Source organism: Sciurus vulgaris (assembly GCF_902686455.1).
Source record: "Sciurus vulgaris genome assembly, chromosome: 2".
Classification (NCBI taxonomy): domain Eukaryota; kingdom Metazoa; phylum Chordata; class Mammalia; order Rodentia; family Sciuridae; genus Sciurus; species Sciurus vulgaris.
In genome coordinates, this window is record NC_136462.1 from 190293401 (window position 1) to 190426498 (window position 133098).

At 47.5% G+C, this 133098-nt stretch overlaps 12 protein-coding genes across 24 annotated transcripts; 6 read left to right on the forward strand and 6 right to left on the reverse strand.

The window, feature by feature from the left end:
* Window positions 1-668: 668 nt before the first annotated feature.
* On the reverse strand, window positions 669-16297 carry WFDC3 (WAP four-disulfide core domain 3). 2 transcript variants are annotated; one of them, XM_079129427.1, is made up of 7 exons: window positions 15698-16297; window positions 15355-15588; window positions 14628-14759; window positions 13715-13846; window positions 3629-3760; window positions 1478-1663; window positions 669-899 (listed from the first exon to the last, which is right to left on the reverse strand). In XM_079129427.1, exons 2-7 carry the CDS (start codon window positions 15464-15466, stop codon window positions 874-876), a joined length of 720 nt encoding a protein of 239 aa, XP_078985553.1. In that variant the 5' UTR covers window positions 15467-15588; window positions 15698-16297; the 3' UTR covers window positions 669-873. The 2 variants fall into 2 exon arrangements, with proteins under 2 accessions (XP_078985553.1, XP_078985552.1); XM_079129426.1 differs by having other exon boundaries at window positions 15355-16296.
* A 1320-nt stretch (window positions 16298-17617) lies between these two features.
* DNTTIP1 (deoxynucleotidyltransferase terminal interacting protein 1) lies at window positions 17618-38860 on the forward strand (the record flags this gene model as incomplete). 4 transcript variants are annotated; one of them, XM_079129424.1, is made up of 13 exons in its annotated part: window positions 17713-17847; window positions 18398-18468; window positions 19620-19716; window positions 23493-23591; window positions 29880-29948; window positions 30212-30268; window positions 30497-30555; window positions 31952-32000; window positions 33939-33997; window positions 34101-34161; window positions 36464-36535; window positions 38324-38379; window positions 38498-38860. In XM_079129424.1, the coding sequence occupies 13 exons, from the start codon at window positions 17743-17745 to the stop codon at window positions 38634-38636; spliced, it is 993 nt and encodes a 330-aa protein (XP_078985550.1). In that variant the 3' UTR covers window positions 38637-38860. The 4 variants fall into 4 exon arrangements, with proteins under 4 accessions (XP_078985548.1, XP_078985549.1, XP_078985550.1 ...); XM_079129425.1 differs by having other exon boundaries at window positions 31955-32000; XM_079129422.1 differs by lacking the exon at window positions 18398-18468 and having other exon boundaries at window positions 17618-17847.
* A 1497-nt stretch (window positions 38861-40357) lies between these two features.
* On the forward strand, window positions 40358-44365 carry UBE2C (ubiquitin conjugating enzyme E2 C). Its single transcript, XM_079126550.1, has 6 exons — window positions 40358-40554; window positions 41043-41070; window positions 41701-41787; window positions 42594-42798; window positions 42901-42960; window positions 43325-44365. The coding sequence occupies exons 1-6, from the start codon at window positions 40454-40456 to the stop codon at window positions 43381-43383; spliced, it is 540 nt and encodes a 179-aa protein (XP_078982676.1). The 5' UTR covers window positions 40358-40453; the 3' UTR covers window positions 43384-44365.
* Window positions 44366-47930: 3565 nt separating this feature from the next.
* On the reverse strand, window positions 47931-50708 carry TNNC2 (troponin C2, fast skeletal type). The gene is made up of 6 exons (XM_079126975.1): window positions 50604-50708; window positions 48911-48962; window positions 48622-48765; window positions 48427-48541; window positions 48182-48318; window positions 47931-48060 (listed from the first exon to the last, which is right to left on the reverse strand). The coding sequence occupies exons 1-6, from the start codon at window positions 50604-50606 to the stop codon at window positions 48029-48031; spliced, it is 483 nt and encodes a 160-aa protein (XP_078983101.1). The 5' UTR covers window positions 50607-50708; the 3' UTR covers window positions 47931-48028.
* A 5747-nt stretch (window positions 50709-56455) lies between these two features.
* Window positions 56456-63829, forward strand: SNX21 (sorting nexin family member 21). 4 transcript variants are annotated; one of them, XM_079126969.1, is made up of 4 exons: window positions 56456-56575; window positions 56814-57087; window positions 57588-57745; window positions 62165-63829. In XM_079126969.1, exons 2-4 carry the CDS (start codon window positions 56820-56822, stop codon window positions 62837-62839), a joined length of 1101 nt encoding a protein of 366 aa, XP_078983095.1. In that variant the 5' UTR covers window positions 56456-56575; window positions 56814-56819; the 3' UTR covers window positions 62840-63829. The 4 variants fall into 4 exon arrangements, with proteins under 4 accessions (XP_078983095.1, XP_078983097.1, XP_078983098.1 ...); XM_079126971.1 differs by lacking the exons at window positions 56456-56575; window positions 56814-57087 and having other exon boundaries at window positions 57598-57738; XM_079126972.1 differs by lacking the exons at window positions 56456-56575; window positions 56814-57087 and having other exon boundaries at window positions 57607-57749.
* ZSWIM1 (zinc finger SWIM-type containing 1) lies at window positions 57607-100809 on the forward strand. Of its 4 annotated transcripts, none has more exons than XM_079126967.1 (2): window positions 57607-57745; window positions 98707-100809. In XM_079126967.1, exon 2 carries the CDS (start codon window positions 98818-98820, stop codon window positions 100186-100188), a length of 1371 nt encoding a protein of 456 aa, XP_078983093.1. In that variant the 5' UTR covers window positions 57607-57745; window positions 98707-98817; the 3' UTR covers window positions 100189-100809. The 4 variants fall into 4 exon arrangements, with proteins under 4 accessions (XP_078983093.1, XP_078983094.1, XP_078983091.1 ...); XM_079126968.1 differs by having other exon boundaries at window positions 57611-57738; XM_079126965.1 differs by lacking the exon at window positions 57607-57745 and adding an exon at window positions 77019-77156.
* ACOT8 (acyl-CoA thioesterase 8) lies at window positions 63241-76555 on the reverse strand. 2 transcript variants are annotated; one of them, XM_079126974.1, is made up of 6 exons: window positions 76365-76555; window positions 74950-75086; window positions 68086-68311; window positions 65607-65764; window positions 64989-65086; window positions 63241-63477 (listed from the first exon to the last, which is right to left on the reverse strand). In XM_079126974.1, exons 1-6 carry the CDS (start codon window positions 76490-76492, stop codon window positions 63397-63399), a joined length of 828 nt encoding a protein of 275 aa, XP_078983100.1. In that variant the 5' UTR covers window positions 76493-76555; the 3' UTR covers window positions 63241-63396. The 2 variants fall into 2 exon arrangements, with proteins under 2 accessions (XP_078983100.1, XP_078983099.1); XM_079126973.1 differs by having other exon boundaries at window positions 64892-65086; window positions 76365-76548.
* ZSWIM3 (zinc finger SWIM-type containing 3) lies at window positions 76798-96352 on the forward strand. The gene is made up of 2 exons (XM_079126964.1): window positions 76798-77156; window positions 93985-96352. Exons 1-2 carry the CDS (start codon window positions 77002-77004, stop codon window positions 95900-95902), a joined length of 2073 nt encoding a protein of 690 aa, XP_078983090.1. The 5' UTR covers window positions 76798-77001; the 3' UTR covers window positions 95903-96352.
* Window positions 100810-101656: 847 nt separating the features above from the next.
* SPATA25 (spermatogenesis associated 25) lies at window positions 101657-102764 on the reverse strand. Its single transcript, XM_079127888.1, has 2 exons — window positions 102695-102764; window positions 101657-102324 (listed from the first exon to the last, which is right to left on the reverse strand). Exons 1-2 carry the CDS (start codon window positions 102747-102749, stop codon window positions 101693-101695), a joined length of 687 nt encoding a protein of 228 aa, XP_078984014.1. The 5' UTR covers window positions 102750-102764; the 3' UTR covers window positions 101657-101692.
* An 816-nt stretch (window positions 102765-103580) lies between these two features.
* NEURL2 (neuralized E3 ubiquitin protein ligase 2) lies at window positions 103581-105977 on the reverse strand. Of its 2 annotated transcripts, none has more exons than XM_079127886.1 (2): window positions 105112-105977; window positions 103581-104033 (listed from the first exon to the last, which is right to left on the reverse strand). In XM_079127886.1, exons 1-2 carry the CDS (start codon window positions 105851-105853, stop codon window positions 103918-103920), a joined length of 858 nt encoding a protein of 285 aa, XP_078984012.1. In that variant the 5' UTR covers window positions 105854-105977; the 3' UTR covers window positions 103581-103917. The 2 variants fall into 2 exon arrangements, with proteins under 2 accessions (XP_078984012.1, XP_078984013.1); XM_079127887.1 differs by having other exon boundaries at window positions 103581-104047.
* A 162-nt stretch (window positions 105978-106139) lies between these two features.
* CTSA (cathepsin A) lies at window positions 106140-111752 on the forward strand. Its single transcript, XM_079127885.1, has 15 exons — window positions 106140-106267; window positions 106451-106629; window positions 106795-106906; window positions 107143-107193; window positions 107283-107369; window positions 107609-107764; window positions 108074-108165; window positions 108515-108599; window positions 108966-109057; window positions 109143-109221; window positions 109311-109450; window positions 110061-110136; window positions 110885-110974; window positions 111081-111185; window positions 111363-111752. Exons 2-15 carry the CDS (start codon window positions 106451-106453, stop codon window positions 111444-111446), a joined length of 1428 nt encoding a protein of 475 aa, XP_078984011.1. The 5' UTR covers window positions 106140-106267; the 3' UTR covers window positions 111447-111752.
* On the reverse strand, window positions 111603-121489 carry PLTP (phospholipid transfer protein). The gene is made up of 15 exons (XM_079127884.1): window positions 121361-121489; window positions 121180-121279; window positions 120197-120325; window positions 119639-119794; window positions 118677-118740; window positions 118531-118594; window positions 117750-117841; window positions 115721-115897; window positions 115574-115633; window positions 114273-114437; window positions 114107-114174; window positions 112750-112792; window positions 112590-112653; window positions 112437-112513; window positions 111603-112066 (listed from the first exon to the last, which is right to left on the reverse strand). The coding sequence occupies exons 1-15, from the start codon at window positions 121458-121460 to the stop codon at window positions 111932-111934; spliced, it is 1494 nt and encodes a 497-aa protein (XP_078984010.1). The 5' UTR covers window positions 121461-121489; the 3' UTR covers window positions 111603-111931.
* Window positions 121490-133098: the final 11609 nt, after the last annotated feature.

The window sequence follows — 133098 nt, forward strand, 5'->3', positions numbered from 1 at the left end:
TACCACCTGCACCTCAGATAAAGCATCCAGGATATACAAAGAACTCAAAAAACTTAACACCAAAAAAAATAAATAACCCAATCAATAAATGGGCAAAGGAACTGAACAGACACGTCACAGAAGAAAAAATACAATGGTCAAAAATATGTAAAAAAAAAAATGTTCAAGACCTCTAGCAATTGTAGAAATGCAAATTAAAACCATACTGAGATTCCATCTCACTCCAGTCAGAATGACAATTATCAAGAAAACAAGCAACAATAAAAGTTAGCAAGGATGTGGGGGAAAGGGCACACTCATAAATTGCTGATGGGACTGCAGATTGGTGGGACCACTCTGGAGAGCAGTATGGAGATTCCTCAGAAAACTCAGAATGGAACCACCATTTGACCCAGTTATCCTACTCCTTGACTTATACCCAAAGGACTTCAAATCAGCATACTACAGTGATGCAGCCCCCAAAAGAAGGGCCCCCCACCCCCACTTCTCAGGCTTGAGAAAGACACTACCTTCTACCCATCTCTCCCTGAGCCACACCCAACCAACACCCATTTTCAGTGTTCAATTGTTCGCCAACCTCCCTCAACATGTCTCACAGTCCCGCAGTCGTGCTCAGAGCCCCAGGCTCCCCTGCCTCACCTGAGCCCCAGAAAGCACAGACAAGAGGGTCAGCACCAGCCTTTATTGGGGAAGAGAAGCACCAACACCCACTGCTCAGCCAGGGCTGTTTTTCCTATGCTCCAGGGCATGGTAGGAAGAAAAGCAGAATCGAGAGGACCAGGAGTACCCCTGGGCGTGTCACAAGCCCCAGGATGTCACCCTCTCCTGGCTGCCAGGGTAGCTCCTGGAGTCAATAATGAAGTTCCAGACAAATCAGGACAAGTAGGGCACTGGGGCTTCTGCAAGTAGAAGAGATATCAAGTCACAACTGTGCCCTCCTGGCTCCAGCCACCTAACATGTTCTCCCTCCACCATCAAGAACCTTGGCATAAATTGTTCTCAAAGGCTTGAAATGCTGCCTGCTTCCTAAAGAACCCAACTGAAGACTCTGGTCATACAGAAGTCAACCTTATATCTTCTGTCATAAAAACAGGAGCTCTGCCTATTCCTTTATCCACCTCCCTCCAGCCCCACTGCCCAAACAGGTCACATACATGCCCACCCTGCGTCTTTGCTAACAATCACGTCACCTGTCTACATTTTCTCTATGCTATCCCCACTTTGACACATCTGCCTACCCTTTAGGTCCCAGATCAATCTCCATCTCTACCAGAAGACCTGCCCAGGGAGCCAGACCCACTTTAACACCTGTAAGCCATAATGTCCATAGGAGGTTCTGGCTCTGTGACATAGAAGCTTTCTCTCCAACCAGACTCTTAACCTTCAGCAACTCCCTTCCCAGGACCTAAGCCACTCTGCACATGGCAGTTAAGTCTCTTACCTTGATAGTTAGTTGTTGATGATAGACTGTACTCACCTAATTCAGAATCAGATCTGAGGGTCCTGTTGAAGTTCAAGGTCTGCTTGGGTAGCGGGATTGGTGGGACACAAAAACGGCCACAACCTGACTTGCAGCACTTCTCCCCAGCTTGACAGTTCTCATCCATCATGCAGTTGACAATACACAGGCCTATCAGAATGTTGGGACAATTCCCACCCCGCCCTGTGGGGAAAACAGGCACAGGTAAAGACACAGGGCTTTGGCTCCACTATCCCATCTGGAACTTGGACACGGGACTCCTGATGACTTGGCCCATGACCCCTAACTAGGACTTACCCAATCTGGCTGAGAAGTCACAAAGCTGGAATAGCTGAGAAACATAGGCACCCAAAGACCTCTGAGCTAAGAGTTTTCAAATAGTGTCCCAAAGGAATTCCCTAGAGTATCAGGGGTTGCCAGCTATGCAGGTTTGCAGGTAGGGCCAAGTAGATTGCAGGAGGGCAGGCTTCACGCTCCCTCCTGGGCTTCATGGCGTCACTTTCTTGTCTGTCCTCCTAGATCAGGTGTAGTGTTTGTGCTTCTGAAGCACCCTGTACATGCCTCCTCTCATCAAACTTTATTATACGATGGGCCCCAGCTTGTGAGGGCTTGAATGAATGATTTTTCAACTTTAGGATGGTACGAAAGCAGTACACATTCAGTAGTTCAAATCTTGAATATTTATCTTTCCCAGACTACTTACAGGCAGTACCATATTCTTGCAAGGCCAGACAACAGCAGCACGCCTCAGCTCTCGGACAGCCACCAAATGACATGGGTTCACACCTGAAACTCTGCAGTGTGCAGGGCATGCTGCCAAGCTAGGAGATTTGGCAGGTTGGGTGTACTAAATGCACTTTCTACTTACAACGTGTTAATTGGATATGAGCCCATCATTAAATCAAGGAACATCTGTAATTCCTTATTTAATTTCTGTATTCCCTGACAGGTTATATGCCACATTAAGGCCATCCCCAACACTTGGAGCACAAAGGGACCAAACAAAATCTGGGCCAATGATCCTGAAATGGAATTCCACAGTGCACAAAAGGCGTACTCAAAAATATACATTAACTTTTTTTTAATATTGAAAAAACAAATGAATTGGAACAGGAATGCCAACATGGGACCCTTGGCCCTAGAAGGAAGGGTTGTTCAGGTCGCAGGCCAAGGCACAGTAAAGACAACTCTGGCTCCTCCTCAGAAGGGAAGGCAAAGGCAGTGGTGGATGCCTACATCTCAAACTGACTCTGCAACTCAGGGAGCACCTAAGAAATTCTCCCAAGAGCCAACAGAACTCCCTTAGATTCCTCTAAAAACTTGGAATGGAACCACCATTTGACCTAACCATCCCACTCCTTGGTTTATACCCAAAAGACTTAAAATCAGCATAATACAGTGACACAGCCACATCAATCCTTATAGCAACTCAATTCACAATAGTCAAGCTATGGAATCAACCTAGCTACCCTGCAACAGCTGAAGGGATAAAGAAATTGTGGTATATATACACAATGGAATATTACTCAGCCATAAAGAAGAATGAAATTATGGCATTTGCTGGTAAATAAATGGAACTGGAGAATATCATATTAAGTTAAATAAGCCAGTCCCAAAAAACTAAAGGCCAAGTGTTTTCTTTGGTATGTGGGTGCTAACCCATAACAAAGGAGGGTAGGAAGGAGAAGTATAGAAGTCCATTGAATTAGACAAAGGGTAATGAAGGGAAGGGAGGAGGATAGGAATTGGACATAACTTTCCTATGCTCATACATGAATACACAACCAGTGTAATTCCACATTACATACAACCACAAGAATGGATCAGAATTGTAATGGGCTGGGCATGGTGACACACTCCTATAATCCCAGTAGCTCGGGAGGCTGAGGCAGAAGGATCATGAGTTCAAAGTCAGCCTCACCAAAAGCAAGACACTAAGCAACTCAGTAAGACCCTGTCTCTAAATAAAATACAAAAAAGGGCTAGGATGTGGCTCAGTGGTTGAGTGCTCCTGAATTCAATCCCTGGTACCCCCCCCCAAAAAAATCTTATAATGGGCTGCACTCCATGTATGTATAATATGTCAAAATACACCCTACTGGCATGTATATCTAAAAAAATAATAATAATAAATTCAAAAAAACATACCTCCCTTAATGTCTCCACGGCAGGTGTGGCCACAGCCAGTGCTGCAGCATTTATGCCCCAGGGGACACGATGCATCCCCACTGCACTGCTCCCCACATGGAAGGGGGTCATCAGGACATTCGCCACCAAACCCTGCCATAGAATCAAAGCATTAAAATCCAGAGTTGCTCAAGCCCAGAGTACGAACTACACATTTCACTGCTTCTTGTGTGTACATATATATATGGACATATTTATGCATATCATGTATGCAATGTGCCCTGATGTTTCATATTATTTAAATGTATTCTTTTTTCAATGCTCGCGATAAACTGATTTTAGCACTCATAGTTTGAAAAACCCTGTTCAGCTCTAAACCCCCCCCCGAGGCAAAAGTACTAATTGCTAACCCTCTATTCATTCTGCTTTCTTTCTTACTGTGGAAGACATTTACACTGGAGTCCCCAGTGAACCACATCTCCTGGCATTCATGCCCTGGTGAAGTCCCTTCCATATTCACTCTGAACATAAGACTTACTTTGACCAATGGGACATTCACAAGAGTGATACAAGCAGAGACTAAATAAACACTGCATACTGGGGCTTGTCCCCTTGTTACCCTCCTTGGAAACCAGCCGCCATGTTGTAAAGCAGCTTGAGCTCCATTGTGGAATGATGAGATGCCCCATGCACAGAGAAGCTAGAGTGGAGAAGCCATCCTGGACATTCCGGCTCTCCTCAAGTTCCTGCATGGGTGACCTCAGCTTCCCATGTGGGTACAAGAACCGCCCAGCTAAGTCCAGTAAACCTGCGTGACAGAATAATCCATTGTTGCTTTAGGCCACTAAATTTGGAGATGGTTTGTTACACTGCAATGTATAAGTGAAACACTTCTTAATAGAACCCCATGTTTGTTCTGAGAGGCAACAAATCCAACAAAAATGATTCACTTCTTCAAGTTCTCTTGGAACCTGGGGTAACCACATTAAAACATGAACTAGAGAAACTTGTGCATTCCTGATACAAACTATCCCCTCACTTCTTTCTTCTTCCAGTCCAAAGATAATGTGGAAAGGGACAGCAGCCTTCTTCAAGACCAGGAGGCAACCAGCATGAGGACAAAATCAGGAATTGCCAATGACAGAAATAGCTCCATCCTGTTAGCATCACAGAGCCACCAGACCAGTCCCGGTAACTCCTTCAGGATTTCTCATTATGTGAGAACAATGAACCCTTCCTTATTTGGTTAATCTTCTGTTGTCAATAGCTAAACATATCCCATCCCTGTGAAGACAATGAAACCCAGAGCAGAGAATGAGGCTAGCCCAGAACTACAGAGTGAGTCAACAGCTAAGCAGAACAAAATTCGGCTTCTTGATTTGCAATGAAGTCCTTTCTACAACGCCATCCTTAAAACATTCAGGCAACTTAGCCAGGTCCTCAGGAGCAGGCACACCCAAAGAAGGTCACATCCAAACCAAACCAACTCACCATGACTCATTTGTCTTTGTGTTTATGTCAAGGAATTTTTTTTTAATGGAGAGAAAGAGGTGACAGTCAATTAATGGTTTTGTAGAAAACCAAAACAGGCCCAGCCCAGTACCTGTGCACAGCAACAAGTAAGTATGATTGCACTTGGCTGGCTCCAGGAAGTCTGCATGGTGGAAAAGGCAAGTCTTGAACTCCAAGGAGAACATATATAGCTAAACAACTGAGCTGTCATGATCTTGCACCCTGGGGTTTTCCTTTATGGGGCCCCAGTTTAAACATTCCATGCCACTGTGAAATCAGTCAAACTGTGTCCCGAGTTTTTATTGACAAAATGTGGTCACTGGAACCACCTGACACACGTCCCCGACACCCCGTCATCTGCTTGACAAACACTAAGGGTCCATTCAACAAAGAGGAAAAGCCTTTCATCCCACAGTTGAGAAGGATGAGCCTAAAAATCTCCATGGTAAAAAAACCCAACGACATACTCTCAAGAGTCATACCATGAACCCTAGTAGGGAGGCCGAGAGCACATACTTCCCAGATCTCACCATTTTGCTGAGCCTGGTTCTGATCTGGTCAATGCCAATGGCATCTCTACTCTCTATATTCATTCCCAGGACAATGCATAGAGACTTTATCTCTGTCCCTTCTTTGCCAGGCATCCTTGAGGTCCCTGGGGTTTTGCCAAAATTTAGAAGCAATGTAGGTCCTGAGAGTCACAGAACATCCCCTTTGACTGGTGCCTGGCAATGTCACCCTGTTTTATGCTCAAATATCTGCCAACTAATCCCTTCTTTCAGCTCAAACATCTGGAATGAATGGGCCTTGCTACCTCTGAGGCAGACCATATTCTGGTTTTGTTGTTGTTGTTGTTGTTCTGCTATTTGTTTGTTTGTTTGGTACTAGGGCTAGAACCCAGGGGTGCTGAACCATTGAGTCGCATCCCCAGCCCTTTCTAATTTTTATTTTGAGACAGGGTCTTGTTAAGTTGCTTAGGGCCCCGTTAAATTGCTGAGGCTGGCTCTGAACTTTCCATCCTCCTGCTTCAGCTTTCCCAGTTGCTGGAATGACGGGCCTGGACCATGCACTCAGCAGACTACATCGCTCTTACACGCCAGCAAGGCTGTCTTCGTAGTCATTCACGCTCACCTGGAATCCAGTTCTCTTAAAATTCTATCCACTGGTCCTTTTCCTATGACCAGGGACCTTTGAAAAACATGTCTCCTTTGTTCCTGTGGATAAGATCCTCTGCTTTTCACTAAGTCTTGACTTAGGCTAGGTAAGCTCAGTTCCTCATAAAGCATTTGTTCCCAATCACTTCATAATAATCATACCAGGAATCAGGATGAGAAATAACGGCAGCCAAAATTGGGATGGCCACCCAAACCCGGCATCTGTACCTCTCCCAAGACCCCAAAGAATTGCCAAAAAAGTAGTGAAGCTGAAATCCAGAAAATACAGTCTTACTGCTGCCTCATCCCAGCCTTCCATTCTGAGACTTGACTTCTACTTTCTTCCAGAAGGATGCCAGTTTTTATCATCATTATGAAATTTTAGAACTTAAGTCAAGAAAGGCCCTCTGAGATATCAAACTTACTCCCCTTCCCTTGCAGTAGACATCCAGGAAAGCAGGGGTTGGTCTGAGGTCAGTGGTGGCAGAATTAGGTCCCAATGGTGATAGGCACCAGGTCTTATGCCTTTTCAACCACTTCATTTCCCCCCACCCTTCGGCAAGGATCACTCAAAAATTAATCAACCAACACTGAGACCCACTCAGTCTAGCACTGCCAAAAGACAGAACGCAGAGGTCAACAGTTTTAGGGCTTTGGAAAAGTTATAAACCAGCATGACAGGAGTCCTCAAGGCCACTCACAGTTTCAGTGGTTCATCAGGGGACTCAGCATATAGTCATACTCATGCCTAAGACTTATTATAGCAAAAGGATTCAAAGCAAAATCACCTAAGGGAAAAGGTACATAGAACAAAGTCAAGAGGAAGCCAGACAGGTTTCTAAGAGTCCTCTTCCCGGGGGGATCACATGGGTAAGACTTGATTCTTCTAGTAGACAATTATGAAAACATGTGTGAAATGTTATCTCCCAAGAAAGCTCATTAGAGATTCAGTGTGCACTGTTTGATTGCAGGCTGGTCGTGTAGGCACCCTCTGCCTAGCACACACCAGATTTCATACTCTTAGAAAGGAAAGCAGTGTTCAGCCTATGTCACAGTGCTTGCACAAACAGTGGGCACAATGTTATCAGTTAGGATGGTAGGAACACTCCCAAAATCCAAGTTCTCAGAAGCCAGCCAAGGGCAAATCTTGCCAGCAGGCCTCTCTAAGAATAGCAGGCTCCATCTTGCTGTATTAACTCTTTTCTGTACAACCAGCAGTGAGAATTCAGAAAAAGGTCAGCTAGCCAGGCACGGTGGCACACATCTGTAATCTCAGCAGCTTGGAAGGATGAGGTAGGAGGATTGTGAGCTCAAAACACAGCCTTAGCAACTCAGCAAGGCCCTAAGCACCTCAATGAGACCCTGTCTCTAAACAAGATATAAAAAAGAACTGGGGATGTGGCTCAGTGGTTACGTCCCCCTGGGTTCAATACCTGGTACCAAAGGAAAATAAAAAGAGGAGGAGGAGGAAGAGGAGGGAAAAGAAAAGAGGAAGGAAGGGGGGGTTAGCCAGACACAAGAGGAACCCAAGCCATCCACACAAAGGACATAATGCATGTGTCACAATACACAAAGCAGGCTCACAGGGAATCTGGAGTGATCCAGTTTCATTCAGCATGGAGGTGGGCCATGCAGGGCCCACAAAGACGACTCCTGGACCTTAATCTGGATCTTCATCCCAAAGCCTCTTCTGCTCCAGGCTCTCTCCTCACAGTCCTCGCCCAGCGCTCGCCTGACTTAGCATCGCTCTTGACTTGCCCTTCCCCAGTGCCCAGAGCCGCTCGCTTCTTCACCAGGACTGTCCACGCTGTCTTCAAAAGTACTTCAAGCCTCCCACTTTTCCGTATCTGCATGACTGTCTCTTATCCAATCTGCCTCGATGCTTCCTAACTGGTCCCTCTTGTCTACACTAGCCCTCACCCATTCCTCACCCACACACAAAGGCCTCTCCTGCCTTTAAACCCTCTCGAAGGCTTCCTGTTGCACTTAGGATAAAGCCTAAGAAAGAAGCCATGAAGATTCCCTACCAGACTGCAAATGAGTGCAACCACTCTGGAAAGTAGTATGGTAATTCCTCGGAAAACTGGGAATGGAACCACCACATGATTCAGCTTTCCCACTCCTCAGTGCACATCCAAAAGACCTAAAATCAGCATACTACAGTGATGCAGCCACATCAATGTTTACAGCAGCTCAATTCACAATAGCCAGGTTAGGGAACCAACCCAGGTGCCCATCAACGGATAAGAAAATGTGGTATATATACACAATGGAGTATTACTAGGTCATAAAGAATGAAATTATGGCATTTGCTGGTAAATGGATGGAACTGGAGACCGTCATGCTAAGTGAAATAAGCCAGACACAGAAAGTCAAAGATCAAATGCTTTCCCTGATATGCAGAAGCTAGTCTAGAACAAGCGGGGAAAAGAAGAGAAAAGGGTCTGGGAGTATTGTTCAGTGATAGAACACCCCCGGGTTCAATCCCCAGTACCACCACCACCAAAAAAAGTAAGCTCCTCCCTATTTCATATCCAAAACATTTTCCCTTGCATTCCTTCTCCCTCGTACTTCACCCCATGGTCAGTTCCTTCTCATTCTCCAAGTTAAAGAAGCACATTTAATTTTCTTCATAGCACAGATGACTACTTGTGGTTATTATTTATTTGCTTACTTGATTGTTTCCTGCCTCTCATACCATGAGTGAGCTCCATGGGAGCAAGGGCCACAGCTTCCTTGCTCACCATGGACACCCTATGCCAGCAGCTTGGACACTCAACACAGGGATAAACGAATGAGTTAGTGAGCAAGTCAGTGGACAGGTCAGACTTCAAATAAGTGGAGAAAGAACCTGAAAAGAAAGTGCTGAGCATAACTATATGGGCTACTGAGCATCATTTGACAAATTTAGTGCATATTTTTAAATGAATTCTTCTAAACTGCATCATTCAGAGGCAAATATGTTTTTATTTTGTTTGTGTGTGTGTGTGTGTGTGTGTGTGGTACTGGGAATTGAACCCAGGGCCTTGTGCATACAAGGCAAGCTCTCTACCAACTGAGCTACATCCCCAGCCCCTCGGAGGTAAATATCTTTATTCCCATTTCACAGATGACAAAAGTGAGACTCAGAAACGACCAGAGACCACAGAGTAGGTAGGCAGAAAACCCAGGATTTAGGCCCATGCTCAGTCAGTCCAGAATTACCCTGAGAGCAGGTCCCAGTGTCCACCCATGCCCTCGGGCAACCTGATTGCCCCTCCACCTTGCCAAACATTCTGGCACCGCCGATGGTAAACATCTGGCAATGTCAGAGCTTAAGGAAAGCAGAATTTTTCACAGCCCAGGAAGAAGAGCTTCCTAGCAAACAGTCCCACTGAGTGAGTAGCCCCAGGAATGGAGCTGTAGAAAAGTAGTTAACTACTAACTACTGCTACTAGCAGACAACCTCACCTCTACCAGCCTGAGATCCTGCTCAGTTGGCAGGCTCCAAGACATCTGCAGATCACTACTCTGACCTGCCCGGCCAGCCAGGGGCCACAGCATCTCACAAAGTTACTGGGCTTGAATGCCAGTTTCATCCTCAGCCCCCACAATTCAGGTCTCAGCTTCAAACACTGGGAAGATTGTACCAGGATCTACAAGCTGGCAGTGAGTGACCCGCCTAAGACAGCTTCCCAGGCTTTGATTCCAGAGCTGAGCCTCAAGAATCCTGGCAAGGAGAACAACCTTCTATTCTCTTCTATGGGCGGGCTGCCCAAGACAGCTGCTGGGCCAGGCACGAACAGCCCTAGTGGGCACTGGGAAGAAGCCTGCTACCTGGAGAGGCTTGGCTGAAAGGCAAGAGGTTGTCCTGTGCTGTGGAGTTTCAGAGTTTCTGAGAGGAGGTGATGGGGGAGGAGAAAATGATACCGGTTCTAGGTAAAAAGGGCAGGATAGACATGGCACTCCTGACCCAGCCCCTTAAATGCCAGGAAGAAGAAATCCACGTACATTAAGGGTCAAACATCCTATATACTTTGAATCACTAAAATAACCCTCCAGGGTTTATTCTTTCCATCTTACAGATAAAGGAACTGAGGCTGAGAGAAACAGAAGAGACTCGCCCAGGGACCTGCTGGTCAGTAACTGGTGAACATCAGGCTTGTTCCCAGGTCTCTGACAACCCAAACCTATGCTTGTCCATTCTTTTTTTTTTTTTTTTTTTTTTTTTTTTTTTGCCAGGGCCTTGTGCTTGCAAGGCAAGCACTCTACCTACTGAGCTATCTCCCCAGCCCCTATGCTTGTCCATTCTAACATGCTGCCATATGCACTCAGTTCCTTCGGAAAACAGAAGACCCCATTTCAGACAGCAGAGATGCCTACGTGTAAATTTATTGATAAATATTTCAAAACTAGCCAGTCATGGTGGTACACACCTATAATCCCAGTGGCTCAGTACGCTGAGGCAGAAGGATCTGGAGCTCAAAGCCAGTCTCAGCAACTTAGATGGGCCCTAAGCAACTCAGCAACATCCTGTGTCTAAATAAAATATTAAAAAAGGCTGGGGATGTGGCTCAGTGGTTAAGTGCCCCTGGGCTCAATATCTGGTACCAAAAATATATATATACATATATATTAAAACTACAAAACAACAACATATATTATACCAAATACACTTGAACAATAGGAAGACATAAAGATTCAACATTGTAATAATATCAGTTCTCATTAATTTATGTAGCTAGCATCATCCAATAAAGTGGCCTTACACATAGGCAATAAATTAAAAGTGACCTTATAAATAAATATAATAAATAAGCAATATAATAATAAAATATACTGGGAAGCACAAACAAGCAGAAGTAGATGAAAGCCCTAAAACAGCTGGAAAATAAAAAGGGGTCAGACATGGAAGATACACACAATTTCTAATACCTTTTAGGAGCCTCTTAAGGGCACCATGAAGGAGGTAAGGAATGGAGCAGAAAGCTGTCATTTCAACACACATAGTCTCTCAACAGTGCCACCTTTACCCATCCCCACTGCCACCTCAACAGTGTCAGAGGTCTCCAGCCTCAGCTGGCATCATTCTCCCGCTTTCGGTCTCAGCTAACCACACCAGCTTGCTTTCAGTTTCTTAAACGAGGCGACTCCTTGTCATCTGAAGACCTCGCCACATGCTCCTCACTCTTCCTGCAATATCCACCACTCCCTCCACCTGCCAAGCTTCAACTCCTCCTCCAGGCTGCAGCTTAAATGTCACTGGGCCAGCAGGGCATGGTGGTGAACGTCTGCAGTCTCAGTGACTTTGGAGGCTCAGCAAGAGGAATGCAAGTTCAAGGCCAGCCTAATCAACTTGGCAAGACCCTCAGAAACGTAGAAAGATCCTGTCTGGAAACAATCAATAATGTGAAAAGAAAGCCTACAGAGTGGGAGAAAATCTTCTCCACACACACTTCAGACACAGCACTCATCTCCAAAGTTTATAAAGAACTTAAAAAACTTTACACCCAAAATACAAAGAACCCAATCAATAAATGGGCTAAGGAACTGGGCAGACACTTCACAGAAGAAGATATACAGGTGATCAACAAATATATGAAAAAGTGCTCATCATCCCTAGTAATTAGAGAAATGCAAATTAAGATCACCCTAAGATTTCATCTAACTCCAATTAGAATGGCTATTATCAAGAACACAAACAATCACAGATGTTGGCATGGATGTGGGGAAAAAGGCACACTCATACATTACTGGTGGAGTTGCAAATTGGTGCAGCCACTCTGGAAAGCAGTGTGGAGATTCCTCAGAAAACTTGGAATGGATCCACCATTTGACCCAGCTATCCCACTCCTCGGTTTATATCCAAAGGACTTAAAATCAGCATACTACAGCAATGAGGCCACATCAATGTTCATAGCAGCTCAATTCACAATAGCTAGATTGTGAAACCAACCTAGATGCCCTTCAATTGATGAATGGATAAAGAAACTGTGGTATAAATACACAATGGAATATTACTCAGTCATAAAGAAGAATAAAATTATGACATTTGCTGGTAAATGAAGTTGGAAAATATCATGCTAAGTGAAGTAGGCCAAGCCCAAAAAACCAAGGGCCAAAATGTTTTCTCTGATAAGGGCATGACAATATATAATGAGGGGGGGTGACAGGGGGAAGAGAAGAATGAAGGAATTTTGGATGGTGTAGAGGAAAATGGGGTGGGAGGGGGTGAAGGATAGAAAGATTGTAGAATGAAACAGACAGTATTACCCTATATATATGTATGATTACATGAATGGTGTGAATCCACAGTGTACAACCATAGAAATGAAAAGTTGTACCCTATTTGTGACAATGAATCAAAATGCAGTCTGTAAAAATAAAAAAGATTTTAATAAAAAAATAAATTTTTTAAATGATAAAAAAAAGATCCTGTCTCCAATTTTAAAATAAATAAATAAAGAGGGCTGGGAATGTAGCTCAGTGGTAAAGCACTCCTGGATTCAATCCCAGTACCAAAAAAAAAAAAAAAAAAGAATAAAAAACAAACAAAGAAAAACAGTCACTGCCTCAGACACACCATCCTCCACCTCCTAATCTGAAGCTAGTCCCCCATTATTCTGTCTCTTAGAGCTTTATCACAGTTTGAAATTACATATTTACTTACATGCTTACTTGTTAAATCTGTTTCTCTCCCCCTACTAGGTAATAAACTCCATATGGAGGCAGGGACAGAACAACTTTGTTCATTATCTTATGCCCAGAACTCATCACTAGATCTGATAAATAGCAAACTCCCACTAAGTATTTGTTGAAGGGATGAATGTGTAAACGGAGAATTGGGTGATGAGAACCCTGTATTTCTCTCAAATATCTCTCTACCAGAACCAGAATAAACAAGAATCCATTTTCAACACAGAAGGGTTAGTCTCAGAAGCAAATGATTGGGGTCTTCCATAAACATCCAGATTCTATTTTAATATCTCTTTACAGATTTTTGAGCTAAGTTTTTATTTTTAATACATATATATTTTTAGTTGTAGGTGGACATAATACCTTTATTTTCTTTTTATGTGATGCTGAGGATCAAACCCAGGGCCTCACGCGTGCTGAGTGAGCACACTACCACTGAGCCACAACCCCAGCTCAAGATAAGGATTTAATTGAGAATATTGCAACTGACAACGAAAAATCAGGAATTACCCAACAGCTTTCAAACCTGCCTACAAATAATATGCCCACAGCCCTTCTTGCATCTTCCTCTGCCTAGCTAGGCCACATCCTACAAATCTTCAGAGCTTCAGTACCCTTTACATATCTTTTTTCTCAAGTTCTCAGAATATAGTGAGCACTCAATTATTGTTTCTCAAAGTGCAGTAAGACCAGATGGTGTATGCATATTTGAGAAAGAAACAAGCAGGCCAATCAGACCACAGGGTACAGGGATGAGGTTTCTTACCCAGTGGGGCTACACAGCTCTTGCTGCAGCCAAATGTACAACATTTCTTTACACCTGGACATGTCTCATCAGAGATGCACCTCTTAACACAGGACCGTTTCCGAACAATCCTGGGACATGCTCTTTTCATCCCTGTAAAGAAACAGAGATGGCAATAGAAAGGAGATATGGTGACACCTATAAACATAGCAGAAGGGAGAAACAGAGGAAGGAAGCCCCCGGTCTCACCACAGCCACCACCCTGCTGCTAAAGCAAAGACTATAACAATAGTTAACATTTATGAAAACGTTTATTGATATTTACCTTTCGCCAGGAACAACTCATTTGATTCTCACAATTATCTCTATTTTACAGATAAGGAAACTGAGGCTATTGCTTAAGATTTGATCGGGAATGTGGTTCAGTGGTAGAGAGTATGCTTTGCAACAAGTGCAAGTCCCTGAATTCGGTCCCGAACACACACAAACACACACACACACACACAATCTTAGGATTTTAAAGCTTACTTAAGGCTTAAAAACATCTGTCTGATCATAGGGTCTACTCTCTTAATCACTATCATAATCAGGCTTCCCTTCAGAACTCTACCCATCTTGTGACTTATAGGAACTCTGAGTCCAAAGTAAAGACATTGATAAAGAGAGGGCCCCTGGCCAGGGATGTGGCTCAGCAGCAGAACACTTGCCTAGCATGCACGAGGCCCTGGGTTCAATTCTCTATACCCACCCCCTCCCAACACAAAAAAAGATAAATCAACTTAGGGGAAAAGAGACACTCAAAGGAAAAATAAGAGTTCTCTAGGCAAGCTAGATATCAAGAGCCAATCTGGGAAGGAGGAAGCTCTTTGATTCTATTCGTCCCAAAGGTAAGGCCAGAGAGTATACTGGTCTTCTGCCCCTCATGCCAACGTACCCTTAAGAACGTATGCTCGGCAGACCCGACCACAGCCTGTGCTGCAGCACTTCTGCCCAGGGGGACACGACTCGTCATCCTGGCACAGCTCTTTACACGGGTTCTTATCAGGAGGGCACTCTCCCTCTTTCACTGCAAGAGAAAACACAGGAAGTCGGGATGACTGATTAGGCCTTGGGGGATGAGGAATGGGGCCCAAATGTGCTCCAAGAACTTCAGCATCTCCAAGCAATCCTTTCCAAAATATCTCTGCAACCATCTTATCCTCCTCCCACACAACCACTGACACCCATCCACCACTACTAAGCCCCCGCTGTGCTGCAGACAGAGCTGGGAAAACGTTGGGGTGATCCTGGTTTCATTTAATGAGCTCTAAAGAATGAGTGGAACCAGGGCTGGGGTTGTGGCTCAGTGGTAGAGGGCTAGCCTAGCATGTATGAGGCACTGGGTTCGATCCTCAGCACCACATACACATAAATGAATAAAATAAAAGTCCATCAACATCTAAAAAATATTTTTAAAAAAAGAATAACTGGAACCTCTAGAAACTCCTGTCTCCTTGTTCAGAGAAGGAAAAAAAGCCAACAAGATTTACCCTGGCTATCCTGTTCTCTCCTACAGAGATGACTGTCTCCATAAAGGAGGAGCCTCACACTGGGAGGAGGCAGGGGAGACTTCTCCCCTACTTTCTGTTACTGTTAGCCAGGGATCCCAAATGATAGCTCACCATGCTCTCCTGCTGTTACCCAGGATGCCAGGAACGCAAAAGCTAGAAGTGCCTTCAGAAGAAAGAGGGAGCTTAACATCCTGATGATGCTGAGGTTGAGATGCGAGCTCATTTCAGGCCAGAGGTGAACACCCTGCCCAGAGTATCAACCAAAGAAAGGGCAGGATGAGAGAATTGCCTTCAGCCCAGTCCTGAAGTCTTCCCTTATGCAAGAGTCTCCAAGAATGTCTTCTTCTGACAAGAAGAAGAGTGATTGGTTGGTGCTGTGTGGGAAAATTCCTGGCACTACCATAGGGCACATGTGATGGGGTAATCAAACTCTGTACTGCAATATACACAATACCCCTGGAGAACAAAGAGGATTCTAGTGGGAAGCTGGAAAAATGGAGGGATAGTCATTGGATAAAGGATCAAGGAGAGCTTCAAGGCCTTTGGAAGGACTAGGCTGCAGCTGAAACGACAAAGGGAAGGACTAGAGACGTGACTTAAGAGAATAGCCAAGCTAATCAAGTAACAAAGCATAACGACATTGTGGCTTCTGCTCATTGGAGCAATCTAGAAAAGGCAGAACGAAAAAGGCCCCTTAAAAACTATCAAAAAACTATAGAAAAGAACTATTTTTGTTCAAAGTAAATGCAAATGCTCCAAAAACCTACATTTTGGCTAGTTAGTAAACTCAAGAGAATATTGCTATGACTCACAGCATATATGCCCCCTTTCCCTATCTCTCCTTTCTCTATTTTTATTTTAATTTATCTGTCTTGCTCATGTACTTGTTATACCTAGTGGTGTCTACTGGCACTGCTTAACTCTGTAGGGCTAAAGTGAGGGAATATCCAAGGTACAAGGTAAAAATTTCCTTAATACAGCCAAAGAGTTTGGTGCAAGGAAGTTGCTCTTAGTGTTAAAAGGCTGATGTCAGAGCATGGAAATAATTAAAATTTAATATTCAATATGTGCTTTATATAAATTATTTATTTTAATTCACACAATAATCTTGCAGAGGTAAGAAACTTGATTCAAAAGCCAGGTATGTGGTGTGTGCCTGTAATCCCAACTACCCAGGAAGCTGAGGCAGGAGGATCTCAAGTTCAAGATCAGTTTGGACAACTTAGTGAGACCCTGCCTCAAAATAAAAACTAAAAAGGACTGGAGTTGTAGCACCTAATATAAAAGGAAGGAAGAGAAAATTGAGAGGATGGAAAAAAAATCTCAATAAATGGTAGCCACTGGAATACTTTAACAGTAACAGTATGCTTTGAAGGGCTACTTGTACCAGTTTTAAGCACTTTGCATGCGGCTGGAGATGTGGCTCAGTGGTAGAGTGCTTGGTAGAAGGCTTAGCTGGCATACATGAAGCCCTGGGTTTGATCCCCAATACGGGGGGGGGGGGGGGGGGGGGCGGAGATTAAGTGGTTTGTATGAATTATCTCATTACTCTTCATTGCAGCCCTATAAAGTAGGTGCTATTATCCGCACTTTACAGTTGAGAAACTAAGACACAGAAAGGTTAAGAAAATGGGTGGCACAGTTAGTAAGCGGTAGAACAAAAGTAGGTAGTCCAATCCCATATGCAATGCTCTTAACCACCATACCACACCACATTTGAAACCAGATCTTTCCAACCGCGGATCTCCTGCACTTTCTACTACCCGATACTGTGATCTGGTAAGAGAGATTTTCTCTATCACTCATAAATGAATCCAATGCTATTCAGGGACATCTCACCTCTGAGACAGAGCTAAGGGGAGCTCTGGGGAATGCCACAGTTAAGCCCGTCCTCCCAGCTCATCCCAGAACCACGCCTCTGGGAAGAGAAGCCCAGCTCCCTGGGGCACGGGAAGTCCACAGACCAAGACCCAACCTTCATTCTGCTGCCCCCGAGACAGCCCCTGAGGTCGAAGCCCCGAGAGACGCGGTGGGAGTTTGGGATGGCACGGACCACGCCTTCCCATGTTGGGTTTCTGGTCCCTGCATTGGGCCCACTCCAATTGGGAGGCTCCTGCCTGGTATATTAGAAGCAGTTTTCAAAGACTCAACTGCAGGTGTCACCGTACGAAACGCCCCTCAGCTCCCAAACTCAGCCCGCGGACACCGGCTCCGCCCCTCCTACCCCGCACTCTTCCCGAACCTCCGCCCAGCTGGGGACCGCCCTGGGACACCCTCACTCCCCGCGGAGGCTCAGCGCTCCAGGAAGGAAGCCCCAACCGCCCCATACGCAGGGTCTCCGAGGGCCCGCGACCCCGGCGGCGGTTCGGTTCCCATGGTAACCCCGCAGCTCCCCGCGTCGCGCTTCCGGACCGGCGGGCGGCGCGCTCCAGTGACGTCACGGCGCCACTTTCCGGCCGGTGGCAGAGTCGGACTGAAGTTGTGGGGGCCGGGGGCGCCATGGGAGCCACTGGCGACGCCGAGCAGCCGCGGGGACCCGGCGGGGCAGAGCGGGGCGGCCCCGAGCTGGGGGACGCGGGCGCAGCGGGGCAGCTGGTTCTCACGGTGAGGGCGCCCCGGGTGAGGCCTGGGCTCGGGCCGGGCAGGGCCTCGGGCTCCCGGGACCCTGGCCCGCGGGCGAGAGAACGCGGCGGCTGGTGCTGCCGAGGGGTTGCCGTTTTCGCAGTCCGACGACCTGGATTCAAATTCTGGTGCCGCCCCCTTAGCTAGGTGATGTGGGCCTGTGCTGACATCCCCTCGAGCTCCAGGTTTCCCCTCTGTAAAGTGGAGATGATTCGGACCAGCAGCCTCATAAAGTTGTGGCGATGGGATGATAAAAGCCGTAAAGCGCCCGGCATTTCAACCTGCCACAGAATAGACGCTCGGTAAACACTGGTTCCCTTCCCCCTTCTGGTCCAGAAAAGGCGGTGTTGGAAACTTTTTCTCAGTCCTTTTTCCCTGGCAGCACCTTCCAACCACTGCCCTCCCCTTTTCCCCAAGGTGGGAGAGGTGGTGAATGGATCTGAGAGGGATTTCTAGGCTAAGCTTCGTACCCATCCTCCACCCAGCCCAGTGTCACAGGCCTTAGTGACATTTGCTCCCTCGATTCCCACAGAACCCTTGGAACATAATGATAAAGCACCGGCAGGTGCAGCGCAGGGGCCGCCGCTCACAAATGACAACAAGGTAAGGCTGGCCCTTGGTGGGACTTACATCCTAGGCACTGAGGTGGATGGGAGTGTTGGGATCCCCACTACACACGGCTCAGAAGAGATCTATAGACAGTAGGAAGCACTGGACTGGGAAAAGAAGACTCATATTCTCTAACTGTGTGACCTTGAGCAAGTCACTTCCCTCTCTGAACTCATCTACAAATGGAGGGTAGGGAGATGGATTTAACAACTTGACAGTATTCAAGATTCCTAACATTCATTGACTGCAGTTGAGATTTCTAAAGAAGTTAGCATGGAGGTTAAAAGCACCTGCTCTGGGCTGGGGAGATAGCTCAGCTGGTAGAGTGCTTGCCTCGAAGCACAAGGCCCTGAGTTCGATCCCAGCACCGCAAAAAAAAAAAACAGCAACTGCTCTAGAGTCAGACAATTGTGTTCTAATACAGACTCTGTCTTAACTGAGTAACCTTGGACAACCCCCTAACCTCTTTAAACTTTTGTTTTCTCAATTGTACAGTGGGACCAATAGTAATATCCAACTCAGGGACTGAGGGTACACAGTATGGGCCTTAAGGATGCTGGTTATATTTTTTGACCTGGGTGGTGATTGGTGGTTCACCATAATTGTTAAAGTGTTTAGATTTTTCTGTATTTCACTTTGAAAATAATACCCACTTCATAGTTATGAGAATGAAACAAAGTCAGGCATCTGTGTGATCTTACCCAGAATCTGAGCACATGGTTAGTTTTCAATGAAAGCTATCTAGTATTGCTGCTAAAGAACCCTATGTCGTGTTCGCTTCACTAAAATTGGAATGGTACAGAGATTAGCATGGCCCCTGCGCAAGGATGATACACAAATTCGTGAAGTGTTCCATATTTGGGAGAAAAAAAAAAAAAAAGAGCCCTATGTCACTGAGTGTGGTGGCACCCACCTGTAAGGATCTTGAGTTCAAAGCCAGCCTCAGCAATTTAGCAAGACCCTGTCTCAAAACAAAAAATAAAAAGGGTTGGGGACGTTACTTAGTGTCAAACACCCCTAGGTTCAATCCTTGGTACCAAAAAAAAAAAAAAAAGAAGAAAGAACCCTGTGTCAATAATTGGCTGGGCACACTGGGAAAGGCTATGTTTGGGACACAGCCACTGATTCTGTCTCCCTCAATGCAGTTTTACAGATCCTGCCATCTCCATGGATCTCCTCCGAGCTGTCCTGCAGCCTAGCATCAATGAGGAGATCCAGACTGTCTTCAACAAGTACATGAAGGTGAGAGGGACACAAGGAGAGAAAACTCATGGGAAAAGACTCCTGGGCAGCTCAGTGCTTCCCTGCAGCACCATTCTCTGTATGGTACACACAGATATCTGCCAGCTACCCCGCAAGAACTTTTTCCCCCTCTTTGGCGGTAACTCAGGTATCTTTTGTGCCAGGCTGTTGTAAGGATGAAATGATTACCCAGCATCATTGCTTGGAACATATCAAGTGTCCAACAAGTGTTTTATTACTTGTTTAATATTACACCCATTTTTGTTATTTAAAATTACTTTCTTAGCCTGGCAATAAACTTCTCCATGGCTCTACCTGCATATTCCATGGATGCTTTAAACTCAGTATATTCAAAACTGAACTCATTTTTTTTGGCATGGGGGAGAATTAAAGTTTTTTTTTAATTATTTTTTTTATTTTTACTGACTGAATTTTGATTCATTGTACACAAATGGGGTACAACCTTTCATTTCTATGGTTGTACACAATGTAGATTCATACCATTCATGTGATCATACATGTACATAGGGTAATAATGTCTGTCTCAGTCCAATAGCTTTCTTTCCCCCACCCCTTGTACATTTCCCTGTACATAAGCCAAAGTTCCTCCATTCTTCTCTTACCCCACTGCCACCCCAAAGATTTATTTTTTTAATTTTGAGACAGGGTCTGAGGACCTCACTAAGTTGCTGAGGCAGACGTTGAAGTTGCAATCCTCCTATCTTAGCCTCTCAAGTTGCTGAAATTACAGGCATGTGCCACCATGCCCTGCCAAACTCTGTTTTCTTCCCAAACTTCTGCTTATTTTGTTGTTGTTAACTCTTATTCCTAGCATATGCCAAAGCCCTGGGTTTGATAACCAACACCCATGCACAACACCAAAAAAATACATGTTAAGCTACTGCCATACCACCAGACACTGTTGTAGGCATTGGGAATGTAGAGTGGAAATAACAGTAACCTTGTTTTCTTTAGCAAATAAGTACTACTGTAGGGAATGAGAGAAGAGAAGGGAAGAGAGGACCTCTGGGACATAGGGTTGCTTTTTTTGTTTTATTTCTTAATGGTGCTAAGTATCAAACCCATGCTTGCATGCTAAGCAAGTCCTTTTTATTTTATTTTGAGATAAGGTCTTGCTAAGTTGCTGAGGCTGGCATCAAACTTGGTGATCTTCTTGCCTCAGCCTCCCAAGTAGCTAGGATTCCAGCCATGTGCCACAATGCCCAGCAACATTGCTGTTGTATATATTGTGAATAGGAAAGAGAAGACATTTGAGTGGAAACCTGAATAAAGTGAAGCAGGGCAAGCCATACAGACAAGTGAGAGAAAAGTGGTCTAAGTGTAGAGAAAATGGCAGAGCCCTGAGTCAGGAGAGCTTGGCACATTCAAAGCAGAAATTGACCAGTGTGGAACAGATTGAATTGGGAGAGTAACAAAGTGATTGGGAGGTAATGAGCCCAGCTCAAGTAAAACTTTTGAAGCCACAGTGAGGACTTTAGATTTTAGCCAGTTGTGGTGTTGCACATCTGTAATCAAAGTGTTTTGAGAAACTGAGGCAGAAGGATTGCATGTTCAAGCCCAGCCTCAGAAACTTAGCAAAATCCTGCCTCAAAATAAAAAATAAAAAGGACTGGGGATGTAGCTCAGTGGCAAAGCACCCCTTGGTTCAATCCCCAATACCAAAATTTTTAAATTTTTTAGATTTTAGTAATATAGGTTATAAAAAAATAGATTACGAAATGGATTTATGGATGGATAGATAAGTACATTAATAGATAGGTGATGAAGCAAATATACTAAAATGTTAATTATAGTCTTTGGTGGGTATTAGCTATTTATTAAATAATCATTTCAACTTTTCTATATATGTGAAATTTTTAATAAGAAAATATTAATTAAAAAATAGGGGACTGGGCTGTGGCTCAGTGGTAGAGGGTTTGCCTAGCATGTGTGAGGCACTGGGTTCAATTCTCAGCACCACATAAAATGAATAAAATAAAGGTCTATCAACATCTTTAAAAAACTAAAAATAATAATAATAATAATAATAATGATAATAATACAGCCAGATGTGGTTCATACCTGCAGTTCAGACACTTAGGAAGTTGAGGCAGGAGGATCACAAATTCAGTGTCAACATGGACAACTTTAAAAGGGCTGGGTTGAAACTCAGTGGTAGAGTGCTTGCCTAGCATGTGCCAGCCCCTGGTTCAATCCCCAGTACCACATATACATACACAAAGATATTTTTTAAAATAAGAACCAAAAGTCACTGCAGTTCATCTCCCAGAGATACCAAACTCTCAGCTTTATATGTGGGTGGGTTGATTGTGTGCATGTATATATACACACATACAAACGGTTCTGTAACTTGATTTATTTCACTTTTGGTCGTGTATTTATTTCACTTTAGGTCAGTACACAATAGCTCACCCTCCTTCTTTTTATAGAGTAGTCTGTTTTATAGATGTACCATAATTTAATTAACTAGTCCCTAGAATATTCAGATTGTTTCTAGCTTCTCCCTATTACAAACATTACTGGAGTGAACATCTTTGTTCACTCGTGAGAGTATTTCTGGGGGATAAATTCCTAGAGATGAAATTAATGGGTAATAAGGGAAAGAAAATCGCTCTCCAAAAAGGTTGTGTAGGGCTGGGATGTAGCTCAGTTGGTAGTGTGCTTGCCTCGCAAGCACAATGCCCTGTGTTCAATCCCCAGCACCACAACAAAAAACGAAGAGGTTGTGCCATTTTGCATTTCTACCTATAGTGCTCACAGATGCTTCACTTGTTTCCTAATTTCGTTCTCAGATCCAGAGGCAGCTTTCATTCACCCCATATGTCTCCCACAGTAGGAATATTTATTATAGTTTTCAGATTTTTCCTATGTCCCAGAGAGAACTGGTACCTTCTTCTGGACTCACAACTGGGACTCCTAATGAATATGTTTTCAGTACCTCCCCGGTATGTCTGGGGGCCTTATTACCTTATCCTCAGTGTTTTCAGGCTCAAATTCTCCCTCAATCCCAGAAGAGGAACCCTCTGCCATTCCTTTCCCTTGCTGGTATCCAGGGACCCTTGCAAGTTCTCCTCCTTCCAGTCCCACAGATTGGGGATTGGGCAGTGAGAATCCCAATAGACTTTTCTGCTGTCTTGATCTTTTCTGGCCTCCTCTGACTTATTCACTTTAGGCCACAAGCATTATTTTTTTTTTCTTTTATGGAAATAATACATGTACATTATAAAATAAAGAGATTATAGATAGGCAAAGAAGAAAATAATCATCTATGGTATCACTGCTATATATTATCCTTACAGTTCTTTTGTCTCTCTTTTTTTTTTTTTTTGCTGTTCATAAACTTGTTCTTTACCAAAGTATTTTATAACCTGCTTGCTTCACTTTTCATTATAGCATGAATACATTTTCATGTCAAAAATAGATTCTACACTATCCTTACTATGATTTTTAGTATTTGCATAGAGTTTCATAATTTATTTAAGCTATGCTTTGACATTTAGGTTACCCTTTGGTTTTATACTGATTGCACATTAATCTTTTGGGCACCTCTGTGATTATATCCTTAAGAGAGGAATAAAGGGGGGAGATAGAGCCCAGAATATTAATCTAAATCTGTCTAACCCCAACACTGTGCTCATAATTACATTTTCCTTCTGTATGAGAGCAGGATAAAACTTGTGTTTTAATTATCCAGTCCTTCAGATTATTGTAAATTAGCAGAACTTCTGACCTTGTCCTCTGTTGTGCTTCCCTAGTTCTTCCAGAAGGCAGCACTGAACGTGCGAGACAATGTTGGGGAAGAGGTGGATGCAGAGCAGCTGATCCAGGAGGCCTGTCGGAGCTGCCTAGAGCAGGTGAGACCAAAGGGGCCAAGACAGGCAGGCACGGGTTCAGCCCTCAGAGCTCTGCTAAGAAATGTGATCCTAGCATCAGTGGTATTTTGGGGAATGCCCAGTAAGCCACTTACATCCAGGTAGGACTTGGAACTGCTGTTGACAGACAAGGGAAGAGAAGTAGGTACTAGGTGCCAGGTATAGTGATAGATGCATTATTTCATTTATGTCTCAGAAGGTTTTTTTTTTTTCAATCCCTGTTTTACACATAAAGAACTTGTGCTTAGCAAACTCATGGAAGCAGAGAGTGCAGTGGTGGGTACCAGGGAAGTGGGGAAATATTGGTCAAAGAGCACAGACTTTCAGTTTTAGGATGAATAATTTCTGAGATGTTATGTACAGCAGGGTGACTGTAGTTAATAATACTCTACTGTGTGCTTGAAATTTGCTAAGAAAGTAGATCTTAAGTGTTCCACACAAATTACCTATATGGTGATGGATTTGTTGGTTATTTTAATTATGATGATCATTTCATAATATTTGTATATGTACATCAAATAACCACATTGTGCACCTTGAATTTATATAATTTGTTTGTCACTCATACCTCAACAAAGCTGCAAAAAATAAAGATTATATAAAGCCAAACCAAAAGAAGAAAAGGAAATTGTAACTTAAGACACAAGAATTAGATAACTAAGATCTATCTCACCCGTGAGGGTGCCTGGTGGATCACCTTCAACTTGTTATAGCTCCTTTCGGGGTCATGGAGACTAGCACACTTGCTGTCTCACCACCTCTCTGGTATGGTCAGGAGGCATGACATCAAGTCTATAAATTACTGTGTTCCCAAGACAGTAGAGAGCATGTTTGCATACGTCAGCTTGTTATTAATAGGAACTGTCAGCATCACCCAGATTCTTTACTGTGAAACCATCAGCTGTGAAAGATGGAAATTTCTTCATAATCAGAAACACAAGGACTATTTGAGTTCACTCCTATGAGGTAACTATAGTGATATGAAAGAGGTTGACTGGCTAGCTACTCAGATGTAGCCTCAGAAAGAAGCAAGACCAGGGCCTGAACTTCATCCTGTCAGTACGGTGAACCCCAGTCTGGTTCTCATAGACTGTCAAGTTTAAACTGACCACTTTCCTAAGAGGCCAGATTCATTAACTCACTCCATGACGTCAGTGTTTTATGATCATGTATAACAACTGCTAATAATAAAACAAAGTTTGTTAATAATATTCTTATAAGTTCGAGTTGAATCAAGATTAAATTGAGCCAGGCACAGTGGCACACACATGTAATCCCAGCAGCTTGAGAGGCCGAGACAAAGTTCAAAGCCAGTCTCAGCAACAGCGAGGCACTAAGCAACTCAGTGAGACCCCCATCTCTAAATAAAGTGCAAAATAGGACTGGGAATGTGGCTTAATGGTCCAGTGCCCCTTAGTTCAATACCAGGTACCAAAAAAAAGATTAAATTGATGCTAGGTGCTGTGACACACACCTGTAATCCCAACGAGTCAGGAGGCTGAAACCAGAGGATCCTGGGTTTAATCCCTAGTACAAAAAAAAAAAGCTTAAATTGATAAAATATGTACTCACTTGCATCCCAAAATGCTTTCTTGAGTTTATCTCTTTGATATTATTGAGGGCCCACCATGTGCTCATTACTTTGCTCCTGTGCCAGGCCCCAGCAGTGATGTGCAAAACAGGCATAGCCCTTACTCTAAGAGCCTTTGACATTACTCAAGTAATCACACAGTGATAACTGTAGTTATAATTTGTTACAAGTGTGTAAGTTTAGGAGGCAAGGCCAGAGGCAGAAGGGAGTGCAGAAGGTCTAAAGAACAGAAAGAAGCCAGTGCCACTGGTTTTAGAGGGTGGATAGAGTGATACATGATACACTGGAGACATAGGCAGAGGCAGATTACACAGAGCACAAGCCATATTACACATACGGAGTCTGTAGCCAGAAGAGTGGCCTAATGAGATTTGCACTTTGAGAAGATTGCTCTGGCTGCTTTAGGAGATTGGTTTGGAAGGGAATTTAGGAGACCTTTGAGGGGTTCAGGTAAAAGATGAAATTAAATTGGGCATAACTTGAACTCAATGAATACCTTTTCAGTCTCCTGAATCCCCATGTCCAACATCCAGAGCTGGCCTTACTCATAAGAAGCCAGAATATGGAATAGAAGGTTGTGGGTTCACCATGGAATCTGAGCACAGGGGAGGTAAAAAGCCCAAAGAGTCATCCTTACCCAACAGGAAACCAGATGAATCAAGAAACTTCAAGCAAGTCTTTAACCTTTCTGAGCTTCAGTTTCCTTCTCTCTCAAATTAGGAATAAAGCTCACTCCCTACCACCAATGGTTTGCTGTGGGGTTAAATGGGATAATATACATAAACTAACAACACAGTACAGGTGCAGGGGATCAGACAACTGGATATTAAATACACTGTTACATTCATGATTACAGTGAGTATTTCTTACATCATAGCTTAGCTTTCAGATGGCCAACAGGGTAGTTGGAACGTCTTTGGGGTCCCCTTGTCTAAACCATACGCAAAATTTCTTGTTGCATTAAAAGATTCTTCAGCCAGACCAAGTGGTGCACTTGTGTAATCCCAGGCATTGGAGAGGCTGAGGCAGGAGGATTGCAAATTGGAGGCCAGCCAGTCATTGTGTGAACACTCCTGAATATTTAGCTCAGCAATGAAACTTAGTAAATGTTACCTGTTGCCTTAAACTTAGAAAACATAAACTGTAAGGAAGAGCCAGGCACAGTGGTGCACACCAGTAATCCCAGCTACTTGGGAGTCTGAGGCAGGAGGATCATAACTGCAAAGCCAGCCTGGGCAACTTAATAGGATTCTGTCTCAAAATAAAATTTAGAAAGGGGTCAAGGATATAGCTCAGTGGTAAGAGTGCTTGCCTAGCATGCAGGAGGCATTGAGTTGAATCCCTAGTACCATAAATTTTAAAAATGCATGCATACATACATGAAGTTTCTCATAATCTCACTACCCTGCAGTAACCACTCAACATTTTGGTGTGCTTTCTTCCGGGCTTTCCCCCACGTATGTCTTTATAATATGTGCTTATTCATTGGGGCACTGAGAGTACAGTGGTGAGTAGACAGTCCACCCTGGAACCTGCAGTCCCTTCAGCTACCACACTGTTTCTGTTTCCATTTCAAGCCACACTTCAGGAAAGGTTGTTTGCAAGCCAGGTGTGGTGGCACACACCTGTAGTACCAGCAACTCAGGAGGCTGAGGCCAGCCTGGGGAACTTAGTGATATCCTGTCTCAAAAAATAAAAAGGGCTGGGATATAGCTTAGTGGTAGAGCACTCGGGTTCAATCCCCACCACCACCACCCTGCAAAAAAAAAAAGGTTGTCAGCAATCACTGACTCCCTTTCTCACCCACTTTCATTCTTCTACTCACTTTGTTTTGGCTTGAGTTCCCACCACTTCACTAAGAACCCTTTTATCATGTCCTCCATGTTGTCATCCAGTGGACCCTGACTGCTCAGCTTATTCATGTGGCATTTGTCACATTGGCTCATTTCATGTCTCTTGGAACATTCTCTTTCTCTCTCTCTCTTTATTTTTTTAGTTGTTGATGGACCTGTATTTTATTTATTTATATATTTACCTACTGGGCAAGTGCTCTACCACTGAGCCACAACTCCAACCCTGGAACATTCTCTCTTGGTTCCATTACCTCAACTTTTTTCCAGCCTCGGGCTAGTGCATCTTCTCTCCCTGACCTCTGCTTGTTGATGCTTCCTGAGTTCAGTCCTCAGACCTTTTCTATTCCATTTACTTCCTAAGATGAGTTCAACTGTGGCTTCATCTAATCCTTTGACTTTGAAGTCATTTTGGCTGCTGATGATTCACAAATTTATATCTCAGGACTGTGCTTACATCCAGTCTTACCCACTTCCAATCCCTTCTAGCAGTAGCAGGTCTAATCTCTGTAAAGATGAATCAGACCATTCGCTCCTCTTTAAAATCCTCTAGTGACTTCCTGTTGCAGATAAAATAAAATTCTAATGCCTTACCCTGACCCATAGAGCCCTGCCTGGAGCAGCTCCTTCCTGCTTTTTTAACTTCTTTTCATCCTGCCACCCCTTCTTTGGCTATTCTAGCCTTCTGGACCCTGTTCTCCTCCTCCAGCACACTCTGACTTGCTCTCCTCCCTGCCCCGCGTGCTCTTCCTTTTCTTCAGAGCCCATTCCTGACCACTCCATCCAAAGCAGCTCCTCCACCTCGCTCCCTTTCTCACCTTCACTCTCATTGCACTCATTTATTATTATGAAATTATTATGTTCATTTGCTTATTCTCCACCTCCCTCCCAGTCCTTCCCCACCTCTGCTACAATGCTGAGCTTTACAAGAGTTGAGGTATGGCCTTATTCATCACTGTATTCCTGGCCATGGAATATGACATGTACGGTACGTGTTTGCGGAATGATCCAGTAACTGAATGAGTGAACAAACAGGCCTCCTGCATTCATAGATCTTACAGCCTCGTTAAACAACTAAGAATTATCACCACACATATGTGTGCATACTTAATTACACATTGAGACCGGATACTCTTACCTGAAAAGGAACAAAGTGTGGCAGAAACAGTCATGAGTCCAATTTTGGATTTAACAAATCTGAGACATCCAAGCATATGCATGGGGCAGACCATTTGGTTTCTCAGTCTGGACTTCAAAGGATATCCTTTCAGCTACAACTGAAGATTTTTAAAAATTACAGAGTCATCAGTTTCCAGATGTTAATTGAAGCTGTGAGCATCAATGAGAAAAGGTAGAATATCTAATGAAAGAGGATAGAGCGGAAACAGTCAGATTGAGGAGGATAAGCCAGCAAAGAAGGTTAAGAAAGAGTGATCCAAGGAGGAGAATATGGGAGCATGGCCATAGAAGCCAGGAGAAGAGTGTGTCCAGGAGCCCCGTCAGTGCTGCTCCAGAGGTGTTGAAACCTGGTCTGCACCTGCACCCTCCACCTGGCCTCCCATTCCCAGGTTCCTCGCTCCTTGCTTCCCTTTGCCCATTACTTGCAGGCTGACTGTTTCTTCCTTGCTGGAGCTGAGTCTTCCCTGCTTGGGGCTTTTGCACTTCTTCCTACTGCCAAAACACACCTCTGTTCGCTCTGCTTTCCTTTCTTTTCTTTTTTTCTTTTTGGAGGTGGAGGGATCACTGCTTACCTAGGCTGGTCTCAAACTTATAGGTTCAAGCTATCCTCCTGCCTTAGCCACTGGCTAGCTGGACCTCAGCACGCCCAGCTCTGCTCAGCTCTTTTTACAGCCTCCTGTCTCAGCTCAGAGACTGTCTTCTCGTAGGACCTTCCCTGAGCACCCCCTTAAAATAGCCCTCCCTCCCCTCTGGTGACTGTGTCTCCTCTGCGTGGAGTTTTTTCTTCTTCACTGTATCTACTGTGACCCAAAATCACATTCTTTATATATTTATTTGCTCACTATCCACAGAATATAAACTCTACAAAGCAAGGAACTCCACAATATCTTCTTCACCACTGTATCCCTGGTACTTATGTCCTAGGTATTCAAGATTTATTAAATGAAAAATGGGAGTTTATTGAGGAACATGTATGATATTAATGTATTCATTTAGAAAAACGTATATATTTACACGGAAAAAGGAAGAGTTTACATTGAAAAGTTAGCACTAGTTTTCTGTGAATAATGAGATTTCCGATTTGATTTTTAAATTTTGCTTCATTACATTTTCTAACTGTTCAACAATGATCATTAATCAGATTTTTTAAAAATAAAATAAAATAGGGCTGGGTGTAGTGGTGCATGCCTATAATCCCAGCTACATGGGAGGCTGAAGCAGGAGAATCAAAAGTTCAAGACCAGCCTGGAAAACTTAGAAAGACCCATCTCAAAATTTAAAAAAGGCTGGGGATATAGCTCAGTGGTAGAGTACCTCTGGAATCAATTCCCAGTACTGCCAAAATTTAAAAAAAAAGAAGAAGAAGAAGAAAAGCTTTCCCACTGACTCCCTTCCCTCTTCCTTTAGCTTGACCAACAGGCAGAAGAGGAATGTGCTACTCCATGAAGCCCCAGATCCACTTGTTGTAAATAAACACATGTATTTATGTCTTTCTATCTTATCTATTTATTAAATAAATGTATGTCACCTTGCCTTCTCATATTGACTATGGAAAGGTTTTAAGCCTTGGAATTGTGTCTAAAACAATAGAGGCAAGATATGTTGACCAACCAAAATAGTGACTGTTAACACTTGATCTTTACCTTTCAGGCTAAGCTACTATTTTCAGATGGAGAAAAAGTAATACCCAGATTGACCCATGAGCTTCCAGGGATAAAGGTTAGAGTCACTGTGTCCTGGGGTCTGGGAGAGGGAAATAAATGAGTTTGGGAGGCACATGAAGTATGTAGGTCCAGAGAAGTTTCAAGTACCACCCATTGGTAGATCCAGGTCCAAATAGGACCATGCCGGATGGGCTTCTGGGGCCTGGGTTAGGCAGCAGCTAGAGGGCTACAGGCCAGAGGCTCTGTCTTCTGCAACCCCAGCAGACCTGTACCTTCCAGGCACTCCTCTTCCACTGACTCCCTTCCATTTTCTTCCAGCGTGGCCGGCAGGCCGAAGAGGAATGTGCCCATCGAGGAAGCCCCATTCCCAAAAAGGTATGCCATTTTCTAGCTGGGAGAGGGTGCTCGGCTTCCTCGTGCACCTTTAGGCCTTTCTAGGCATAGGGGGCAGGAACCCTCGTCAGTCTTGTTTCCCTCCCAAACATCATTTGAACTCTGGAAAATTTCTTCCACCAGGGGACCCTGGACATGCCAGTAGGGCTGGGAGGTGGTAGGGAAGTGTTCCCACGGGGTCGGGGCTCTGACAGCTGTTCTTTGTGGCAGAGGAAAGGACGGCCTCCTGGACACATTCTGTCAAATGACCGGGCAGCAGCCGGCATGGTGTGAGTAGGGGGCACCAGTGTGGTGAGAACTGAAGGGAGCGGAGGGACGGAGTGGTCTCAGAGGGAAGGAGGCCACAATCCTGTGCCTCGTGAAGTCAGATCTCCCTGCGTAAGCCCACAGAGGAGGGCTACCCCGGTGTAGGAGTGGTGGAGGGAGCAGGAGGACTCTACCCTGTTTCTGCCCCAGGACAGCTCAGCCCAGCTTGATGGAACTGTTGTTTCATTGCTAGTGTATGTCAAATGCTTGTAGCTGGTCTAAACACATTGTAGATTTCACCTCTTAATCCTTACAGCATCCCTCTAAAGAAGGAATGATTCATTTAGCAAAGAAACAGAGAAGAAAAAAAGGGGGAAAATAGAAAGAGAAAGACTCAGAGGATTATGTGCCTGAGATCATACTGTTAGTAAGGAAAACCTATACTACATTGTCTATAGGATGACCCTTTTCAAAGTTTGTTTGTTTCACATTACTAGGAATTGATCCCAAGGCTTCACATATGCTGGACGAGCACTTTGCCACTGAGCTACATCCCCAGTCTTTTAAGTCTTTATTTTTTTAGAGCACTTTTAGGTTCATAACAAACTGAGTGGAAGATAAAGAAGTTATTCCATATACTCCCTGCCTTCACACTTGCAACATCTGGCACCCACATGGTACATTTGTTACAACTGGTGGATCTACTTTGATGTTATCACCCAGAGTCCATAGGGTACCTTAGCATTCACTCTTGGTGTTGTACATTCTATTAGTTTGTACAAATGACAGGTATCCACTGTTATAGTATAATACAGAGTATTTTCACCACACTAAAAATCCTCTGTGCTCTACCTATTCAACCCTTCCCCACCCCTGAGGTCTAAAGAGTTTTGAAGCTGCATAATCTTGTTTTCAAACAAAATTTCATGGAAACGCAGTAGATGAAGCAGATGAAGTCATATTCTTCTCGTTAAGGCAGGTGGGGGGTAGTCTGAAACCACCAACATAGGCCAGGGAATAGCATTAATTGCCATTCCTTAGATTTGTTTCCTACCTGAATCAGTTTGGTTCCTCATGAACACAAGATAGGTAGGGCAGGGGCTGGGGGTGTGACTCATTGGTAGTGCACTTGCCTCGCATGTGTGAGGCCCTGGGGTCACTCCCCTGCGCTGCAAAAACAAAAATGGGGCAGCTGCTGTTCTTATCTCCTGCAGACAGATGAGAAGGCTGCAGCTCACAAGTTGCCCCCCTGCCGGGTCCTATCAGAGCCAGTGCTAGCCCTGTCCCCAGTTGAGCACTCCTCTAATGAGTTGCCAGGGGCTAAAGTGAGACTACATGAGGAACTTACCACCATTAGCAAGCTTCCTTCCAGTCTTGGTCCCACCTTAGAGAATTCACCTTTCTTCTTTTCCTTTCAAGCAGATGGAAGCCAAAATCCTCTGAACCAATTCGCCGGGAAGGCCCCAAGGTATGATTTATGAACATATTATGTGACTGTGGCAGGGACCAGTATCCCAGAGAGACTGAGCCAAGGCTCTGGGGACCCAGCGAGGGAAAGAGGCATCAGTGATATGTGTTCACAATTCCAGAGCCATCTTCCCTCTCTCTACCTCCAGCCACCTGATCCTCCTGAGAAGATCCCACATAAGAATTGGAATTAGAGATAAAATAAAGAGAGGGTGAGGCTGGGGGTGCAGCTTAGCAGTAGAGCACTTCCTAGCATGCATGGGCCTTTAGTCCCATCCCAGGACTGCCCCCCAAAAAAATCTGTAACAAAGAGAAGGCCGAATCCTTATCTCACGAGTGGTCTAATACTTTGCTCATTACCTACTATGTGACAGGCACTGCCTAAATCTTTCATATGAATCTCATTTAATCTTTTTTTTTAATTAAAAAAAAATTTTTTTTAGTTGTCGATGAACCTTTATTTTATTTATTTATGTGGTGCTGAACTCACACCTCGTGCCTCACACATGCTAGGCAAGCTTTCTACCACTGAGCCACAACCCCAGCCCCTCATTTAATCTTTAAGTCAAACTTATGAGATAGATTTTATTATCATTCTGTAGTTGAGGAGCTTCCTTTCCTGCCAACTCCCCTGCAGCCAAAAATTATCTTCACTAGTTAATCTTATGCTCTTAATACACTTGAGATTTGCCCAAAGTCATATAGCTATAGAGCCAAGCCTCAGACCCAAAGTCTGTTGGCGCCATTAGCCTCTGCTGCCTCCCAAACAGTTGTTTGCAAGTTCTTTTAAGGATTGAATCCTTTCTTTAAATATAGTAATTGTTCATAGATAAAAGTACCCGTCTTCATCAGAGCTATGTGTGGAAGACGTTGGACACCTCTTCCCTTCTGGTCCTCTCTGCTTTCCCTCTGGTTGTCATGCCTTTCTTCTAGAACTCTACTTACTCCCTTAAAGCTGGTGGCCCTGCACTCTCCCAGATCTTTCTTTGCCAGGGCCTTGTGCTTACAAGGCAAGCACTCTACCAACTGAGCTATATCCCCAGCCCACCCCAGTCTCTTGGTTTATCACATACCTCTCTGCTTTAAAACTTGTATATTGTCCTATGTGCTAGACTTTTCTGCCTGGAAGATCCATAGGCATTTCAAAAGCAGCATATCTAAAATTGAAATTGGAATGTTTCTCATTGACCTTCCCTTACATCGCTTACCTTCAGTCATCTTTTCCTGTCCCTTTCCATCGCCTCTCTATATCCCGTCAAGTCCTGAATGATTCTACCTTCTAAGTATACTAGAGTCCCTATTACTTCTCCTCCTGACTACTGTCCTAGCTCAGTCCCCATCTTGCTTTAGTTCTGCTTGATCACAGCAGCCTCTAAACTGCTCTCCCTGCTTGTCACCATGCCTCTTAAAGGTAGCTTCCTGTGACCTCCAGCTCCTCTGTGCTTCTCTCTCTGGCCTCATCAGTTCCATTCCGTTGCTTGCTTTCTCTAGCAACACAGAATTGCTCATAGTTTCTCCAGCATGCCAAGAGCTCTCACCTGCCTTTATATGCACTACCCTCTGGAATGCCCATCTTCCTTCCCTCTACCCTGTCCAACTCATGCTCACCTTTCAGAATTAACTTAGGGACTGTCTCTTTAAGGAAGACTTCCTGACTATTCCATCCACTTTGGCACCACTCACAGCCATCATTCAGCCTTGTCATTGCCCCATTGCATAGTGGTTGTATCTATGTATGGGGCTTCTAGAAAAGAGTGTGTCTTAATCATCTTTTATCCCCAGCATCTAACACAGGACCTACTATATTATAAGTAGTTCGTTTCCTGAACAGACTATTGAAGATTGGATAAGGATAATGAGAAATGACAGGGGAGGAGTGTTTCTGTCCTGCTCACCTCATTAAACCTCACCCTCATCAGCCTCTCTCTTTTTTGTACAGTGGGACCCAGCTCGGCTAAATGAATCTACCACCTTTGTGTTGGGCTCTCGAGCCAACAAGTGAGTCTAAGAGCTTTGATGCTAATGGAAGGGACAACTTGGGGCCCAACTACCAGAGGCTCTGCCTAATGGAATCCTTACCCCTCATCTTTTTACTTTACAGGGCCCTAGGGATGGGGGGCACCAGAGGGAGAATCTACATCAAGCACCCACACCTCTTTAAGGTAGGTGAGTGCTGGGAGGTAGGCCGGCCATTGCACTGGGAGTAGATGGCTTTGGGACCTGTACATAGCACAGACAAGCTTGGAGCACACAGTAATCTGGGAGTCAGGACATCTGGGTTCTAGTTGCTCCTTCCCGGTTCACCTTTACTTCTTGTGAATTACTCAAGGCTACTGTCCCTCGGTGATATTAGCTACTTTCCTTGCATGATGATTGTGTGCCATTGTTTTAAGAGCTACACTTACATTATGTCCTGGAACTCTCCTTTAAAATAGGTATTATAGCCAGGCATGGTGGTACATGCCTGTAATCCCAGCAACTCAGGGGGCTGAGGCAGGAAGAGCACAAGTCAGACGCCAGCCTCAGCAACTTAGCAAGACCCTGTCTCAAAAGAAAAAGGACTAGGGATATAGCTCAGTGGTAGAGCACCCTGGATTCAATCCCCAGTATAAAAAAAAAAAAAAAAATTATAGCATTAGCCAGGTGTGGTGATGTGCACCTGTAATCCCAGACACATGGGAGGCTGAGGAGGGAGAATTGCTTGAGCCCAGGAGTTTTGAGGCCACTCTGGACAACATAGGGAGATCTGCCTTGGGGGTGGTGGGGGTGGAATAGATACATTGTTATCCTATCCAAATATGAAAAAAGTGGATGTCAGGGAAGACTGACTTCGCCAGAGTTACTCAACTGGTAAGTGGTGAGTCAGGAGTCAAATCTAGGACTCCCTTCTCCAGAGCCTGAGCCCTTGCCCACTGTGTGCAGCTGTCTGTGAAATAAAGCAGTTGGAGCAAGACAGGGTTCCCCTTTTCACAGAGATGACTCTTCCCTGGAGAGCAGCTTGCTTTGGTCCCCACTGTTTGAGAAAATAATAGGGAGGTCTTAAGTTCATTCATTCTCTTAGGTGAATTTGTATTTCATCAATCACAAAACATCCACATAGATTTAAAAACAGTACTGCAGCTGGGCACGGTGGGGCACACCTGTAATCCCAGTGTTTTGGGAGGCTGAAGCAGGAGGATCGCAAATTCAAAACTAGCCTCAGCACCTTAGCGAGACCCTAAGCAACTCTGCAAGCGCTTTGAAGAGCAGAACTGCTGGCTCTTTTCCAGCATTCTGACCCAGGACTTCAACACAGAGACACTGTAGCCTATTTGCTGCTTCATTATTTTCCCCTCTTCCTGTCTTTACTCCTTCTGTTCCTTTACCCAGATGACCTTCCTCCCCAACCTTAGCTTTCTAACTGTTATTTAAGACCTGCCTCCCCCAAGACCCCTACTTGTATCACCCCCTATGTGGACATTGTCTGGGACCTACTGCAAATTCCCATCACAGGGTGGTTAGAGTATGATTTCAGTCTGGGTTTCATTCCTTACCAGCTCAGCTGTGTGACCTTGAGCACATGGCTCCACATTTCCGAGTCCGTTTTTTTCACATAAAAAATGAGAATGATGATAGACCAACCTCTTGGGGTTAATCAAGAGAGAATGTAGTAAGCCACCAGCATGATCCTGTCACTGAGCAAGGGACTCACTGTTACTCATTTTTCTTAGCATAGTTCCCCAATTCTAAGACCCATTATCTGTAACATGCCCCCAACCCCTTTTCTCTTAACAGTGTGTTTTGCCTCTCTTTAATTTTTCCAGTCTAATAAATGAAGGGAATTTTTTTTTATTTACTTCACAGTTCTGTATTAGTGATCATCTTTCTGGTCATTTACAGTCTATTTGTATTTGTTCTATAAACTGCTTAGCACATTTTTGGCCCATTTTTCCATCCTTCAAATTTTTCACTTCCTTTTTAGACTTTTTGTAATCACAGAACTATGAACCCATTCTTCTCCTTAAAAGATTCAAATACGCAGAAAGTATAGGGAATAAAACACAAAGTGCCCCTCACTCCTGACTGACTTTCCTCCCTTAGAGGTCACCAGCAACCACAGTGGAACATACCCTCTTCTGTGCACATGTGCTTAGAGTATGTGTGCATGCAAAGTGTGCATGTCTGTCTCCTTGTCCTTACTAATATTTTATTTATTCAGATCATACTGTACATATTGGTCTCTGGTTTTATTTTTTTCACCCAAAAATTGATTCTGTGTTTTCAGAAAGGAAGGGTGTGAGGATTCGTAGTATATTAAATCTCTGGGAATTAGGTCACAGTCTCTGGCCTCCTGGGTTTGCTCTGAAGAGATTAGTGAGGCCTCTATCTACATGCTAGGACAAAGTCCTGTTGGTAAGAACTGCTCAGGGACCAAGAGGAAAGCCCCCCACACTAGCTAATGTCTCTTGTAACTTCATCCCACAGTATGCAGCTGACCCTCAGGACAAGCACTGGCTGGCTGAGCAGCATCACATGCGGGCAACAGGGGGGAAGATGGTAAGCTTGTTCACTCGCACGCTGCCAAAGGCCCATCCAGCACGAGGACTATTGGTGACAGCTTACCTTCAAAGTCTGAAAGATTTCCTAAGCCTTACAAATGTGGCAAGGGAGACTTACAGGGTCCATTCCTTCACGGTCAAAAGCAGACTGTAATCCCTGCATTCCCTTCCCTATCATTAGGGTTCTTTACCTCCTCACACTCCCTCTCACCCCTTTTCTCCAAGCCCACGTATTTGGATCATTATTTGTGTATAGGAATGGGCAGTTTCAAGACACGCTTACTACTACTTTTCCCTTGTATGCCCATGGATAGGTTTAACTCATTGACCGCAACACTCTTTTTCCAGACAGCTTTAGAATCTTCTCAACTTGGTACTCCAAGCAGCACTCCGTGTCAGTAGGAGTTTGCACATGCGCTGAAATGTGTTTGCCATGCCTGGCAGCCCCTTCCAAACTCGCCTCCACTTTAAGAGTGCTTAGCTCAGATCAAGCAGTAACCTTAGGAAAGCATTGTATGTGTCCTAAAATAGTCTGTAGGGCTTCGTGCATCACTTACAACGTCCACCTGCGGATTCAAGTCACTCTACTGGGACTCCTCCTGATAGACTCTAAAGGCCTTGTAAACTGCGTGCCATCTCCTTTCTGACTGCTAACAGTGAAAGCTATGTTTATTTTATTTTATTTTATTTTATTTTATACTCTGCACTCACTTTATTTCACAAAATATTTAAGGGAACTTACTACTGATAACATAAAATGCAGTATAACATAAATAAGAAATTGATGGGTAAGGGGAACAGGACCTAAAATTAAGCCACCCACAAGAGTACTTCAGAAAAAAAAAAGTTGGATTTTTTTCCCATTGCTGACCTGGGAGACCTTCTCTTGAGTGTTCGTTGATTCAGCCTCAGCCCCTTTCAAGGACAACTGATCTGTTACATAGTTTACAGTACGCATAAGATGGAGACAGAGTACTCAAGGGATACACAATTAGTTCTGACCCTAAGACTAGAATGAGAGTGTCCCACAGAAGACCTTCCCCTGCGGTGAACAACATCCCCTGTAGGTGAGCTCACAAGAGGGTTCTGGCCCACTGCAGACCACAGCAGGGGCAATGCCATTCTGCAGGGCCCAGGACAATACAGCGCAGCCCAGTAACTAGACAGCAGTGCCATTTATCATGTTTTCCCTTTTGCCACAAAGCTCAAAACCAAGTTATTTTAATCACCAGCTAGCACATAGCTTCCTTCTTCTGGTTTGCAGTTCCCAAGTATATTTTGCTAACTCTTAACCATTTTGTTATAGTCCACCTCGACTCCTTTTTTAAAACAGGAAAGGCTGTAAATAAATTAGTCACAGAACCCTGGCAGGTGGTATGTGCCTGTACCAAGGAGGCCAAGGCAGGAGGATCATTTGAACCCAGGAGTTCAGGGCCAGCCTAGGCAAGGTAGTGTGACCCTAATCTTGGGGCTGGGAATGCAGCACTTGTCTACCATGTATGAGACCCTGGATTCAATCCCCAGCACCACAAAAACAAAAAACAAGAACCCCCCATTTCAAAAAAATTTATATATTATTTAAAAAATAGTCTCCCCCACTAAAGTTTGTATTTGAGTGAAAGATTTTCTCAAGGATCCGTTTTCCTGACAGTCTCTCCATACTTACACTTTTACTGAATCATAAATTATGACCACCTAGAAGCAGGCACAAAATGTTTCATAAGGTGTTATCAAGTTGGGGTCAAATGAAACAGGCAGTTACCACTCTCCTTTGTTCCTGCCCTAGGCCTACCTCCTCATTGAGGAGGACATCCGGGACCTTGCTGCCAGCGATGACTACAGGTAAAACTAGCTGGTCTCCTGCCCCCTACCCTCTCCTCTGCCTTAAAAGTAGCCCCTGGGATAAGGCTGGGTCTACATCCTCCCTTGCTTTAACTTCCCTCCTCAATGTCTATTCTAGAGGATGCCTGGATCTGAAGTTAGAGGAGCTGAAATCCTTTGTCCTACCCTCCTGGATGGTTGAGAAGATGCGAAAGTACATGGAGACACTACGGACAGAGAATGAGCATCGTGCTGCTGAAGCACCTCCACAGACCTGAGGCCAGGTCCACTGGCTACGCTGGCAGCCCACCTCTAAGACCCTCTTTCCCCACATGGCTGAGGCCACCACTGGGTCTGCTCCTGGGTGGATCTCAGTGGCATTAAGCTGTGCATGGGCTAGTTTGTAGTGACTCACTGCAGAGCACCCCCAGACTGGCATATGGTTCTATATTTGTAAAGTTATTGGGATAAGAAGCAATTAAAACAGTTTGTAATAAACACAGATGGTGTGCCTGCTGTGCAGTCTGCTGTGGGGGCTGACAGAACATCAGGTTCTGGAAGTGGGTGTAGGAAAAAAGGACCAAGTACCTTTCCCCCATCTCATTGACCCAGGTTTTAGGAGACCAAACTGGGAACATGTGCTTTGCCATCTTTCCCTGTCCCTCTGTTTCTTAGGGCTTTTTTTCCCAACTAATGCAAAAATGTGGCAGAATGTGATGGGTTGTGTTTTTGTTTTGTTTTTGATACCAGTGATTGAACCCAGAGGCACTTAACCACTGAGCTACATCACCAGCCCGTTTCATTTTTTATTTTGAGACAGGGTCTCACTAAGTTGCTGAAGCTGGATTTGAACTTGCAGTCCTCCTGCCTCAGCCTCCCCAGCCACTGTGATTACAGGCTTGCATAATCATACCCAGCTTGGTTTTGTTTGTTTTTGTTGTTGTCATTGTACAACATAACTTTATTTATTTATATGTGGTGCTAAGGATAGAACCCAGTGCCTCACACATGCTAGGCAAGAGCTCTACATTGAGCCATAGCCCCAGCCCTTGTTTTTTTGTTGCTTTTAATTTGGTTGTTTTGTTTGTGTGTGTGTGGTGCTAGAGATTGAATGGTGGGTTCCTGCTTTATCAGCTGAGCTACATCTTCATTCCCCCTCTTGGGGATTTATTTTTTTATTTTGAGACAGAGTCTCACTAAGCTGCTTAGGGCCTCCCTAAGTTGCTGAGGCTGGCTTTGAACTTGAGCTCCTCCCACCTCAGCCTTCCAATGTGCTGGGATTACAGTGCCACCACGCCCAGCAAGAGTTGGCTTTTATTATTCCCATTGTACAGGTTAAAACACAGTGGTGCATGCCTGTAATCCCAGCTACTCAGGAGGCTGAGGCAGGAGGATCTTAAATTCCAACGGCAATTTTAAAAGACCTTAGCTTAAAAAAAAAAAAAAAAAGGTGGGAGAGTGCTACAGATGTAGCTCAATGGTAGAGTGCCTGGGTTGTACCCAGGCGGGCTTAAAGTCACGCAGCAACAGAGACAAGATATATTCTTTCTAGTCTAGGAAGGGATTTTCCTAGGATTTTCAAATAACTTGGGACTCCAACAAAGGTGTCTGGGCTATTGTAATAGGGGGAGCAGTCTTCGGTTTGAGGAAGGGCACCACTGTTGCAAGACTGGAGGCGCTACCTCCTCCAGGAGAAAAGGATCCAGGCCGGTGTGCCTGGTGTTTCCGAGCGAAGCTAGACCTTTGACCCTAAGCTTTATCCCACGTGGACGTTTTCTTGGCCCTTTAATGGTCGGCGTTTTCCAAAGGCCACCAATCCATTTCAGGTTCGTTAGTTAGTGGCAGCCTTTCCTGCCAATCGGCCTTCAGAGGCAGAACCACCACCACCCAATAGTGCTGCGCTGGTGGGCGGGTCTAGCAGTTGCTGAGTGACAGAGCGCTCGGGCGCACCGCATTGGCTGGATCAAACCCAAGCGGGCCTATGATTGGCCGGCCTTACCAGAGGGTTACAATTCAAACGCGGGCGGGCGGGCCCGCAGCCCTGCAGTTGCAGTCCTGTTCTCCAAGTTCCTGTCTCCCTGCCAGCGCTGCTGGAATGGCCTCCCAAAACCGTGACCCAGCCGCCGCCAGCGTCGCCGCAGCACGTAAAGGAGCCGAGCCCAGCGGGGGCGCCGCCCGGGGCCCTGTGGGCAAGAGGTGAGTGAGGCGGAGGTAACGCTCGCCAGGCCTGATATGCCCTGGGCGTGTGGACCCAAAGCGAGGACTTCCGGGACCCCCTCCTCCTGGAGCCGATAGATACACGAAGGCGGGAGCACACGCCAGGGGCTCGAGGCCTGGGCCTTGGACCAAGGGCAGAGGCTTCTGGACCCCCACCTCCTGGAGCCGGTGGGTAGACAGGGGGACACGCCAGTAACTTCGGCCGCTTTTTGAGACTCCTTAGAGAAGACGGGAGGGTATGGACGCTGCCAGGATTCTCCCAGAAGACGCCAGTCATCCTGTAGGACCCGGAAATTAGGAAGGGTGAAGACTCACCAGGGTCCTCCTATGGGGTCGATGAGGGCACCCCAAGCTGAGTCAGACCTGGGACAAGGGGGAATCCTACCTGACAGTTGCTCGGGAGCAATTCCTAGCAACCATCTGGAAAAGCGACCCATCCAGACTTCCATTTCCAATTCTTTTTGCAGGCTACAGCAGGAGCTGATGACCCTCATGGTAAGTAACTAAGTGCTCTCAGATTCCAGTCAATTGGTCCAGTCTCCCATCTCCCATCCACTTATCAGTAGCTTCCTTCCTCTTCAGACTCCTTGCTAGACATAGAGATTAAAAGGTCCGTATAATTTACTCCAAGAAACCATTTATACTCCCACCTGCACCTTTTCTTACAGCATTCTCTATCCCAATTCTATCCCTCCACAATGAAGTTTTCCCTAGAACAGTTCACCAAAGTCCTTCCCTCTTCTGCCACTTGTCCCTACTTCCTGGCCCCAAGCTTTACCCTTTTACCCACCCTTCTTGGTATTTTTAGTCCTGTCTTATCTTGGAATTCTCCCTTCCTAGTTGTCCTTTGCTAATTAATCTCTAAATACTCACTTCAAAACTTTTGAACATATTTCAGAAATTGCGTATTTGAATTCCTAGCAACCAACAAGAATTTGGGTGTAGAATTGGCCTGTGCTTCCTGTACTTCCCCTCCCTCCTTAACCTGGTGATGAACCTGTTGGTTGGGTTTGATGGTTCAATTTGGGATCAGAGTGTGAGATCACAGGCAGGGGATCACCCACTGACCTTTGCTATGCCCTAAAGAATATGCTGCAAGTCACGAGTGCTGTGTTTCATCCCCAGATGTCTGGTGACAAAGGAATTTCTGCCTTCCCTGAATCAGACAACCTTTTCAAATGGGTAGGGACCATCCATGGAGCAGCTGGCACAGTAAGTATAGGGTTGGCGTGGGTGAGTATCACTTTGATGAGTTTGGGGGAAAGTAGGAGGTGAGATCCAAGTGCCAGGTCTGCTTGGGTATGTTAGCTGAGCAAGACAGTTCCCCTATGCCTGTTCCCAAGCTCTGTGCCTTGCGGCCTTGTTCTCCCTTCTGTGCAATGAAAGTGTAGGTTTAAAGCAGGCTGTCCAAGGGACTAGAATACAAAGAAGTAACAGAGCAAACACTGGCTAGCGTGAGGGCACAAGTCTCAAAAAGACAGCTTCCCATTACTGTTTAAGATAACTCAGATTGGGCACAGTGGCACATGCCCATAATCCCCACAACTTGAGAGGCTGAGGCAGGAGTTGGAGGCCAGCCTCAGAAACTTAGCAAGGTCCTATCTCAAAGTGTAAAAAACAATCATTTAAAAAGTGGGGGTGGAGCCTGGGGGTGTGGCTCAGTGGTAAAGCACCCCAGCTTAAATCCCCAGTGCAAACAAAAGATAACTCAGCAATCCAAATCTATGTCAAACTCTAATTTTTTTCATGTTGGCAACTAAGACATTAATGGGACTAAAGCACAGCCGTGGTAGCCCTCAGGGCACCAATTTACAACAGTTAGACAAGGATCACTGATGTCCCCACCATATAAGAGGAAAGCAGCAGAACCAGGGTAACACTTTGTCTACTGTCCAGTCCCAGACAGAGGCTCAAAGGTCTAACCCAGCAAGCCTCTCATGTGGGCTTGGGTGGGGTGTGAGGATCAGGACAGGGCGAGCTGCTTGCTTGCTGACTTCTTGCCCTTCTCCAAACACCAGGTATATGAAGACCTGAGGTATAAGCTGTCCTTGGAGTTCCCCAGTGGCTACCCTTACAATGCACCCACAGTGAAGTTCCTGACACCCTGCTACCACCCCAACGTGGACACCCAGGGTAACATCTGCCTGGACATCCTCAAGGACAAGTGGTCTGCCCTGTATGATGTCAGGACCATCCTGCTCTCCATCCAGAGCCTGCTAGGAGGTGACTTCTGAGACCACCCCTTTCTGTAAAACATAGAGGCCTGTCAGGATTCCTGTGGGTCAGCCTCTTCTACCCCCTTGACCATTCTCTCTCTACTCACAGAACCCAACATCGACAGCCCTTTGAACACGCATGCTGCTGAGCTCTGGAAGAACCCCACAGGTAGGTCCTTCTTGAATACGGGATGACCCCTCTCCAGCCTTCAGAAACTCCCTCAAAAGGATCTCGGTGGATTGGGCTGAGGGGAAAGGGTGTCAAACCACTTCTGTCTCAACCTTGGTGCTTCCTACATTCTCCAAAATGTGACAAATTAGCCACCTCCTTGTTCATGGAGCTTGAGGGGGCTTTGGTAAAATGTGTCACCTGGCACCCTCCCCATCTTACCAGAAGCAAGTCCATGCTGGAAAAACAGTCCCTCCCAAGATGCGCCTCAAGTTTGCGTTCCCAGGCAAGCTGCGCTCTTGCCCACCTTCGTGAGCTCTGCCTACCTTATTCACTCACCCAAGACCTGCCTGTTCTCTTCCAGCTTTTAAGAAGTACCTGCAAGAAACCTACTCAAAGCAGGTCTCCAGCCAAGAGCCCTGACCGGGGCTGTCCAGCCTCTCTCTGTGTTTATTTTTCCTTAGATAGTCTGTCCTTTTCTTGATTTCTGTATAGGACTCTGTATCTTGAGCTGTGGTATTATTTTTGTTTTGTTTCTGTCTTTTAAATTAAGTCTGGTTGAGCCCCTGCAATGTATATTAAATAAATACATTTTGGTTGGTTTTTGTAAAGTTGCTGCCTTGCAGTTACCCTTGGATTGGAGGTGCTGGGGCAGCAGAGGTGTGGCTTAAGAGAGGGACTCTTGCCTGTTACAGGGGTTGAAGCAGCTGAGACTGCAGGGCAACTTGTGACCTTAGTTATTTTATCAGTTTCTTCATCTTTAAAATGGGTGTTATACTAATGCCTATTTGGCTGGGGGTGTAGCTCAGTGGTAAAGTGCACGCTTAGCATGTACAAGGCCCTGGCTTCATTCCCCAGCACCAAAAATAAATAGTCATGAACGGCACCGGGCATATCAGTGAGCGTTGGAGTGGCCTTGGCTGTGTCGCAGGTGGGGCTGAACCAGGCCTCAGACTGAGTGTTCGCCTGAGCACGAGCTCACAGGAGGGGAGGGCCAGCCACCCACTTTGTGGCAGTGTTATGGCCCCGAAGAATAAAACTCAGGTTACCCTACAGCGAGCCTGGAGTATGGAGGGACAACCAGGGAAAGGCCCCGCTCTGTCAGAACCCTCAGGATTGAGCTCTGAACCTGCCTCTAGCCCCAGGTCCTCCCTGGAAAGCTCCAGCAGGGCACATTCACTTCCTGCTCCATCTCCACCAATGGCGCCTCCAGCTGTTCTACCCATTTACCCAGTTCTCCAACTGTTTAGGCTACCTTTCCTCTGGCCTGTGTCAGGATCTGGCCCTTGGGCCCCTGGAAGGAATGCCCCTATGCAGACCCTGCTTGGTCCCTGCAGGACCAGGCACTGAGAAGTGCAGCCTGGAGAGATGGGCCCTGCCATCACTGCCTGGGTCTCTACCTCAGCACCCAGCCTGGTCAGCTCTGCTAGCTGCGGGAGGAGGGGAGACCTGTCAGGAAGATTCTCTCCCACCTCTTTTACTCTTTTTGGCCCAGGCCCCTCTCTTTGCCCTGTGTCCCCCATCAAGTAGCCACAGGTGAGGAACTGAAGTTGTCCGGTCTGGGATAAGAACTTGAGTGTCCTCTATCTGTCTGAAGTGGTGCTCAGTTCTCTTATACATAGAGCCTTACTTCTCCATTCAACATGCATAGAAATCTAAGGATCTAGTTAAAATGCTAAGGGGCGGGGTTGCCTTTCTGCCTGTGATTCTTCCAGCAGCAGGGTACTCCCTGGAACTTGTTAGAAGAGCCAATTTGTAGTCCTAACAAGCTTTCCAGGTTCTGATGCTCTCAAGTTTGAAAGTCACCTGGTTAAGGATGCCTGAGAAAGCAGAGCTCAGAACCTGGCCCTAAATTGGTTCTAATTAAATGCTGAGGGGGTAATGCAGGCCTGTAATCCCAGCAACTCAGGAGGCTGAGGCAGGAGGACTGCAAGCTTAAGGCTAGCCTCGGCAGCTTAGGCAACTTAGTGAGGCCCTGTCTCAAAGAGGATTGGGGATACAGGTCAGTGGTTAAATACCCAGGGTTCAATCCACAGTACCTGCCCTGCAAAAACAAAACGGGGACATAGTTGTATCTGCCGTGGAGAAGCACCAAAATGGGGTCCTTGAGCACAGTGTTTGAACATCTGGACAGTCACCTGGTCTACTTTGTCAGTCCCTAGGACCTAACACTAAACTAGTTCAGAACCAATTGTGTCTTCTGGAATTAATCACCAAGAAAGAGCAAAATTTAGGGAAATTTCTAAAAGAAGAAGGAGTCAGTTTAAGCTGCTGGTGGAGACATACAATAGGAAGAAAATCAACAAAACCAAATACCTGAGTTGGAGATAGATAACTTCCAGTTGGTGGCTTGGCACACCAGTCCCATGAAACATGTCCCTATTTGCTTAGGTTTCTGACATTGGAATAAAAAGAACACTAAGCAGTGCCTGCCTATAATCTCAGAGACTTAGAAGGCTGAGGCAGGAGGATCACAAGTTCAAGGCCAGCCTCCGTGTATGTGGCTCAGTGGTAAAGCATTCCTGGGTTCAATCCTTAGCACAAAAAAAAAAAAAAAAAAAACTAGCACAGGAAATAGTAGATGGTATGATTATTGTTCCCATTTCTTAGATAGCAACCCCTTCAGGGGTATGGACAGAAGGGGAGCAATGCAGGCTGGTGAGGTAGCTGGATTCCAGGTCTCCAAGGATCTGGAAGGTCATAGGAAGCTAACAAGCCTGGGTTTGATCCCATTATTGCAAAAAAAAAAAAAAATTTTTAAAAAGGAAACCTTTGAGCATTATCTTGAGGAAAACAGGAAGCTAACAAAGCTGTGAACAGGGCAGAGGCTTGATGGGATTGGTGTTCAGAAAAAATCCTGATGGTGGGCTGGGAATGTGTAGCCCTGCTCTGCGGAAAAGAAAAAAAAATACTGCTGATCTGCTCTCTGGGGAGCAAATCACAGGAAAAAGCCAGGCAAGCAGTAGTAGCCTGAATTATGGTGCTGAGTGGGCTTGGAGGGGGCAGAGAAGGAGACAGAAAGTAGCAGGACTGGCCAGATGCAGTAGGGCATGTCTGTGACTCGAGGCTGAGGCAGAAGGATCCCAAGTTCAAGGCCATCCTCAGCAAATTAGCAAAGCCTTAAGCAACTTAGACTTTCTCAAAATAAAAAATAAAATTAAAAAGGGGGGCTTGGTATGTAGCTCAATGGTAAAGCACCCCTGGGTTCAATCCCCAACACCAAAAAAAGGAAGAAATAGAGCTAGTTCTTGAGAAGTGGAAAATGAGTGCCAGAATTCTTATCTTGGGCCCCATCCTCAGTATCAACCCTGAGATGGGGAACACAGGACAAGACGGAGGGCAGAGGGATTCATCCATTTAAGGCAGGACCTGTTTCAAATGCTTGGGTCATCCAGACAGACGGGATGGCGACGGTTCCACCTCATGGCAGCAGTGTAGCTGGGTTATTATCCGGGTGCCTGTGTATTTCACCTCCGTAGGACTTCCATTTCCTCAACAGCGTCTGCCTCTAGGCTTGTGGGTGAACACGACAAGGTCTACAAGGCAAGGGCACAGCCCACAGTAGCACTCGATAAATACTGATGATTACTAAACCCCAGCACCAATTTCTGGCTGAAAATACAAGCTGGGAAATATACGAACAGGACAAAAAACAAGGAATGAACAAGATAGGAATGGAGGAGGGCTGCAGCAAGAATACAGTGACAGTAGGGTTCAGTTTCAAGAATGATGGTGATGTTAATAGCTACCAAATATAATAGATATATAATTGCATATATTTAGGGAGGTTTCATTATTTCTGTGTTTCGGGACTGGGGATCGAATTCCGGAGAGCATTACCACTGAGCCACATTCCCAGTTTCTTGCTAAGTTGCCAAGGTTACCTGCAATCCTGCCTCTGTCTCCCTAGTCACTAGGATTATAGGTGAGTCGGGCTAGGATGTTTAAACAAGTACTGTGTGCCAGGCACTATTCTAAGCACTTTGCACAAGGACTCATTTTTAAAACCCTGTAAGATTAGCACTAATCACTATCCTCATTTACAGATGAGGAAACTGAAGCAGAATGGCTTAATTTGTCACAGGCAGTGAGGATTCAGACTCAGCCTGACTCTTAAGCTAAACTACCACTACACTTAATTAGCTATGGCTTGGCACCTGCTGTAACTGTTTACAAAGAGCTTTGGGAGCCATATCCTAGCCAGCCAGGGCAGGGATCAAGGAAAGAGATGGTATCGGGGCCAGGCTTGTGGTTGAAGAACTTATAAGAAGTGAGTCAGAACAGCATGTGCAAAGGCCCAGGGGCTTGAAAAGTGCACCCTAGGTGCATAGGAAGGAGCTGTGGGAGGGGTGCGTGGGAGAGGAAGGGAAGAAATCTGGAGCTGATTCTATAAGTAATGGAAAGCCTTGAAGGCGTTTTGGCGGGAGTAGCCAGGTCAGATTTCAGTTTCACTAGATCATGCTGTTGGCCTCTATGGAGTGCAGTGGAGGGGGCTGAAGGCAGGGAGCCCAGGCATAGATAGGGATCGGGGTGGAGATGATGAGCTCAATCTTCCGGGCGGTGTGTCTCCACTGTCCCCTACCACAAGACACCTAGGAAGCGCTTGGAAGAGCAAAGTCCTTCAAGCAGAAGTAATCCGCCTGGGGATGGATGGACGCCCCGACCCCCCTCAGCCCAATGGCCCAGAAGGAGGCAAGTAGGACACCCAAGACCCAAAGTTTCCCGAAAAGAAGGATGGTGGGGAACTGAAGGGATTTCACCCCTCCCCCTACCCGTCCCGGGCGCCTTCCCGGGCCGCGGGCTTCCCTGGACTCAGCCCCAAGTCCCTGCAGTCTCCCCTCCAACGCCAGGCGCAACCCCACCGCTCGCCCAGCGCCCGTCCGGGGCCTTCCTGCAGAACACGCCCAGCGCCGACCCGGCTCCCTCCCGCACGCACGGCGTCCCAGTCGGTCCTCCCCACTCGGTTCACGAGCTTTGCAATATTTGCTTTTATTCCTTGCAGACAGGGCCAGAAGGCGCCGTGCCTCCCTGGTGGGGCAGGGGGCCGGTGCGGGCGACGGCGCACTCCTTACTGCACGCCCTCCATCATCTTCAGGAACTCTGCGGGAAAGACAGCGAGGGGTCAGGGGCCCGCGGGTGGCGCCTGCTCGTTTTCTGCGCGTGGCTCGGCCGCCCTGGGACCTTGCCCCGCCCCCAGGCGCCGTGCGCCCCCGGCCCTCACCGTCGAAGTCGATGCGGCCGTCGTTGTTCTTGTCCCCGTCCTTCATCAAGGATTCGATCTCCTCGTCTGTCACGTGCTCCCCGGACGCCCTGAAAATCTCCGCCAGCTCCTCGGCATCGATGTAGCCATCCGCGTTCCTGCGGGTGAAGGGACGGGCGGGGCGCAGGCCCGTGACTTACCCTGGCCACGGCTGCCACGCGGGTCGCCGGGAAGCCGCGCCCGCCCCCGTCTGCTGGCCGGCGCACCTGTCGAAGATGCGGAAGCACTCGGCCAGCTCCTCCTCGCTCTTGCCTTTCGCGTCCTCCTTCATCTGGCGCACCATCATGACCAAGAACTCCTCGAAGTCGATGGTACCGCTGCCTGAGGGCGGCAGGCGGCTCAGCCCCAGCTCGGCCGCCGCGCCCTCCCACCGCCCCTGCCGCGGAGGGCCGCCCGCCTACCGTCCTCGTCCACCTCCTCGATGATGGCATCCAGCTCCTCTTTGGTGGGTGTCTGCCCCAGCATCCTCATGACGGTGCCCAGCTCCTTGACGCTGATGTCCCCACCACCATCAGCATCGAACATGTCAAAGGCGGCCTTGAACTCTGCCAGGGGAAGGAGAACGGGCGCAGAGGGGAGGCCGGCTGCGCTGTCAGCCCCGCACCCTCCCTCCGACCCTGCCCAGACGCCAAAACGTCCCCCGACACGCCTCCCCGCAGCGACCTGCGGCCGGCTGCCCGGCCCACTCACCAGCGATCATCTCCTCGCTGAGGTAGGACCGGGCCTCAGCCTGCTGGTCCGTCTGCAGAAGACAGAGGGAGTCAGAGGGCAGAAGGGACACTCCTGGAGCAGATTCCCACCTTAGCCCCATTCTCCTCGACCCCTGCTTTTTTAATTTTATTTTTTGTGGCGGGGGATCAGTACTGGGAATTGAACCCAGGGGCTTTCTACCGCTGAGCCACAACCCCAGCCCTTTTAATTTTTTTTTTATTTTGAGACATGCCCCCCCCCCCACCCCCGCAAATTGCTAAGACTGGCCTCAAAATTGCAATCCTCCTACCTCAGCCTCCTGAGTTGTTGGGATCCAGGCATGGGCCACTGAGCCCAGCCACTACTGCCATTTCTATAGGGAAGTGCCCTGAGAGCTCCTAAAGACAACTCCAAACTTGGCACACATTCTGTGCTGAGGACAAGAAAGAAAACACCACACCGAGGTCTTTTCACTTGGCCTTTGGAGGCCAGGTCAGGAATCCCCAGTGACCTTGGGCAAGTCACTTAGCATGCCCTCATCTCAAAGGACTTTTCTGGATGAGATGAAATGGCGGGAGGGCTTTGTAAGGTGTCAGCGCCACTCCAGCATGATCTTCCAGTCTTCCCTCTCCCCTAAGGATGCCTCATACTTTAATAGTTGCTCAATAAACATTTGTTCTCAAATAAATAATAATGCAACATAGTTATTGAGCACCTGCTAAGTGTCAGGCCATAGACCAACACTGACACCACCAAAAAGAAATGGGCATACAGTCTCTCCCCTCAGGGAATTTGCAGATGTGGAAATTTTAGGCTTCTTTCTTATACCTCAGTCATTGAAGTTAATGCCTCTCATTGCTGGGCAAAACGTGATGGGGTCTTGGTGTTCCTGGGACGGGGGCTTTGGACTGAGGCTGGTGGTGAAGAACCATTGAGGTATCCAAGGAGTTCTTTGGCCAGCTGGTCCTGCCCTCCTCCTCCTCCTCCCTGCCCCCACCTCTCCCTCCTCCTGTCCTGTGCCAGGAAGGCAGGCTATTTTTAGTTGATCTCAGCAACAGCAGCTGGCCTCTGGGGTCTAGTTACTCCTTGAAGTGAAGCAGGGAGGGGGATCTCAGAGGAAAATGACAACCCCAAGTCAAGACCCCTTTCTTGGAAGCTGGGGTCTCTCTAACTCTAGTCTGTCACCTTTTGCTTCTTCTGATCATCCTCAGGACTCTTGGAGCCCTGAGACACTGAGACCACCAAGAAGAGGTGGACACACTGTCTGTCCCCTCAGAGAACCTGCAGACATGGAGATTTCAAGCTTCCTTCCGACCACTCGGTCATTGGAGTAAATACCTCTCAGACACCCTAGCCAGCCCCAGGCTCTGCAGGTCTTCCATCTTCCAGAGGAGCCTTTCTTCTCTCGCTCAGGAGGGTTTGGCTGGGCTTCAAAAGCCCACCCCTGCCACTGGGTTGCTGGGTGACTCTGGCCCTCAGAGTCCAAATCTCTACTACGAAGGAGACAAGCTAAGACCCCCTGCTAGCTCTATGAATGCTGGAAGTCTCAGAAGGTGGGCAGGGAATCTAAGCCCTGGAACATCCCAGTCCTCCTCATCCATGAAAAGTCAGTGCCCCTCAGTGCACCCAGATCAGGCTGAAAGAGGCCCAGAGGTTTTCCAGCAAGCCAAGGAATGAAGTCCCTTGTCCTTACCATAGTTGCTGGTCACTGGGACTCCTCTGCTATGGGTCGCCTCCTCTCCACTCCACCACCCAAAGATGCTCTGACCCACCCCAGCCCCCAGGATTTGTAGGGGCACCCTCTCCTCCCACCTCCCTGCTCCCCAGGACTGGATATCCTGCCCAATCAGATCCTGGGGTCATCAAGCCCCACCCCTCCCAGATCCTAGCCCATTACCTAATTTAGCCAAGGTCCCTTGCAGAGAAATTTAAGCCTCTGAGCAGGTGGCAAGCCTTGACGTAGTCCTAGATTCTTATGAGGAGGGCCTGCCCTGCTTCACTACCTTAGAGAGCCCCCCTCCAGGAAGCACTCTTGCTCCAAGATGGGTAAGGATGGCCAGAACGGTGACAAGTGAGGCAGCATGGTGGCATGGGAAGAGCATATGGCTTGAAGTTCAAAATTCAAGATCCAGACCTGCCTCTGCAAGCTGTCTGACCTTGGGGAGGTGGTAATGACACTCTGAGCCTACTTTCCTCATGTTTCCCCCATAAAGAGACCATGGCAGCTGGGCACGGTGGCCCACACTTGTAATCCTAGTGACTCTGGAGGCTGAGGCAGGAGGATGGTGAGTTCAAAGGCAGCCTCAGGAACTTAGCAAGGCCCTAAGCAACTCAGCGAGAACCTGTCTCTAATTAAAAAATACAAAAAGGGCTGGGGATGTGTCTCAGTGGTTAAGTGCCCCTGGGTTCAATCCCTGGTACCAAAAAAAAAAAAAAAAAAAAAAAAAACATGGCAAATGGGACCCCAAGTATGTCTCCTACTTGTGCCAGGTCCATAGGGTTGGTGCTTTGCAAGTGGAAGATCCTGTCTTTGAACTGTGGTAAGTGGTAGGGGACAGAAGAGGGAAAGTGATGGCATCCAGGCTACCATTTACTGAACCTCTACCACACGACACACACTGTACTAAGCATTTAACAACATGGCCTCCTCCTATGAGTGGCAGCTATTTAAATCCCCATTTGACTGGAGGACTTTGTAAGTCATAGTGAATCATAAAGATCTACAGGAATGTCGACGCGTTTTCTTTCTTTTTTCTTCTTTCTTTGAGATGGAGTCTCTCTATGTTGGCCAGACTGGCCTAGAACTCGTGGGATAGAGTGATCCTCCTGCCTCAGCCTCCCCAGTAGCTAGGACATATCAGTGCACCTGACTTTTGGCAATTTTTATTGATCCTGACTGGGAAGAAGGTGGGGCAGTCCTCAGGGGACACATCCAGGAGGAGAAGTGTATGGAGGGCTCAAGGACAGGGGTGTGCTTTTGGAGGAGAAATAAGCATTGAAAACAGATTCTTCTCTCAAGCTACCTTTCTGCAGGGAAAGGGCATTTGAGATTCACTTTGGGGGAGTAGGAGAATCCTCTAAGTGGTAAAGGGACAGCTAGCCCCTTCCTAGAGCTCAGTGAAGAAAGCCGGAGGAGCTCAGATGGCCGCTGGAGAAGTGGGGGGAATCTAGTCCGAAGGAAGCCCACCCTGAGAATGCTCGGGTTCACGCTAGGCTGAGGGCTAGACAAGGCCCACGGACAGTGGCAGAGTCAACAGAGAGAGCACTGAGACAACTGAGAGATGGACAGTGGCAACTGGGCTGCTCCCTCTCCCTATATATAGACATTCCCAAGAAAGCTCAGCGGAGCCAGCCAGGCTAAACAAGGCCTCTCCCAACCAGGCAGGGGGCCAAGGAATGATACTCAGACATTCTAATTTGGACAATGAACACTGGAACCACTCATCCCTTTGGAACAGAAGGTATGGCACCCTCATCAATCACCAGTCATTTGTTCTTAGGCTTACTCAGGGAAATAGATAAGGACCTGACTCCTTAGTGTGACCAAGCAAGGTCCCACGGCCTCTCCAATCTTCCTCTTCTACTCCCTCACCTTGCAGGCTGCTCTGCTCTTGTCAGACCTAAATATGGACCCAAACACCACCCTTTATGAACAACCAGGCCTTTGCATATGATGCCAGAAACTCCCATCTTCCCTCTGTTCACCTACCTACTTCCTTGTCATCTTGCTCAGTTCTAACATCACTTCTACTGGGTGTGGTGGCTCATGTATATAATCCGAGCAACTCGGGAGGCTGAGGTAGGAGTATCACAAGTTCAAGGGCAGCTTGAACAACTTTAGCGAGACCCTGTCTCAAAATGAAAAATTTTAAAAAGGGTTGGGGCCTGGTGTAGTGGCACACACCTGTAATCCCAGTGGCTTGGGAGGCTGAGGCAGGAGGATCTCAAGTTTAAAGCCAGCCTCAGCAAAAGTGAGGCATTAAGCAACTCAGTGAGACCCTATCTCTAAATAAAATACAAAAAAGGGTTGGGGATGTCGCTCAGTGGTAAAGTGCCCCTGGGCTCAATCCCCAGTCCCCATGCCCCCCCCCCCCCCAAAAATCACTTCTTCCAGGATCCCTCTTTCCCCACACCCAGGCTAGAGGTCCAGGGTGGTCTCCAGTAGTTTCCCTTAATCATAGCGCTGAGCATGTCTTATGATCTATTTTAGTCAGCTTTTTTGTCGCTGTGACCAAAAGACCTGACGAGAACAACATGGAGGAGGAAAAGTTTATTTGGGGCTCACAATTTTAGAGGTCTTAGTGTACAGACGGCCAACTCCATTACTCTGGGTCCAAGAAAAGGTAGAACATCATGGTGGAAGGGTATGGCTGCAGGAGATGGGTCACTGGGGGTGTGCCTGTGTGAGCTTGTGTTTTGTCCCTGTGAGCAGGGCTTTCTCTGCTTCTTGGTGGCCATGTTCTGGGCTGCTTTCCTCCTTCACACTTTCTACCATGATGTTCCACCTCACCTCAGGCCCAGAGCAACAGAATCTGCCATCTACAGACTGAGATCTCTGAAACCCTGAGCACCAAATACACTCCTCCTCTAAAATTGTTCTTGTCGTCTTTGTTCTGTTTTGTTTTTTTGTATCAAGGCTTGAGCACAGGGTCACTTAACCACTGAGCCATATCCCCAGCCCTTTTTATTTTTTATTTTGAGATGACCTCGCTAAATTGCTAAAGCTGGCTTTGAACTTGCAATCCTCCTGCCTCAGCCTCTCATGTGTGCACCACAGTGCCTGGCTCTTGTCAGGTCTTTTGGTCACAGCAGCAAAAATGTTGACCAAAACAGGATCACAACCGATCCTGAGTTCCATGGGTCAGAGACCATTTCTCGTTCAACATCAAATCTCACCAAGCGTGGTGGTGCGCACCTGTAATCCCAGCTCAAGAGGTGGAGGCAGGAGATTGCAGGTTCAAAGTCAGCCTCAGCAATTTAGCAGAGCCCTAAGCAACTTAATAAGACCTGTCTCAAAATAAAAAATTAGGGGCTGGGGAGATAGCTCAGTCGGTAGAGTGCTTGCCTTGCAAACACAGGGCCCTGGGTTCGATCCCCAGCACCCCCCCCCCAAAAAAAATAATAATAAAAAAATTAAAAATTAAAAGGACTGGGGACGGGGAAGCTGAGGCAGTAGGATCATAACTTCAAGGCTAGCCTGGACAATTTATGGAGACCCTCTTTCCAAATAAAGTTTAAAAAAGAAAAAAAAAGGGATGGCATGTAGCTCAGTGGTAGAGGACTTACCTAGCAGAGGAAGGTCCTAGCTTCAATCTCCAGTACTGAGAAAAAAAAAAAAAAAAAAATTCAGCACCTGCACTGGGTACTCAGCAGGTGTTTAATACTGTATTCTGTATAAGACTAATTGAACCGTTGAACCATGAACCTGAACCCAACTATTATGTGTAACTATAATGTACCAATAAAAGTATTAACAAAAGAATAACTAAACTGAATGTCATTTGGTTCATTAGGAGAAACTTCCTAATCATCATGGCTGAACAATAACAGGAACGGGTGGCTTCAAGAGGTAATGTCACTGAGTATGTACAAGCAGGAGACAAATGACCATCTCTTAGGGAGGCTGAAGGGAAATACCATGCAGAATCTAAGTGGTGGAGACATCACCACCACTTAGATTCTGATCCTGTTCATACAATGAAGCATAAGCCCCTTCCCCTCACTAAGCCTTAGTCTATCCACCTGTAAAATGGAAGTGATAGAACAGATTCCTGAAGGACCCTCCTGCTCTGATACCCAGTGAGTTTATGAGCATCAGTTTTACACCCAGACTTGTGAGACATATATTAAGAACAAGTAAATATTCAGCCACAGTTGGTGAATGAGCGAGTGTTCAGTGAATAAATGAAGAGTGTCTTTTTTACCCCAACACCCTGCCTGTAAGCCAAACAAAGAGGAATTAAAGCTCTGAAACTATGGACTTGAACTTAAATTCCAGTTCCTTTATTTCCCAGAGGTGGAGTCTGGGAAGTAAATATGCCTTAGTTTTTTTCATCTTCAAAATGGACCATGATTATCCATCCCTCCTCCCCAGGATGATGGGAGGGTGAGATGAAAATATGCAAAGAACTGAGAACTGGATGAAGGACAGAGTGGAACTGAAAGATGAGACCCTTCTGCTCATATAGAGGCCAAGGAGGGTGGTTCTCATTCAAAAGTATTTTCCCCACCCTCTCGCCGGTGTCACTCAAACATGGGAGCTGCTGCCAAAGAAACTGTTTTATTGTGTAACTAGCAAAATCTGCCCTGCTAGGGACTGATATCTAGGTATTCTGACTGGAAACAAGAAGAATTTTTCTTGACCAGTGGTTGCCCTGCAGTAAAAGATAAACCACAGCCGGACTTGGTGGCGCCTGCCTGTAATCCCAGCAGCTCAAGAGGCTGAGGCAGGAGGATTTCAAGTTCAAAGCCAACCTCAGTAACTTATTGAGGCCCTAAGAAACTCAGTGAGACTGTGTCACTAAATAAAATATAAGAAAGGGCTGGAGATATGGCTCAGTGGTTGAGTACCCCTGAGTTCAATCCCCAGTACCAAAAAAAAATTAAAAAATAAACCACAGAGCTCCAGAGGAGCTGCTGAGATTATCAGGACCAATGCCTGGGAAAGAACAATATGCAGAACTCAGGGGACACGGGCTCCAAGGTCCCATACTTGGACACCTCTGGCAAGCTGTGTGATCTTGGACTAGCAACTCAGCTTCTTTGGGTTTCCCGGTGCTCCTATTTCTCATGTGTGAGGTTCAAATGAGATTGCGGAAAGCATGGGAAACAATGATTATTATGTAATTGCCCTGCGTGAAGCACTAGACTAAAGCTCTTACAAAAGCGGTGAAATTAGGAGCTGGGAGTATAGCTCAGTAGTAGATTGCTTGCCTACTATGCTCTATAGGCCCTGGGTTCAATCCCAGAGCCAACACAGTAACAAAAGCCAAAACTAGAAAATGCTTCTTATTGTTCCTGTTTTACATAAGAAATTTTAGGCTCCATGAGGTCAAGGCTTAGTGATGTTAGAGTCCAACCGTCTTCTCTTGACTTCGATTTTCTTAAATCACATAATTACGTTGTAAAGTTATAGAGTACCGGATGCGCTGTGCACATAATCCAAGCTACTCGTGAGGCTGAGGCCAAGGTAGGAGGATCACAAGTTCAAGATCAGTTCGGTCAATTAAGCGTGACCCCATCTCAAAACTTAAAAATAAGTAAATAAAAAGGGCTGGAGGTGTAGCCCAGTGGTAGAGCCCCCGGAGTTCAATCATCCCCATCCCAGGGCGCGGGGGAGGTTGGAGAAGCGCTGGATGAACACTGGGGGTAGCCTAGTGCTCTCCTGGGACTCTCGGAGGCGCGGATTCAAGAAAGGTGAGCGCCACTCCCGCGGGAGACCTGGGGCTCCCTCAGCCGATCCAGGATTCTCAAGTCCCTCTCGGACAAGGGCCCGGGATTCCCGGGAGGCTCCGGGGAGCGGGCGGGGCCGGAGGCGGGGCGGCGGCAGGAAGCGGCCCGAGCGGTGCTGGAGCCGCCAGGGCCCGTCGGCCTCCTGAAGCCGCTGGAGGCCGCATCGGGACCCCTTGGGAGTGGCGCGCCCTGAGTACGCCCAGGACGCTGGAGGTAGAGCGCGTGACCGGGGAAGTCAGGACCAGGGTCCCCGGCGCGCCGGGGAGAGGGGCGTGGGTCGGGGCAAGCTGCGACCCGCAGGGTCCCCGGGCGTGCGGCGCCCGCAGCGGGCAGGGGCGGGGCCTCCGCGGCGCCCCTCCTCCTCCGGCCTGGGCCCCGCCCTTGCTCCCGAGCCGGGCGGGGGTCCTCCTCCCGCCCCCGCCCCGGACCTAGAGTCGCCCGCTCCCCCCAGGGTGCCATGGCCTCGCGGCTCCTGCACCGGCTGCGGCACGCCCTGGCCAGCGATGGCCCGGGTGAGGCGGCGGCGGGCCCAGAGGCCGAGCAGTTCCCGGAGACCTCCGAGCTGGAGGACGACGACGCCGAGGGCCTGTCCTCCCGTCTCAGCGGCACCCTCAGCTTTACCAGCGCTGAGGACGACGAGGATGACGAGGACGAGGGCGAGGACGACGAGGAGGTCGGCCCGGACTCGCCGTCGGCCGGGGACAGAACCTCGGGAGAAGACACAGGCAAGTGTGGGAGACAGGCGAGAGACGGGAACGCCGGGGTTAGGTTAGGCCGCCATCCCAGCCCCGGTCCCAAGAGCATCTTGAGCCTCTGAGTTGATCCACCTGACACGCTGACACTTCTTTAAGCGCCTGTCTCTTGGCAGTGTGACCTTGAGAGAGTCACAGCACCCCTTTGATCCAAGATTTCCCTTATGTCAAATGAGAGAGATCACTTCCATCTCAGGGTTTTTAAGCGTATTAAATGCACAGGACCTGGATACAAACGGTAATGATGTGCCAGCGATGTTTGCGGGGAGGAGGGGGCGGGGGGGGGGTGGAGATATTAACTACCCACTGTCAGTCAGGAATGGTGTTTGGTACCAGGTGCCTCTCTGACCCTCAGTTCTCATATCTGGAAAAATGGGGAATAAAGCCTACTTCACTTTGGATGAGTGAAGTCATGGCATGCGGTTTATGTTGACCCTAGGCCCCTTGATATGACTGGTCATGTTCTTGTGCAGAACGGAGCCCCCCACCTGATGGGCAACGAGGCAGTCAACTCCTAACCCGGCAGCTACAGGACTTCTGGAAGAAATCTCGGAACACCCTGGTACCCCAGCGGCTGCTCTTTGAGGTGACCAGCGCTAACGTTGTCAAAGACCCACCCTCCAAGTACGTGGTGAGTGAGGTTCCAGGAACACCTGGGCTGTGAGTCTATCAGTCTGGCCAAGAGAAAGCAAGGAAGACTCGAACTTGATGGAAGTTCTGGTTGTGTAGTTATACATGGCTGCCCTATTTTACAGATGGGAAAACTGAGGCCAGAAAGGGGATGTGACTTGAGCAAGTCCTTGGGCAAATGACTTAGTTTCTCTGAGACTGAGTAAAGTGGGAGACCTGCCTCCTGTCCCAGTTTTGGGACTAAGAGAACTAGTATGTGTGCTTTCTCCTTTCCCCAGGGTTTTTGCAACTGTAGCAAGATACAGACTTAAGAGCCAGTTACACAGGTTAGTGGTTAAGGAAATGTGCTTTGGACCCAGATCAGCCTAGAGTCACAACTCACTTATTGCTACCAGCTATTTGACCTTGGGTGGGCTGTGTGATTTTGACAACCCCCAGTTTACTCGTTAGAGCAATGGGGATAATGCAGAGGATTCGAGCAGGAGTCAAATGAAACAATGCACAAAGAGCCCTCGACATTGTTCCTGGCATTGTGAGGTGCTCAATAAAGCGGTAGCTATTCAGGGTCCACATCCCCAGTCTGAAAATCTGAAATCTGAAATGCTCTGAAATCTGAAACTTTTTGAGTGTCAACATGATGCCACAAGTTAAATGCCACACCTGACAATCAAAATACAGACAAACTAAAAATACTGTATAAAAGCAGACTGAGGGTGTAACTCAGTGATAGAGCGTTTGCCTAGCATGCTCAAGAGACTCTGGGTTCAGGCCCAGCACCACACACACACAAAGGGTAAAACAACCTTTAGGCTATGTGTATAAGGTACATGTGATCTGTAAGTAAATTTTGAATTTAGATTTATGTACTATCCCCAAGATACCTCATTACGTATATAGCAAGATTCCAAAATCCAAAATCTGAAACTCTTCTGGACCCAAGCATTTTGAATCATGTCTAACTATTTAACTGGATTGGAAATGTCGGGCATCTAGGGCCTGCTGTGGCCCCCTCATAACTCAGGTGAATCAATTCTCCAGCACCCACACCATGTGGAATAATCCTACCGTTCTACATGGAATCCTGTGTGGAATGGTCCTTAGGGGCTAGACTTGGGGGGTCTGATAGGGGTTAGGGGGAAGAGTCTGCAGGGGGGCCTTGGGATCTGTTTTCCTTGCTGTGGAGGAGAGAAACTGACATGGAGAGTGAGGTCTGCCAGGTTCTGCTCCCTGTGGAGCCTGACACCCAGCTGCGCTGGCCCTTCCTGACTGCGCGGCTCCCTGCTTCTCACTCCCTCTTCACTACCCTCCTGCACCTCTGACTCAGCAGGAAGGGGGCCCAGAGCCCTGGCCCACATTTGGGCCTCTCCACCCATCTCTGTTGCTCTTAGTAACAAGGGCCACACCCATGGGGTGGCTGTTCCAATTTGAGCAGGGATTGAGTCTGATGATCCAGCCTTTTTGTGTGCGCACACTGGTGACTGAACCCAGGTCTTCCTGCATGCTGAGAATGTGCTCTACCGCTGAGCTACCCCACTGCCCCTGATGATCTAATCTTAAATGGCAAAGGTCCCAGAACTCTGGGGTGAGCAAGGGGTCATACATAGGGAAGGGACACCAAAGATCAGACATCAAGGAGCAGCTCAGAGGTAGGAAGGAATGGAGATGACTCTGGGTACCCATATGGGAAAAAAATAGCAGGATGGCCAACTATTTTGTCCCGGCCTGCGGAGAAGCAAGTCACTTCCTCTGTTCAATGGGCACCCTGAGTTTCTATATAACCTGTGGGGAGGGTGACAAGCACAGGTTTTGGAATCCTGTCAACCTGGGTTGAATGTTAGCTAGGCCATTTGCCAGCTGTGGTAGCTGGGGTAAGTCTTTGAGGCCTTTACCTCCTCTTTGAGCCTGCTTCTTTGCTGACAGAGATAAGGACACCTTTCTTGGAATGCGGTTGTGATTAAATGAAATCATAGAAGGAAAAGTGCTTGGTATAGTACAAGGCCCGGGGTAAGTGTTCAGTTAATGGAACTACTATCATTATTTCCTGTATTGGTGGGACATTATAAGGATTACATAAAATAATGAGTATTTTAAGCCAGCTGGGTGTGGTGGTACATGCCTGAAATCCAAGTGACTCAGGAGGCAAAGGCAGGAAGATTACAAGTTCTAGGCTAGCCTTAGTAACTTACCTGTCTCAATCTACCAAAAAGGGTTGGGGGTGTGTTCAGTGATAAAATTCCCCTGGGTGCAATTCCTAGTACCTAAATAAAATAAAATAAAAAGTACACTGAGAGGGTTGGGATTGTGGCTCAGTAATGGAGTGCTTGCCTAGCATGTACAAGGCACTGGGTTTACTCCTCAGCACGGCATATAAATAAATAAAATAAAGGTCCATTGACAACTAAAAAGATAGTTTTTTAAAAAGTACACTGTGAATTTTCAAGAAAATATAGTAAGCAAAGCTAACTGACCAGGGGTGGCTAGAATATTGGCAGTTTCACACAATAAATTCAAAAGAAAAAGCTGGGTTTGGTGTTAGTATTCCTGCATTAATCCCATTAGTCTCAGTCTATCTTCAGGTTCTCTGGGCTGGGGGGAAGCTTAGTGACCACCTTGTTCAGAGTCTCCCAAGCCTCCATCATTCTGGTGCCACATTGGCCATTCTTGTCCCAGGTAAAATGCTCCTAGCACCATTCTTTGCTTAACGTTTTTCTTTAAATGAACATGTTTTCATAAAATAAGTTTAAAATCCAACCTTACAGCACTTACTCTATGTGAAAATTTTCATTTGCCATAAAGAGAAGCTAACCATAAAAGTAGTGAAAATGGAACCACAGCATTCAATCCTCCCACGTGCTGTTGCCTGAAAAAGGTCCTGACCTGAGAATTGCCTTTTTTCTTTTTAATATATTTTCTAGTTGTAGGTGGACGCAATACCTTCATTTCATTTTTATGTGATGCCAAGGATCAAACCCAGGGCCTCACACATGCTAGCAAGCACTCTACCTCTGAGCCACAACCCCAACCCGAGAATCGCCTTTTAAAAACCAAACTGAAGCCTGGCACGGTAATCCCAGGGACTTAGGAGGCTGAGGCAGAAGGATCAGAAGTTCAAGCTGAAGCCTCAGCAATTTAGGAAGACCCTTAGTAACTTAGTGAGACTGTATCTCAAAATAAAAAGGGCTGGGGGGTGTGGCTCAATGGTAGAACCCCTGGGTTCAACCCCAGTACCAGGAAAAAATAAAAATAAATAAATTAAAAAAAAAAAAAAACTGAGAGCTTCTCAGTTTATAGTCAGAGATTTAAAAAGAAGTCAGGAGTGGTACCACACACCTGCAGTCCCAGTTATTCAAATGCCTGAGGTGGGAGGGTCGCTTGAGCCTAGGAATTTGAGGCCTGCCTGAACAACAAAGGGAGACCCTTTTCTCAGATAAGAAAAATGAAAACAATTAAAAGGGAGGAATCACCTCCCATCTCTGCAGTATAGCTGGAGCTTAGCACCTTTAAAAACTCAGATGTGGTAACATATACCTAAAATCCCAGTGGCTCAGGAGGCTGAGGCAGGAGAATTGCAAGTTTGAGGCCAGCCACAGCAACTTAGAAAGGCCCTAAGCAACTTAGCAAGACCCTGTTTCAAAAAATAAAAAGGGCTGAGGACTTAGCTCAGTAGTAAAGCACCCCTGGGTTTAATCCCTAGGACCAAAAATGAATAAACAAACATATAAAAAGGGCTGGGGATGTAGCTCAGTGAGTTCAATGCCCAGTTACCACCCCACACCAAAAAAAACCCTCATGTACTAACACTTGCACTTGTACCTGACCCAGCACTTCATTCATTAGAGACCAAGGTAGACCCAGAGGTTGATTGCCTTGCCTGTGGTCACAGAGGGAGGAAGGGAGGCTGAGCTGGGATCAGCACTTCAGTCTTGGTCCGGTAAACTCCTGGCCCACTGCTCTTAGAGAAGTCTGAGGCCCTGTCCTCCCTCCGGCTTGGAACAGTCTCACAGCCCTATGAGTGTGGGAGGCGCTGTGTGCACAGCACAGTACTGCTCTCAGCTGCGCCTTAAGTTGGCTCAGGCCCAAGAGATTGGCCTGGGTTTTAACTCACCCCTGGTTTTCCAGAGGGCCATCAGAACTAACTGTCTATGGGAAGAGGGAACTTCCCAGAACGGGGGGTAGGGGCAGCAACCCCAAGCACTGAAGCTCATCTCTGTCTTTCTTTCCCTGTGCTGCCTTGGGCCTGGGTCATTTCAGACAAGCCTCAGGTAAGATGGGAGTGGGCTTCCTAGCCACTGCCCTACCCTTCTGGGCCCAGTCCCAGAGGAAGGGAAGAAGAGGTGGGGGAGCAGAACTGCGGTGGGAGTAGGGAGGGAAGAGGCCTGTGGGCAGTTTGCACCTGCTCTGACACCTGCCCTTCCTGCAGCTCTACACCCTCGCCGTGATGGGTCCAGGGCCACCAGATCGCCAGCCAGCCCAGATCTCTCGTCGCTACTCAGACTTTGAGCGGCTGCACCGAAATCTGCAGCGACAGTTCCGGGGCCCTATGGCTGCCATCTCCTTCCCCCGTAAGCGCCTGCGCCGGAATTTTACCGCAGAGACGATTGCCCGCCGTAGCAGAGCCTTTGAACAGTTTTTGGGCCACCTGCAGGCGGTGCCTGAGCTACGCCATGCCCCAGACCTGCAGGACTTCTTTGTGCTGCCAGAGCTGCAGCGGGCACAGAGCCTCACCTGTACTGGCCTCTATCGTGAGGCCCTGGCACTCTGGGCCAATGCCTGGCAGCTGCAGACCCAGCTGGATGCCCCCTCTGGCCCAGACCGTCCTCTGCTAACCCTGGCTGGGCTGGCTGTGTGCCACCAGGAGCTGGAGGACCCTGTGGAGGCCCGAGCTTGCTGTGAGAAGGCCCTGCAGCTGTTGGGAGACAAGAGCCCCCATACTCTTCTGGCACCCTTTCTAGAGGCCCATGTCCGGCTCTCCTGGCGCCTGGGCCTGGACAAACGCCACTCAGAGGCCCGGCTCCAGGCCCTGCAGGAGGCAGGCCTTACCCCCACACCACCCCCAAGTCTCAAAGAATTGCTCATCAAGGAGGTGCTGGGCTAGCCCTGTCTAGTCTTAAAGCCACTGTGGGGAGAGGGGCTGCCCCAACATTTGCGGGGTGGGAGACTGAAGAGGAGGACATGGAAAGCAGCTAGAAGTCTGCAGGGGATACAGGAGCCCCTAGGAGCTCCACAGACAATTTGCAGTGGACAGAAGAAATTTTGTTGTCGAGCTGGGCTAAGGAGCTTTGGCTGGGGTTGGCACCCAGGGAATGGTACAAGGAGCAAGTCTGACACAGCCCCTCCAGCTTATTCACAGCCCGGACCCGTGGCCCAGGTCAGGATGAACGTGCCTTTTTCCATGGGCCTCCAAACCAGCAAGTCAGCCTGACTGAAGTCTGCAGTTGAGAGCCAGAGGAAGGGCTGTAGCTCTGGCCCAAGGAAATTAAAGGCCAGCCGCTCCAGTGGTGTCAGTCTCTTTATTAGTGTGAGGGGCAGAAGGTCCAGCCCTCCACAGAGCCCCACCTCAAAAATGGTGGTAGAAGGGAGGTCCTTGAAGACCCAGCCAAGCTGGTACCTCTGGCTACAGCTTGCTCTCGGGGACTCGGGGCTTTACTCGGATCACACCTTCCTGGGCACAGGACACAGCCAGGACCCCATCCCGACGCCACAGCCGCCCGTGGACCAGCCCCCGAGAGCCACCTGTGGGTGAGGAGACCGGTGAGAACAGCCTTCTTTGCTCCAGCACAGCCAAATGTCCTTCTTGCAAAGCGTCTGGGCCGGACAAGGCTGCCCCACACAAGGGCAGGCCCAATGTTGTGGCTGCTCTGAGGACTCCTTTCTGAGCCTATTATGGGCAGTCACTGGGGTTCTCCTCCAACAGGAACCCCACCTGACATCAAAAACACTTTCACATGTCCCTGCACTTCTGCAAAAAGATCACTGAGGGAGGAACCCTGAGAAGTCTCCAATAGCTTGGCCAAGCAGATGCTGCACCCCTGGCCACTGTGTTAGGAAACCTGTTAGTTCCTTTTATAATAAACCGTGCAAAGTCCTCCAGACTGGAAATTCATGAGAAACACCAGCACTGCTACCACCAAAGGGAAGACACTTAGGGGAGATGACCTGAGACCAGGAGGTCTGGCCTCCACCCCCTCACTACCTAGAGGCTTTCTCCTTGCTAGCTTTGGGCCCAAGTTCATGTTCATGAATGAGAACTGCTGAGTTCACAGTAGAGAAATGAAATCCCCTTCATTTGTTCCATTTTCCTGACAATGACACTAAAGTCCAAAGAGGCTCGAGAACTTGGCCCCAGGAGCAGGTTAATCCTGAATCCAGGTGTCCTAACGTCAATGTTATATATTTCTTTTCTTTTTCTCTTTTTGCAGTGGTGGGGATTTGAACCCAGAGTCTCAGGCATGTCAGGCAAGTGCTTTACCACTGAGCCACATCCCCAGCCCTCAAGGTGGTTAACCACTAAGATGCCACTGGTACTTGAGAGAACCCCTCTCCTGAGTGTATAGAGTTCCTTAAGTTTTGCCCCTGTTTATAAAGCAGAGCTTTTCTTCGTTTGAAATGTATTTCACTGGAAAGGAAGCCACGGTTCTGAAGCCCCCAACCATAAATCAGCAGAATCACTTAGAAAGCTTATTAAAAATTCAGTTTCCTGGAATTCATCTAAGACCTGCTGAGTCCGAATCTTGGTAGAATTAGAATCTATTTTTAAAAAGCTTCCCCTCAAGTAGCAATCTGATGGATTACCAGGTTTAGACTCCACTGAAATGTGTAGGAAAATCTGTTTAGATGGGGAAACTGAGGTTCACAGAAGAGACACGATTTATCCAAGTTCATACAGAGAATGTGAAATGGTTTGGGGACTAGAACTGAGTCTCTGGGATAAAGTGAATCATATGCCCAGCATGTTACAGAAAGAGTGAGCTGACACTTGCTCACTCTGCTGTTTTGAAGACGAGTATGCTGAAGCCTGGAGGGGCAGGAGGGGAAGTGACCTGTGCAGTCTCCCCCTGGCATTGGGTAGGGCACAGCATCACCCAAGAGAGCAGGATCCCTACCACCCCAAAGTTGGTGCCCTTGTCCCACGTGGCCCCACACTCACCAGCCCAGGGGCTCTCGCACTCATAGAGCATCCAGTGGTCGGCTCGGAAGGGGGCATGGAACCACATAGAGTGGTCCAGTGAGACCATGAAGTGCACTTTATGTTTCCACTGGTGGGGCAGCAGTGCCGTGCCCAGGAAAGCATAGTCTGAGATATAAGCAGCCACGCAGCAGTGCATCTTGATGTCGCCCTCCCCTGCAACAGGTTCCAGCCCCATCAGCCCTGGGCTCCTGGGCTTTACAGCTCAGGACCTGCAGGGAGCTGGGGGAAAAGGGGACTGCCATGCACAGATGTGTAAACCAGTCATTGCACCTGGCCCATGGTACATGTATGCGTCATGAAAGGACAAAGGAGGTGGAAATGGAGGAGGGTGGGGACCAGTGAGGACTAAAATCCGGCCTTCCCAAGCCTCCCACTCTGAATCCTGGAGGGGACATCTTCCAGAGTGCACAAAGGCACCTTATGGTTAGCAGATCTGTAAGCACCTCAGAAAGTTGTCTTGCCTTCCCCAGAAAGGGCCTACGTTGAAATTCCAATGATATCCCCATTCTCCCCATGCAAAGGACTCTGGTGAGCTGAGTCAACTTCCCCCATCATGCAGATAAGGAAACCAGCCCAGAGACGGGAAGTAACATACCCAAGGCCACACAGGGCAAATAAATGGCAGGCCTAGAACCCTGGAGAGTATTTTCCTCCAATCCATGGGTCCTCTTACCAATATAGCCCCGGGCTCGCACCCAGAACATCTGTTTGGGTTCCATTCTCTGCAGCTGGCTCAGGGTGGGTGGATTTACCAGCTTGATCTCAATGGGCACCTCCTGGGCAGCAATTCGGTTCAGCCCCACTCGGTACTTCTCTTTGAGGTCAGGGTCCCTGAAAGTAAAGGGAAGAGGGGCAGGAAGACCCAAGGAGAGTGGGAGCTCCTCATCTATGCTGTCTCTTCTGATACCCCTCATGCTTCCAACAGGAACTCCTGATCCCCAAGGGCTCCCTTTCTCAAGTGGTAGGCTGGGGCTGGGGAGATAGCTCAGTCGGTAGAGTGCTTGCCTTGCAAGCACAAGGCCCTGGGTTCGATCCCCAGCACCACAAAAAAAAAAAAAAAAAAAGTGGTAGGCTGGATCCCTTCCCTGCAACTTAAGAGTCATGTGGCTATGTGCCAGTTAGTAATCTCTCTGAGTCTATCTCCTTATCTGCGAATGTGAATGGTAGTTACCTTTCATAGTGAATGCTGGGGGAAAAAAAAATGAGATGATGCATCTAAAACCAGCACATCACTGTAGCAAGGCCACACCCTTGGAGACAGAATTCCAAGCGGTGCACATACAACTCATTCCTCACAATAACCTCCTGAGACAGTACCACATTCACTCCTATTTGATAAATGAATAAGCACAGAGAACCCACATAACTCACTCAGAGTGGAGAAGGCAGGATCTGAACTCAAGCAGGCTGGCTCCACAGCCCATACGCTTAACTCAAGTCACCTAACCCTGAACAGCAGGGAGCCTCATGTCCCTTGGGAGAGATGCCCATTTCCAGGGACATCACTTCAGCACAGCAACAACTGCCATCAGTGCTCCTCACAGGCTTGCCACATTTACCTGTTCTCTGGGCGCTCTCCGGCAGAACCTTCAGGGATGAAGGAATGTTTACCTGTGCTGTCCACTCTGATAGCCACTTGCTACAGGTGATTACTGAGTGCTTGAATCTGGCTATGATAACTGAGGAACAGACTTGTCACTTCCTTCTTAGTTGATTTAATATAGCCACACGTGGCTAGTGGCTACCTTACTGAAGAGCATGACTCTAAATTCAGGGTCCTTTAACAATGTCTTCCTTTATTTCAGCAAACATTTGTTGAGTTCCAACCACACACCAGGTCTCCGGCTTACTCCTTTCTAATACGAGAGGTACAAACACAATTTATCACTCCTGACATGCCTTATGTCTTGTACCTTATTTAATCCTCACAGCAGTCGCATGAGGTAGGGATTATGATTAGCACCATTTTATAACTGAGGGTACAGGCCCAGAGTGAGCAAACAGCTTGCCCAAAGTCATAACTACTAGAGACAGAGTCTAGATGTGAATTCTGGCCATTAGGCTCCCAAGCCCCAATCCATCCCACACCTACTCCCCTGTCATGCGGCTGGGAAGCAGGGGCACAAAAATGACCATTCTCATTTTTTAGATAAAGAAGTTAGGGCCTCTGTTCCCACAGTAAGTGAGAATCAACAGGCACAGCCCTGGCCAGAATCCATGTGTCCTGTGTCTGGACCCAGAGTTCTTTCCATGCACCAGCCTTTTTCAAACTTTACTGACTATGCTCCAAATGAGAAATATACTTTACCAAGTGGATAGTCAAAATATATAACATGCACTAAAGCAAAGGTAGTGACCAAGGAGTGAGCCATAGCTCTGCACCAGGGCTGTAGAGGACACTCCCCATTACCAGGCATTAACCCCAGAGCTGCTGAATCAAGCCCCTGAAGGGGAAGAGAGACCACTTGGGGGACTGGAGAAGAGGTTATTTACCAAGTGGTGAAGTACTTCAATGTTTTAACAACCAGGAAAGCTGTAACAGTGCCTGCACTCACTGAGAGTAGGCTCGGTGTTTTATGTCACGACCCAACACACACAGGCTCATCTGTTCACACAAACCAGAAACACAAACAATGGGAAAAGTGTCACAAAAGGATTCTTCCCCTCATTACATACATTACACTCCAATATCTTTTAGGTTGGTTGGTTGGTTGGTTTTGCTACTAGGAATTGAACCCATTAAGCTTTACCACTGAACTACATTCCCAGTTCTTTTTATTTTGAGACAGGGTCTTGCTAAGTTGCTGAGGCTGGCCTTGAACTTATGATCCTCTTGCCTTAGTCACCCTAGTGCTGTGTGAGTCACCATGCCTGGCTCTGGTTTAATAATAATAAAAATAATTATGTGTGTGTGTGTGTGTGTGTGTGTGTGTAGAGAGAGAGAGAAAGAGGGAGAGAGAGAGAGAAGGAGTTGGCTTTGGCACTGGGAATTCAATCTGCATGCTAGGCATGCACTCTGGCAGCTGAGCAACACCCCAAGTCCCTCTAGTTTTTATGTTTAAATGCATGGTCAGGACTCACTAAAGGAACTCATGACCCACTAACAGGTGCAACAGTTTGAAAACACGTCCCTGAGTCTCCAGGTCTCCCACCTTAAATACTGGTCAATGAGGGCCTGGTGGTCAAGCAGCTCCTCTGGTGGCGGCACAGCGGGCATGGAGAACTGGTGCTGCACAGGGCTGGGCTGGGTCTGCTGGAAGGAGGCCTGGAAGATGAAGATGGGCTTGCCATGCTGCACAGCCTTCACGGAGCGCACCGAGAAGCTTGACCCCGTTCGTGTCCGCTCCACTTGGTACAGCACGGGCACCTTTGGATCTCCTACAGAAGGCACAAAGGACACAAGTAAGCCCCGAGTAAGCTCTGTGAGTCTTGTCATGGTCCCAAGACAGTCACCTCTGTTCTGTTTGTCCTCCATTCTGTTCTTCTTGGAAGCTACTGACTCAGGCCCTGTCATCAGGCTGCTCCCTGTGCAGGGGGCGCTCCTCCCTACCAACAGCACAGAACACAGGGACTGCTGGATTTCCTGCTTTCGGATATTGGCTTTGCCACTCCCCAGCTCTGTGACCCTGGAAAAGCCATTTAACTTCTCTGAGCAATATAATCATTTGTAAAATGGGGATTATCATAGTGCTCATACCTCAGATTTTAATAAGAATTAAGTGAGTTAATAGTTGTAAAGCATTCAGAATAATATCTGGCACATGGTAAATGCTCTTTAAAAGTGTTTGTTAAATAAATACTTCCAGCTTTTGTCTTGACACATCCTTGCCTAGAATCTTGTCATGAGTCTTAAACCATTCTTCTAGATTTCAGGTCAAGAAACCTGACCCGTTGCTTATTTTTCTGGTTTTCTTTTGTGTTGGGGGGAGGGAGTTGAGGATCCACCCAGGGTCTAGAATATGCTGGCAAGCACCCTATCATTAAGCTACACCCATGAGCTCCCCATCTCCCCATTTTACTTATTTATTGGAACTGGGGATTGAACCCAAGGGCACTTAACCACTGAGCCACATCCCTAACCGCCCCTTTTTGTATTTTATTTAGAGGCAGGCTCTCGCTAACTTGCTTAGGGCCTCAACTAACTTGTTTATGGCTTTGCTAAATTGCTGAGGCTGGCTTTGAACTGGCAATCCTCCTGCCTCAGCCTCCCCAGCCACCGGGATTACAGATGTGCACCACTATCCCCATTTTTATTTTGAGACAGGGTCTTGCTAACTTGACCAGGCTGGTCTTGAATTTGTAATCATCCTTCTTCACACTCCCAAGTAGCTGTGATTACCAGAGTGTGCCACCAAGCCCAGATCTTTTCTTTTCTTTTTGAGAACGCGCAAAGGCTATTTATTCAGAGCATGATACAGCAGTAAGTCAGCCACCATCACTTGCTTTCAGCAGAAACTCAAAGGAAGGCAGAGGTGTGGGGAAACTCTAAAGTGAAAAAAAGGAAACATGTTGGGTGTGCCCTGATTGGAGGCTGTTGGTATGGGGAAGCTGTATGTGGGCAAATTAGAAGTGGAACATTTCATGTTTTTGGTTAGGGGTCCATATTTGGCTTTCTCCAGTTGATCCCAAGTTGGGAAACAGGTAAAAATTAGGGAAGCTGTCACTTATTCATCAAGTCTTGGCTGTTTGGTGCTGATATTTGCTTTCTGGTCTGGTCACTAGAGTGGTCTGTCTTCCTCCAGGTCTGATTGGCAAACAGTAGGTTAGCTTCTTGTTTTTTTTTGTTTGTTTGTTTGTTTGTTTGGTTTGGTTTGGTGCTGGGGATAGAACCCAGAGGTGCTTTATCACTGAGCCACATACCTAGCCCTTTTTTCTTTTTTCTTTCGAGACAGGTCTCGTTAAATTGCTTAGGGCCTTGCCACATTGCTGAGCGTGGCCTCAAACTGGGGATTCTCCTGTCTCAGCCTCCTGAGTCACTGGGATTATAGGCATGAGTTACCATGCCTGGTAGTAGGTTGATTTCTTACACTGGTTGCTGCTTCTTGTGGATCAGAAATCAGAGTTCTATTTTGTATAAGGTCTGGCCATTGTTTGTATATTCAGTCTCACTCAGGAAAGACCTGTTGTCAGTCAGTCATACCATCCCTCATGTAAATGGAAGTCACTTGGTCCTTCTCCTGATGTCTGTGCTTCAATGCAGAGTGGAAGGCACTGGCTTAAGGAGAAATTTTAGGGACAGACTACCATCCTACTCTCCCTAAAGTCCCTCACTTTCTCTGAGTCAAGCTTACCTTGGGGAATGCTGACGTGTGGGTCAGCAGACATCTTGGGAAGCTTTTCAACTTCCAGATGAAAGAGGCAGATCTGAGCAGTCTTGCCTTCTGCACCCCAGTCTGACGCCAAATCAACCAGGCATTGGGGCTCACTCAACAGCAACAAATATCACTGAAGCCTGCCTGGTTCGCCTGGCTGACTGCTATCAGGCATTGCCATGGGGGCACTTTTTTTTGTACCAGGAATTGAATCAGGGGTGCCTAATCACTGAGTACCCAGCCCTTTTTATTTGTTTTGGTGGTACTGGAGATTGAACTCAGGGGCACTCAACCACTGAACTACATTCTCAGCTCTGTTTTGTATTTTATTTAGAGATAGGGTCTCACTGAGTTGCTTAGCGCCTCACTTTTGCTGAGGCTGGTTTTGAAGTCCAGATCCTCCTGCCTCAGCCTCCCGAGCCGCTGGGATTACAGAAATGTGCCACTGCCCCACCCCCACCCCACATAGGGGTGCTTTTATCAGAATAGTAGCTCCTCAAGATCAAAGGCCTTTGAGGAATGTTTACCAAGAGTCCAGATGCTAGATAGAGATCCATGTGCAGTCTGACTTCAGGGACTGGGAAGGAAGTCCCTCTGCCTACCACTGCACCCTGGGGTGCAGCTAAAATGCACATTCCCTTAGGAGGCTCACAGAACTTTCAGCACTGTGACTGATCTTTCAGTATGAATTCCAGGCCTAATCTTGGACATTCCTATTGGACCAGATCGTGGAGCATACTGAAGAAAGGAAGGCAATGGTTATGGACTAAGTGGGACATGCCAGGCAGCATTAGGTAAGAGGCTGTTTGTGTGTTGGTCTCACAGTGGCGATGCAAAATGGGTCTTATCCCCATTGAATAGAAAAGGAAACAAATGCTTTAAAATACAAATTTCTGAAATACAGTAATATTCATTTGTTTACCTATTGTCTATAGTTGCTTTCAACCACAGAACCCAAAATATTTACCAGCTGGCCCTTTTTAGAATATTTACTGACTCCTGCTCTGGATTCTCCAAGGTCTAAGTTTATACTGTCAAATGACCGCTGTACATTATTTTACCTCTGTAGAGAAAAACTAAATAAAACAAAACCCAACTGATGAACATGCTTTTAGAAAAAGAATTGCTATGATACATGATCAAGAAACCCCAGCCTGCCATCCTTTATTTAAAAATATAATTGAAGCCAGGTGCAGTAGCTCATGCCTATAATCCCAGCAGCTAGGGCAGGAGGATCACGAGTTCAAAGCCAGCCTCAACAAAAGTGAGGTACTAAGCAACTCAGTGCAACCCCGTCTCTAAATAAAACATAAAATAGGGCTAGGGATATGGTTCAGTAGTCGAGTACCCCTGAGTTCAATCCCCTGTACCCTCCCCCCTAAAAAACCACTGAAACATTAAAAAAAATTTTTTTAATTGTAGATATACAACAATACCATTGTTTTATCTTTAGCTATTTTTATGTGGTGCTGAGGATTGAACCTAGTGCCTTACGTGTGCTAGGCAGGTGCTCTACCACTGAACTACAACCCCCACCCCTTGAAACACTGATTATATTTTACTTATCCAGTAGAGGGGTCACATCATAAACTGATAAGAAAGCTTCCCCTTTTGTCTTGCAGCTTATTGTTACGTAAAACTATAACAATAAGCCTTAGCCCTAGCCTGTTTTTTTTGTTGTTGTTGTTGTTGTTGTTTGTTTTGGTCTTGGTTTTGGTACTGGCAGTACTGGTAACTGAACCCAGGGGTGCTCTATCAGTGTGCTACCTACCCAGCACTTACTTTGAGACAAGGTCTCACTAACATGCCCAGACTGGCCTCAAACTTGCAATCCTCCTGCCTCAGCCTCTAGAGTCACTGGAATTACAGGCATGTGCTACCAAGCCCAGTTTCGTGTTTATTTTTAAACAAACACTACAGAAGGTCACTGTTTTGGACTAGGTTCTCATACGGGGCCCCAACAGACCAGACTAAAATTCTAAATGGAGAATATATATATATTTAAAAAATGAAAAATAACCAAAAGGAAAAAAAAATCTAAATGGAGTCACTCTTGCTGAAGTTCCAAGTTACCAAAAACAAAATTAAGCTGTTCATCTGATTTTCAAAGAAACCAGAAGTAAAAGAGAGCCAGATTTCCCAAACAAGTCAGTTTCAATTTGCATAAAAGTTCCCTTAATCCACTTACAGAGAAAAGGTAACCTGAGGTTAACCAAAAAGTTATTTTCCTGCCAGGTGTGGTAGCACAGGTCCATCATCCCAGATATTAGAAACTGAGGCAGGAAGATCACAAGCTCAAGGCTAACCTCAGCAACTTAGTGAGGCTTTTAGCAACAGGGTGAGATTCTGTCTCAAAATAACTAAAAAGGGGCTGGGTACTGCGTCGCCCACCTGGAATCCCAGCAGCTCAAGAATCTGAAGCAGGAGATCACAGGTTCAAAGACAGCCTCAGTACTTAGCGAGGCCCTGTCTCAAAAAATAAAAAAGGCTGAAGATGTGGCTCAGTGGTTAAGCGTCCCTGGGTTCAATCCCTGGGGTACACACACACACACAAAAAAAAAAAAAAAAAAAAAAAAAAAACACCCAAAAAACTAAAAAAGGGATGTAGCTCGGTAAAGTGTCCCTGTGTTCAATCCCTAGTATTAAAAAAAAAAAGAAGAAAAGTCCACCATTTAAATAAGTTATTTTTCTATTGCTATTTCCCTGTTCATACCTTACAAGGAAAGTAACTTTTTTTTTTTTTTTTTTTTTTTTGCACATTGGGGATGGAACCCAGGGCCTTAGACAAGTGCTCTACCACGGAGCTACACCTCCAGCCCCAAGGAAAGTAGCTTTGAAATGACCAATGTGCTTTTTATTCTTTGTGTCTCTTCTTCACCCTTAAAAAAAAACAAAAAACAAAAAACTATATATATATATATATATATATATATATATATATATATATATATAGTTGTTGATGGACCTTTTAGTCATTTATTTATATGCAGTGCTGAGAATCAAACCCAGTGCTTCACACACATTTGAGGCAAGTGCTCTACCACTGAGCCACAACCCCAGCCCCTCTTCAGCCTTTCTAGGTCTATAAAACCAGTCTCTGCTCAGCTCATTGGAGCACTCTTTCAGTTTTATGGAATGAAATATTGGCTGATTCTAGAATCAAAATAAAAAGCTTGAGGCAGGAGGATCACAAGTTCAAGACCAACCGCAGCAACTTAGTGAGACCCTCTCTCAAAATGAAAAATAGAAAGGTCTGTCTGGTAAAATGTGGAAAGAGAAAAAGAAAAAAGAAAGAAAAAAAAAGGACTGGCAATGTGCCTTAGTGGTAAAGCATTCCTGGGTTCAATTCCCAGTACTGAGGAAAGAAAGAAAAGACATTGATTAAAAGGACTAAAGAAGATAATGTACATGGCTATGCTCTATATCATGCATATTTAAATTACTCCCATAAGTTCATTATCAAGAAATAATGATAGTTATTAGTTATGGAAAATTGGCAACATGCCAAGCCCTGCACTAGATATTTACCTGCCATGACTCAGAATTCATCACAGAGAGATTCAGAGAGTTCAAGTATTGCCCCCATCCACAAAACAAAACAGTCAGGTATTTCTCTAGGCTAGAAGGACTACAATATAAAAAGGCTGGCACTTCTGGAGCTTACAATCAAATTGAAGTAATTAAATACATATTTACTCACAGCTAGCACAAAGTGAGAACTAGGCTGGGCCTGAGGGAAATATTCAAATACTTTATAGCTATGACTATCTGGGAGGGACAAGCAAGAAAAGGTTAAGAAAATGAGGGACCAGGTAAAAGTGTATACTGTACCACTGAACTACATCCCTGTCCCCTTTTTTTATTTAAGTTTGAGACAGGGTCTCAGAAAATTGCTGAGGCAATCCTCCTGCTTCAACCTCCCTAGTGGCTGGGATTACAGGCAGGCATGTACCACCATGCTCAGCACATATTGTAAAATTTGACAAAATCTTCTCAGCTAGTGGGTTTATGCTGAAGATAATGGTACTTGAAACGGGTAAACTGAGACGGGGAAAGAAGAAAAGTAAGATTTTTGTTGTTGAGCGTTTTTTAGAGAGCATGGATTTTTAATTACTCTCCCTCATTTGACCCCACAGAGGTCATACCACTAAAGTACCTGAGCTCTCATCCCTCCCCCATTTCACAGGTGAAATACACCAAGCCTCAGGGGAGGGAGGTAATCTCACCGAAGGTCACATTGCAAATTATTGCAAAACTGAAGTGGCCCTAGATCTCTCAACTGTTCAGACTGATGATCTCTCTTCTCCACCCTTCTCCAACTCAAGCTGCCTGCTGCCAATCCTCTAGCAAAGGTTAAAACACTTTTCTGAGATTGTAGCACAGTCTTGGCATTAGAAGGTGTATAAAAAACGAAAAACAAAAGACCCCTGGGAGCAGTTAAGCAACAAAGTCTTGTGTCATCAGGAACCAAAGAACAAGTACCCAGTGAGTCTCAGAGGGTGTGAGGTTCAAGGTTCTTTCTTGGCCCCAGACCTAGTTCCTCTCTAGGCAAGGGGTTGTTTCTCTCTTCCCCCTCCTCCTTTCCCTTCTCTCATTTCCCCCATCTCTTACCCTTTCTCTTCAGTCAGCCCCCAAAGCCAGAGAGAAGTGTCTGCTGGATCACCAGGGCTGAGTGGGAGGCAAGACCAGGGTGCTGGGATTTACCTGCCCGAACAAAGTAGCAGTGCAGGGAGTGTACGTGGACGTCTTCACTCACAGACTTGGCGGCAGCCACCAGGGCCTGGCCCACGATCTGACCCCCAAAGAGCCGCTGGGTGGTGGGAACCCAGTAATGCCTTCCTCTGTGGGGAGAGGAGGAAAGTGGGAAAGACTTGAAGGCTGTGCCAAATTCTGTGGGACTCTGATGAGCCTCTAGTGCAGGATCTCTTATCCTTATTGGGGTTTAAAGAATCTGCTGAAAGCCATGAACTCTTCCCCCAGGTAAATACCTTCACCTCACTGTATAAAATTTCACAGCCTTTATGACCACCCAAATCCTTCTGTGGACTCTAGCTATGGGTGATGAAATGACTCCCTTACTTTACACTAAGAGAATAGGAATCAGAAGTTGAAAGTGATATGAACACTTTCGAAGAGTTTATCCCAAGCCTGGGCCTTTTGATCTCACATCTAGTGTTTCTTTCAAACCAGGGTAAGGCAGAAGTCTCTCAGGGCCTTGAATGGACCAAAATGAACCCCAAGAGCTGAGCAGGGGGTGGGCTGTATTAAGGTCTGCCACTTACACCCCCAAATACAACAGCCTATTACTTCCAATATCTAGATTCAGAACTAGGATCTGAAGGGCCCTCAGAGGCATCAAGTCTATGTCTCTTAGGCTGTAAAATTTTATACAGACAAGGATACTGTGATCTGGCCCCAGAAGTGAAAAGGCCTGGCTGGGCCCTAGAAGTAAAAAGATTTATTCAGTATAGGAGGCCCATGGCTTGTGGAGCCTAAAGTCTCCCCCTATCCAGCCTGAGTTTATCATTTTCCATAAACAGCACTGCAAATAAAGCTCCCCCCCACAACAAGTGAATTATAATTCCTTAAGTGGGAAGGAAGGGAGATCAAAGACAGCTTCCAATAAAGCCTGTGGGAGCTTTGGTGGTCAAAGCTGTTATAAAACCCTGAGACTGTCACTAACTTCAGTGATGCTCGGAAGGAAACTCAGGCCTCAGAATGAGTAATGAGCTACCAGACCCCAGCAAATGGTGCTGGGGATGGGGTATGTGAAAGGAAAAGAGTAGCGAGTTCGCAGGGAGCTGTGTATAGGTTTTAGGCCTGATCAGCTGTGTGCCCTTGGGCGAATCACTGCCCACTCTGGACTGGCTCGCCCAGTGGAGGGTCTGGGCAGGCGGGCGAATAGGGTATCTCAGTCCCCATTTTATGTGCCCAGACCGCCAAGACCTCCTAGTTGTCAGCGAGGCCAGCTGTCAGGGACAAGTTCTCTCCTAACGGCAGATCTCGGACCTCGCACAAAGCCCGTTCTATTCCCGGAGCTGGGGGCCATGCGGTGGCGACAGTTGAGATCAGGAGTCTCGGTCCTAAAGGAGGGATGCGGAGCAGGTGCGGCCAGCTACCTGAAGAGATCCTCGTCCAGCGGCTCGAGGCTGAGCACGCTGGTGACCAGGACGCTACGGAGGTCCCCAGAGGGATCGCCGCTGTCGCCACTGCCCTGCCCATCGTCCAGGACCTGCGGGGACGACATCTTGTTTCCTTGCCGCGGGCCGGGACACTACTCTGGGCAGGACACACGGAGATCTACATAGGATCCCGGCGCTTCCGGCAGATTGCTTTCGCTACCGGAAGTCCCCTGTAGAGTCCTGAGATTGGGTGCAGGTTTTGATTGGTCAGAGTTCCTGTCAATTGTCGAGTGGGTGTGGCCGTCCCTATCTAGCTATTGGAGAAAACAAATGCCAGTCTGGGAATTCCGTGGATGATTGGGTATAACAGTAAGGAGGCGGAGCCCTGGATATGGATAATATAGGCTGAGTGTCATTTCCCTTCTGTCAGATAGCAAAGACGCCCCCAGCCCCTTATAACTGGGTACGGCCTCGGGTACCTCCTGAGTTCCGCACTAGGCCACCCGGTTGGGTCCGCCCCTTAAGGAGTCCTGGGCCCATGCCAGCCGCTGGGCACTCAGTGTGACCTTTGACCCCTGGTGTGATCTTGGGCCCCAGCGGAGGCTAGCCCCTGGCGTGGGCCGAGGGGACGGCCATGGAGCTGGGCAGCTGCTTCAAGACCTACGAGGACTTCAAGGAGTGCTTCAGCGCCTACAAAAAGGAGAACAGGTGCTCCTTCATTCTCAGGGACTGCGTCTCCGTTCGCTTCCACAACCTCAACCACGGCACCTCCATCCGCGAGGACATCCTGTAAGGGCGGGGCGCGGCAGGAAGGTGGGGAGGAGGCCCTGCCCAGGGCGGCCCAGGGGAGGCGGGGATGCGTCCGGGTCCCGGAACAGGCACTCCTTGAGCATTGCTGTGTGCCTTACGACAAGAGGGGGAAACCTCCACAGGCATGGCTTTTGGGCCACCCAGTTCATTTGCACGCACTGCCGCACGCACAAGCTTTTCTGGCGATCGTGACACCTGCAGTTTCTCCCAGTGTTTTTGAGCCTCTGCAGTACCCCACGCCCAAAGTGTGGCCTTCACAAATGGAAGAAAACGCCTTGGTGATCTTTCCCTTCATCTGGTCTCCCCTTAGAACTCATTAACATGACAATTGGTTGGTTAGTTCCTTCCTTCCTTCATTCATTTGGTAAATAGTTCTTGAGCTCCTGATAGCCGTTTTCTCCAACACTTTCCACCTCTCAGGTAGCGTTGTCTACTCCATGCTTTGCATTACAGAGCTGTTTAAAGAATTCTTATTCTTTTCATTCGACAGAGGAGGAAATGGGTTTAAGCTAGGATAAATTGAAAACTCAAATGCCTTTAGGGCTCAGGCAAACAGCCTACTGTTAAGGAAGTTTAATATTGTCACTTGGGAGGTTAACGCAGGAGGATCACAAGTTTAAGGCCAGTTTGGGCAATACTTTTTTTTTTTTTTTTTTAATTTGTGTCAATGGACCTTTATTTTACTTATTTATAGGCGGTGTTGAGAATCGAACCCAGTGTCTCACTCATGCTAGGCAAGCCTCTACCACTGAACTACACCTCCAGCCCAAAATAAAACTTTTTTTAAAAAAAGCCTGGAGGTGTAGCTTAGTGGTAAAGCACCTGTTTTCAATAAGAAAATTCAAGCTTTAATTTCACTTAAAGAAAACCAAAATGGCCAGGCATGGTTGGCAAGTGTCTGTAATCCCAGGTGCTTTGGGGGCTGAGGCAGGAGGATCACAAGTTGGAGGCCTCAACAATTTAATGAGGTCCTAAGCAATTTAGTGAGACACTGTCTCAAGATAAAAAAATAATAATAATAAAAAGGACTGAGGATGTGGCTTAAGGTAAAACCACACTGGGTTCAACCTCCCTGTAACAAAAAATAAAGAAGAAGGATGGCTGGGTGGCCTATAATCCCAGCCACTCAGGAGGATCACAAATTCAAGGCTTGCCTGGGTAATTTAGCAAGATCCTTTCTCAAAATAAAAATTAAAAAGGGCTCGAGGTGTGGCTTAGTGGTAAAGCACTCTTAGTACCAGAAGGAAAAAAGAAAAAGGAAGAGGATTGGTTATTTAACCAATACCAGGACTTTGTGCTAGGTACAACAGAAATGTGAATAGTGCAAAATGAGAAGCAGGCCCCATCTAGTCAACTCAGCTGATGACTGCCACGTGAAAGTGAAGATCTGGTGTTGCTAAAATTTTGTTGTCAGAAATCCAGACTACATAATTTCTCCACTTGTTAGAAATTAGAAATCCATTGAAACTTGAACACATACCACATGAGCCAATGCTGAGAGTCAAAGTATATCTTAAGTTTGAGCTCTGGATGGAGATGTTTGGCCAAAGCTCCCCAACTTGGGAAGCAGATTATCTTTTGCCACTATTCTGAAGTTCAGTGGTAGATTGCTTGCCCAGCATGCACACAACTTGGTTTTGCTCTTCAGTTATAGCAAAAAAAAAGAAAAGTATATTGGGGCTCAAGTGAGCTAACCAGTACAGGATCAAAATACTTTAAAAAAAAAATTGTGTCTACTGAACATATACAGACTTTTTGTTCTTCTCAATCCCTACACGATGCAGCATATAGCTATTTACATAGCACATGGTCTTATGTATTATAAGCAATTTAGAAATTTAAAGTATAGGGCAATTTACATGCAAATACTACACCATTTTATACAAGTGACTTGAACACCCATGGATTGTGGTGTCTTGGAACCATAAAGGTATGTGATGAATGCTTCAAGAGAGATGCACAAAAGAAGGGACAGCTGGGGAGATAGCTCAGCTGGTAGAGTGCTTGCCTTGCAAGCACAAGGCCCTGAGTTCGATCCCCAGTACCTCAAAAAAAGAAGGGACAGATGCTGGGGAGGTGGGGAAGGCTTCCCAGGGTGAATGATGTAGAGGGCTAGAGTAGAGTAATTACTGAGTATCCTGGAGGAGTTTGACCAGAATGAGCTGTGCAGACGGACCTGTCAGAGCAAAGATGCAGACATGTGAAAGAAGGTGACATGTTAGAGAAACTGTGGGCCACCATTCTTGGCAGGAGGTGAAGTTAGTTGCAATCAAAGGGGCTTGAGTTACCATTGTGAGGTGTTTGGGCTTTATGTCATAACACCCTGTAAGCAATGAGAAAAATACCAAAAAAAAAACCCCAAATCACAGTTACCCCTAAGCACCCTTGAGGCAGACCATCATCTAGCATGGATTGTGGCTATAGCAGCCATCTAATTTTTATTGAAAAAATGAGTTATCAAGTGCCAAACATGTGATTCAGGGAAATGGGTGCTGCAGGAACTTCAAAAAGAAAGAAAACTACTTACTGTGCACTAGAAAAGAGAGAGCTGGGCCCACAAATATGAGGAGTTGTCATGAGCTGCAATCATTTTCTATTTTGTTGCTCTAACAAATTACCACAAGTTTAGTGGCTCAAAATTAACCCTTTTTTTTTTTTTTTTTTTTTTTTTTTTTTGGTACTATAGACTGAACCCAGTAGTGCTTAACCACTGAGCCATATCCCCAGACCTTTTTATTGTTTATTTTGAGACAAGATCTCACTAAATTGCTTAGGGTCTTGCTAAATTACTAAAGCTGGTCACCTCCCCCACCCAGCATACAAAAGTATTAAAACAGTTCCCTAGGTTAGAAGTCGGATCTCACTGAACTGACATCAAGGTGTCTGCAGGACTGCATTTCTAGAGTCCACAGAAGAGGATCTGTTTTCTTGTTTTTTTCTGACTTCTAGAGGCTGTCCACATTCCTTGGCTCATGGCTCCCTCCATCTTCAAAGCTAGAAATTGCAGGGTTGAGTCTGCACAGGACATCACTCTGACCTTGCTCGTCTCATACCTCCATCTCGGACTTCCTTCTTCTGCCTTCCTTTCCACATTTTTGTTTTTGTTTTTGTTTTCCCCTGGTACTGGGGATTGAATCCAGGGCCTTGAATGTTTGCTAGGCTGGGATTACAAGTTCACACAACCACGGAGCTATATCCCCATCTCTCTTTATTTTTTTATTTTGAGACGGTCTGAGATGTCCAGGCTGAACCTCCTGTCGCAGGCTCTGGAGTAGCTGGGATGCCACTGCACTTGGCTTCCCTCTCCACTTGTGATTATATTGTTTCCATTCATATAATTCAAGATAATTTTCCTCTTTTAGATCAAACCCAGGGCTGCACATGGCAAGTACACCCTATACTTGCCACGAAGCTATATTCCAGCCAATTTCCATATTTCAAAACCATCTGATAGAAATCTTTTGGTCCCCTTATTCTCACCCCCCAGTACTGGGGATTGACCCCTGGGATGCTTTACCACTGAGCTGCATCCCTAGACCTTTTTATTTTATTTTTTAAATATTTTTTTAGTTGTAGATGGACACAATACCTTCATTTTATGTATTTATTTATTTTTATATGATGCTGAGGATCAAACCCAGTGCCTCACATGAGCTAGGAAGTGCTCTACCATTGAGCTACAACCCCAATCCCTTACTTTTTATCTTCAGACAAGATTTTACTAAGTTTCCCAGGCTGACCTTGTACTTTAGATCCTCCTGCTTTAACCTTCCGAGTAGCTGCGATTACAGGAGTGCACATCTGTGCCTGGCCTGATGGGATCCTCAATTCCTCTTTGCTGTGTAACCTAACACGTTCACAGGTTTACAGATATATATCACGCAGGGGCTTTTAATCACTGAGTCACATCCCCAGCCAGTTTTTTGAGACAGGGTCTCACTAAGTTGCTTCGAGCCTTGCTTAATTGCTGAGACTGGCCTGGGACTTGGAATCCCCCCACCTCAGCCTCCTGACGACTGGGATTACAGACACGTACCACCACGACCAACTTCAGATAAGGACTTTCAGATAAGGACGTCTTGGAGGGGTCATTCTATGTACCACAGGAGAATTGACATCCTGGTGTGAATTAGTGCTGATGTTAACATGATATGCTTCTGTTATAAAACAGTGGTTTATGTTTACACAAACCCACCAAAAGAAAGCAGCAAGGAGACCTGCTTGGCAAGAAGGAAGGATTCACACTGGAACAGCAGCAAAGAAAATTAGAGGGACCAAGAGAGTTGGGATTAGTTTTATTTTTGTTTTTTGTTTGAGTATGAATAATGAAATCTGAATGAGTTGTTTTGGTTTGGTTTTGACTGTGTGTGTGTGTGTGTGTGTGTGTGTGTGTGTGTGTGTGTGTGTGTGTGTGTGTTGCTGGGGATTGAATTCAGGGCCTCATGCATGCTGGGTAAGTGTTCTGCCACTAAGCTATATCCCCAGCTCAAGCCGGAGCTGAGGGTATAGCTCAAAAACAATCTTTAAAATTTTTTTCAAACAGTACAGAAGAGTAAAGTTCAGTGTCATTTTCACTACACTATTTAGAAGGCTACCAGGGTTACCTCCTGAGACACTGACCCTGAACACAAAGCACATGTTATATATGCACGTGTGTGCATGCACGCATGCGTGTGTGCTTTTCAATGCTAGGGTTCAAAACCAGGGCCCTCGTTTATGGTACTGGGATTGAACCCAGAGCCTTCCACATGCTAGGTGAGCACTCCACCACACAGCTACATCTCCAGTCCTAATTTTTCCTTTTTTTTTTTGTACCCAGTATTGACCTCAGGGGCACTCAACCACTGAGCCTCATCCCCAGCCCTATTTTGTATTTTATTTAGAGACAAGATCTCAGAGTTGCTTAGCACCTTGCTTTTGCTGAGGCTGGCTTTGAACTCTTGATCCTCTTGCCTCAGCCTCCCAAGCTGCTGGGATTACAGGCGTGTGCTTCTGCACCTGGTCCTGATATTTTTCTTTTTAACACAAGTGTCAGCATACTATTTATAGATATTCTTCTGAACCTCATTTTTCTCACTTATCAGCGTATCTGAGAGATGATTCCACATTGTTTATTCCATTGTATCAGTGTTTAGTTGACTTGATTTTTATTGATTTCACAGATGTTAGCAATTGTTTCCTGAAAAGTTGCTCCATGCTAGTGTCTGGAAGTACATGGGGCAAAAGGTAAAATGGGTCCCTGCTGCCATGGAGCTTCCTCTCAAGTCAGGGAGACAAATGTAAAACTCTAGTCACAGAAATAATTACTCCCTTAAAATAGAGGCAAGGGCTCCAAAGCCAAGTGCAGGGCTCTGAATAATGAGATGATAGGGAAACAGTCTGCCTGGGTGGGATTGGTGGCAGTGCTGGAGGAACACTGCGTCGGTGCAGAGGTACTTAGGACTGAACTTGGGGTGCTTTGCCACTGAACTACATCCCCAGCTTTATCTATAGGTGGTTTTTGGTGGGGGGCAGTGCTGAGGATTGAACCCTCAGACTTGCACATGCTGGGCAAGCGCTTTTCCACTGAGCCATATCGCCAGCCCTTTATTCAATTTTCTGAGACAGGGTCTCGCTGAGTTGCTGAGACTGGCCTCTAATTTTTGTTTTTCCTTCCTCAGCCTCCCAAGTCACTGGGATTACAAGTGTGCCCCACCACGCCCAGCCCAATGCAAGCTCTTGATCAGAAAGGAACACTGTTATCCCTGGCATCATGTGGCGATAGTTTATAAAGCACGTTCAGCTTCATTATCTGACATTGTCCTCTGAACAGACTTGTTGGGGGCAAGTTTTGTTATTGCCACTAAATAAATTAATATCTCTAAAGTGCTTACAACAGGGCCAAGCACATAGAAAATGTTCCATAAATAGCATTGTTATTTTGCTAATGAGACAGAGCCAAGAAAAGTCAACTGTTAAAAGACAAATAGTTTCTAACTCTTTGTTCTATTCTTTGAAGGTTGTTTCTGAGTTGCACATGTTTGAGAAAAATGAAGGAAAGGAGAGATACAGTAAAAGAAGAGCACCAGCTGGGGTTGTGGCTCAGTGACAGGGCACTCACCTTGTGTACTTGAGGCCCTTATGAGGTTCCGTCCTCAGCACCACATAAAAGTAAAAAATAAAGGAGCTGGGGATATAGCTCAGTTTGTAGAGTGCTTGCCTATTAAGCACAAGGCCCTGGGTTCAATCCCCAGCACCACATTAAAAAACAAATAAAAATGAAGAGCAGAAGCAAGGATAGTCAAGACCTAAGCCAGGTATGATGCTGCATGCCTATAATCCTAGCCAGGTAGGAGGCTGAAGCAGAAAAATTACAAGTTCAAGATCAGCCTCAGGAGCCTGTCTCAAAATAAAAAAAAAAAAAATTGTGAAAAGGGTTAGGGAATGTAGCTCAGTGGAAAAATGCACCTGGGTTCAATCCCCAGTACCAAAATAAATAAATAAAGAGTTAGGACCCAGAAAAGGAAAATAATAAATGAGTCTGTGACAGAAGCATCCTCATCCCCAGAGCTATCTGAATGTTAGCCAAGGGACTCTGAATTTAATACAATCAAAGCCATAAGAATGGGAGTGGGCAGAAAGGAGGGGATGTCAACAAATAAAAGGGGAAGATGTGAAGAAACTGTAAGAAAGCCTTAGGTGTTCAACTGAAAGCTCTTAACTGTTGTACTGGGTTTCCAATACTTACCTTTCTTTTATTTATTTGTACTGGGGATTGAACCCAGGTTGCTTTACCACTGAGATACATCTCCAGCCCTTTTTATTTTTGAGACAGGGTCTTAGTTACTTAGGGTCTCACTAAGTTGCTGAGATTGGCCTTGAACTTGCAATCCTTCTGCCTCAGGCATGTGTGACTGCACCTGGCAGTTTCCAGTGGCTTTTACAGTGTCGCTTATCCATTTATTCCTTCAATGAACTTGTAGGAAGAGGGTATTTACCAATGACCTAGCACTGAGTTGAGGAACAAAAATGAGAAAATCCTGAGCTCTACCCTGGAAGACAATCATAGATCGAACTAGCCCTCCCCCTGACCCCTTGAACATCTCTGGCCTTTAGCAGAGACAAGTTGACTTGACTGCTGGTTGGCTGTATTATTTATTTCTCTTTTTGGTTGGGGTGTTTTAAAGGATATTCTTGAATGTATTGTACACTGGCTCTGTGCGAAGCTCACAGTGTGTGTTTTGGGCTTTTTGAGTAATATATGAATGTTTGGGAATAAGTGCTGCTTTCAGAGATAAGGGCAGATGGTGGAAACATTTTTAGGAGGTAATTTAGCAGATGTTTCCATAGCCAAATATGCTCACTACTGAGTGACTAGGGTGATGATTTCAACAGTAAATATTTATGTCAATATATAAACAAAGTTCCTTGTGAAACAGTAAAGGAAGTAAGCTGATTTAAAGAAAACTGTTAGAAAATAATAGTGTAAATGTTACATGGGTGGCTATGGCAGATGTACAGGTAGATTTTGTATTCATTCAAGTTCTGGGAAAGCTGGCATAAATGGTTCAAGGTGAGAGCTCCCAAGTCAGAGAAATAGCCCTTGACATTAGACAACACTTAATCTCAGTGACAGTTTCATCCTTTATAAAATGAGGATTAAATAAGAAAATGCCTGTAGTAGCTGAAACAATGCTCAGTAATATTTGCTTCAGCCTTATGGACAGTACATGATAAAAAGTGGTAGGTGCTTTAAAGAGAGTTAAAGAAATGACACCAGGCACTGTGACTCCCTCCTGTAGCCTTAGCAATTTAGTGAGGCCCTGTCTCAAAATTAAACAATAAAAAGAACTAGAATGTTTCTAGGTTTAACCCCTAGTAAACCACCCCCCCTCCCCCCCCCCCCCCCCCCCCCAAAAAAAAAAAAAAATACCACAGGAGTTAGCACTAAATGACTAAAAGTTCCAATCAAACATAAAATCAGGGTTGGGGATGTGGGTCAGTGGTAGAGCACTTGCCTAGCATGTGTGAGGCCCTGGGTTCGATTCTCGGGATCACATAGAAATAAATGAATAAAATAGAGATCCATTAATATCTAAAAAATTTTTAAATAAAAATAAAATCAGATCGAGTTAGACAATTCTTACAAAGTTTATTGTGAGAAAGAATAATTTGGGAACAGAGACTTCAAAATCCACTTTAGTGAGATACACCACTAGCAGTACTCACGGCACAGTTTATAAAGCATGGAGGAGGAAGTGTTTTGACCCTTTTCTTGATTAGCTTTTATCCATCAACATTCTTTTTACAGCAAGTAGAGGTGTTAAAGTTGTGTATAGCTGATTAATTTTCTTTCTTTTTTTTTTTTTTCCTCCCCCAATACTGGTGATTAAACCCAGAGGCCCTCTAACACTAAGCTAAATCTCCAGCCCTCTTTATTTTGAAACAGGGTCTTGCTAAATTACCCAGGCTGGTCTTGAATTTGCAGTCCTCTGGTGTCCACCTCTGGGATTACAGATGTGGGCCTACATCCAGCCTGGCTCTAATCTGCTTTAGGTTTTTCCAGTAACCAGACCCCAGCCAGTTGCCAGCCTTCAGTGGTCAACTCATTAGCATACATAAAGACACATCACTTTGGAGAATTCAAGTATTTTAGGAGTTACATGTCAGGAAACAGGACAAAGAGCAAGTATATATTTCACAATATCACAGATATATCTAAACTGTGGCCTCTTTTATTTTTCTTTAACATCCCTATCAACTGGGAAGTCAGTGACTTTATATGCAATATGCAGTTTACTCTTTCATATTTTTTGACTGTTGTGTTTTCCTTTTGTTAGACTTTTTGTGAATTGATAGTCGTCAGAATCCATGAAGTACTCTGATTGTCTCTCCATTGCCATTCAATTTAATAGCTACTTTTTTTTTTTTTTTTTTTTTTTTTTGCGGTGCTGGGGATTGAACCCAGGGCCTTGTGCTTGCAAGGCAAGCACTCTACGAACTGAGCTATCTCCCCAGTCCAATAGCTACCATTTTTTAACACTTTCTGGAACATATTCCAGATATTCTTTCTACTTTACAGGCATTTTCTCATTATTCCTTACCACATACTTGAACTAGACTCTGGTTAGCAGAGTTTTCTTCTTTCTTTCCTTCTTTTGAAACAGGGTCTCACTCAATTGCCCAGGCTGGCCTCAAACTTGACATTGTCCTGCCTCAGCTTCTTCAGTAGTTGGGATTATAGGCCTGCACTACTCTGCCCAGGGTACAGTTTTCCTTAACCATGTATCCATAGTCACAAAACTATATAGGAAAGAAAAGGGCATAACACAGAAGTCTTGCCAACAAATTAGTTACTTATAATTCATTATTTAGTAATTATTTCTTCTTGTTTATCCCTGCCAGTCCCATTAGCATTGTGGATTTTGGGGGGATTGTTTTGTTTTGTTGGGGAGGGGATTGGTACTGGGGATTGAACCCAAGAGTGCCCTTACTACTGAGCTACGTCCCCAATTCTTTTTTATTTTTTATTTTGAGACAGTATTACTAAGTTGTTTAGAGCCTCACTAAGTTGCTGAAGCTGACCTCCAACTTTCATCCTCCTGCCTCAGCCTCCTGAGTCCCTGGGATTACAGGCATGTGCACCACATCGGGGTTCTTTTTTTTTTTTTTTTTTTTTCCCCCTTATCAGTCAGTGTTTTTAATATCTGGCTGATGAATAGATGTAAACATCAGGATAATACAATGTGAATAAAACCATGTAAACTGGAACAGCACATTTCCCAAGAGTTGCAGGACTAGGTGAAGTCCCAAAAGTAATGATTATAAACTTTCAGCCTCAGTACCATGTAACAAATGGAAAAGGGACATCAACAAGGATATGAGATGATAGGAACTTGAAAAGCAGGTTTGCATTGCAAAGAATTAAAATTCAGTCCTTGGGAAACTTGATAAAACTGGCCTTTGTATGTTGCAAAAGCGAGATAGGAAATGAAGTATCGTGTTTGGGGAAATATTACTGGGAGGGGGAGATAGTTAATGAATTGGCATATAGCTAACATTATAACCTTTTATTAAACATAGTACTAACATAATTTTACTTGTTATCCTCAATCTTTGATTCCATTAATCACTATGAAATATTTCTGGGGTGTTTCCAGTTGCAATTAAGGTACAGGTTGGCCCAGGGTACTTGCTTGCATCTTTCCATTCTACTACCATCCTCAAGTCTTAGCTTGCCCTCAGGATGGCTCCCTTCATGCCACAGATGCAAGGACACATCAGGAAAAAGAAAGTCTTTGGTTTCTTGCAGATTTCCTATCATGCTCCTTTGTCTAGAATCAGGCCAGTATCCGTGCCCGTTCCTGATGGGATTACCTTAATTGGCTTAGACTAACCCCTAAGTAGTAGCTATGTGGGGGAGGAGGAATGGCAATCTGAATAAAATTGGCTCTTTGTTAGGAAGGAAAGAAAGACAAAAGGATGTTAGGTTAGCAACCAACAGTTCCTATTGCAGCTTTTAACTGAATTCATTTTAAGTAGCACTGATTATTCTTGGATCAGGTACTTATTACAGTTAGGGAGGTTGGATGTCAAAATCACAGTGGCATAATATTTGCATAACACCTACACACATCCTCCTCTATACTTTAAGTCACATCTAGATTACTTATTAGTACCTAACACAACATGAATAGTTGTGATACTGTATTATTTAGGGAATAATCTCCAGGGGGTACCTACGTATGTTCAATAATATGTGATTTTGGGGTGGGGGGAGGGTGCTGGGGATTGAACCCAGAGTTGCTTTGCCACTGAGACATTTCCCCAGTCCTATTTATTTATTTAAATTTTGAGACAGGGTCTCACTCAGTTGCTGAGGCTGGCCTTGAACTTGCAGTCCTCCATGCATTGTACAAATACAAGTTTTTCCCCAATATTTTCAATCCATGGTTAGTTAAATCTGAGGATATAGAATCCAGGGATGTGGAGAGCCAATTGTTCTCTTAGACCAGATTTTACTATCATCAACATTATTTCCATATTTATAGATAAGGAATCAAAGACTTAGAGGAAGTGAAGTGATGTCCAAGCCTAACCATTCAGTTATTTTTAACTTTACTAGACAAGAAGAATTAAATTCACATCTTAAACCAGGCATGGTGTTGTTCACCTCTAGTCCCAGGTGCTCAGGAGCCTGAGACAGGAAGATCACTTGAGCCCAGGAGTTTGAGGCCAGCCTGGGCAACATTGCAAGAACCTATCAGGGAGAAAAAAAATATTCTAGCAACTCAGGAGGCTGAGACAGGAGGAATCACAAATTCAAAGTCAGCCTGGGCAACTTAGCAAGACTCTCTCTCAAAAAGTTTTAAGAAGGGTTGGGGATGCAGCTTAATGGTAGGGAAGCCCTGCTTTCAACCCCCACTATCACAAAAAAAAAAAAAAAAAAAAAAAAATCTTCTACATATTCTTATCCCAAAGTCTTGTTTGTAACTCCTTACATTATCTAAAGTGGCTTTACTTATTTTCTACCTATAAAAATCCTATTTTGCTGAATATGGTGGCATATGCCTATAATCCCAGTGACTCTAGAGGTTGAGGGAGAAAGATCACAACTTCACGGTACCATGTCTTAAAAAATTAAAAAAAAAAAATAAAAATTTGGCCAGGTGGCCAGGTATGGTGGTATATGCCTGTAATCCCAGCAGCTCAGGAGTCTGAGGTAGGAAAACCCTGTCTCTAAGTAAAATACAAAAGGGCCAGGGATGTGGATCAGTGGTTAAGCACCCCTGGGTTCAGTCCTCAGTTTAAAAAAAAAAAAATTTTACATATATATATATAAATATATAATTATATATTTATAAAAATATATAAATAATATATAAAATATATAAAACAATATAAAATATATAAATATATAAAATAATATAAAAATATATAAAATAATATAATATATATATATTAGAGAGAGAGAGAGAGAGATGGGGATATGGCTCAGTGGTAGGGTGCACTTGGGATCAATCCCCAGTACCTCCCAAAAAAACCCTATTCATTCTTCAAGGTGTAATTTATATAGAAGGGATACTGATCTTATATAAAATAAATGGAAGGCCTTAGTTAATATGTGGCAATCCCTATAATCAGAGTAGATTGCTCTTCATCCAGTTGTATATGTATGTTGCTCGTGTTACATAATATGTATTTAGCCATTCACTTTTCCCCCCACTGAGACAGGCATCAAAAACAGAGCCTCATCTAGGCAAGCACACCATGACTGAGTTATATCCCGAAGCCTAACCATTCAGTTATTTTTAACTTTACTAGTCACTTGTGTAATAATCTCTCCTCTCACTAGACTTTGAGAATGGACACTATCTAATTTGTCTCTGTAAATTATAGAATAACTGGTACCGTGTTTGGTGCATAGAACTCAGTGAATGTTGGAAATTAAAGAGTTTGTCCAAAACTATAGTTAGTAAGAGTATAACTACTAGTGCTGAGACTAGGAGCCAAGTCTCTGACAGAACTCTACCCCAGTGGTCTTCCCAATATACTACTTGTCTTACAGGAGGAGCTTACTATGCCTCACAGTCACTTATTTAACTTTCATTCACTGTGTTTATAGAGCACCTACTATGTACCAGGTGCAGTGCCAGGCACTGGAGACACAATTGACTCCCTGCCCTCTGGAGTCAGTACAGTAGAGAATATAAACCCCTACAGAGTAGGTTGAAAGGAATTAAGATCAGCTAATTCCTTCCAGATCTTGGCTGTGTGCACTTAGATATAGACAACTTCAGCCTAGCATAAATTAAGTTTCAAATTCATGCCAGTGAGAACAGTATATTTACAAATCTTTAAGGAGGTTATTGAACCTAATCAATGTGGTGAGGGTCAAGATGAGGTGGGCAAAAAAGGAAATTTAGGGAAAGGAGAAATATTTTTTGAAGGAAAACAGGCAGCATAATGGTTAACTAGTCAGGCTGTAAAGAAGCACACTTGGTCAAATCTCAGATGCTCAGGTCTTAGTTGGAGGATTAAATTTTGAATCCTTATCTTGAGAACCCCCTTAAGCCTGTTTCTCCCTCTGTAAAATGGAGACAGTAATAGAACCCCTTTCCTGTATAAAATGATACAGATTAGAGGATTAATATAGCCTGGCATATAACAAATCCTCAGTAAATGTAGCAATGGAAAGGAGACGACTTATTAACAAGCCAGGCATGGTGGTGCATGCCTGTAATCCCAACAACTTGGGAGGCTGAGGCAGGAGGATCACACATTTGAAAACCAGTCTTGGCAGTTTAACAAGATCTTTTCAAAAAGGTGGGGGGTGGGACTGGTAGAGTGCTTGTATGATACACAAAGGTCTTGGGTTTGCTCCCCAGCATTTAAAAAAAAAAGAAGAAAACACATTGGATGTTAGCAAGAATGGAGCCAGGAATGAGGGAAGGTAGTCACCAGTATCTTTCTTGGGATTAGCTCCACAAATATTCACTAAATGCACATAATGTCAATAGAATTTTTTTTTGTTTTTTTGCAGTGCTGGGGTGGAACCCAAGGCCTCACACAAACTAGGCAAGTGCTCTACCACCGAGGTGCACCCCCAAGCCGGTCAATATAACTTGATGAACTTGAGTAGGCCAAGATGGAGAGCCAGCAGAAGGGGAGAGCCCAACTTCAGTGCTTGACAAAGGCTTCCTAGAAAAGATGATGGTTGCACATAGTCCCAAAAGATGAGTAAGCTCTGAGATGAAGAAGTAGAAGGTCATTTCAGACAAATTTACAATATGAACAAAGCCCCAGAAGTGAAATACTCACAGTGAACACAAGTCGTGGGCTGGGGCTGGGGCTGTAGCTCAGTGCCAAGCTCTTGGCCTAGCACATGTGAGGCATTGGGTGCAATCCTTAGCACTGCACAAAATAAACAAATAAAGGCAGTCCGTCTTTCTAAGACAGGAAAAACAAGGTGTGGAGGGTGGAAAATAAGTCTCGTGAAATGGGCAGAGGCTACACGGTGCCCACTGCTCACTGGCCTTGCCATCGTACTGGACTGCCCCAGCCCTTCTGGCACAGATCTAGAGAGGGTGCCACCCCTGCACCCGCACACTGCAGGTGCAGACATTCTCAGCCCCAGGCCCCTCCGCCCTGTTATCATAGGGCTGACATATCCTGTTTTCCTAAACTTGCCCTGTAGGGTGGGCAAACAGGACCAGCTGGATTCGAGTGTTTGGAAATGTGTAGGTGGTGCTCCTAGGTGGTACCCTGTGATGTCAGCAGCTGAGGTTTTTTTTCCCCCATCTCCTCTGGCTCTTAGGCTGTGTCCCTCCCTGGGGGGAGGCAGGGGTGTGACCCATCCCACACACTGGTGGTCCATGATTCATTCATCTAGTATGTCATTGATAAGTATCTGCTGGAGGAATAGCACTGTGGTAGGTGGTGTAACTACATAACTTTGTCCTGACACTTGAAGATAGCCCCATCCAATTGGAAAGGCACTACACAAACATCCCACAGAATGTTCCAGAACATAGGAGCTGTGATAATAACAGCAGCTAACTTTTATTTAACATAAATAAAAGGCTGAAGCAGGCTCTGGGCTAAATATTTTACCTGTGGCTCATTTAATCTTTAATGAATACCTTAATGAGGTCATCTCATTTTTATTTATTCATTTATTTATTTATTTACTTGCAGTATTGGATTGAATCCAAGCCTTTGCACATTAGGCAAAAGCATAACCACTGAGTTATATCCCCAGCCCTTCCCCCTCTTCTTTTTAAAAATTTTAAAAATATTTTTTAGTTGCAGATAGACATAATACCTTTGTTTTATTTATTTTTATGTGGTGCTGAGGATTGAACCCAGTGTCTCACATGTGTAAGGCAAGCGCTCTACCACTGAGCTACATCCCCAGACCTATTTTAAATTTTTGATTGTGACACAGGGTCTCACTAAGTTGCCCAGGCTGGCCTTGAACTTGCAGTTTTCCTGCCTCAGGCTTCTGGGTAACTGGGATTACAGTTGTGCACCACCTCTTTTGGCTGAGATTATCTCATTGAACCCAGAGGTAATCCCCCAGAGACATGAAATGACTTGCCCAGGTTAGACAGCTTCTGAGTGGCAGAACTGGTATTCAGATCCAGGCTGCTGGCCTCCAGTGTCCCCCTTGTCTCACTATTAGGTATACTGCCACACAGAGTATCTGCCAAGCTTTTAGAATAGATGCTATAAGTTCATAATCGAGCAATTAACGTGGCTTGAGGACACCCACAAAAGCTTCGCCAACTAGTAGGATCTGGTTAGACCCTGAAGCATGGGTTGAATGGGAACAGGAAAAGAGGAAGGACCAGGCACAGTGGCACATGTTTGCGATCCCATTTACTCAGATTGCTGAGGCAGGAAGATCTCAAGTTCCAGGCCTGCCTCAGCAACTTAGCAAGACCCTGTTCTCAAAATAAAAGAAAAAAAGGACCAGGAATATATAGCTCAGTGGTATAGAGCTTGCCTGGCATGTGCAAGGACCTGGGTTCAATCCCTAGTACTGAAAGAGAGAGAGAAAACAAACATTCGATTTAATTACCACTCTCCTTTGAATCATCACTTTTAGCCTAAAATGCCAAAGCTAGAGGGGATCCCAAAGAGCTGGGCACAGTGGCATATGCCTATGATTCCAGAGATTTGGGAGGTAAAGAGGGCTTAAAGATGTAGCTCAGTGGTAAAGCACCCCTGGGTTAAATCCCCAGTATCTAAAGAAAAGGGAAGGGGACCCTAAAGCTCCTCTAACCCAGTGGTTGTCAAACGTTCTAAGAGGGCTGTAGTAGAGGGATGTAGCTCAGCAGTAGAGTGCATGCTCACCATGCATGAGGCCCTCCATCAGTTCCCAACACACACACACACAAATTAGGGTGTGGACATTTTTCTTTAAATGAAAGGTGAGCAGACATGTTCCTTCTTTTTTAATTATATTTTTAGTTGTTGATGGACCTTTATTTTATTCATTTATTCATATGTGGTGCTGAGACTTGAACCCAGTGCCTCATATATGCTAAGTTTTCTACCACTGAGCTACCTCCCCAACCCCAGAGATGTTGCTTCTTTGAGGGGAAACCCAGATACACCCTGTCCCCCGAGGGTCCTGAAGAACTCAGTTGATAACCCTGATCTAGTCTAGTTTCCTTCGAACCTTCCTTTTATCCTTGCTTTCTAGAGAAGGAGAAGGCAGTAGCTCCAAACCCACAGGAACAAAGGGGACACTTTAAATAGGAGAGAGCAGCAAGGCATCCTGCCACTGCTGCTTTTCTGTTTTCCCTTGGAACCTGCCTCACACTGAACTGTTGACAGTCACAAATGGCATGAAAGAGAATGAAAGGACTGGGACTTAGAACTGTTAGGGAGGAAAGTAAGAGGAGTTACGGTTGAGGAGAGTCTTGAAGAAAGAACTAAATACTTTGGGACTGGAGAGTTCATGTAAATCTTTTTTTTTTTTTTTTTGGTACTGGGAATTGAACCCAGGGGCCCTTAACTTAACCACTGAGCCACATCCCCAGCCCTTTTTTAAATTTTATTTAGAGACAGGGTCTTGCTGAGTTGCTTAGGGCCTCACTAAGTTGCTGAGGCCGACTTTGAACTTTTGATCCTCTTGCCTCAGCCTCCCGAACCGCTGGAAAATCCAGCGTGCGCCACTGCACCCAGCTGCTGCTTTCCATTCCACACAAGGTTGTGGTTTCCAGGAAACATCAGCCTGTATAAATCCCTGCAGGCCTTAATCATATAAGAGAGAGGGGGTAGTCAGCACCTTTCTCACTGTCACCTCTACCTTCCCTAGATATGTGCAGGTGAAATTTGTCTGTATTCGGACCCAGTCAAACAGGAAGAGAACACGGGAGGCGAACATGTGCCCAGCATATTTGCTCCTGAGGTACAACGAGAGACTAGATAGACTATTTATCAGTGAACTTAACACTCACCATGTACATTATGATTCCAAAACCGCTATTCCTGGAGGAGACACCGTTGGCAAATCTCAAAGGACAGTGTACCTGCAGACACTCCAGCCAGTACTGCCCACATTTGAGAAGCACCTTGTTAGAACTGAAAAGTCCCCAGTAGAACCATCATTTTGCCTAAATGAGGTACAAGTGCCCTCAAAGTCAGAGCAGGAGGGCATCACTCCTTCTGATCTGGCTACGATAGCGGAAGTGATGAAGAACTTACTTAAGGTGGATGAGGGTTCCATGGCTTCCTTCAGTGTGGGCACCAGCCAAGACCTGGACCAGCTGAGCTTCCAGAGCAGCAAGATGAGTGACCTGTTCATCCGCTTCCCAGAAAATCTCTTGCTGCACCGGGTGGAGAACGCCCAGGGCCACATCCTCTATGCTTTCTTAGTAGAGAACAAGGAACGAGAAGGGCGAGTAGTCCACTTTGCTGTGCTCAAGACCGAGACAGCCACCTCTGTGGCCAAGATGCTGAGCATTTTCACAGAGTTTAACTCTGATTGGCCCAAGGTCAAGGTGGTCTTTGTGGACCCTTCATTCCCTCACCGGACCATTCTGCAGGAGATCTTCCCTGCTGCCCGCATCCTTCTTTCCATCTACCACACAACCCGGCTCTTGGAGAAGAAGTTACATCGTAGTTCAGCAAATCCATCCTTTAAAAGGCTCATGAAGGAAGCCCTTCGGGAGGCTGTGTTTGTCACTTCTGATGCCAGCCTTAAAAATCTCTGTCAGATGTCCCAGGCCCTGCTAGATGAAGATCTCTTCAGCTTCCTACAGGCCCACTGGTTCTCCTGTGAACTGCTGTGGTACATGCACGTAAGGAAGGGCCTCCATGCGTGTAATACCTACATGGACAGCCTAGACATTGTCACCAGCAAGGTGTCAAGTCTCTTTCGGGAACAGCAGTCCCTGCTGGACTGCATCCTCCGCTTTGTGGATTACATAGACTTCTTTAATACCAAGGGCTTGAAGAACTTACCCCCAGCTCCTTCCAAGTTAAAGAGAACCCGGCCTCCAATCATGCCCCCAAAGACCAAGAAGCATTTTAGAATCTGTGGAGGGACCCTCACTAGGCTCCCTGTGGAAGAGACAAAGCCAGGCTCACAGCCAGTTCAGTTGCAGCAGCAGCCCCAGGTGCAGCCCTCCCTGGGTGGCATGCTAGACATCTTGAACCAAAGTGGGTCTGAACTAGCCTACAAACTGTGCCACAATGAGTGGGAGGTGGTACAGAATTCCACCCATCTGCTGGACATGACCGGGTCCTCGGTGGACGTTCAGCTGCTAGAGGACTCTCACCAGGTTAGCAAAGATGGCTGTAGCTGCAGCTGTTCCTTTCAACAATGGTACCACCTGCCTTGTCGGCACATTTTGGCCCTGCTGCATACCAGCCAGCAACCTGTAGGTGAAGCCATGGTTTGCAGACGGTGGCAGAAGAAGTACCAGCACCTCCTGGGGCCCAATGGGGAGCTCCAGGACCGTGGTGTGATCCCACACACAGACCAACCTGAAAAGCAAGGTCGGAACGATATGATTCAGGACCTAAGTAGAGAGCTGGCAAACCTGCTAATGCAGACCGAGGGACCAGAGCTGGAAGAGCGCTATTCTACCCTGCGCAAGATTGTGGACATCTGGGCTGATCCCTGTGAGCCTCCCGAGTCCATTCAGCAGCCAGGAGACTTCAGGGATGTAGGCCGCCTCCCTTTCCTCTGGGGAAAACATGAAGAAGGGGAGGGACCTCCCTCCTGCTGAAGTCACAATTCAGGATTGAATCACTTGCACTGGCACAATTGACCAAACCCCTCTCCTAGGAAGTGTGAGAGTTCAGAGTGGGGAGGTCACGATAGGGGTCAGTGTTTTGACCAATGTCTTCCTTGGTAAGGCTAGAAAGATTTATTTAAAAAAAAAAAAAAAAAATCCCACTGTGAATCTGCCCCTTTGCAGCCCTCCCTTTGGCATTCCATGGGCACTTCATCATTGTTCAAGGCCAAAGTTATCTCCATACTGAAAGGTCACCTCTCTTTCTCTCCCAACCTCTAAGATGAGAATGTGTTCTCCCTACAGAGATGGACCCCTACCCCAGGATAGGATGAGACAAAATGGGCCTGGTAAAAAGGCCTGTTTTCAGGAACAAAGAGAAGGAGGGTGACCCTTGATTGTTGCTGCTCTTTATGAAGAATCTGTTATTTGTACCTATTTTTATTCATATTAAATAAAGTTTTTTAAAAAAATAAAATGAGCAGGGGAAATGTGTTCTGACTGATCAGGCAAGGAAGGACGATTGCATATCAGGACTCCTGACTTTACCATCAGGAATTGGGCACTCTTGGGGTGGGTTTATTTTTTAGTTTGTATTGCTGATTTTGAACTCAGGACCTTGTGCATGCCAGGCACGCGTGATCTACTACTGATCTACATTCCAGCCTCAGGTGGATTTGTTAATTGTAAAGGAAGTTGTCTAATGGGGTTGTGGAGCCAAATAGAACCTACTACCATAAATTCAACGAGTTAGCAGTCCCCTATTTGCCTTTTCCTACCAACTTCAGCATTGATTTCGGGTTGCCTTATATTGTATGAGGAAGCCAAATAGACTGGGAGAGAAGAAACGTGAATCCTAGACTTGACTGCCATCAACTTGCATCAATTTCTTTGACTCACTAAACTCATCTGTAAAAATCAGTATGTTGGCCTGTTCTGGTCCTGGGTTTCCCCTCCAGCTCTCTATAAACATTTTTGATGCGGTGATATCAGCACTGACTTTTGGTGTTGGTAATCTTCATTGTCTAAAGGCCGGTAGTCATTAAGATTGTCTCAGGGGAACTGCAGATGAAAGATGGAAGTCTTGCATTAGTTCACTGGAACCTTACGTCACAGCCATTCTGTATCTTGTGAAAATTCTGGAAGGAATTGGGCTGGACAACGCCAACGGGGAAGTTCCTGGCCGTGCCCCCACCCCCACCCCAGGAGGAGGCAGGATTTGAGAACAGGGCTTCAGTTTCCCCGCAAAGGTAGGGTGCGCAGTACATTTGCTGGGACCTCGGAGTTCTGCCACACATATACACGAGATTTCTGTAAAACAGCTATTTATTTTCATTTTCGTTTTTTGGCCTTTGAGGAAGTTTCCATAATAACGGGCCCCGCCAGTCGTCTAGCCTAAAGGGAGGCTCCAGAGTTCCAGCCTCGGGGCTCAGAGGCAAGCGTCCTCCCTTAGGCTTTCATTGGTTCCTGCCAGCCGAGCCTTTCGTAACCCTGGTAACAGCACCCGCCCTTGAAATTTCCGGGCTGTGATTGGCCCGTGGCACCAAAGACAAAGCGAGTTCCTCAGGTCATTGGCCTGAGTCACCGCAAAGCTGGCGCTGTGGTTGGCGAGCTTAGAGGTCAGTCAGAGGCAGGGTCAACTGGGGGAAATGGCGACCGAGCCAGCTTGTTGGGAAGTGCTTTCTGGGGGAGTGGAGGTGTGAAGCTCTTGGTCGCCTCAGGCGGCAGTCACACAGCTCCCCAGGGGTGTGAGGCTGACTTCCGCTCTGCTGGATTCCAAACGCTAACGTCAGGCATCCCCATCTGCCGCCCGGGTTAGAGGTGAGAGGTCAAACCCCGCATTCCCTCTCAGTTCCCGCTTTGGGGACCCTGTAGGAAATTGTCGGAATGTCGAGCCAAATACTTGACTTCCATCCACGGGCAGTAATGGTGGGCAGATCACTTAATAACTTTGAACCTCAGTTTCTCACCTGTAAAAGGGGGTGATAACCCATTTGAGGACCAACTAGAGGATGCTTTTCTTGTTGCAGTATTGGGGATTGAGCCTAGGGCTCAGTTCTACCACTGAGCTACACCCCCAGCCCTTTTTTGTGTTTTTGAGATAGGGTCTCCGTAAATTGCCCAGTTGGCCTTGAACTTGTGATACTTCTGCCTCAGCCTCCCAAGTAGCTGGGATTACAGGCATTTCCACCACACTCAGTTTAAAGGAAGTATTTGAATAACAAACATTGCCTACTGAGAAGCAGGGCAACCATGCGCATTAACCCCATTTTGTGGCGCATTAACCCCATTTTGTGGCCCTAGGGATTGAGTCTCAAAGGTGATCTCTGACTTACCCCAGCAAGTTTGAGCCACTTACATTTGTGTGTACCAGGACCAAACGAAAGAATGGATGTCGAGTAGTACTTTGCAAATATAAAGGCCATACAAATATTTAGATTGCTATTAAAATTTAAAAAAAAAAAAAAACCCAAAGACTATATGCAGCTTTGGCCTTACACCTATTTACATCCCCTGGAACCATATGTCTTTCTGTGGCTAGCCTCTTGTTGCGGTCTCATCTCCAGTATCATCTTCCTTCCCCAGAGAGAACTTCTCCAATCACCTTAAAGTATCCACCTTCCCCAACTCTCTCCCTCCCATTACTCGGTTTTATGGTGTTTGTAACCCTCATTATCTGATATATCCTTGCTTTATTTACAGTGATGACACAGTAAGTTTGCAATAAATATTATCTAGATGAATAATTGAAGAGCCAAGTCACTACTGTCTCCTTATACCTCTGTTCCTTTCCATAGGCACATCTTTGGAACAAGATCTGGAAACTACCATTAAGCCTCAAGCCTTGAGTTACTGGAAGCTTGAACCTGCAGAGAAAGTATTTTGACCTGAGCATTTAGACATTTCCCATGGCCCTGACAATGCTGAATGGGCTTCTGATTAAGGACTCAAGCCCACCTATGCTGCTGCACCAGGTTAGCAAGACTCCCCAGCTAGATACCTTCAACTACCAAAGCTGCTTTATGCAAGATGTTTTTGCCCATTTCCCGGAGATCTTATTTATCCACCGGACCTATAACCCAAGAGGCAAGGTGTTGTACACCTTCCTGGTGGATGGACCTCGAGTGCAGCTGGAGGGTCCTCTAGCTCGGGCAGTCTACTTTGCCATCCCTGCCAAGGAGGATGCTGAAAGCCTCGCCCAGATGTTCCAGGTGTTCAAGAAGTTTAACCCAGCGTGGGAGAGAGTCTGCACCATCCTGGTGGATCCCCACTTCCTCCCACTGCCCACCCTCGCCATGGAGTTCCCCACCGCTGAGGTCTTGCTCTCGGCCTTTCACATTTGCAAGTTCCTCCAGGGCAAGTTCTGTCAGCTGTCCCTTGAACGACCTGTGGAGAAGGTGCTCCTGACCTCCCTGCAGAGCACCATGTGCTCAGCCACAGCAGGCAACCTGAGGAAGTTGTATACACTCCTGAGCAACTGCATCCCCCCATCCCGTCTGCCGGAGCTCCACTCACACTGGCTGCTCAACGACCGCATCTGGCTGGCCCACCGCTGGAGAAGCCGAGCCGAGAGCAGCCGCTACTTCCAGATTCTTGAGATTACCACCCGCATCCTCAGTCAGTTCTTTGGCACCACCCCATCTGAGAAACAGGGTATGGCCTCTCTGTTCCGATACATGCAGCAAAACCCTGGAGACAAGGCAAGCTTCAGCCTGGGCCTGGGTCCCCAGAACAATTGTCCCCCCTCAGAGGCCAGCTCTGAAAGCCCCAGAGTTGAGCAGTTGGTAGAAGCTCGCATCCAGCACTCCCTCAATGCCATCTGCACAGGGCCAGCAGCCCAGCTCTGCCTGGGTGAGCTTGCTGTGGTCCAGAAATCCATGCACCTCATCGGCTCTGGCTCAGAAAAGGTGAACATACAGATCCTAGAGGACGCCCACAAGGTGCAGCCGCAGCCCCCTGCCAGCTGTAGCTGCTACTTTAACCAGGCCTTCCACCTGCCCTGCCGCCACATCCTAGCCATGCTCAGTGCCCGCCGCCAGGTGCTCCAACCGGACATGCTGCCAGCTCAGTGGACAGCAAGCTGTGCCACCAATCTAGACAGCATCCTGAGCAGCAAGTGGAGTGAGACCCTGGATAAGCACCTGGCAGTGACTCTCTTAACTGAGGAGGTGGGTCGGCTCTTGCAGCACTGCAGCCAGGAGGAGTTTGAGCGGCGGTACAGCACCCTGCGGGAGCTGGCCGACAGCTGGATCGGCCCCTACGAGCAGGTGCAGCTCTGATCACTCCTGATGCCAGGAATGCTCCTGTGCACGTGCACACTCACACACTCAAGCTGTCAGACGGCCACGGTCCCTGCTTCCACAACAAGGACAAGAGTCTTCTACTCTACCGTAGCCTGCTCCGTAAAATGTGTCTTTAAGATTCTTTCTGTAAAGAGCCCAAGAGTAAATATTTTAGACTTTGATGGGCATATAAGTGGCTGTTGTATGTTCTTGGTTTTGTTTTGACATTTTCATAAGGTAAAAACAATTCTTAGCTCAAAGATCTTACAAAAATAGGCAACCCCAGGTCCAAGAGAAGACATTGGGTGCTGAGTTTGAGGGCCAGGGCTTGGTAACAGCTGCCCTAGTCATGAGATCACTCACCTGACCACACCCCATGGGTGAGCTGGCCGGGAACCTTCCCACAGAGGAGAGGCTGCTCAGGGAAGTGGCTGAACCAGGTTCCCAGCAATTTTTCTCCTGGCTCCATCTTGGGATCAATAAAGTTAAATGTTGCATATTCTAACACTTGTCCAGTTTTTTGTTTTGTGCCTCACAATTTATGATATATTGTGAAAGAAATAGAATTTAGAATTGGCGTGTGATACCACATGTGAATCCAGGTTTTTCCCTGCCTTTTTTTTTTTTTTTTTTTTTTTTTTGACAATACTGTGGATTGAACCCAGGGTCACTCTACCACTGAGCTACATTCTCAGCCCTTTTAAATATTTTCTTTTTCATTTTGAGACAGGGTCTCACTAAGTTGCCTCAGCCTCCAAGTAAGCTGGGATTACAGGCATAAACCACTGCATCTGGCTTATCCCTGCCTTATTTTTGAAACATGGTTCATCTTTTAATAGCTGTAGGACCCAGGACAGCTCAACTCTCTAAACCTCAATTTGTTTGTAAAAATGGGCATCTTCACAGGGTTGGCCAGATTAAAGAAGAGTGGACTTCTACTAATCCAGATGCCTAGAAGGTGCTCAACCAAGTGTTCAGTTTCCTTCCTTGCTGATGGTCCGTCTCATCGCCTGCCTTCAAGAGGCTGGAAAATCTAGGGCAAGAGGAAATTTCACATTGCTTAGGACTTTACAAGAAATTTTGATCAAGCTGGGTGTGGTGGTGCACACCTATAATCCCCGCTATTTGGGAGACTGAGGCAGGAGGATTCCAAATTCAATGCCAGCCTAGGCAATTTAGGGAGATAATCCCTACTACTGCCAAAAAAAAAAAAAAAAAAAAAAAAAAAAAATTTTAAGGAAATTTTGATCAAGTACTCAATATAGGAGCCTCCACTCTCAAAGCAGGATTGCCTACTTAAGTAATTTCAATTTTAACTATCTGATCAGACCTACCTCTTGTCTTAGTGGCAGCAAGAAAAACTTCTTGGGGTCTGAACCCTAATGAAGAACTAGAATTTGTCAGTGGCCCAACCTGCCCCCTGCCATACCCCACCCCCATCCTGTCTACCCAAAAACCATACAGAGAAGCCACCCTATGTGTCTGGTGCTATTTCATCCAGCTACAAGCAGGAGCCAGGAGGCTGGCCCCTCCTGGATCTCATTAGGGGCATCTGCCCAGAGGCTGCGTGGGCATGCACCTGCTCCCACCGTGTGCCCTCCACAGCTCCCTCGGGCTCTGGATGGGCCATCATGAAAGCTTGAGCTGCCCGGATCAGGTCTTCTTCCCGCAGGCCTGGGACAGGCACGGTGGGGATGCCGGCGATCATCATAGCCAGGGTAAGGATGCAGATGTCGGGCTGGGAGCCGGCCTCCTTCCCCCCCGCCTCAGAGGGCACCGGCAGAACCCCTGGTGGCAGCCCACACAGCAGCAGGGGCCCAGGCCTGCTGGGGCCACCCAGGTGGGGAACTCTGCTTCTGGAGCAGCCATTCTCCCAGCCCAGGCTCTCCGGTTGCCTCACGCTGGGGAATTTGTGGCAGTATCGGCTGTACTCCTTCCTCCGTGGTATCTCCCAGCTAGCACCCCCAGAGCAGACCCTGGCTTCAGGCACTGCCAGGGTGGGGCCCCAGGCCTGGGCAGCAGGTACCACCTGCTCGGCTTTCTGGCTCAGTGGGCCTAATCCACCAGAGGCCACCACCACTGGCTCTGCAGGACTATAGAGGCCAAGGGACGAACCCGGAGAAGCAGCCCCACCTGCAGAGACAGGAATAAGATGGAATGTTATTCTTGGTCTCTGAAGAAGAGGCCCTGAGGGGCAGGGCTTAGGAGCAGGAGCAATTAAAACCAACCCGAGGACTGTCTAGAGGTGAGGCATTAAGCGTTACTCACATCCGTACCCCCACTTCCCAACACTGAGCAGGTGATGGAGCAGTTTGTTGAATGACTAAGTGAGCAAATGAGTGGTTAGTAATTGGTAAGGACTTTTGGAATAGCTTTTCTTCTAAGAATTGACACTAGGGCCAGCCCAAAAATGCCTGGCAGAACCTCCACCTCCCTGGAACCAGGAGATAACTTCACGTGGGAAGTTGCTTTGCCTCCTCCAATTCCATTAGACCCCTCTCACCTTGGCTAGAAGGCAGAAGACCGGGATGAGTCTGTGGAGACATGAAGTAGGACATGGCTGCCCCACAGCCCCTGTTTGTGAGGGAATAGTCATATGCCTCCTGTCCTACCCTCTCCACCCTTCTAGAATGTCACCTCATAGTCCCTCCCCTTTACACCTGGAACCTATCTCACAGCATTGACCTGTTCATTCTAGAACCTGTATATAACAATAGGATGGGGTTAAAAGAGTCCTGTACCAGGCCCAAGGTATTCTAGGTTCTTGCCCTTACCTTGGGCAAGTCATCTGGACAGTTTTGCTCCTCAGTATCCTCATCCATAAAATGGGGGTGATGAATACCCCCACCAGGTGTTGTGAGGATATACAGAACCAAATAATCAAGATACAAGTAGAGTCTAGTGTTTTGTGTCCTATAGTGTCAGAAAAGGAGTGCTCTTCAATCATTTGCTATTTGACCTTGAACAAATGCACTCTCATCTCTGGGCCTCGGTTTCCCTTCTGCAAAATGAAACAGTTGGTCTTGGACACTGGATCTCAGTCCAGGCTGCACGTTAGAATCTCTTGGGGCACTTTGAGAAATTGTGATGCCCAACTCATCCCAGACCAATTAAGTCAGAATCCCAGAGCCAGACTCTGCTATGGATATATTTAAGTTCCTTGAGCAATTATTATTTTAAAAAATATTTTTAGTTGCCAATGGATATTTATTTATATGCAGTGCTGCAAATCAAACCCAGTGCCTCGCACATGCTAGGCAAGCGCTCTACCACTGAGCCACAACCTCAGCCCCCTCAAGCAATTATAATATGCACCAAAATTGAAATCTGTTCTAGGGAGATGTTTCTCAACACTGGCTATCCATTATACCTCCAAGAGAGTTTTTATAAAAAAACAGTGGCCAGACCTAATCCCTGGATCAAAGAAAATTTTCCAGAGAGTCTGGAACATCGGCCCTCCTTAAGTATCCCAGTTAACTCAAACAAGTGATCAGCCTAGGAACCCCTTGTCTAGATGGTGTTCTCTCTTGCTGTGACTTGATTTGCAGTGATTCTAGAAGTGCCTCTTACAGGCTGCAGGGGCAAGGAGACCCTCCAATGATCAGAATGTCAGCATCAGTTGTTTATTTCTGGCCCTGGTTGGCAGCAGTGTGGCCAGCTTCAGACCAGCCACAGGTCTGGGGTTCAGGATGTGCTCCTGTGGGTCCTCTGGGTGGCTGTAGATCTTCACTCATACTTGCAGAAATCCTTAAGCCCTTTGGGCAAATGGAGTCCATCAATGGCCAACCGGTGCACCACACTCCGCTGGATCACTAGGCGGCACAGAGTCTGCAGTGATGGCACTGTGGAAAGAAGGCTGTCAAAGGCAAATGAAACTGAAGGGTAGGGTCTGAGGCTAGACCCAGAAGACCTAGGGTTTAGTTGGTTCTCCTTTTGCCAACTTGGGCAACTCCCTTCACTCTCAGGTTCAGCCTGCTTCACAGAGCTGCTCATGTGGCTGAAATAAACATCATTTCCTGCCAGGTACAGTGACCAGCGCCTGTAATCCCAGCGACTTGGGAGGCTGAGGCAGGAGGATTGCAAGTTTGAAGCCAGCCTCAGCAATTTAGCAAGACCCTGTCTCAAAATAAACATAAAATGGGCTGGGGATGTGGCTCGGTGCTTAAGTACCCCTGGGTTCAATCCCCAGTACCAAAAAATAATAAGTAAATAAGTAAACCACTTCCTGAAGACTTACAATGCTGTAACTCTGCTTCTATTATAACACTGCACAAGCTCTTCCCGCTTCCGTTAGCAGCTTCTGTGGGCAGAGTCGACTGCCCATACAGCCACCTCCCAGTGCAGGTTCTGGTTCCCTTAATCCATAAGATGGGATCAGAGATGTAAATAAAAGTTTGATAGGGCTGCAATGAACTGGAACTGGATCTCAGAATTTGAAAGCTCCCAATTTGAGGTCTATGATGCCTCTAAACTGATAGGCTTAAATCTCTCAGCATCTTTTCTAGGTTCATATTGAAAACATTGTAAAAACTAAAAGGACCTGCACGCATCAATCAGCTGGGACGGCCAAGGAGTGACTGGTGCGAAACTACAAGCAGAGGTGCAATTCCGAGTCAAGTTCTCCCTGATGTTGTTGTTCCTGTTTTGCGGTACTGGGAATTGAACTCAGGGAGTTTACCACTGAACTACATCTCCAGTCCTTTTATTTATTTACTTATTTAGAGACAGGCTGGACTTGGAACTTGTGATACTCCTGCCTCAAACTCCAGAGTCGAGATTATAGACATCACCGCTCCAGGTTTCCCACTTCTAAACTAATGCTGAACAGACCAAGGTCTGGAAACTGGCTAGGGAGTTCTAGCAGGCGTCTGTCCCCACACGGGGCCAGGAGGGGTCGCTGCCTGGGGGTGGGATACCTACAGCCATACTCGAGTTGAACCAGACGCACACTCTTGGTGGAGGCAAACACGTCCACCACTGCATAGAGGGGCTGGGCAGCGGGCAGCCCCCGGGCGCTAGGGCCCATGTCCTCCCCGTTGATGACGATGTGCATGTCTGCGGTGCCGTCCGGGTGCGGGCAGAAGAGAACGCCCAGGCGGCTACGGCGCGCGGTCGGAGGCAACACGTTCAGCTCATAGAGCTGGTCCAAGAGGTGGCTGTAGAGCCCCGGCCGGCTGCGGCCCACAAGGCGGTCCCGGGGGATTCGGAACTGCTCAATGCACAGATATGGCTCCACCAGCAGGGCCGGGGGTCGGCTGGGGGCCGCTGCCTCTGCCGCCTGTTGGCCGTTCCGGGGCACGCGGTTGTGGTGGCGCGTGATGGCGAAGACCCAGGTGTGGCCAAGGTTGACCAGGTCCGGCAGCGAAAATTCCGGCACAGCGGCCAGACGGGCAGGGTCCAGCGCAGTCAGGCCGAGGCGCAGATGGCCGCACCAGCCCAGCTCCTTCTCCTCGATCTCCACCAGGAATACCTGGCCGGGGGCCAGTGGCTCGTGACTGAAGCACACACCATGGGCGAAGCTCTCCACGCGGGTGGCCCGCGTCCCCGAGGGGTCCACGCGGATGTTAGCGCCATGCACCCGGTGGAAGCGGGTGGGAAGGGGCTCAGGGCGCGCGGGTCCCCAGGAGGCACCCAACTCCACAGGGTCTGAAGCAGCAGCCATCTCCCGGCCACCAGGCGGGACAGACGGCGCCCGGGGCTATTTTGGGCCGCAGGCTGAGATGGTGACAGCCGGGGAACCATGTAAGGCATTTCCCCCTGACTCCCCTCCCAGAGGCGCCACTCGGGGGTCCTAGCGCCGCTTGCTCAGGCATCCCGCCTAGAACCGTGGTCCCCAGAGGTTGGGAAACCGGGCGGTCCACACCCGGATCATCTGACTGCAGGCGCCCGGACTGTGACCTGCGAGGCCCGCGGACCTTGACCCGACAATTGACCGCTCCCTCCCTTGGGGCCCTCAGAGACCAAAAAGGGGACCTGAGGAGGGCCGACACGTGACGCCAGCTCTCACGTGACTCAGAGTACACATGACTTCCAGTCTCCGGCGCCTCCCGGGGAGCAAGGACGCGGGGAAGCAGAGGTGAGGGGACCCCGGGCCAGCCCGGGTCGGTGGGCGGCGGGGATGCTCGGCGGTGGGAGCTGGGGCCCGGCCCGGGCCTCCTCTGGCCGATGCGCTCCAGCTCCTCCCCAGGGACGGCTGCATCCTGGCGCCGAGCAGCGAGCGAGCTAGTAAACAGCAGGCACCCGGCGCTTCCTCCCGCAGATGGTCCGAGCCGCGCTGCCGCCGCTGTTCCTGCTGTCGCTGGTGTCCTGGGCATCCCGAGGCCAGGCAGCCCCCGACCAGGACCAGATTCAGTGCCTCCCCGGACTGGCCAAGCAGCCGTCTTTCCGCCAGTACTCCGGCTACCTCAGAGCCTCGGACTCCAAGCACTTGCACTACTGGTCCGGAGTCCTCCCTCCCAGGGCGGGTGGGAGGGCGGCTTGCAAAGCCCACCAGGCGGGATGAGGGCCGCACCGGGGAGTTCTGGAGATGACTGAGGGCTCCTGGGAGCGGAAAGGGCAGGAGGGGGCCCCTCCACCTGCACCAGCTCTGTCGGACTTTCCCAGGTTTGTGGAGTCCCAGAAAGATCCAGAGAGCAGCCCAGTGGTGCTTTGGCTCAACGGGGGCCCGGGCTGCAGCTCCCTAGATGGGTTCCTCACGGAGCACGGCCCTTTCCTGGTGAGTGGACAGCTGCTTTCTCCTCCTGTAATCCAGGAAAGGGACAGTTCCCCAAGGGAGAAAAGGACTTCGTGGACTTCCAATTTTTTTTCCTTCTTCCTGAACCTTTTTTTTTTTTTTTTCCATCTGTACCTCCCTGGGGGGTCGTCCATATGTAAAGGACCTAGTGGCCCAGGGCCCTTCCCCTTCACCCAGCCTGCGGTCCTTGGTGCTCATTCCATCTCTTTCCTCTGTAGATCCAGCCAGATGGTGTCACTCTGGAGTACAACCCCTATTCCTGGAACCTGGTATAGCTGAGCTGTGGCTCCTGTGGGGGTGTCTGGGCACTCAGATGTGGTGGGCACCCCTCTTCAGTTCATTTCCTCCTCCCCTCTAGATCGCCAACGTGTTGTACATTGAGTCCCCAGCTGGGGTGGGCTTCTCCTACTCTGATGACAAGGTCTATGCCACCAATGACACTGAGGTGAGTCTGTTGCCTGCCCACCCACTCTGGCCTCCCTGGTCCTCCAACTGTGGCATGAGGAGGCAAGAGAGAACGTGGCCTGGGAGTCCATTTTTGGCTGTGTCATATGTGTGCCGTGTGGTGTGATTGTAGCCAAGTCACTTCCTCGCACACACACAGGGTTGGTTTCATTACCTCTTGAGGATCTTTCTAGCTCAAATGCCAATGCCTCCTGATTTTCTCCATCCTGCTACCCCCAGGTCGCCCAGGGCAACTTTGAAGCCCTTAAAGATTTCTTCCGCCTCTTTCCGGAGTACAAGGACAACAAACTCTTCCTGACAGGCGAGAGCTATGCTGGCATCTACATCCCCACCCTGGCCGTGCTGGTCATGCAGGACCCCAGCATGAACCTTCAGGTGCAGGGCAGCTGCAGGAGGGCAGGGAGGCACCTTGTGGCCATAGCCTTGCAGTTTGCAAGTCAGACTGCCCAGCACCCCCACCCAACTTGGTCTCCTTCCCAGCTTCCCAGCCACCAGCAACCTCCCATGGCTGGAAGCTCACCTGTCAGGCTGCCAGTTCTGTTCTGTGACCTCCCCCACCCACCCACCCTCACAGACCACCCAGGGTTTCAGCTTCTAGGTTGCAGAAGGTCTGGGTGTAGGTCAAGGGAGGCTCCTCCTTACCCTCACCCTCCAGGTGAGCTGAGCAGCCTGGGTGTTTCGCAGGGGCTGGCGGTGGGCAATGGACTCTCCTCCTATGAGCAGAATGACAACTCGCTGGTCTATTTTGCCTACTACCATGGCCTTCTGGGGAACAGGTATGGGAGAGCGGGAGTTGGGCAATCAGGGTGGGGCCGGTCATGGGATCTCAGGTCGTCCTCCAGGCACATGACATCCCTGACCCTGCCCTGGCCAATGAGCTAGCGGCGACTGGGGTTGCCAGAAGAATTTGGTGCTCAAAGATCAAGAGTAGACATCTGAATGTAAAGGAGCTAAGGATGGCCATCTGTATAGCTTGGAGACAGGTTCTTCGAGGCTCAGCTTGGTGACTGTTATCGCACACCCTGATATCTTTCCTGACCCCTAGGTCAGGTCCTGGTGGGAGGTTGGAGGCAGGAGGCCCCTCTGCCCACAGTGGCTGAGCACTTTCCCTCTCATCTCTCACAGGCTCTGGTCCTTGCTCCAGACCCACTGCTGCTCTCAGAACAAGTGTAACTTCTATGACAACAAAGACCCAGAATGTGTGACCAATGTGAGCTTCTGCCTCAGCCCTGCCCCCAATCCCGAGAACCGAACCACCTCCCCTCCTCGGTGACGCCCTGTCCCTCCAGCCCCATTGCTTTTCTGTCCTGCACTTTTAAGCGATGTGGTGTTCTCTGGAACCCCACTGAGGAAACTGAGGCCAAGAGTGTTTGTCACTTGCCTGAAGTCACAAGGCTAGGAAGTAGTGCTAGAACATGGGCCTGGGTCTGGAAGATTCCTTCCACTGAGACTCAGTTTCCCTGTGAAGAACGATGGGTGAAGGGAGATGACAGGTGATGTCAGCATGAAGAATCTTGGTGAGGGGTGAGGTCGTGGAGGACCGGGATCTATAAAGCATGGCGCTGTGTTGTCCCAGCTTCAGGAAGTGTCTCGCATCGTGGGCAACTCCGGCCTCAACATCTACAACCTCTATGCCCCGTGTGCTGGCGGGGTACCCGGCCATGTTAGGTAGGTGCCACTCTGCACCTCGGAGGCCAGCCCCGGCCCCAGCCCAGTCTGGAGCCCAGCACCCATCTCTCCACTTCCCTTGCAGGTCTGAGGGAGACACTGTTGTGGTCCAGGATTTTGGCAATATCTTCACTCGCCTGCCATTCAAGCGGACATGGCACCAGGTGTGCAAGAACCTGGGGTGTCTTCCCCGTGGGGTGGGGTAGGGCATGGCAGGCATGTGAAGACCTGACCCTGTGTCTGTGCCTGCTAGGCACTGCTGCGTTCCGGGGACAAGGTGCGCATGGACCCCCCCTGCACCAACACGACAGCTGCTTCCACCTACCTCAACAACCCGTATGTGCGGAAGGCCCTCCACATCCCTGAGCAGCTGCCCCGCTGGGACATGTGCAAGTGAGGCTCCGCGGCCACGAGGGGCTCGGGGGTGGCAAGCTGTGGGGCTTGTGGGCATTGGCAGGTTTCCTCAGGGTCCTCTGGCTGAGGCTGCTCCAGCGGGCAGTACGGGCATCCAGGGCTTGAAAATTACCTGTGGTACTGGATGTTTAACGTCTGACCCCGGATTGACTGACACTCAGCTAACTCCCTTGTAACTTCTTTGCACGGGCTGCTAGCATCAACTGCTTTTCTGAATTTAATGGTAGGCACTTCCCTGGTGCACCCCAGTGCCATCTCCATCTGGCCTGGCAGGGGCCGTCCAGGGATGTTATATGCTGTGACTTTCAAACTTGTTGGCCCCCAGACACCAGATGCCAATTGCAACCCAGTCATTGTAACAACCAAAAGTATCCCAGGACATTTCTAAATGGGGGTGGGTTGAGGGTCTCTGAATGCCAGCCCCCTACCCAGGTAAGTGCTAGAGAGGCGACATACCCCAAGAGAGGACTAAAACCCAGCTGTCCGCCTCCCAGGGGGGAGTTTGGGGATAGGAGAGAGATCTGATCTGCTGATTGTTTCTCCCCCTGTGACCTGGCTTTCCTGGGGCCTGTACGCATGCTCCTGGCAGCTTCCTGGTGAATATACAGTACCGCCGACTCTACCAAAGCATGAACTCTCAGTACCTGAAGCTGCTTAATTCACAGGTGTGTGGGGGTCAGCACAACTGGATCTAACAGCAGCCATAGGACCCTGGAGTAGGTCAGCAAGCTGGGGGCCCCTTTAGAGTTCCCCTTGGGCCTGGGGAAGCTGAAACACCAAGAGGTGAAGCCCTGTGCCAAGGTCCTGTGGTTGGTAGGGAAAAGATTTGAACCCAGGGTTTGTCTCCACCTCAGGCTGCTCTGCAGCCACCAAGGATCCCTTAGAATGGGAAGAACTCTTAAATCACGTCACAAAATGCAAATGGAGGTCCAGGGCAAGAGAGGGCTTGCCCGAGGTCCTGTTAGACCAGTGGCAAGTAGTCACGTAATCCAGAGAAATTTCTTAAATGCCTTCAGCTATGGTGTCTCCATCTCTAAAATGAGGACAATAATGGTTTAGTTAGTGCTCCCTGGACACGTACTAAGTAGACAGAAAACACAAGAATTTCCTGATCTGGGCTGTTTAGCTGGGCCTCTTAAATTCCCTGGAGGGATACAGCTTGAACCAGGGAAGCACCAGGCCCTAGCTGGGCTCAGTGGTGCAAGCCTATAATCTCAGCAGCTTGGGAGGCTGAGGCACGAGGATTGCAAATTCAAATCCAGCCTAAGGAATTTAGCTAGACCCTGTCTCTAAATAAAATAAAAGAGCTAGGGATGTGTTAAGTGCCCTTGGGTTCAAGCCCCAGTACCCCGCCTTAAAAAAAAAAAGAGCTGGGCCTGAGCTCACTGCTGTGTTGTCCTCCCCGCCCCGCAGAGGTACCAGGTCCTGTTATACAATGGAGACGTGGACATGGCCTGCAATTTCTTGGGAGACGAGTGGTTTGTGGACTCCCTCAACCAGAAGGTAAGGCAGGGCTCCTGGCAGGGCTGGTGCTCGGGCTCAGGCTGACTCTGGTCCTGGACCCCGGGTCTTGCTGGCAGCTGCAGGCTGATGTCTTTCCTGGTGGCAGATGGAGGTGCAGCGCCGGCCCTGGCTAGTGGACTACGGGGAGAGTGGGGAGCAGATCGCCGGCTTCGTGAAGGAATTCTCCCACATTGCCTTTCTCACCATCAAGGTGGGCGGAGGGAAGGGCAGAGCCCACCCATCCTGACCCTCTGGCCTCCTTTTACTCTGGGTTACCTGTGGCCCTGGAAGGGCAAGTTTTAGGGGTGGGGGGAGGTTGTGAGAATGAAGGGCTTGGGAGGAGGGAGGGAATGACGGGGGTCAGAATCTCACAAGGCTTTGTTCCCAGGGCGCTGGACACATGGTCCCCACTGACAAGCCCCAAGCTGCCTTTACCATGTTCTCCCGCTTCCTGAACAAAGAGCCATATTGACGACCAAGGGGACCGCAGAAGCCCCTCACTGTCTGGTCCAACCCCTCCCACTGGGAGGGAGCACCTCCTTTCTGCAGAATGCCTCTGTGGGGCAGGTCGCAGACTCCAGAGCTGCCCCACTTCCCACAGACCTGTGCACCACTTAGACAGCCTGGGGACAAGTTAGCACTTTATTCCTATAGCAGTACCCGGAGGGCATGGCTTGTCCCCTCCCTGCTTAAATGCCCTTGTTGACGTGTGGATCCTATGCTAGGACCCCAGCTGAGCTCCCAGGGCAGCCCAAGGTGAGGGGTGGGGGAGGGGCGGGGAGGGGTGGACGGACTACAGGATGGATTGATTATGGAATTAAATTGGGCACAGCTTCAAACCCATCTTCTCCGTGGCACTGGGGACCAAAGGGGACAGTACAGGTTGGGCAGGGGAAGAGGGAAGGGTTGAGAAGGGTGGAGTCCTGAATGGAAGCTGCCAGGGTTGGGGTTGAGGGCTCAGACAGCTGCCGTGGAGGAGGGCGGAGGGGCACTGGATGCCTGGGGGTCCCTGGCTTTGGCAGGTCGGTTCTTGTCGATCACCTCTCGCAGCCCTTTGGCAAAGTGGAGGTCGGCCCCAATGGTGAGGAAGCCCTGTGCAGGGGCAGAGAGGGTCTCTGAGGCCAGAGTGTAGAGACAGAGCCTGTGGCCTTAGGGGTCTTGATCTTGTGGGATGGACCCCGGCAAAGCAGCTCTTGTGACTCAAGGGTGCTAAGAGGCTGCAGAAGCACAGACTGGGCATCGTGGAGGGCTTCTGGGAATAAGTGACCTAAGTGACCGCTCATCTAAGACCTGAAAGATTGGTGGGCGAGGGGTGGCTTGGGAAGTGTTTAAGGAGAGGGCCTGGTCTGCGGAAGGGCTGGGGGAGTCTGATGGAGATTAAAAGGAGGTGAGGGAGGGCTGGGCACGCCCGGAGGGCACTGGGAAGCCTGGGAAGGGGGACGCCCTGCCCTGCCCCACTTACCGCATGGTTTGTCACCACCTCATGCACAAAATTGATCCCCTCGGGTAGGGGGATCTGCACCCCGCGCCAGGTTCGCTCTGTGGTGGGAGTGGCAGGCTCAGTCTCTGCCCACCTGGCTGTCCCCCTCCTCCCTCCTCCCGTACCCAGCCCTACCATTGAGCATCGGCATCACCCCGATCGTCAGCATGGTCCTCAGTGGGGCCTGTAGTGGGATCAGCTGGCGGGGAGGAGGGGTAGAAAGGGCAGCACATGGATGGTGGCCTTGCTTCCCCTGCCAACCCCCGGCCTGGTCCACCCACCGTTCTCAACTCACTGCCAGAGACTCCAGCGCAGACTGGTTCGAGTAGATTCGGAACCTGTGGAGAAGCAAGTTCCTGGTGGCCATGAAGCCTGGAATCTCCCCTTTCCCCAGAGGTGCCTGCCTGTCTATGCACTTTCCCAGGTGGCGCTACCATGCCCCAGATGTGAGACCTAGAGCCAGCCTTCTCTCCCTCTTTGGGTCTCCTCCAGGTCTGCTATTTTTTATTTGCCAAACACCTATATGCTACTTCTTCTTTTTTTTTTTTTTTTTTTAAATATGCCACTTCTGCTGATAGCTCTGCCAGTGTTAAAAACTTAATGAACCTCCAACACTTAACTCCTGGTCAGATACTACACATATTAAAATGTAAATATCATCTAAAATATTTTAAAAGACCACTTGATTTAGTCCTGATAACAACCCCAAGAAGCAGGCACTATCAAGAATTGCACTTCATAGATGATTAAATTGAGGGACACAGAAGTTAAATAATTTGCCCAAGATGGCATAGCTCAAAGTATCAGAACCTGCCTCTAGAATCGAGGTTCCTCACCATTACCCTGCATTAACTCATTTAGCTCCCTAAAGCAGCACTGCCCAATAGATCTTTCTGGAAAATGTTCTATATCTGCACTGTCCACTGGGGAAGCTACTAGCCTTATGCAGCTAATGAAGTATGGCTTACTGCAATTGAGTAAAGACTTAATTATAATTAATTTAAATATGAATAGTCATACAAGGTTAATGGCTACCATGCTGGACAGCACAGCCTTAGAAGGTAGATGCTAGCTGAGTGTAGTGGCACATGCCTATAGGGTGGCACTTTACCACTGAGCTACATCCGCAGCCCTTTTTATTTGAAGACAGGATCTCACTAAGTTGCTTTGGGACTCACTAAGTTGCTGAGGCTGGCCTTAAGCTTGGAGTACACTGAGGATCTTCCTGCCTCGGCCTCTGAGTCGCTGGGATTACAGCCATGAGTTACCACACCTGGCAAGAAAGTACTTTTGAGGCAGAAGGATCACAAATTCAAGGCCAGCCCTGAGCTCCTATCCCAAAATAAAAAAATAAAATAACTAGGAATGGAGCTGAGTGGTAGAGTGCCCCTGAGTTAGACCCCCAGTAGTGAAGAAAGGATTTGGGGCTGCCAGTGAGCTCTGTGGTGGATTCCTGTGAGGCCCTGCATTCCATTCTCAGCACTCACATGAAAAGAGAGAAGCACTTTTGTCTGTTTAATGAAGACAGACCCTAGCTCACCAATGGCTCAGTTTGGCCCCTGGGTTCTGTCGGGCAGGTGCGATTATCACCCTGAAGACATTAAAGACAAGGAGGCCGAGGGCCTGCCCAGGACCCTCACTCATTGGCCTACCTGCGCAGGTCCAGCTGAGTGCGCAGCGCCTTGCCCCGGAGTGCCATCTTGGCGTTGAACCGGGCGTCCTGCCGGAAAGTGCAAGGTGCGGGGCACATTACAGACCTGAAGGATTCACCACCCATTCCTCTCAGACCTCCTCCAGCCCCTGCTCTGGGGCCCACACCATGATCATGCTGGAAAGCTGGACCTCCGGCTGGTCAGGTGGGACCAGGGCAATGGTAACACTGGCTGTGACAGAGATGCTGGTGCCCGAGGGCTTGATGGTGCAACGTGGGGGATCCATGGCCCGCAGCTCCAGCTTCAGCGGGGAGTCAATCACTGCAGGGCTCTGGGGACAGAGAAAGGAGGGCAGGTCACATCCCAGGTCTGTTCCTGGTAAGCCTCCCCAGGGAGAATGAGGTTCATAGCCCTAGCCCTCTGGTAGCATAGGAATGGCAAGTACCAAGACTGGTGTGGCTTCCCAAACCCTCCCTGTCTGCATCTAGCCTCTGCACCATGCAGTGGCCTAACACAGAGGAATGTCTCCTTCCTTCTCCTTTCCTGATGCTTCTCCTCGATATCCAGGGTCCACCTAAAATGCAGACCCCTGGGGACGCCCTTTTGGCATGAACATCCCAGCTCCCTGCGACCTCTTCTGGGAGTTCTGTGCTGTTTCTTCTATGGGCCACGTAGGAACCCTATTAAAGTCAAGTGCTTACTCCTCCCCACACCTGACGCTGGACACTGCACACCCCTGTGAGCTCCCTTTGACCTCACAACAACAACACGAGCCAGGTTTTAGTGTTCTCATTTTTGAGACGGGCAAACCCAGGCACAAAGAGGTTAAGTGACTTGTCCGAGGCCATGGACACTTGCAGGACAGGGCATGGGACTCAGGCAGTCTGCAAAGTCCATGCTCTTAACTGCTTGGCCCTAAGTTTGAAGAGGAGAAGCGTGATAACAGCAGCTGGTATTTATTGAGCACTTGCTGTGCACCAGGTGCTGTCCAGTTGCTTTATTGTATTAATTCATTTTAATTTTCATGACCACTTTGTGAGGTTGTGTAGTGCAGAGGAGGCCAGGTTCAAATCCAAGTTCAAACTCCAGCTCTTATTTACAAAACTGAAAATGAGGACATGTCCTTTAACGATAACTGAAATGGTCCTTTCAAAGTTTTGAACTCCCCCCCATTAAACAAGGGGAATTAAAGAATATATTAATCATCATTAAAAGGCCCCCTACTGTTGCGGGTCTTACACTCTCTCCCAAATTCACGATAGCTGTGTGCAGAAGACAGGGCAGGAAGTAGCAACCCTGCTTCATAGACTTGGAAAGGCTTGACAAGGTCGGGTACTTGGCCACAGGCACGAGGCCAGGTCTGTCTCTGCCGTGGTCGTCCTGGGGGCCTGCACCTCCATGAGTCGCCTCAGTGGTGTGTAGATGATATGCCCCCCAAGCCTGGATACACCCCCAGGAAATGCTCACCAGAAGGACGATGCTTCCAAAATAGGTGGCCCTCAGCAGCATGTCCAGATCATGGGGCACCTGAACAGGGAATTGGGGACAAGTCAGGGTCATCAGGAGCTCCATCTTGCCCTCTCTTGCCCATTCTGCAAACAGGCTCCGGCATACCTTATCTCCCACCAGAGACAGCTGCAGAGCCCCTGCCCGGAAGTAGCTCTCCATAGCAGAGTCAAAGAAGAACTCAGAGAAGGCCACATACACCATCCGCTCCTCCTCTTGCAGCTGGGGCTCCACCGCCCGGTTGAGAAAGTTCCAGTTTCCCTCGGCCAGGGGGAAGAACGCTCCCTGGGAGTGAGGGATCGGGGTGAGGGTCAAGGCGGACTGGCCCAGCACCCAGGCCGACAGCAGATGTCCCCCAGCCCTGTGCTTGGCCCCGTGGGGGATGGTGGGGAACTGCAGCCAGCTGCTGCTCTTGGGGGTACCCGCAGGCTTTGCTGGGAGAGCAACCGGAGGGTTGCAGGCAGCAACCCCATGAGACTAGAGAAGGGAAGATCAAGAAAGATTTCATGGGAGAGGTGGCATTTGAGTGGGCCCTCAAAACTGATGGCAGTAATAAAAGCCACTGTTTGTGGCTCAGGAGGCTAAGGCACGAGGATCACAAATTCAAGGCCAGCCTCTGAAACTTAGTGAGGCCCTAAGCAACTTAGCAAGACCCTATATCTAAATAAAATATTTTTTAAAAGGGCTGGAGATATGGCTTAGTGGTTGAGTGCCCCTGGGTTCAACCCCTGGTACAAAAAAAAAAAAAAAAGCCACCGTCTGCACATGCAGAGTGCTTATCCTGTGCTAGGTCCTCTTTCAGCCTCTTTGCATAGATCAACTCCTTTAATCCGCATGACGGCCCTTATGAGGGGGGCTTTTCACTCTATCACTGGCATTTACAAATGAGGAAGCCAACACAGAAAATTAAGCCACTTGCAGCTTTTCAGTGGCTGAGCCAGGATGTGAATTTCAGACATTCTAGCTCTGAAGTTCTCTGTTGTTCTCCACTGAGAAGTGCGAAGGTAGTAGCCACCTACTCACGATGTGGCCTTGGGCAAGCGTCATCACCTCCCTCAGCAAGTCTTTACATCCCACAAGTGAGAAGAGTTGGCCCTCCCTGCCCACAGAGTCAACCAACTGCTGACTGAAAACCTGCACTGGCGCCGTGTGTGCGCACGCCTGTGATCCCAGTGGCTTGGAAGGCTGAGGAGGAGGATTGCAAGTTCAAAGCCAGCCTCAGCAATTTAGCAAGACCTTGTCTCACAGTAAAAAAAAAAAAAAAAGGGAGTGGGGGGTGGGGGGAGAAGGTTGGGGATGTAGCTCAGTGGTTAAGTGCCCCTGGGTTCAAGGCCCAGTATCAAAAAGAAAGAAAGGAAACACGTTGCATCTGTACCAAGCACGTGCAGACATTTTTTGGTCATTATTCTCTAAACAATACAGTATAAAAACTGTCTATACAGCATTTACATTGCATTAGGTATTACAAATAATCTTTATTCATTTGTTTAGGTACAGAAGATTGAACCCTGGACACTGAGCTACATTCCCAGCCCTTTTTATTATTTATTTTGAGAGAGGTTTTGCTAAGTTGCTGAGGCTGGCCTTGAATTTGGGCTCCTCCTGTCTCAGCCTCCCAAGTCACTGGGGTTGCAGGTGTGCATCACTGCACCTGGCCAGAGAAGACTTAAAGAATACAGAATGCATAGAACCTATGTACACACTACACCATTTTATATAAAGGACTTGAGCATGCTCGGATCCTGAGGGACAACTGTACAACGTTAGCACCTGACTCCCAGGGCTGTGAGAGAATGAAATGAGACTATGTACGTAGAACTTTATGTCCATCTCTTTCAGGGAGATGGAGCTAGGCAGTGCATGAGCAAAGGTCCTGGGGTGGGAAGTGAGAGGCAAGAGTAGCTGCGGAGAAATGAGATGAAGTTAGAAAGGCGGGGCCAGATGTAATCAACAAAGCTCAAACGCCCAATGCAGGAGGTTGAACCCACTTCTGCAGCAACAGGGAGTCACAGCATCCTCAGGAATGAGCATGGCCTCATCAGAGCTGTACTTTAGGAAGCTAAAGTCAGCCCCTTAGAGGAGGAGGCGGGTCTGATGAAGAGGTCAGAGGTCACACACACCAACGTGGGCGGCTCACCCGGAATTCCATGTCTAGATTGCTGGTCGAGACCACAGGATCCTTCAGGAGAGAGTAGTCAATGCCTACAAGCTCATCCACGGAACTGCGAACTGCAAGGAGGAGCTCAAGTCACTCAAAGCTGTGTGATGTTTGGGCAAGGTGCTTAACCTCTCTGAGCCTCTCATCAAAAAAATGGTGATAACTCCCCTCACAGGTCATTATGAGGATCAAATCAGTTTTATGTGCAAAGCACTTGTGCCTGGTACGTAGTATGTACTCAATAAAGTTTGCTTTTATTGTTTTTATTATTCCTACTATTAATACTACAAGTGCTTCATCAAATTGCTAAACAAGATGGCAAAGGAATCCTTTCCCTTCTTGATTTTTCCTGCCTCCTCTTTCTCTTCTCATACCCTGTGTGTTGGGCATGATGGGACAAGATCTCTGTCTCATAGTAGACAAGGGATCATGGCTGAGGGAAAAGGAATTTGTGTTACTTGAGCATCTATTAAGTGCCAGATGAGGAAGAAAAGTGGGGTCCAACAATCAGCAAGCACATACGGAGGACTGTGCCAATCCCAAGGGGGAGGCACTGCCCACCAAGCAAAGAAACCAAGGCCCAGAGAAAAGTGAATCCTTACCTAAGGTCACCCAGCAAGTCAGCAGCACATCAAACCCAGGACCGTCCCACAGCTGGGCCTACTCAGATGCTGCATGAGAACCACCCACATGCCTCTTCTCCCCTGCCACCAACCCCAGGCTGAGCCCAGGACTCCTGGCCCCACCAGCACCAACTCACCAGGCACAGTGTCCAGGAGGGAGTTGAGCAAGACCATTCCTGCGTGGTGGAGCACGGGGCAGATCTGGAAGGCAGGGGCCAGAGTCAGGGCCTTCTCAAAGGAGGGCAGGCCCACCCTGCTGCCCCTGACCTGCCCTTGCCCCCACCTGCTGGTTGAGGAGGAAGCGCATCCCGGAGGTGATGAACGTTGAGAGAAATTCATACACTTTCCTGGAGAGGAGAGGCTGGGTGAGTCAGCCCTGCCCCCACCCCAGTCAGGTCCAAGAGAAATGACAGCCACCAGAGAAATGGGAGTGAGAGGGACTCGGTCACCAGCTCCTCCACAGAGATGTCCAAGATCCAGGCCCCAACCTACTCCCCAGCCTGACTCTCAAGACTCCTGGCTACTCCAGGCCCCTGCCAGCCCCAGCCGCCCCCAGCTGCTCACCGCCGGCTTGCCACTGCCCTGCCTTCCACCCTCCACGCTCTGTCCCGTGGCCTCCTGGCTTGGCTCAGAGGCTTCCTCTTCCAGTCTTCCCAGATCACCCTCCTCTGAACCCCCAGAGTTCTTTCTGGGACCCCCTCTCAGGATCCTGATGACAAATGTTTCATGCCTCCAGCTAGGCTCTGAGCTGCTTTCCGAATCCTCAAGTCCTGGCATATACTTTGCTGAATAAGCAAAAAACTGACAGTATACCACCACCAGATAACAAATCCACCATCTTTTCTCCCATCCTCCCAGAAGCAGTGCAAAACCTCCTTCCCAGATAAATACGGAACTGTTATTATTTTTATTAAGAGCTACTAATTATTGAGAACCTAGTACATACCCAACTATCTGTACCACTCTTCACACTTAGATGGCCATTTATCATATGCAAGGTACTATTCCAAATATTTTCACATATATTAACACAAATAATCCTTACAATCCTTATAAATAAGTTCTATTACATTCCCTATTTTGTCAGTGAGGAAACTGGGGCACTGAACTTCAGTGACTTGCCCAACTTCACATAGCCAGGAAGTAGTGGAGATGAGACCAGGATGCTGTTGGTTAGACTTTCGAGCCTCGCACTTTGCAAATGGGCTGTGGGATTCAATGGGGTGCAGCGGGGCTAGGGCTTACTTGAAGGTCCCACCGAAGGCCACATGCATTCTGGAGACAGAGGCCTGGCAGGAGACATTGGACACTTTCATCCGACCAGTGGAATCCTGGGAGAGCTGCAGACCTGTGTGGATGGATACACCCTCCGCCGAGGCATTGATATAGCCTCCATCATAGCTGTCAAAAGGAGGTAGTTGGGAGTGTGACTGAGTCGCTGCTGCCCTCCATCTCCCCGAAACCTCCATCATGATAACGCCATTTAATTTTTTTTTTTTTTTTTTTTTTTTTAGACAGGGTATCACTAAGTTGCTGAGGCTGGTCTGGAAATTGCAATCCTCCTGCCTAGCCTCCCAAGTTGCTGGAATTATAGGTGTGCACCACTGTGCCCTGCTTGATAATTCTTAATAATGCCTCGTTTCTTCACACTTTACCAGATATCCTACCAAAACTTCCTATCAACATTTATAAAGTAGATACGATTGTTCCTAGTGTATGAATGGAGAAACTGAACCCCAGTCCCACAAGGACCCCAACCTGCCTGACACTCCCACCATCCCCTGAAGGGTGCAGGGTCCTCACAAGAACCAGTAGAGAAGTTGTCTCCGAAAGCGCAGTCCCAAGGAGGCATTGGTGATTTGTAGCATAAGCTCCTGCTCCGGCTGGAAATGGAGCTCAGAGGATGTCAGCTGTAGTTCCGTGACCTTCACCCTGTGGGAAGCCCCAGGGTCAGCTCCAGATCCAGGGCCAAGAGAAGATTCTACCCAACCACAGGAAATTCATTCTTTCCTCTTCCAGTCCAGCTGGGTAAGTTGGTGGGTAGATTGGACTTGGGTGGCCCAGCGATTAGCTCCTGCTGACCCAAGTGTTAAAAGAGAACTCTACCTCGTCTCTCTCCCTCTCCCTTGAGACAGGGTCTCGCTGTTGCCCAGGCTGGTCTGCAACTCCTGAGCTAAAAAGACCCTCCTGCCTCAACCTTTCTAGCTCCTGAGTAGCTGGACCACCATGCCTGGTAACCCCATTTCTTAGAAGTCTTGTCGCTTGCACCCCCTCCCCTCCCACACTCTGGGGCTGCTCGACCTTTTAACCAAGGTCTTTTAACAGAGTTCTTTAACTTTCCATCAACGAAGCTACGACCGACACCAATCCTCCTATCCCTCCCATCTTAAATTTCCTTTAGTTCCTCCACCCCTCCCACTAGCTCCAACCCAGGCCCTAGAGTTCACTCATTCACTGCTAAATTCCTCCTCTCCACCTTCCTACTGCTCTTTGGCTATGCTTCAGAACCACGTGATCTGCTTGGTTCTTCTGGGTCCCGCCTACATTCCCTAGACCACGCCCACCATCCTGGCCCCGCCTTTGCTGGCAGTCTTGGTCGTTATCTTTACGGCCCCATCCTGTTTAAGTCCCGCCCAACCAGTTGGCCACGCCCCCAGTGCGCTCAGTCTTGGGCTTCCTAAGATCAGGTACGTAATCCGTCAGCTCCGCCTCCAGAGGTCTAGGGCACCCTTTACCGTCGAAGCCACGCCCCGGCTCCCGAGGCCCCGCCCCCGGCCCCAACTTACTCGGAGATGTTGTAGTAGAAGTGGCCCTCTCTGCCCCGCAGGTCTGGGATGGTGATGGTCTCCAGCTCTTGCTCCAGAAAGCGCAGCCCTTCCTGCTTCACTGAGGAGCAGCGAGACCCTTAGCTCCCGCGCCCCCTTACCCCGACCGCTGCCGCCCCCCGCGCCTGCACCCGCGCCTTACCCAATTCCAGCGCTTTGGAGGTGATGCGGATCTTGCAGCCCGGGAGCTCCGCGTGAGCGCCTGCCAGCAGCGCTAGGAAGAGGGCCCCGAAGAGGGCCATGGCCAGCGGGCCTGGGGGTGGGGCGGGGTCGCAGGAGTCATCTGGGCCGCCAAAACCCACTCCTTGGACGTCCAATAACAGGGAACTGGCCCGGACCGTTACCCTCCATATAACTCGCCAGGAAACTTGGAACCAATAATCTTGCCTCCATTTGGCGGATGCAGAAACTGAGGCTCAGAGAGGCGATGAGACTAACTCTGTCTATCAAAGGATTGGGGGCACGGGGGAGGGGACGTTCTCGGTTCCCTCGTGCAGCCGCCGCGTGACGAGTATGGACCTCCGGGGGACCATCCCGCCAACAACCTCCCCTTTCCCTTGGAGGCCAACGGGCTCAGGCTCGTCCGTTGCCTTGGCAACGACCGCACGCGCATTCTTGGGGAGCGGTTTGCGGTCTCCTAGGCCCCGAGCCGGAATGGCCAGCCGGGCCGCGGGCTCCTGAGTCTCCCGGTTCCCTCTGGTCCTAAATCTCCCATTGGAGATTTTGCCTGGTGTCCCCCATCTCAGCGCCCTCCTCCATCGGCTCTCCTCCCCAACCTGGGTTCAATGGACTGCGCGGCCCGGGTGAGGGTAGGATGGGGACGTGCCCCAACTCACTAGGCGGTGGAGCTGGGGCACTGCGCGGTCACGTGGGGCGGCGGGCAGCGCTGGGGATCCGTGCGGCAGGGTCTGGCGGGCAGCGCTGTTCCAGCCGCCTTTATAAAGCCTGGCCTCCGCGACCCCCCTCCTCGCTCCAGCACTCCCCTCCTCCCTGGGGGCTGGGAGGGGACGGGGCGGGACGCTGGCAGCCAGGAGGGTGGGGAGGGTTGTACCGAACCCGTGACGAGTTCGGTCGCTGTCGAGACAAGTGGGGGACTCAAGCCCCGCAAGAGGGAGGGAAGTACAGGAGCCGGCCTGCTCAGCCACAACCATCAAATTCCAATTACTCATCTCTTCCTGCATGATCTTGGTCAAATCGCTTCACTTGGGTCGCTGAGCCTCAGTTTCTTCATCCAGCAAAATAGGCTCGACCTTGCCACTCCTGGCCTAGCTTTGCTGTGGAGCCCTCCAATCGACCTGGGGACCTTAGGACCCAAGAGACATTTCCCAAAAGCAAGTCCAAACAAGTACTCTCAACCTAGGAGCACAGCACCCAAGGGACTGGAATCATCATGGAGGGAGGTCTCCTGTTTCCTGGGGCTGGTTGGGTGAGCCCTTGGAGCTAGATGCTCCACACAGTACCCTTGTTCCCCGCCTACAGGGTTCCAAGCACCTAGGAGAGGACTAGGTGCTGATAACCTTTTTGTTGTCAAATAATGAAATAGAAAAGGGGAAGGAGTAAAGATGTCTTAGCACCAAGCACTCATCTAGCTAGGATGACCAACTGGTTTCACAACTGTCCTGGGAACCCACTCAGTCCCAGGCAAACCAGAGTAGCTGGTCACCCTAAATCTAGGCCAACTTATTCAACTTTCCTAACAACCTGCGATGTCACTCTTATGAGCCCTCTTTGGTGGGGTAGGTTTTATAACCCAGTAAAGTGGTGCTCAGTCGCACTTGCCTGTAATCCCAGCAACTTGGGAGGCTGAGGCAGGAGAATCACAATTAAGGCCAAACTCAGCAATTTAGTGATACATAGTGAGTATTAGCTCTCACCCCATCTCCCCACCTTCCTTTTTGAGACAGGGTCTCACTCTGCTGCCAAGACTGACTCAGAACTCCTGGGCTCAAGTGATCCTCCTTGAGTGATCCACCAGTGTAGCTGGGCTACAGACTTCAGCCACTGCACCCAATTTGCCTCTTGTTTTCTTTGCTGAAATGCAAGCTCCATCTTTGTATCATGTTTATCTCTTACGGCGTCTTGTTCCCTGGAACCCATTGTCCCTACGGCAGTTCCTGAGCACTGGATGTAGCTGTGTGGCCTTGGGCCAGTGTTTTAACAGCCCTGGCCTCAGTGTCCTCATGTATGAAATGAGGATAATCGGGTACCTCCCTCTAAGGATTGCTTGTGAGGATTAAATGAGTTGTGTTGGAAAGGATTAATAAGCAGTTGGCACTTAGCGCTCAAAAAATGTGAGGTCTGATCTTTAGCGTTAACGGACATGGCTTTTGAGCATACTGTGAATAAAATTCCTGCCTCCGTGCTCCGGTTTCCAGGCATGTGATAGGGCCTCTCCCTGGTTCGCCTCTCACTTTTCTCACTCTTCTTCGTTCCTCTAAGCCACACTGGCCTCTCTGTTCCTTGTTCAGGGCCTTTGCATGTCCTCTTTCCTCTGCCTGGAATGCTTTTATGCCTGATCTTCCCAAGGCTGGTTCCATGTCTTTTTTTTTTTTTTTTTTTGCAGTGCTGGGGATTTGAACCCAAGCACTCTACCAACTGAGCTCTATCCCCATCCCCACCCATGTCATTTTGATCTCAGTAAGTGGTGTTACTTCAGAGAGGTCCTCCCTCCCTGCCTATGGAACAGTTCCTCTCAATCACATCAGCCTGGTTTATTTTCCTTATAGATCTTACTACTTTGGGGGATGGGTGGGAATAACCGGGGATTTAACCCAGAGGCACTTTACCACTGACCTAAATCTCAAGCATTTTTTATTTTTTAATTTTGAGACAGGATCTTGCTAAGTTGCTTAGGGCCTTGTTAAATTACTGAGGCTGACCTTGAACTTGTATTGCTCCTGCATCAACCTCCTAGGTCGCTAGGATTACAGGTGTGTTTTTAAATAGTTCCTTGTGTATTTGTTTATTGTCTGTCTCTATAAGAGCTGGAATTTTGTTCAATACTTTATCTCTAGTGCTTAGAACAGTGCATGACACACAGAAGGTGCTGAATAAATATCTACTCAGTGAGCAAATTGGTTTGGAGCCCTCAAATATCTCTGGGGAGAAGGCAAGACCTACAGCACCCCGGAATTCTTTTTCATCTCCTGCACCTTGTTAGCCTCAGCTCAGCTGACTCTAAGCACAGCCTTGACCTGGGTTGGTGGAGGAGAAGGTGACCTGATTCCAGGGACTTGCCCACTCGGCCCACCCTTCTCCATGACCTGACTTTCCCTTTCTCTCAAAAACATCCTCGGGCCAGGTGCAGTGGTGCACACCTGTAATCCCAGCAACTTAGGAGGCTGAGGCAGGAGGATCACAAGTTGGAGGCCAGCCTCAGCAACTTAGGGAGGCCCTAAGGAATGTAGCAAGACCCTGTCTCAAAAATAAAAAATAAAAAGAGCTGGAAATTGTGGCTCAGTGGTAAAGTCCCTCTGGGTGCAATCCCTGCACCAAACAACAACTGTCTTCAGCCCTCAGTTCAGAGTGATGTTGGCAAGGCGGGCTTTGGTACCCCTGATCCCTAACTTCTTGGCTTGAAGGATGCGGAGATGAGAATCCCTAAATCCCTTCCGCTTGTCCCTGAAGAGGGAAGAGGTGTCTTCCCAGCACTCAAAGGGACAGGAAAGAAATGCTTTTCTAGCACTCTAGAGTGAGCAAAGCAACATCACAAAAACCAGGGCAGTAAAGCAGTTAAGTGCTTTGGATCCAGACAGACATGGTTCCAATCCTGCTTCTTCAAGCCCTTCCGGTAAGGCGCCAGATGGTTTATATTTCAGGCTTTGTTGAGCTTCACCACTGCAGCATGCAAGCTGACTCGAACGATATCCAGACAAGCAGGCTACTCCATGGACTTACCCATGGCCATAGTTTACCAGTCCCTGTTCTAGAGGAAATAGAAAAGTAAATCTGTTTCTGAGCCTCAGTTTCCACCTCCGTAAATGGTATGATCTGCCCTGGGAGGCAGTGAAGATTTTTGGTTTTTCTTTCTTTCTTTTTTTTTTTTTTTTTTGGTACCATGGATTAAACCCAGGGGCGCTTAATCACTGAGCCATACACCCAGCCTTCTTTATATTTTATTTAGAGACAGGGTCTCACTAAGTGCTTAAGGCCTCCCTAAATTGCTGAGGCTGGCTTTGAATTTACAATCCTCCTGCCTCAACCTCCTGAGCAGGAGGTTGCAGGCGTGCGCCATATGCCCAGCTGACAGTGAGGGTTTGATGTGATTGAAGTGTATAAAATGCTAGAACTACTACATGGCGTACCAAAGGGCCCAATAAATGACTCTGATAATTAGCCTGAGCTAGTTGTTAATGAACAGAAAGTGCTTTGCAAATGCTAATTCACTTATACCAGTAACATCCTGTAAGGTAAGTATCATCATCCCCCAGATTACAGATGAGGAAACTGAGACCAGAGAAGTTTAATAATTAGCTCAAGGCACTGTGGTTCCAGAGTCCATGCTCTCATCTATCCACTGTCATCTCTCTTACTCTTTCTTTTTTTCTTTTCTTTTCCTCTTTCTTCTTCTTCTTCGTCGTCTTCTTCTTTTTTTTTTTTTTTTTTTTTGGTACGGGTATTGAACCCAGGGGCACTTAACTACTGAGCGACATCCCCAACCCTTTTTAAAAAATATTTATTTTATTTTCAGACAGGGTCTTGCTAAGTTGCTTAGGGCCTCGCTAAAGTGCTGAGGTTGGTCTTGAACTTGCGATCCTCCTGCCTCAGCCTCCCGAGCCACTGGGATTACAGGTATGCACCATCGCACACAGTTCTCTCTTTCTTGTTTCTGTTTTTGCTTTTTTTTTTTTTTTTTTTTTTTTGAGGGATATTTTATTTCTTATTTTGAGACAGCTAAATTGCCCAGACAGACCTGGAACTTGTGATCCTCCTGCTTCAGCCTCCCAAATCCTCCCACATTGCGGGGATTCCAAGTCTGCACCGCCAACCTCCCTGCCCCTCACCTCTCTGTCTATTATCCCAGCTGATGCCCACATCGATCCCTTGAGGTAGCTCTCATTGCCTCGTTTTGCAGATTGGGAAACTGAGGTGCAGTAGGAAGAAATATCTGGTCCAAGTAAGCGAGCACAGTGCCACTGGCTGTAGGATGGCACGCTGGCTGGATTCCTACCCAGGATGTCAGCGCGTCACCTGGTTCCCGTCTCCTCTCCCTGTCTCCAGCTGTGTTTTCTTTGGATCCCTGCCTAGCTTGGAGAAGCTGCATCAGCTCACCTCCCCTCTGACCTTCCCCAACCCCAGTGTCCACCCAAGCTGCTTCCCAGGAAATGACACCACCCTGCTTCTCACTCTGCCTGAGCCAAGGGCACTGCAGCTCATGTGCCTATGTTGGTCATCTTGGGTGTGCCCAGGAACATGTGACAGGGGACCCAGTTGGAAGGAGGGAGAGGACTGGAGCGGGACAGATATCAGGCCAGGAAGATCTTGATTACATCTGTTTCCACAAAGTAAACAGCTGGACAGAACAAGCCCCTTGGGGCCTGGACAGTTACCAAATAGGGAAAAAGGGAAATATAAGACTGGGGCTTTCTAAGTTCAGCCGAGGCAGAACTGTTGACTGATTTTTGTGGCTTTTAAAGCTAGGAGACCTGGTTTTTGCATTCTCCTTTTTCATTTCCTCCTTGAAAACAAGTTCCTTTTTCCAGGGGCAGAGTTGGCCACCTGGCCCCTGAAGGCCTTTCCAGGTTTGAAACTCAAGGACTGTAAGGTTTCTGACAAGGTGCTGTCCCTAGGGTCTTAGGGTCCTTTGTACCTGTACCTGGCCCTCTCCATCTTGGCTTGAATGTTGACCTAAGTGGCTTGTATTGCTTCTGATTTCCTCCTTCTTTTTCTTGTGTTCCACCCATCTTTCCAGTTTCCAGGCCTTTTTCAGTTGCTTGTGGACGCCGACTCATGGTGGCCAGGCTCTCCCTCTGGTCCTCTAAGTCTTCTATGTTTCATTACATTCTGCATGGGCTTTCCAGCCTCGAAGCGTCTGGAGAAGGGGTGGGGCATTGGTAACAGTGCCATCTAGATGGCTGGATTTCATAAACCAGTATGACATTTCAAAGTGACTGAAGGGAGGAGGCAATAAGTGGTAGGGACTTTTTGGGGGGAGAGAGAGTATACTAGAGATTGTTTTTTTGTTTTTGGGTTTTTTTTTTTTTTTGGTCCCCTCTGAGGGGCCGGGGATTCGAACCGCGGCCCTTGTGCATGCTAGAGGAGCACTCTTCAAGACGAGCTATTTCTTCAGCTCCAGTCAGTATACTAGAGATTAAACCAACTGAGCTACATCCCCAGCCCTTTTTATTTTTTGAGACAGGGCCTCACTAAGTTGCTGAGACTGACCTCAAACTTGTGATACTCCTGTCTTAGCCTCCTGAGTTGCTAGAATTACAGGTGTTGAGCCACCACCCCCAGTGGTACTTTTTCTTTTGACAGTAATGTTGGGCCTCCGTCTTCAGTAATGTTGGGCTTGTCTTTTCTTTGGAGGGCCTTTCTAAAGGTTACAGGATGCAGCAAACACATCCCAACACTGAATGTTTCCAAGGTGCCCTAATACTACAGTCTCTGGGGTCCCAACATAAATGCGCATTGGTCTGCACACCCACAGCTAGCAATCATGAGGACAAGGCAGTCCTCTGACCCTCCTCCTCCTCCTCTCCATATTTTAGCAACCCCTCCCCCACCAGTACAAAATTCTGCTCCTCTGTCTTCTCCATCCCAGATCAGAGCACCACCCTTTACACAGTGTACAAATCAGACATTTTTGCCTCCCTTTATCCTTATGCTTCATGTCAGCAATCCTGATGTCTCTAACTCCAAAAGGTGGCCCGCATCCATAGAGCTGTCTCCAGGAGCACCAACGAAGTCTGCGTCACCTTCTTGTTCTGGACAACTGCCTCATCTCCCTCCTCACTATTTCCCCTACAGGTCAAGTTCCTGTGTATCAACCAAAGTGATCTTTTTTTTTTTTTTTTTAGGTTTTTTTTTTTTTTAATTGGTACATTATAATTTCTTGTAATTGTGGGATTCACTGTTATATATTTGTACATACACATCATTTGGCCAATTTCATTCCATAGTACCTCTCTTTTCCCTTCATTCCTCCCTCCGCTTGGTCCCTTCCTCTCTTCTACTGATCTTCCTTCCAAAGTGATCTTTTAAAAAGTGCAAGGCCATAACATGATCATAGCCTTGTCGAACCCTCCACTCCCCAGTGTGTACAGAATTAAACCTGGACTTCTGGTCGTGACCCCCAGAACATTCCAGGTGATCCAGCTCCTGCCTCCTCCCCCTGTGGCTCCATCTTCTCCCACTGTTGGGAATACACCAAACCTGATCAGCCATAGGCTTCCCATTAGCTCTTCCATCTGCCAGATGCATCTCCACATACCCCACGTAGACAGCTTCCTTCGTTCACTCAGATCTCTACTTCAATGTCACCCCAATGAGAGGCCCCTGTCCCATTACTGCATGTCCTTCTGTTTGTCTGTTTATTGATTGTGTCGCGGGAGCCTGACACTTACCCCTGGCTGTATTTTCAGTGCCTAGCAGAGTCTGGCACATGGAAGGTGCTCCATAAACATCTGTTGAATTCAAGAATGGATGGTTATTATCCTCCACAGACCCTTCAAGAGGAGGACATTTTATGGCGGGCTGTGTGGCCCTGGCCTAATTCCCAGCTGAGCCTCTAAGTGCTCTCTGCTTCCTGCTGGCTCCATTCACCTCCTTGCTTTCCTCAGGATTATTTGGAGTCGGTCTGCAGCCAGGAATGTCATACTTTCCTAATCTCTTCAGGGGCGTGAGTGATCCCTAAGGTCATGGGAGGTGCCCTGCTGCCATCTTAGCTGGCTGTGCAGAAACTGGGACTTTTCTTCTTTTTCTTCCTTCATCTTTTCTTGTATGTGTGTGATGGGGGGTATTTTACCACTGAGTCACATCCCCAGTCCTTTTACTTTTTTCATTTTCAAAATTCAAGCATATTTTTCAGTCTTGGGGCAATTTCTTCAATGTGATTTTCTTTGCTCTCTATAACACAACATCTCTATCTTGACATTTGCTCAAGTACTGTACTACAGTTTGACTTGGCTGTTAGCTGTTCATTGTTAAGCCTAAGCTCAACAAAATCACATGGAGATTTGAAGATCCTTCAGAATTTAAGATTTTGCTAACACAGTGTTTTTTCTATCTCCTTTAGCTGCATAGTGCCTGAGTAATCATCATCTGGATTATATCCTCTTCGATGTCATTTTGTTTCTTTTGAATTCTTCCCTTTTTCAGTCCTTCAAATGATCAGAATCATTTGAAATTTGCCAAATTGATCGCAAAATCCTTCTATAGGGCATGAGAACTTGTTGCCTTCTCATGAAGTGCTTTAGCATTAGCATTGCTGGAGGTAACCAAGAAGCAGCCATCTCCACCATACAAGGTGGTGGAACTGTTCAAAAACTGAACTGTGGTGGGGCATGGGTGCATGCCTATAATCCCAGCCACTCAGGAGGCTAAGGCAGGAGGATTGTAAATTGAAGGCCAGCCTGGGCAATGTAGAGAGATCCCATCTTGACAAGAAAAATAAAAAGGGCTGAGGATGTAGCTTAGGGGTGGAGTATGTGCTTATTTGCATGAAGCCCTGGGTTCAATCCTCAGCCCCAAAAAATAAAAACTAAAGCTAACTTGTGGTGATGGTTGTACAACTCGGTAAATTTACTAAAAATCATTGAGTTGTATATTAGAAACAGATGAATCTCATAGTATGTTAGCTTACACCCTAGTAAAGCTATTAAAAATCTTTTCCCCTATTGGTGTTGAGGCCTCTGTTAGAAGTCAAGTGTTTAGGAGCCCCTTAGTGCAACCCAATCTCAACTAGATGTCCTCTTCTCTCTCCTCTCTAGTTCAAAGTTTCCTCTGATCTCAGACTTTCAGGAAGCTGCCAGCTGTCGCCCTGTCTTCTTTTTTGAAGAAGTCTGGAATTTAATTCTGCAGACTCAGCTCATGTGGGTGTAAACATCCTGGTCTTGACCATTCTGCTCAAAGTAGAAAAATGAATATCATAGGGGATAGGTGGGACCAATCCAGATGTCCTCTACTCCTATCCCAATATGATTAACCACCACCTGGAGATGCTGAGCCCTAATCCAGGATGGGGATCGAATATGAATCCCAAGGCCTGGTAAAACACTTTCCTCTGTAGCGCTCAGGTTGACCAGTTCTCCAAACGTGGCATTTCCGCCCCCTACACCTCTAAGCCTCACTATAGGCCGTACACTTTCCCTTTCCTTGCCTACCTGGAAAATCCAATGCTGTTAGAAAGTCAGCTCATTGTCACCTCCTCTGAAGCCTCCTTCTTTAAGCACCCAACCGCCCGGCTGTCCCTTGTCCCTCGGAGCTCTTATCTCCCCGTGGCACAGGTTTTTTATGATCTGCCTCCCCCACTGCTCTGTGGGCTCCCTGAAGACAAAGAGCCTGTCTTATTTATCACTTGCTCTCCAGGCTCTAGGGCAGGCCTCAGCACATATCGGGTCTGGCCACGTGAAGCAATGGAGGGAACAGCACACCACATCAGACATTTACAGGGCCAGGAAGACCAAAGGAGACACCCATTCCTCTCATCTATTCTTGGCTTAAGTGACTTCTGTCATCTGGTTACAGAATGGCCAGAAAGCCACTCCCTGTGGGAACCATACTCTGGGCTGGAAGCCTCCCTTCCCCAGCCTTCCTGAGGCCAGACCCACTTGCCCTGGGCACTGCCTCGGTGTAACTTAAACCTCAGAGAGTCCTTGAGCAGCCTGAGCCCAGCCTGGAGCTGCATGCTTCTGAGCCTCCCTCCCAGCTGCCAGGGCCCAGGGGGAGGATGCACAGCTCCCTCTCTGACTATACTGGCAGAGAACAGGGGTTAAGATACGTGGTAACCCTGAGCTAGTATTTTTTCAATGTATTATTCGCACAATAGTTGTACCCATTTACGGGGCACAATGTGACACCTCGACACATGCACAGTGTGATGATCAGATCATGGTAGCTTCCAGCTCCATCACCTCGTCTGTGTTGAAATGTTCCAGATCCTTTCTACTTGAGCTAGTATGTTTATGCTCTGCTTTAACATGGAGGCCAGGCTTTGTCTGGAGTTGAGACAGGTGCTCAGAGGCCCTGGCAGCCAGTTCCTAGCCAAGTGTGGCTACATAATTTTCAGGGATCAGGGTAAAATGAACATGTGGGACCTTTCTTCAAAAACTACTAAGGATTAACATGGTGACAGAAGCCAGGGATGCAGCTCAGTGGCAGAGCGCTTGACCAGCATGTGTGAGGCCCAAGGTTCCATCCCCAGCCCTAAAAAATGAAAAAAAAAAAAAAAAAAAAAAAAAAAAAAAGAACATTAAGCACAGGGCCTTTCTAAACCCACAAGGCCAGCCCTGGTCCCAGTTGGAGGATTCCTGCTCAACTCAACCACCTATCCCAACCCAGGCCTGCTGTCTAGAGAAGCTGCTTAGTCCAGAAAAATTGCTGGAGTACTTCAAAGTCCCAAGATCTCTGCTCAAAGGTTCATCACTATCCTGGGTGTAGAGGACTCCAGGCTGCTGACAGAGACTCTGCCAAGGCGGGCAGCTCCTGCTTTTCTTGGCATCCCGAAGGACACCGCCTTGGTGTTCCCACCACAGAAACCACAGCCTGGAATAGAAAACGGGATACCTTAAAAAAAAATCACTCAAGACTTCAATTCAATGGGATTAACAAGTACGTAGTCTGTCACGGCACTGAGCATGGTGAGGAGGGCAAACAAGCCCCAGCTCCCACCCATATGTAGCCCATAGTCTAAAAGATAAATGGCCAAATAGTTGAGCACAGGGCAGTAGGGGGCACAGGAGAGGGGACCTGACTTAGCCAGAGATGGGATATCTTTCAGGGAAAGTTGCCAGTGGAGGTGACATCTAGGCCGCCTTGAAGGCTGAGTTAGGCAGAGGGAAAAAGAGTGAGCGCACACAGCATATGCAAAGGTCCAGGGTCAAGAGAACCTGGCACACTGAGGGAAATTTCAAGTGGTTCAAGGTGGCTGGGACCAGATCAAGAAAAGATAGTTTAAAGCCTAGACTGTGGATGAAATGAAGATAGCAAATGCTCCGCCGTGGTAGCTCATTTTTATTACAGGCCTTGCAAGCCAAGTTAAGGGCTTGGGACTTTGTGGTGCACTGGAGAAACAGGTGTTTTAAGCACAAGGTGACTTTTGGATTTGCAATATGACTAGACAGATCCCTGTGGCTGACAATTAGACCAGTCGGCCAGTTTGGAGACCAAGAGCTATAGGAGGCACAAGGCTTCAAATTTCCCTTATCAAATAGATAAATGTACAGAGGAAAAGTACAGCTATGACAACAAACTCACCATGGCTCCACCTGGCAACAAACGAGTCTTGCAAGTGCTCATGAAAAGAAGTCAGACACAAAGCAACAGTGCTGGATTCTGTTTATATAAAATTTAAGAACAGGAAAAACTCGTGTTTGGGGACACATGTTCAGGTGGTACAATTATGAAAACAAGGGATAACTGTCATAAGAGCAGTCAGACCAGATGTGGCGGCACACACCTGTAATCCCAGCCGCTCGGGAGGCTGAGGCAGGAGGACTGACAGTTTGAAGACAGTTTCCTCAGCAATTTATGGAGTCCTTAGGCAATTCAGTGAGACCCTGACTGTAAATAAACACAAAAAAGGGCTGGGGAAGTAGCTCAGTGGGTAGCGCCCCCTAGGTTCATCTCTAAAGAAAAAATCCATTATTAAGCTTCACATTTATTTTGTATACTTTTCTGTACTTTTTTTTTTTTGAGACAGGGTCTCATTATACTGCCCAG

Bases quoted from the DNA above. Each gene is read 5' to 3' on its own strand.
- WFDC3 (XM_079129427.1), bottom strand. From the start codon at position 15,466: ATGAGCTCGCATCTCAACCTCAGCATCATCAGGATGTTAAGCTCCCTC. The intron at 14,760-15,354 runs GTGAGCTATCAT...TTTCTCTTGCAG, and splicing joins GGTAACAGCAGGAGAGCATG to TGAAAGAGGGAGAGTGCCCT. The intron at 3,761-13,714 runs GTAAGAAACCTC...ATTCTATGGCAG, and splicing joins GAGCTGTGTAGCCCCACTGG to GGTTTGGTGGCGAATGTCCT.
- UBE2C (XM_079126550.1), top strand. From the start codon at position 40,454: ATGGCCTCCCAAAACCGTGACCCAGCCGCCGCCAGCGTCGCCGCAGCA. The intron at 41,071-41,700 runs GTAAGTAACTAA...TTTCATCCCCAG, and splicing joins AGGAGCTGATGACCCTCATG to ATGTCTGGTGACAAAGGAAT. The intron at 42,961-43,324 runs GTAGGTCCTTCT...GTTCTCTTCCAG, and splicing joins GCTCTGGAAGAACCCCACAG to CTTTTAAGAAGTACCTGCAA.
- TNNC2 (XM_079126975.1), bottom strand. The intron at 48,319-48,426 runs GTGCGCCGGCCA...CTTCACCCGCAG, and splicing joins TGCTTCCGCATCTTCGACAG to GAACGCGGATGGCTACATCG. The intron at 48,061-48,181 runs GTGAGGGCCGGG...TCTTTCCCGCAG, and splicing joins CGGCCGCATCGACTTCGACG to AGTTCCTGAAGATGATGGAG.
- SNX21 (XM_079126969.1), top strand. From the start codon at position 56,820: ATGGCCTCGCGGCTCCTGCACCGGCTGCGGCACGCCCTGGCCAGCGAT. The intron at 57,088-57,587 runs GCAAGTGTGGGA...GTTCTTGTGCAG, and splicing joins AACCTCGGGAGAAGACACAG to AACGGAGCCCCCCACCTGAT. The intron at 57,746-62,164 runs GTGAGTGAGGTT...CCCTTCCTGCAG, and splicing joins ACCCACCCTCCAAGTACGTG to CTCTACACCCTCGCCGTGAT.
- ACOT8 (XM_079126973.1), bottom strand. From the start codon at position 76,492: ATGTCGTCCCCGCAGGTCCTGGACGATGGGCAGGGCAGTGGCGACAGC. The intron at 75,087-76,364 runs GTAGCTGGCCGC...CTCTCCCCACAG, and splicing joins CTGGACGAGGATCTCTTCAG to AGGAAGGCATTACTGGGTTC. The intron at 65,765-68,085 runs GTGGGAGACCTG...CTTTACTTTCAG, and splicing joins CTCATTGACCAGTATTTAAG to GGACCCTGACCTCAAAGAGA.
- ZSWIM3 (XM_079126964.1), top strand. From the start codon at position 77,002: ATGGAGCTGGGCAGCTGCTTCAAGACCTACGAGGACTTCAAGGAGTGC. The intron at 77,157-93,984 runs GTAAGGGCGGGG...TACCTTCCCTAG, and splicing joins TCCATCCGCGAGGACATCCT to ATATGTGCAGGTGAAATTTG.
- ZSWIM1 (XM_079126967.1), top strand. From the start codon at position 98,818: ATGGCCCTGACAATGCTGAATGGGCTTCTGATTAAGGACTCAAGCCCA.
- SPATA25 (XM_079127888.1), bottom strand. From the start codon at position 102,749: ATGTCCTACTTCATGTCTCCACAGACTCATCCCGGTCTTCTGCCTTCT. The intron at 102,325-102,694 runs GTGAGAGGGGTC...CTGTCTCTGCAG, and splicing joins TCTTCTGCCTTCTAGCCAAG to GTGGGGCTGCTTCTCCGGGT.
- NEURL2 (XM_079127886.1), bottom strand. From the start codon at position 105,853: ATGGCTGCTGCTTCAGACCCTGTGGAGTTGGGTGCCTCCTGGGGACCC. The intron at 104,034-105,111 runs GTAGGTATCCCA...TTCTTTCCACAG, and splicing joins GGTTCAACTCGAGTATGGCT to TGCCATCACTGCAGACTCTG.
- CTSA (XM_079127885.1), top strand. From the start codon at position 106,451: ATGGTCCGAGCCGCGCTGCCGCCGCTGTTCCTGCTGTCGCTGGTGTCC. The intron at 109,058-109,142 runs GTAGGTGCCACT...CTTCCCTTGCAG, and splicing joins GGGGTACCCGGCCATGTTAG to GTCTGAGGGAGACACTGTTG. The intron at 111,186-111,362 runs GTGGGCGGAGGG...CTTTGTTCCCAG, and splicing joins TTGCCTTTCTCACCATCAAG to GGCGCTGGACACATGGTCCC.
- PLTP (XM_079127884.1), bottom strand. From the start codon at position 121,460: ATGGCCCTCTTCGGGGCCCTCTTCCTAGCGCTGCTGGCAGGCGCTCAC. The intron at 121,280-121,360 runs GTAAGGCGCGGG...GCTGCTCCTCAG, and splicing joins CTCCAAAGCGCTGGAATTGG to TGAAGCAGGAAGGGCTGCGC. The intron at 112,067-112,436 runs GTAAGTGGGGCA...GCCCCTGCACAG, and splicing joins AGGTGGTGACAAACCATGCG to GGCTTCCTCACCATTGGGGC.